Consider the following 113,490-nt stretch of genomic DNA (forward strand, 5'->3'; position numbering starts at 1 on the left):
CTGGTATCTTCATAATACCAAGTATTTTCTTTTTTTACCAAGTTAAAAAGCATGTGGTTTACTAGCATATGAAAAAGGAAATTTGGAAAATGCACATAAAAATCCACTTCATAGACAAAATTACTTGACAATATATTTAAAAGTAAGAAGTTTATTTGTGGAAAGTAATCAAACTATTTACATTTTACTAAATGTGCCAACTTGGGATTACATTTTGGTTTAAAAAAAAAAGTTTGCGGTCCAGTGATGAATAGCATCTCATAACAAATATAAAAATAACCAGAAATGTAAAAGCTATACAGTTCACAATACTTGGTTTGGAGTGATGGCAGTAAATATAATCAAATTCCTGATTAAAAAAGCTCAAGTCTCTGACATGGGAAAACAGCAAATATACTTAATTGCATAGTGCCAATTCAAAATATAAATTACTCAAAAATAATTGCAGACACAAAAAATTTTATTATAATAAATAAATGACAAGGTAACAAAATCTCTTGAGAATTATGTTCCAATAGCTGCTAGATGTGGCATTTCTAGCTATAATGAAATAGCAAAACATTTGATTCTGATACACATTTAGAAAATTACACTGTAGAAATTACCTCGGGATGTCCTTCAAGATATAATCATGAAAATATACTTTGTTTTTTCTTTATTAAAAAAAGCTAATTAGGACTGCTAAATTTTTCATAATCATTTGTGTATTACAGCTACTAGATATTTCTAGTCTTTGCACATATCATTAAGTTTCAAAACTCTAAAAATGCACATGCTTAAATTTGAAACTATCAAAGCCCAATATAGGGAAAAGCATAAAAAAACTACATATATAATATATATATATATATTCACAGATACAAGTCTTTTCGGTGTAAAGATTTCACTAGTAAAACACAGATGGCACCATAATCACGGCATTGTGAAGCTGTCTTTTATCTCTAAGTACTCAAAAAACCTGTGTGAAAACTGCTAATAGCAGCACAACACATTATGTATTTGCATTTTGAAAATACACAAAAAGGGTCCATTATGTGTGTGTTCTGCACTTAGCACTACTTATATACTAAACATTCAGGTACATTGATTAAAATGTTAAAGGAAAAGAACCATGGAATACTTTTAATATTCCTGTTTCTGAATTGTTATTTTTGTATTCAAACTTTAACCACTCAAAGCTGGTAGCAAAATCATTATCACATAATTATATGTGAAAATGTATACAAACTCATTTAAAATACCTAAATCTAGTGCTTATCAAATAGACCCCACAACTCTGTGGAATGCACAACATATAAATAACAGTACATGATTACGAAGCCAGCCAGTATGTTTTTGATGAAAATGTATACTATCATTTTATTAAATATAAAAATGATCCAATATGAAGATATTAAGCACACAAGGCTGACTTTCGACATATGCACAGTACTTGGGCCACAATGTCTGTGTGAAGAAAAGATGACAATCAAAATTCACCAGAGCTGCTTCTTAAGTGAGGGCAAATACCATCTTCTAGGTGCACACAGTTGCCAAGGTACTACAGGTAAACTTCACATGCAGTTTTTCAAAAGACCTAGTGACCACAAACCAATGATTCTCAGTAGACGGTTGAGTCTTGGCAGTAACATGTCCTGATGAATACAAAAATTTTAACTTAAGCATAAAATTCTTTGTTTGTATTTCTAACATATAAGTGAACTGCAGGAGATCGTTTCGGTTCCTCAAGTGCATAGCTTCCTTCATCCTTTTTTCTCATACGGTAAACAATGAACATAACTAATAATATAGCACACAAAAGACCAACAACAGCACCACCTATCACAGCTGAAAAATGTAAAGAAATAATTTGTTTTTAGTAATTATAAATTTTAAGAAAAACAAATTTCAGTATTTATATAAAGTTAGCTATCTTATCATCTGTTAAAATATAATATACTTCATCTGATACTGTTCTACGAACTGTAAATTAAATAATGGAAGTTTTTTTCACTTGACTATGCTCCCAATTATATAATTGGTTTAATCATTTATCCAAGCCAACAAAGTTTGTGCCTGAAGTATTTTCAGAACTGGGGTAACTCGTGGCAAAGTTCTCATCACTTGCCCATACTGCAAAGCACATCAAAGAGACATGTATAATGCTATGCATTAAGGGACGGGTCACTACCCAGACTGGTTTCGACCTTTATTGGGGTCTCATCAGTGGGAGCCAGACCCAGAGGTGGTGATACTAAGGTGGAAGTAATGGAGAAGTTATATTTTCATATGCCAGTTGCCAAAAGGTGTCACACACATTATTAAAATTCTCTGGATTAGAGATAAGTTGATGGAAGTTTTTTCACTTGGCTATGCTACCAATTATATATTTGGTTTAATCCTTTATCCAAGTGTAAGCAAACAAAGTTTGCACCTGAAGTATTTTCAGGACTGGGGCAACTCGTGGCCAGGATTAAACCAAATATATAATTGGTAGCATAACCAAGTGAAAACCTTTGATCAACTTATCTCTAATTATGTCTCCTGCAGTATCAGCAATATGCAGTATTTATGATTTTATACTCTTCTAGTTCTTTCTTATGTCTCCTATTATGTTTGCATTTGTACTTTTTACTGTTGTCATTTTGTTTGCTTTATGTATGGTTCCTACCAATCCCCAAATATGATCCCAAAAGTTCTTTATAATAGCTTTTCAACTAAACATTCAGCCATCCACCTCTGCATGTGTTATCCAGTCACATGCAGAGGTAGATGGGCTCTTTATTCTTCCAAAATCTCAAATTTTTCATTATAAAAGACAATCAGAGAACATGCAGACAATGCATATATGATTAACCTATCATGCCATAAATTTGGTTCTTATGAAGCCAAGAGTTCTTAGCTGAATTTACATCAAACGATCTTGTAATTTCACAGAATAAAGGGTTACACAACTTAAGTAGAGACTACACTGTATGGCTCTGTATAATATAATGTTCTGTTTACACTATATAACTAATGTTTTGAATAGTTTTTTTTTTTTTTTTTGCTTTTTCTTGAAACCCTCATATGTCTTTTCCAGACCTAGAAAACTTAAAATACATATCATTGTTATATTCACGTGATTTCTTGACTATCTGTCAAAGTAAAAATCTGGTTCTGACAATAATGATTTTGCCAGAACCTTCTTCCCTAATTTTTCTTACTTTATTATCAAATATGCTTGTATAAATCATATCTGGGTCACTCAGTGGGGAAATTCCTCTGTAATTCTTGGATTGCTTCATTTTCTTTATAAATACTAAGAAAGAAATTTGAGAACTGATGTAGAGAAATCCATTCTGAAGCAAAACACTGCAAGGAAAAAAAAAGCTAGTCCTGCCAGTAGACAAAAAGGGAATTGGGTTAATATTTCCAAACAGACATCTGTCATTCTGAGGATAAGTGAAGTAATGCGAGCCCAGTAAAGGTGATGGGAATCCTGGAGAGACTTGTCTATGTAAGGTTTTACGTTCCCAGAAATTGGTTCATACAGAGAAAAGGATGTTATCCCCATAAAGCATCATGCCGCCTGCAGTATCAGGAGCACTCTGCTCAGCTCTAGAAAATCTGAAGGGGGAAGAGTGTGATATTTATATCACAACAAATTCATATTCACAACAGGTTTCCAAGGTGAACAACCTCTAGTCAACAGAGTAACAAGGACTAGCTCTGAGAATTGGGCTGATTAAGCTGCACTCTGAAGTATGGCACTGCAACGAGATGAGACGGGGCAAAATTTCCAGTGATGGAATGGTTGAGCAGTAACCAGCATTGAGCCTTCTTGTATAATACCTCAGCAGCACAGCATGTCAGATTGCCAGTCTAGTGTGAATATTTCAGCCAGCAATAACAGCCCACTCAGAACTTGCATGAACTAGGGACAACTGTGATTAAAGCAAAACATTACAATAGTCGGGGGGGGGGGGGGGGGGATTGTCTGTCAACGTGGCTGACAGTTTGGATACATGGCCATGATTACTAAAGTTAGCACAAATACTTAGAGGTGATTCATCACCTGCCCAAGGCAATCGTATCTACAGCTATTCAAATAGGGAACTCCAACTTAAACATGGATTGATCACCACACCATGTACCCATGCACAATCATAGAAAAGCCATGAATTGATGGGACAATACTAATGTATCTACAGATGACTAGTTACAAAAATATTGATATGTAGTGTGGTACACTTATAACTAATTCAGTGCATGCACTGTACTGTAGAGGACAGTGTAAGGTTGGTTAAGTTAGTTTATATTTAGACAAAAGAAATAGATGGATCTGAACTTGTGCTTAATCAGATATCACAAACTGGCAACATTAATGGCAGAGTGAATGAAGAGTTGTTGCACTGGTGGAATGATCCTATGCCATATAACTTGGCTAGCTCCCATCTGTGAGATTGACCAAACACCTATAGGTCAGAATCCCACGTAGTCAATGCAACAATACTGTTCATGCCTTATGCAATGAAAGGAAGTGTTAACCACAGTTGCTTTCCTACTGTAATGATACAATTGCTCAGGCAATGAGGCCACTAGAGTAAAGGAATTAAGAAATATGCACTGAGACTATGCAGCCATTGCTTCCCATGCCACACCAACCTAGATACTGGTCTGGATGTCATGCTTAGGTGATGAGTCGGAGAATGAATCTCAAGAGACTGCAGTATTGTCTTTTACTCTTCTAAGCATGATACTAGGATCAGTACATACTTCACCTGCAGACAATTTGTTGCCTACACATCACTCCTTATAGGATAGCTTAGAAAGCAGTGGCTGGATAGTCTAAACAGACCACCTGAATGCTTCCATTCAGGTGGTCTGTTCACCAGGGCAATCTTACTATAAGAGCATGAAACTCCACTGCTTTTTAACTGCTGAACCTAATACACAAGGGGGGGGGGGGGGGAAATGGGACTGCAAACATAAAAACACAAAACCTTCACGATAACAAAACTAAATTTCTCACAATCCATTTCAACTACAGCTGTTGTGAATAATTCTGTGAGAAGTAGTGCATAAATAAATTCATAATAAATTTTTTATTTTATTCAGAAAAAAGAAAGGAGAAAACTGTAGCTGAGGTCAGTAAAAGAAAATGACAAGAAACAGAACCATGCACTATATCAATTTCCTGGTATGTATCCTTACGGGGTTTACAGGCTATTATGACAATACTACATGATTAAGCTTACATAATCACTAATCTGCTGTCAACAATTTTCCTCCAAATTAGTCTATTACTTTTCAGCATTCTGATACTTACATATCTAATATTTTGGTCTAGAATTCTAAGTCATTTCTGAATGAATCAATCCATCTAGATCTTGGTCTTCCTCTGGGTCTTTTTCATGCCGTCTTGGCACCCCCCCCCCCCCACACACCTGTTTTTGCTAACCTTTCCTTTCCCATTCTGTTCAAGTGACCATACTACCTTAGATTAGCCCTGCTCACACATTCTTGAATGCTAGAATTTATATACTACCAGTTTAGTGTTTTGGCTAATTTCTGTCTTATTCCATATAAATTTATTCAACCAGCTCCTCACCATACCAGCTTTGCTGAATTCTGTTGCCCATTTCCATATTTAATTTGCCATCTTCACTAAAAACTGTGCCTAAATAGCTGAAATATTTTAGCTATTTAGGCACAGTTTCTGTGCCTATTCTATAGGTTCTCCATGAACTGGGAACCAAGGTTTCTTTGTTCTTGCCTATTTTCATGGTAAATTTGTGACAACTGTTATTCAATTTAGTTAAAGAATACTGGAGACTTGTACCAGACTTGTTTAGGAGTACAACATCATAAAGAAAAAAAGCTAAGTTCAATATCTCCAATTCTGATGTCAGTTTAATGCCACGTTTTTTCATAATGCTGTTGAAATGTTAACTTAATGTCACTTATTTGAAATTTACATAATGAATTAAAAGTGCAGCTGTAATGTAAAGTCAAAAATAATATAAAAATTCAGCATTCAGTCAACATTATAATTGGTCACCTCCAATTACAAAGAAGAAAGGAATTCAAGTGATTGGCATAGCTGACTTAGCGTTTATACACAACTTAGCTCTCTACATTATTTACTAGGATTGCCTCCAACTTCTTGAGCACAATCAAAATTTTTTCTACCTTGTTACAACAGTTAAAACATATACTCTCCTGTCTGGCCAATTTCTTCATATTTTCAACTTGTTCTCTACAATTAGACAATTGTTTTTAAATTCCTTTTCTTTTTCTCAAATAATATTTGTATATTTCAGTCTACAGTTCAACTCTCATTTTAAAACGTTTACCCCCCCCCCCAATGTGGTACACATTTTCTTCATGCTCAAAACTAAATTGTGGCTAAATTTAACTAGATTATTTCAAACTCCTGTATGATCATGTATCCTGCTCAAGTCTAAAAATACCATTATCACCATAACACAACATTTGAGACTATTTATTGTGTGGCATGAATTCTCTCCACTTAAATTATGCACTTTGCCCATTACCATTATTATTAGCTGCACTCATTTCTACAAATTATCCATAATATTTGGGATCTATTTCTTATTCTGCTGTTTAAGTCAGAAGATTTCTCCAGCATTTTCTTTATGCCAGAACCTCCTCTAATAATCTGAAAAAATTCCTCTACTTCTGCTCTACTAGAACTTTATGTGGAACCATAATACACAAATCAGATCTTTGTTCAATTTCAAATTTTGAAATTTGCCAACCTTACTCTGCATGAAAATTTTATTGAATGCTATAAATATTCATTATTTTCCTAATCACCATTACTTGAATAATAACATCTTATAATCATTACTGTAAATGCACACTATGGTGGCACTACTATAATGAAATGATGCACTATAAAAACAAACTACACAAAAGTGTCAGCCCACAGAGCCAATGCCATATTAAGCTCACTATTACAAATGTTTAGTAAAAGCTCAGAACCTGGATAATAGCAAACTGAATTACCTAGCAAATGATGTCACAATCACTAGACAAAATGGGGTAAATTGTACATTGATGACAGAATAATGTTTATGTATGGGAGAACCATACATAAGCAGAGGAAATGGTAGGAAATTGTGCACTAATAACAGAACCAAACACAAAGATTTGACAGGGAGAAAACTTGATAAACTACAAATGCACACAATACTGGGAGATATATATAAGAAAGAACTATAACAGTATGAAATTAATTAAATTTTGAAATGTTATGTTAGTGCAAATTAACATCACTTACCTGAAATTTTTATTATGAATTAAATATGTGCAGACTGTACTATTAAAACCAAAAATTTATCTTAAATCAAAATTTCTAAATCAGGATATATTTTTAACTTATGGATAAAGAATCTTTCATATATAAAATAAGGGGTTATCCACACAAACTTCAAAACATATAACCAAGCTTTGAGTTTAAAAAAAAATAAAATAAAAATACTGTATACTGCACTATATTTCTTTAATCTACAATTTCTAAGAGAACAGTATCAATTTATGCCAGGACCTGAATGACAGCAAAGTGAATTTCCTAGCAAATGATGTCACAATCAGTAAACAGACAAAATAATGTTCATGTATGGAGGGAAACCATATGCAAAGTAAATCTGATTAATTGAATCTCTGTCCAATTAGAAAGCTGTCTTGTTCACATCAACTGCGCCAATCACTTTTCTGCTCTCTTTATACCAAGAAATGCAGTATAATTTTCATTACTTGTGTTCTCTCCTTCTTTGTAACTGGAGGTGATCAATTAAAAAATTGATTGACAGCTAATTAGCAGGTTATTTTTATTTTAATGCTTATTATGAAGATTTCAGATAAGTGATATTAATTTAAGCTAAAATAACATTTTTAAAGCCTTAATTCTCCATTTTCATTTTTATAATTTCACACTCTTCTTCTTCTTCTTCTTCTTATGGTAGGAAATGGTAAGATGAAGAAGACAAAAATGCTTCTGAAGAAATGTTTTTGTCTTCTTCATCTTGGTAACATCATTTATGCCAATGGTATTTACATAATTCCTATGCTAGCTACACTTCTTTTCCACCACTGACACTTATGTTTATCATACTTATCAATTCCACAGAACCTAAAGCATTTTCAATAGCTAACCTTTAACTGTTTATCCTAATTCCTCGAAGCAAACAGTAAGAGCTTTATTAATTGGAAAATGTCCCAATTGGCATATCCAGCATATCTAATCACACTACATCATCATATTTGTCCATAGTTAAAGCCAAGTAGCCCTCAGCCTATCCTTGTTCATTCAGAATTAAAGTGGGTTCCTACAAGAAGATGAGGAATTGACATCAGCATGATATTTGATCATGAGGTACCATTCTCTTTGTCTGTGGTTCGTGTAGACTATACTGAGTATTTCAGCCAATCTTCATTCAACATCAAGATGGATATTCAATAATGGAATGCATATGAGAAGGTGAGGAATGACCAAGTTATCCACATTCATAATTAGATAACTGTATGTCTCTTTCCAGTTATCCTGATTTCAACATTAAGCAGCAACTTCATTTTGCATTTGAATTTTTGCATTTCATCTTTTGTCTCATCATTGCTTCTTATCCAAGCAGCATGCCAAAGCTGCAAGGGAAGAATCAATCCTATTGTAATTAGCTGTCACTGAAATTGCCATCTTCCTTTTCTGTTTATACTAAAGCTTGAAACAGATGTAAAAAAATTATCATCACCAAATTCCTGATATGTACCTTCAGTGGTATACAGGATATTATGATAGTAATACATGAAAAAGTTACATCATTACCAACCTATGATTCACAATTTTCCTCCAAATTATTCTGTTATCTGTCATTACATTTCCTTACAGAAATGTTACCTTACATTTCTCTTCCAAGGCACTTTTTGCTGTGTCAATCCACTTAAATCTTGGTCTTTGTCTGGATCTTTTTTCCTGCCAGGTTGGTGGGAAAAATCCAGCCATCGAATGAAAAAGGAAAGATTAGCACTTCTTTTGCTAATCTTTCCTCTCCCACTGACCTGAGATCAACTCTGCTAACACATTCCTGAATGCTCACAATGTCGTGTTCTTTCCCAATATCCTCAAGTTTAATATGATATGCTATCAATGTTATCTATTCACTCCCCTAATCTTTCTCATATCTATGGCCTCCAGTCTTTGATCAAGTGTTTTATCTCTCTTATTAAAACCTTATAAATTTATTCAGCTGACTTCAAAACCATACCAGCTTTACTAATTCTGTTGTCTATTTCCATATTTAATTTGCCATCTTCACTAAAAATTTTGCATAGCTGAAATGTTTTACTACTTCTATAGGTTCTCCATTCAGGATACAGTTGATGTTTTCAATGTTCCTGCCTATTTTCAATGTCTGTATTTCTATTGCTGATTTTCATACCAAATTTATAACAAATCCAATATAGTCAGGGAACCTTGAAAACTCATACTGGATTTATTTAGAAGTATAACATCATCTGCATAAAGTAAAGAGCTGAGATTAACATCACTAATTTTGATATCAGGTTTAATACTACTTTCCTTCATAATGTGATCCATATAGATAAAAACAGTGGAGATAATGTGCACTTTGTAGCACACTTGATTTAACATCAAACATCTTCCTAAACCTCCTTTAATTCTAACTGCTGACTAGGACACTATATTGACAATATAGTGTCCTATTTACACCACATAAACTGTAGCATTTTGAAGAGTTCTCTTTTGTAAATTAAAGATACCAAGAAATCACATACAGGTAACCCTCATATAACGCGGACGTTAGGTTCCATAGAAATTCCACGTTATACGAGACTCAGATCACATAGAAAAAATAGGGTTACGTTCCGAAATCGTTTTTTTTTTTATTATATAAACAACGACATATCCAATAAAAAAATATTTTTATTTAATTCAGGTAATTCATATAAGTTAAGAAAACAAACTATGAAACAAATACATAATACAGCATAAACTTCTTCCTTTTTTTAACCTATCATACTTAACACATTAATAATGGAACATACCTAATAATTAATAATTTTTACAGCATAAACTTATAAAAATTACAAATTGTACATAAACTTCATTGCACATAATGCATAAATGTTTAAGGCAAAACAAATTAAAGTGCATATTTTAATCGTCATCACTGTTCAAAACTAATATTTCGTAGACGTTCTTTATTTATGAGTGGCCGGACGTCATCATTAGTATAATTCTCACATTGCATACTTCTGCAGGTTTAGTTATCAAGAAGTCAGTAATAAGACCTTGCTTACCACTATGCTGCAATTTTTTTATTACATTCATAATATGGAGCTAAACAAATATCCAATTGCTTCGTGAATTTTCCGGAGTGCTCCATCGAGGGATTATTATGCATAAAATAGCTTCATAACTTTCTTGCCAAGTCCAATCCTTCTGCTAATTTCTTTAACGGATTCATCACAATCAGAATCTTGCAAAAAATATGCATTAAAAGAGAACAACAGCTACAAATTAAGTTGCAAATGTACTGCTGACATTTGAAGGCATTCTGAATGCTATAGTATTGTTGGGCACATTCAGTCAGGCATGATCTTGTGTATGCCAAAGTTGGTAGCTGAAGAATGACAATCATATAGATTATAGTTAAGGTTAGTATTAAGAGGGACCGTATTGAGAACAATTTCTGTTAATTCCACTCGTCTCTAACTTGTCATAGCATCAAATTTAGCTAAAATTTTCAAGTAATTTAAAATGCACACTTTTTTTACTCCTTTATTCGGTACACCTAAACTGAATCACGACAACCTAAAGTATCCCGGACTTTACTGTCACTGGTGTAGCTGCAATGTGCCCTATTTTAGTCAGATGAAGATATCCATTGAGTTATATATGGAAGAGCATGTGAGAGACATTGCTTATGGCAGAACCAGAGCCAACGCACTATCTAATCACGTTCTTAATTCTGCTCAACCTATCAGAATGAAGATTCTATTACTCATCCAGCGATCTGAAACAAATCAGAAAACATTTTCAGATGCTATGATGAGCCTGAGAGAAAAATTCTGGAATCAACAGAAATTGTCCTCAATTCAATCTTAATACTAACGTAAGCTATAACCTATCTGATTATAACGCTTCAGCTATTCAACTTTGGCGTACACAAGATCATGCCCAACAATACTATAGCATCAAGAACATCTTCAAATGTCAGCAATACATTTGCAACTTAATTTATAGCTGTTCTCTTGTAATGTATATTTTTTGTATTTCTCTTTTCATGTTATACACCCAATGAAGTCCTCTAAGAAGACAAAACTAGTTGTGCTTTCAACTAGTTTTTTTCCTATTTTGGTATCTCTTGGTATCTAGTCATTAAATAAGATATTAAAGCAACACACACACACACACACACACACACACACACACACACACACATGTATCAATGAATACCACAGCGTGAGGATCAGATAATCCTGCCACCCACCTTAAGATGTAGGACCACCTTTCATTGCGATGACTGCAGAAATCCTTTTGGGCATACTTTCCACAAGCATACGATAATAATCAATGGTAATTTTGTACCATTCTTCCTGTAGGCATGTAACAAGGTGCTGGACTGTTGTGGAGTAGACATCCTTGACTTAATCCAATGCTTCAGTTCATCCCAAGATGTTCACAATAGGGTTGAAATCAGGGATCTGCAGAGGCCAGTCAAGTTTTGTGACATCCATGTCTATAAACTACATAGTTATGGTGGTAGCAGCAGCCTTATGACATGGTGCATTGACTTGCTGAAAACTCATGATGTGAGCCTCAGTTCTAAATGCTTTTGTGCAGATTCATGTTCTGTTGATACCCGGAACTCTACATTCAATGGATAATATTCAATTTTTGTATATTATCCTTCATGGCACCCTACAGTGACGTTCGGTGAGTGTGGCAGGTCATTCACTGAGAGTAGAACTTGCAGTTTACTCCCTGTGCTTCCATCTCAGGTATGGTATCACTGACTGTTAACCTGGGATGGTGCAATATGTCAATAATTTGCTGAACATATAAGCCTGCAACAAGGCATCCTATCATAACACCTCTTTCAAACCACGTCAGTTCCCTTCTCACAGCTATTTTGCCCAGACACATTTGCACTAACCTGGGCACATCAATATTATTCCAATTTATACTGGCTATAAACATACGACTCAATGCACCTTGTCCATTGACTTCTTACCAAGCAGTGTGTGTGAGTGAGAGAGAGATTAAAGATATTAAAGCAATATTCCAAAAGTTACACATACATAACATACAAAAAAATAAATAAATAATAACATTTATACACAAACCTACCTGCCAGAATACCTGGCTGGCCAAAAAAAGAAGTTGGTTGATCATCCTGTTTCTGACCTAAAATATGTATCTCATTACGCATGTTGTTTTCTGTCTGTTTTGTAGGACTTGGTTCACCACCAATATTAAATTTTGTTGATGTCTCATGAGTAATGGGATCTGTTATCTCTGGAATTCTATTCTCATGTTCAGGTGGTATCCTAGATGGTGGCTGCAAGAGAATAGAGTAAGGAGAATTTCAAATGTGTGCAGGAAAAAATAAACTGAGAAAAGAGAAAGAAAAAATTTTAGCAGAGGATAAATTGTACATGACAACGTATCACTACAAAAAATGACTTCAACATGAAAATATATATAGTCAAATTTTGTTGTATCAAGCACAGAAATAACGAGATCATGGCTATAATGAGCAAAAAGCTATACTGAATTTAATTTAATCAAACTAATTTAATTCAACTGTTCACTTTTATAACAAGCATGTTGTTATAAAAGTGGTATACAGCACAATTTTGGTAACTATGCAAACATTCTTAATTGCTCAAGTAGTTCTTGGAATGAGCCTCTGTAGCTCAGTTGGTATAAACAAAGCCCTTTGGTTGAAAAGACCTGGGTTTGATTTCCGTCCATGACGTGAGGAACCTTTATCTAGTCTCTTTTGATGAAAGGTGAGTTAGCTAGTCTCATACAAGGAGGGTTTTTTTTTCTTCACCTGGAGTTTTTTGACCCCCCAGAACAGGAAAACTGGCCTGGCAAACACACACAGCTACAGACATAGGACACACCAAGAGGCTAGGGCCAACCACCTTATCCTCGAGACAGTTGTGGTTGCGAAGTCCACTGCTAAGAACCTTGAGGGTTCGTGAAGCTTAAGAAGTTCTTGGAATAGACAAAACTGAAAGGAGTGACATAGCTTTTAGTTACCACCTGGACTGGTTTTATAACCTAATCATGCCCTTGGTAACCATCCCCACTCCATCTAGCTTCTGGCCCGCTTCCCTCACTTTACTCAAATACTGCCACAACTGTAAAATCAGTTAAAAATTAACCCTTCTGTCGAAAGCATGTCTACTAAAAGAAAGCATTATTCATGCCTTAGAATGTGGTATGAAAATTGTTGAAATGCATAAAAAGTTTCCTGTTCTCTTCAACAGTATTGACATTGTGGAAGAATAAAGACGTTTACATTTTTGGTACTAGAAAACAACATAACCAAAACAAAACAAATTTTAGAAAGTGCAAGCTTATAGACATTGATGAATTGCTTCAATTGTTCACTACACAAAGAAGTGCTGGCTTTTCAACACTGTCCATAGATTAGTCTCAAGACTAATTGAAAACATATTATTAATTAATATTGTTTTGAATTATGGAGAAATAAATTGTGTTTAATATTAACTGTACTGTAGTTTATACAAGCATATTCCAACAAATAATATCTATGGATGTAATTTTTTTTTCTCTCTAATACTTCTTTTGTTTTAATTTATTTTTAATCGAGTAATTGAAAATTAAAAAAAAGAGAAAGAGAGAGAAGTAGATTTAACTCACTGATACAGTGAGTAATGGTATAATAAGGAAATTTTGTTTCCCCTGGTGGTCATTATAATCGAGTTCAACTATATACATCTATTTTGATATTGATAAAACACTTGGGAAAAAACATGCGAGGGTTCTGTAAGAGAATACTTTTATTTCAACTAGATATCCCAAAATTAATATCTAACTAGGAGTATTTAAAAGACTATTTTGACAGTAAACATAAACAATATTTTAATATAAAAATAGATTAGATCTATAATTTCCTATTTTACAGGTATTAAAAGGTGGTATATGGTGGGTATTAATCACCAGATTTAAGGTGGTTAGTGGTGTGCCCTAGGGTTCAGTCTTTAGATCATTGTTGTTCAATCTATACATTAATGATATTAGAAAGGATGACAGGAGATATTGAATTGTTTGCTGCAAGTAACACAGGCATGTAAAGATAGGCAGGCCATCAGGGTGTTACCAATATCTAGCACTTGCAGGATAATTTAAATGAGTTGGAAATGTGGACAAATGATAATGGCTGTCAATTCAATGTCAGTAAGTGTGAAGTTTGACTTGGCGTGATGAGATTTCCAACAGCATATCATATTGGTGGGATTATGCTACAAAACATCATGAGATCTTGGAGTTATGGTAGATAGGAATTTGAAGTTTAAAGGTTTAAATTGCACATACAATTCAGAGGATAACTGTGATGTTGAAATGAACATATGTAAAGATAAGGAAGTCATTTTGCCTCTTTACAAGGTTTTAATATGGCTGCACATGGATTACTGGATTTTGAGGAGATAAAGAAGCTGTGGAAAGGGTGCAAAGAAGAGTAAAAAAATTCAGTTTACGGTGGTAAAAGAAACTTTACCACCGTAAACTGAATTCTAGAAAGTAGACTATTGAGGTGATAGAAGAAAAGGTAATGTCTGGGCCATGATACCAAATAGCGATATTTGCATTATGGAATGTAGCTTTATGAGAACAGACTGAGAATACAAGGACTTCAGACCCTAATAAACATGGGAAACAGGTGTGATATGATAGAGGTCTATAAACGTCTGAATAGGTGTTAACAGGATATCATCTGATGAAATTTTTCATTATATGGAATGTGGGGAGAAAACATGAGTTATGTTTGTGTGTGTGATTAAGAAAGGGATAAGAGCTAGATTTTTCTCTCACAAAGAGAGAGAGAGAGAGAGCAGTGAGTGGAAGAGTTTGTTGGTTGAAGTGACGAGTGCATCTAGTGTGAATGAGCAGGCCCGTTTCTACATTTTGTGGGGCCCTGTGCAAAATGGAAAAGCTGGGTACCTGTAAGTTAGTAACATTTATGGAAATTTTAAATGGAAGAATATCTTGTTAATTAATTATATCAAATATGAAAAATATTTATGCACATAAATAAACAAGTATGCGCTTTAGCATCAATTTAAGTAAAGGGAAAAACTTAGTTAAAAAAAAAATGTGTTTGTATGTACATGATATATTATTTTATTACGTAAGTACACATTATCATATAAATATGCCAGAACAATGATTTATTTAATAATATAAATAATAATATAAAAATATGAAAAAAATATCCATTTTTACTATAAAGAATGAAATATATGTATAACAACTTATAAGATTTAAAAGAAATCTTAATATATTAAATTTTATATAACCTAATGCGCTTATCAATAAAATCATTTATAACGCTATCAAAATTCAAATTTTTTGCAATTTCATGCTCTATAGATATTATTGCCAGGGACAACAAATGTTCTTGAGACATAGAAGATCGCAAATAGGTTTTTATTCATTTTAATTTGGAAAATGACCTTTGTGTTGATGCGACTAACTGGACTGATCAATAATATTTTAAATGTCGTAGTAATATTTGGATAAATATCCTACAAACTATTTGCAAATATGAATTTTAAAATATTAATGGGTGCATCTTCTGGAACAATATTTCTAAAAATAATTAATTCATTGTAAAATTCAGATTCATCAATATCTGTATTTAATTTTTGATACAGGTGTTTGCAGCAAAATTTTAATTCATTTTCTGTCATGTTTCGTATTAATTTCATATCATAAAGAAATCTAAATGATTTTTCGTGAATTTCATACAATTCAAATCTTTTTTTTTGACAGATTGTAGAGCAGTATCTAAAATTACAAAAAAGAAATTTATCCTAAAATTATCTTTGTTATCACCAATGTGTAATTCAGCAGACGTTTCATAATCAAAAAATACTTTTCTTCGACATACTTGACTTTCTTTAAATTTAATTTCTATTTCGAATAGATTTGACAGTTCTTTAGCAATCTCAAAACAGCTATCAAATCCTGACATTCTCTGCTCTTCAAAGTACTGCACTAACTCTTTAATATGCTTAGTTGCTACGTCTATGGGAATTTTTGTATTTTGTAATACTTTACTTACTAAATTAACTTTTGACAAAAGCTAATACCAAATTACAAGGCTTAGTATAAACTCAAATGAATCTATTTGTTCATATATTTGTTCATATATTGAAACCACTTCTACTTTGATAGTATTATCTGATGCAGTTTTAAATAATTCTTTTAGTGCATTTAAAATTTCTGGAATTTGAAAACGTACAGCTCTAACTGATTCTATTCTACATTCCCATCTTGTATCACATAACGGTTTTGGAGTTAATTGTTTAACAAATTTCTTTAATATGTCCCAACGTGAAGTTGAGGCAGCAAATAATGTATATATTTTTTGTATAACATTAAAAAAATTTATTGCTATAATTTATGATTTTGTGACATCCCTTAAAATCAAATTTAAATTATGCAGGCGCAAGGAGTATAAAATGCCTTTGCGTTTTCATTTAAAATGTAAGCACGGACTCCCTTATATACTCCTTTCATATTCGCTCCGTTATCATATCCTTGCCCTCTACAATCTGACAATTTAAGATTTAATTTATTCAAATGTGATTTAATATTTTCATATATACCTTTACCAGTAGTGTCATTAGTTGTTAAAAACGTCATAAAGTGTTCAGGAATTTCAATATCTGCTTCAAATATATGTAAAAATCTAAAAATTACTGAAATTTGCTCCTGATGACTAACATCAGGAGTACAATCGAGAATTATTGAATAGTACTTTGCCTGTCATATCATATTTACAATATTTTGTTGAATTTTGGTTTATCAACAATTAATTCATTTTGCATAAGGGGTGATAGATACGAATTTTGTTTCTTACCTATAATTTTTTTCCCCAACATCGCATTAAATGATCTTTTAAAAGTGGATCAAATTCTGCAATTAATTCTATGATTCCAAAAAAATTACCATTATGGGCTGTGTACAACGTATCAAAATTACCTCTAAAAGCTAAATTATGTTTGGATAAATAAAGAATTGCTGCTACTATTCGTCTTAAAACATTTCCTAACTGTTCTGCTTCAAATTTTATGACATTTTGATTTGTCTGATCAATTGTATTGTAATTTTTTAAATTACATTCCATTTGTGTTCATGAATACATGCATTTCATGTGCACTGAATTTCGTTTGTGCGACTTTAATCTTTCACTTACTTGTCACCAGTCAGAAAAGTCATTATTAGATAAAAAATTATCATCAGAAGAAAATAATTTGCAACAAATAGAGTTGGAAGAGTTTGAATATACAAGTCATCTTCTGCTTTGCTTCTCTCTATTTGCAATTGTCCTAACATAATTAGCTGTGAAAAAACACCTCTTGTTGTCATCTTTTGGAGACGGTGGACCCAAGTTTTACAGTTTGTGTTAGTGTTACGTTGTTCAAAATTTTGGGCCACGTTGCTGGATCATCAATAGTAAATAGTTCACTTTCCTCTGGTGTCTCAGTTTTAGGATCTTCAATACTCACTGTTTGATCAAACGCGTCATGTTCTCCGCTTCCTTTGAGTATTTCAGAACTCTCATTATTAATTAATGTTGAGGCCGAAGAACTGTTTGTAGTTATTTCAGAACTCCCGTTATCAACTGATATATCTGAACAAATATATGAGTTCGACTTCATAAATTTAAACAGTGAATTTCTATAACGTTCCTCGCTTCTTTTTCTTGTTTTCGCTTTCGTTTTTTCATGCCCACTTGGATATTTTCTTCCATAATAATCTCTCTCTCGACTAGTCATACTCTAGAATTAAATACGATAGATTTAATTATAAAATAAGTTAATAAATTAAAACAAAATTACTTACCTGATAAATAAAATATATCTAAAATAGATAATATTAGAAAATAAATAAATCTAACATAGATTGAAAACTGCTATTGAAGAAAAATTCTGATGTCGGATAACCTAAAACCAATTTACAAAATATATTTTTTAAGATGTTTTGCAAGTAATGTCATAAAAAATTACGTGTATATACTTACTTGTTCATAAAATCATAACTAAAATCAAAAAACTCCTTAAAATTATTAAAAACACCTGTTTTAAAATGCATTTCTCCCTATTTAACACTATGTTGTACGATATTGTTATACAGTGGAACCTCGGTTGTCGAACACCTCTGTTCTCGAACAATTCGGTTCCCGAACATATTTTCTGAACAAAAAACGTCCCGGTTTCCGAACAGACAAATGGCAACCATGTGCTCCGCATGCTTAGCTGTAAGGCAGGAAAGCGTCAGTTACGCGGCAGCTTTCGTTCAGCGCAGACACCTGCTCGAATTTACAGTGAGTTTTCTCGATTTTCTTTATGTTTTGTTGTTGTTTTTTACATAAATTATTATTAATTAAGCCACCATGGGACCGCAGAAGAATAGTGATAGCAGCAAAGCGAAAAAAAAAGTTGATAAAACCACCACGATAGAGATGAAAAAAGAAATCATATCCAAACATGAAAATGGCATTCGTGTCTCGGATCTTGCTATGCAGTTCAGTATGGCGAAATCAACGATCTGTACAATACTCAAAATTAAAGAGGCGATCGATTTTCGTCTATATATTTTATCTATTTATTGTGTTTATTCTTTTTATGTGAGATTTTATGCATTTTCATTATGTTTGTATACGATCTTATGCATGAGGTACTGTTGTCAAAGTTTAAATAAACAATCATCTGGGGTTCAGGAACAGATTAATCCATTTTACATTAATTCTTATGGGAAAATGGTTTCAGTTTTCGAACAATTCGGTTTCCAAACCGCCTTCGGAAACGAATTAAGTTCGACAACCGAGGTTCCACTGTATATCTTAGAGTAATTTCAAATACTACCGCTCTAGCGCTACAATCTTATTTCGCTTACTGTAACAACAATAGTTGGTTGTAAAATTATATACATATATTTTTCTATATAATAATATTTTTTATATAATAATTACAATATTAATTTATATAATAATTAAAAAAATATTAATTGATTTTCTTTTTTCAATTTTTTGTGCTTTGAGGAGGCCCTGTGCCACCACACAGTTCGCACACCCACGAATGAGTTTAAGGAAAGGTAGTATCACAGCTATTATGGCTGCCCTTGAAGGGTCCTTGACTCCCTAGAGGTCTCAGATAATAATAATGATAATAATATTGTTGTGAGAGAGGATAATGGGAAATTTTGTAAATATATCTGCCTGAGTGAGTGGGTTTGCTGTATACTGAGGAGAGATTACCATTAGGAAGCATGTTATCTAGGTATGTATTATAGTTTCCTTTGCTACTATAAACTGAATTCTAGAGATAGATAGACTACTGAGGTGATAGAAGAAAGAGTAACGTGTCTGGAACATGATACCAAATAGTGTCCAAAAAGTCTAGAATCATGAAAAATATTTCTTTATAAATAATATTAATTACATACTCAATATGTTTTCTTTCAACCTTCAGACATATTTGCAGACAAAAAAAAAAAGTGTTTCTTTGTATTCAACTGAGCATATCAGGATTGTGAATTTTTACTCCCCTTATGTATCCAGACTTATTGGACTACTGGATTTTGAAGGATAAAGCAGCTGTAGAAAGAGTGCAAAGAAGCCTCTCTTTCATCCCTTCTATCTAGCTAGAAGCCAGATAGAAGGGATGAGAGAAGCCAAGTTAAGAGCTTGTTTTTCAAAATCTTCCATGAAAAAAAATTGACGGCCCATAGTCATACCCTCTATCTGTTTTAAATTTTGTTCTTCCAAGAGAGAGATACCCCTTTACTCCATTAAGCCTCCAACATGGGATACAATATCTCAATACAAACATTAATGATGTGCACCACCACTTACAGGTGTCAAAAGCAGATCTGTTATTCAGTACTGAACCCCAACTGGTACCATCTACATTTTCACCTCAGCTATTCCACTATCTAATTTATCTATTAGATAGTGGAATATCTAATATTTAAGAGATTTAAGATTTACATAGATCATTATGCATGATCTATGTAACATCGCATAATGCCTTCTATAAGAAGGGTCAAACGTGATTTTTTTTTTTTCCAGATTTGATCCATGCTAAAGATTACTAAAAATCTTGAATCTCCTCTACATGATGTGCTCTGGTTCAAGAATTCCTTGCCTCACCCTGTTGCCTTCATCTGCTGCTTTACTGCTCTCCTAATTCAGATAACTAGCCTGACTGCTTTGATTATTTATCTTTGAGAAATGATTTCATACAGTGTAATTACACAAACTATCTTCCGTGGAGCCAACATAGATGTTATTTTATTTATTTTTATTTAAAAATTTGTCTAATGTAAATGTTAGCTCTCCTCTTAGGAACAATGTCCATAATCTTGTCTACATCCTTTAATATCAAGTCCTATGACAAAAGTGCTAACTGGCATGACCTCCAGGATTTCTATGCCTCTCTTCCATTGTCCAATTATTGTTTTTACTCTGACCAAATAACCAAAATAATCCTTTCTGGAGTGTGATAAATTTTATCTTGGACTGCTTTACTGCAGATGCTGGCAACTGTGGCAAAGTAGTCTAAGATAAAATTCAGCACACATTCAACAGCTCAAACAAAAATCTCAGCTTCTCACTTAGCCCACACTATAGCCTGAAACAACCATAAAACATTCATCAACAAATTCAAAGTAGACTTCATAAGGACTGAATGCAAAGAGCTTGGATCTTGCTTTCAGGTCTCTCACTCCTTATTTCCACCCATTCCATTACTCTTTCTCTCTCTCTCTCACACACACACAGCCTACTGGTATTAAGGTAACATCACCTAAAGAAATACATCAGAAAAATCCTCAATAGTTTTGAAATAAGTTTCTTCGTCCAAATAGTATCCCTCCCTCCTTTCCAGTGGAAAGAAGAACTGATAATTATAATCCATAAGAAAAGAGATCTCACTAGAAGTGAGAATTAAAGGGGAATTAGCCTACTGTCAGTACCTGCAAAAATTTTCTGTAGAAATATTAATAAATAAGATTAAAAATGAAGTAGTGAAGATATGATGCCATGAACACATCGGTTTTATAACAGATGGGAGTATAGTGCATCACACTTTTACTTTAAGGAACATCAGTAAACGAAGCACAGAATTTAGAATATCCATTATACCTAAATTTGATAGATTTTGCTAAACAATTTGACAGTATTCACAGAAAAACAGTATAGTTTATATTAAATAATATATAACATTTTCAGGAGCATCTTTCAAACACCATTCATACTCTACTGTCAACCTCACTCCAAGCTGAATCTGCAAGATATATTCCTTCCAAAAGCCTGAGGATTTTTCTCATCCTCAGTAGTGGTGACAGCTTGAGTAAAAGTATTTCTTCAATAACATGTCTTGAAGACAGCAATAATCCTAGTCCATGGGTTGCAGGAGTGACATGGTATTCACTGAATGTGTTAATGGGATAACTGTCTTAAGTATGAGTAGTCATAAGTTGAGCACCAACTGTATTCTCAAAAGTATGGAGGTCATTAATGAGCAGCTCCTTTACTACTTGAATACCTACCAATTAATTAGCAATTATCAATATGAAATCTGCCACTCATTCTATAGCAGATATTGTTAACTTTACACCTCTGGGCACAAACCATGGAAAAATTTTAGAGAAATGCTCAAGTGATTACACTTAATATTTCCAAAGCATCTGAACAACACATGAAAACATTTTAATCCAAGTTGTAACTTATGGATCTTACCCCCCCCCCCCCATAATGGAATTGCCAGCTTTCTCTCTGATCATTCACTGTGTGTCATGGTGGATAGCACAAATTTCATTATATTTTTCTTTCATGAATATATCATGCTGGATTTCACACTATTTTATGAAGAAGAAAATAATCATTCTTTTCTTCAGTTGGATCCCTGGCTTTCTCTATTTACAGAAGTATGTGTAGGTAGATACATTCATGTATCTACCTATATGTGTAGGTAGATACATTCACCAACAATCACCCCCCCCCCCAAACAATATGGGATTATAAAAATCCTATATAACAGGGCAAATTTAATCAGTTCAGATAACAATGCCCTAACTACTGAACTTAACCATATTCTTAACACCCTCGTAGCCAATGGCCAACCCTCCAACAAATATTAAAACCAATTAACCACAACCTCCCCTTCCCTTTCATAATGAAGATTACTCTAAATCAGGGGTTCTCAACCCTATGCCCGCGAGCACCATGGCGCCCGTCGACCAATTTGTGTGTGCCCGCCGCTGTTCAACCGTGTGCCGTATAGTTTGAAATAATCACACAACAATTCATGGCATGCTATATGATGCATGCATTAATGACACGATGAGTATTAAACGCATACAATGTAAAATAGACACACATTCGAAGTTGTTCATTCCAGTTCAAGAAGAATTGGAATATCATCATATTCTTCTAATTATGAAGCACTGGCCAAAGAAATGCAATGCCAAAGATCACACTAACTTACATATATATATATATTAAATTTTTATATAATGTAAACTTTTAAGTAATAAAACATTTGATTATAATGTAAACTTTGTATGTATTCATTTAACAAAAGAATTCAAAAAATTTGCTTGAAAAAAATAGATGGTGCCCGTCGCCCTACTGGTATTTTAGAATGTGCTCTAGGAAACAAAAAGGTTGGGGGACCCCTGCTCTAAATCTATCACCGTTCCTTATATCTGGGGTACTTCTGAAAAGCTAACAAAAATTCCAAAAAAATATGACCTGACAACTTGTTACAAACCATATAAAAAATTGGCATCTCTTATCTGCTCCACCAAAGACCAGCCACTTCCTCCAGACCTACATGGAGTATACCAGGTCCCTTGTAGTTGCAAACTTTCCTACTATGGCAAAACAGGCAGGACAGCTAATATCAGAATATCTGAACATAAGGACTATATCCAGTTCCACCAATACAGCCACTCAGGACTTGCTGACCATGCTTTGGACACTCACCACAAAGTATGCTGGAAGAAAGCCACTTTACTATACTGCAGCAAGTATAAATATGAGAGATTATTCCTGGAATCAACCTCAGCTCTAAAATACTCCCACACCTCAACAAATTTGAATGCATGAGATTGCCCCAAATATGGGAAGCTTGCATTCTAAGAACATCAGCCCAACAGCCAAGACAACCTAATTTAGCCCACTTGGGAGGCACCTTTAGGACTCTAGGACCGAGTTCAGTTGTTTTCTGCAGCCATATTTGATCAGTGTTAGTGCCTGCATGCACATATCATTATTTTGTGATCCCTGAAGATGGTAATGTAACATTACCGAAATACAGGAAGCATTAATTAAAGTTTTTAATTAATATTCTAGTGTATGTTGTCTTTCCCTAAAATGGCAGTTACCTAAACGAAAGTTATGGGAAGAATACGGAATATAAATATCATAAAGGTAACAAAATGCTCTTTTTTTGCTATTGATTAGAAATGAAAGAAAGAGTACAACATAGAAATCACAAATGATAAAGGTAAAAAATTCACAACAAACATACAAAGACATTTATTTATTTATTTAGCTGCTAATATTTCACCGGTTTTAACAAGCAGCATTTCCATAAAGACAAACAGTTTGTCACACTATGCAAAGTAACAATCAGTTATTAGTGGGAAGAATGGTTTAAAATTATTACATACAAGATAAAGAACTAAAATGTTAATTTGGTGGCACTTACTGTTGGATAAAGAGAAGTTTACAAATATTAAAATCATTCTTAAAATGACTATCTACCAGATTTTTAGCAAATTAATACAGCCACACTTGTTGAGATTTGGGAAATATAACTTAACTTCTATGCAGCACTTCAGTTTTTTTTCCCCCCCCTCATCCAATTCTAAGGAAAGGGGCATCTAAAGCATGATATACCAGTCCTAACAAAACAGTAAGCCGTTTCACAAGTACAGGACACTTCATAACCTCTTGGATGCAATAATGGATAGAGGTTGTCTCCTTAGAGTTAAGTGTTGCAAGTCTGATATATAGTTTGAATGTACCTGGAGCTTATATTTATTAAGCACTCTGGATATCTTTTCAAATGAGCCTGGTCTGTGTGTGGGGGGGGGGGAAGCATTTATTGCTTTATCTGTTTTTCTGGGGATTATAGACACTGGCTAAAAATGTGTGGCAAAGGTATGCATGTTCAGTGCTAAGAGCAGTATCTCTGGAATAGATAGTCCTGACTCTCTGTGTGTTAGTGTTTTTAATATAATGTATACTATTGGGTGATGATATGATTGTGTAAATATCTTTCAATATGAGTTGGCTTTCTATAAACAGAAAAGTAATCTACATAGTGCATTCATAACAGTCAAATCACTAGTTAAAGGTTGAGATGAGTTTAATTTTTTTTTGGGAGGGGGGAGGGATTATTGCTATCCTACTCAATTGTTTATATGTATTTTTCATTTCCATGTGAAATAATCAGCATGTACTATAAATATGAATAATTTGATTATGTTTTTTAAGGGGGTAAGGATGCTATGAGACTATCAAATTAAGGGTCTTGGTTAGTGGCATTAGTAAATAGTGGAGTAATATCAACTGCAACACACAAATGTTTTTTCAGCATATAGCATCCCAGTGATATATGACTCTCACATAGCACTGTGCCACAAAGTTTCTGATTAATTTAGAGGAAAGAGGACAGAATAAAATAAATCCTCTGATGCCTTATTTCCCAAAGAGTATATGGAACTCTTTGGGAAATAAGTGGAGACCATTAGCTATCAATAATGAAGCCCATGGTTATCCATGATCTTAGAGGTACCAAGGCAAAAGTACAGCAGACACAGCAAGGTTTAGGGTTATCTCGTGACCCTAAACTGTAAGACTTGTAATATTGTCTGAAATAGTGCGAGTTATATATTTTTTTTCTGAGTTGCACGGTTAAAAAACTCAAGTTTCTGAGAGGAAACCTCTAGTTGTCTGTACCAAAGATTACCATAACCCAAAATATGCAGGAAAAAAGCCTTCAAAAAGTTCCATTAATTGTCAACCAGAATTGAACTTATCTATAATCATCTTTCTCTGGAAGTCTAGCATTATAGTACAAAAAAACAATGCCATAAGGCTATGTAGGTATAATGAGATGGAACTAATATAAAAAAAATGCATTTACTAATATAATCAAAACTGCAGTCAGCATACCAAATGAACTATTGTTGGATCGTCCTTCCTGTCTTTTGATCCGCCATCTTGCTTTAACGTTGTTCTTATTAAAGTTAATTAATCTCATGTTGATTACTAATCCGAATATAGGGAAATTTCTATTATACTGCACCACCCTATATTCAGATTAGTCTATGCAAAATAGTGTAATCAAATATTAATTAACTTTAGCAGTCTAATGTTTACATATAGGCCGAATTTTACATTAACATTTTAGATTCCCGCTAAGTCCGATAATTTTATGGACGGTGCAGTGGAAAAGAATCAAGCTAACAACAAATTGAAATCAATAAAACAAAACATTTAATTCAAGGTTATATAATATATACATAAGCATACTTTGGATACAAGATAATGCAAAATTAACTCAGTTCAACTACACATAACATTCACTTAACTTTCGGTATTAAATACTGAGCTTCAAAATCTAATTTCTCCCTAATAGGCAAAGATAGTTCTAAAGTTCTTTACCACTGAAATTCACAGCAAATATTTTAACAAATGTATTCTTTATCTATCCCTTAGTCAGAAATCACATAGCTCAGTCAAGAGATAGTTATTATCTTAAGGGGGGAAGACTATTAATCTTCTAGCTTCAGCTAACTTCAGCATAAATACCACAGTTAATATTACGATTTAAAGAAAGAGATAACTCGTATAACTTCACTCTAAAATGCTATAAAGTACTACTGTTCTTACCGGAATAAATCTTTGCACATTTTATTCACTGAGGCACACTTAAAACTTTGGATAATTAACACACTTGAGCTACACATTTCAAAAGTAATCTTCTGTTATATTGCACTAGAAAATCTACTTATTCCCCATATACTACCTTACAATAGAATCAGCTTTCATTTATCTTCCTTGAAAACTCTGGAACACAACAATAACTTCAGAATTCCATATCAATATTCTGAGTTGTCAATTTACATTTCGATCCTTCGTAATCTGATTACAGCACTTAATTCTTTGTACTACAGCCTCTTATTTAACTCCGTGCTGCCAATAAATTATTTCCTCATCTCTATTGTACTCTATTGTACTATTGAATTGATATGTACTGGATGGTCAAAACTTGTTTTCACCATCCAGTTCATATCAATTCCATCTCGCATCCATAACTCATGCACTACTACGCTCGCGCCTTCTATTTTTAACTCCGTCTCCATGACAACAATTAGAGCAGTTATAAAAAAAAAGGATATTTTTCAATTCAAATAATTTATAAATAAATAAAATGAACACAAATTCTTCTACTATTAATATAGGAATAATTAAAACAATCTGAACGTTATTTTTATACAGAGTCCTTTCTATTATTAATACATATCTTAGATTAAATAATTAAATAAAAAAAACTCAAAGATAATTATATGAATAATAGTTTATAACAAGAGATTTACATTAAATAATATCTACAGATGTATCCTTTGATATGGTGGATTATGTTGGATTCTGAAAGGAGTATTAATAATTTTAATTTCTCTCTTCATTCAGAATCCAACACTATATTATCCACTTTATTTTTACTGTAATACCAGTAAGATACAGATGATATTCTCTCTCTCTCTCTCTCCCCCCCTCACTGTAACAAATCCAATATCCCTAATAAAGCCCTATAAGGCACAATGCTGTTCTAAAGAAAATTCACTGTAGCAAACTATTCATTACAAGTTTTTCCTGAGGCCCTTCAAGTTTACTATAGCAAGAGTTGACTGTGTTTTAATACCAAAGTACTAGTAATTTCTAAGTTTAAAAATAATTTTACCTTTTTCCAAGGCTTCTCAGTTGTAGTAACTGCTACAGTCACAGGAGTTGTTGTGGTGGTCATAACAGCAGTGCTGGTAGCAATGGTGGTGGTGGTGGTGGTAGAAGTAGTAGTAGTAGTACTACTACTACTACTAGAAGTAGTTGTAGAAGTAGTAGTAGCTGGAGGAGTGACTGATAGTGTTTTGTGAATATCTGGGCCTGCTATAATTTTAGGTAGATCTACTACTATAAGAAACACAAATGAATAATATAGTGACTATATAAAAATATAAATATACCAATGTAAAAAAAGTACAGGGTTATTCATAAAGAAGGATATACTTTGAAACAGTCATAAAAATAGCAATTTTTGTGTTTAACTGAAAGCGGAATAAATATTACTAAATAAATCAACTCAGAGTTTCAACTTTTATTAATGGAAATGTAACTATAAACCTGCAATGTACCTCTCCATTATGAGTCACATGAAAAATCATGTGACTCATAATGGAGAGATTATGCCGTTGTGCTCAGATACAGTTATCTGGCTTCCATGGAGACAGACAGTGTAAAAAAACAAAAATAAAGATTCATGAAATTACCTTGTGGCTCCACCATGATCTCATAGATCACAATGGAGAGCTCAAGGTCATCCTTAGATGCTGCGTAAGAATCTAGTTAGAAAGTATGTGAGGTCTAGGTTCTTCTCACAGAATGTGTTCAAGGAGATATGACAGATATAGGCAGTGGGTGATCCCTCTGATGAATATTTAGATTCTCTGGAGGAAACTACATAATAATATTCTAATTAAGTAAAACAATATAGATTTTACTGAAGGATACCTTTGACACTGGGGCAAAAATCCTATGCTTGCTAAAATAAAAGTCATTTAAGTAAAATCCATATTTTACTTTCAAATTAAACAAGTAGAACACAAAGCTGGAAGATTCAATAATGAAAACACATGAACCACAAGTACATATTACAAAGTGACAGTCTAAAATACATTAAGATCCTAACTTGACAACTTTAAACAAGAGACCATTAATTAATTTTAAAAAATATAATAAATATTTTTAGAATTATGGAGAAGTACTAGTTACCACAAAAGGGATAATTTCAGTACAGTATTACTTTTATGAAATACCTTAGTCTTCTTCCATAGGATTAAGTATTTGGTGGAGATAGTATGTTCCGCAAGTCCAGACTGTTCAGGACACTATGCTTTACCAAAATACTGCTCTCTGAGGAAGTAAATTACGAGAAGTCTGCCTTCCTTGTTAATAGCGTTACCAAGTCTTATGTCAACAAAATCGCTGAGTTTCCTTGACATCTGTCTCCCGAGAGGTTACCCATCATTTCACCATTTCTTATGTTAAAAGGCATCGCTGAAGATCTAAGTAGTTTGGCCATATCTTCAAGTTTCAAACTGAATGATTTCTACTTTTCTAGAATCTGCGAAAGATAAACTTCAACCTTTAGTACACTCTGGAGTTTATTGAATTCCTTGCTAGTATAGATAATCATAATTTTGGCCAAACTGATAGACTGGCAGCCATGTACTGTGATAAGCATCTAAGACTACATGAATTCCATGAGTTTGAACAGTCAGAACTGAAATTATCCCTTTTATGGGAAATAGTACTCCTCCACACATTTCACAAATAATTTTTTTTTAAATTAATTAATGGTCACTTGTTTAAAGTTGTCTGGTTAGGACAATGTATTTTAGACCAGGTCTAAATCATTTACATATGTAGTTGACGTATTTTTGTTGTTGAACCTTCCAGTTTCTGTTCGACTTGTTTAATTTGAAAGTTATACTGAACACTGAGACATCTTCAGTATGAAAATTCTATACTGGCTAAAATAAAAATATGCAAGTAAAATCAATATTAACTTTTATTTAATTATCATGGCTTATGTTGTAATTTGTCAAGTTATTAATAATATTATAACGCATTCCAAACTTTTGTCAGCTTTTCTCTGGTGATTCCGTTTCATTTCACTATGTGCATACTCAGTATCCTTCAGGCAGTCCCACAGGGAAAAAGCTGCATAGTGTCAAATCTGTTAAATCAAGATACTATTCACTGTTGACCTAGACCAGTGGTGCTCAACCTTTTTGATTATGCGAGCTACTTTTCTATACTAAGTTATTCAGCGATCTACTCTCTTATATAGATCACGTTCCCTCAACCTAATATCTAATTATTTGTTGATTATATATTGATTAAAACTTTATTTGTGTATTTAAAAGTTTATTTATCACTTTTAATTATTTTAATACAACAAATAAAACAAATACATTGGAATAAAATATTTATTTCTCTATTTTGGAAAACCAAAGTTAGAAAAAAACAACAGACTGATTACAAACTCACAAGTTACAGGAAATGCTGGTTGATTAAAAAAAAAGTTAATGGGAAATTTGGCATTGTTTAGACCTCGCAATATTTTCATAGTCAGGTTGATATGAAGAAGTGGCCAATCGAAGACAATCATCCAAATGATCATTTGTAATTTGGTTTCTTAATTTATTTTTTTATGACGTTCATATTTGAAAAAGTGGATTCTGACAAGTATGTCGATCCGAAACTCGACAGAATTTTTCAAGCAATATCAGTTAATATTGGAAATTTTTCATGTATGTACTTCCAAATGACTTCATTGTTTATTGATTTTAAATGTAAGCTATTCTGAATGTTTATTATCTCAAGTTCTACTTCAGCTTGGTTTATATCAAACAGCCCACTAATTTTATTTGAAATTTCTGTGATGTTCAAGTTTTCTTGAAATGGATTATTGATAAAAGATACAATCATTTCAGTTTTATTAAAATCTTTAAATCTTGAATTTATTTCTTCCTCAACTAATTCTATTTCACGAATAAATTCTTTTAAATCACATCGAAGCATTTCTTGATTTTGTTCAAAAAATTTTAATAAATATGGGAGACGTCTAAATTCGCAGTCATTTATATATATTTTTTTAATAAAAGTAAGTATTGTTGGAAACTTTTTATTGAATTTATGGGGAATTGGACACTGACACTTATTTGAGCCTATGCTCCTACAGAAGGTTCTACTAAGATAGAAGTGGAGGAATTTTTTGATGCTTTAGAAAAAGCAACTCACACAGTGAAAAGGAAACGTTGGTCCTTGATGGGGATCTAAACAGCAGAGTAGGAAATGATTGTCAGATATACAAAAATATTTTGGGAAAATTTGGAGAAAAGAGAAAAGCTAATAATAATGGAAAATACATGTTGGATTTCTGCTCAGGACACAGACTGGTTGTTCCTAACACCATGTTCCAACATAAAAATGTGCACAAATTCACATGGAGAGAAGAGGCTAGGAATAAGAAAAGTCTCATTGACTATGTTATTGTTGATAGTGATGTTTTCTCTCTGGTGCAGGACACCAGAGTGTACAGAGGATTTGAAATTGGAAGTGATCACTATTTAGTCTTGAGCAGGATAAAATTGAATTTCATATTGAAAAGAATAACATGTAAGAAAGTTTTAAAGCGAATAAAAGTTGAGCAGCTCTCAGATGTGAACTGTAGACTAAAATACAGAAAGATTATTGAAGAAAAAAATGAAGGAGTTTGAGAACAGGAACCAAAGCTTGGAGATTCAGTGGCAAGCCTTGAAGAAACCCCCGATTGATTCAGCCAGAGAGGTATGTGGTCTGCAAGGATAGAAAAATAGAACTCCATGGTGGACACAGGAAGTTAAAGAGGCAGTGAAGAAAAAGAAGAAAGCATATCAAAAGTTCCTGGAAAATGAGTCAGCTTGTGCTCTTAGAGAATACAGAGACAAATGTAAGACAGCTAAACACTGTAAAACTAGCTATACAAAAGTCATGGGAGGACTTTGGCAAGAACATAGACAATAAATATCAAGAAGGTGGTAAGATATTCTGGAGGTTGTTGAAGAAGCTTAGGAATGGAGGAAAGAGTGCTGTAAAAGGAGTTAGAGATGATAAAAGTAACATGAAAACAGGACAAAAAGATATCCTTGAAGTATGGAGTAATTACTTTGAAAAATTGCTAAATGAAACAAGTAGTGATAGCACATTAGTGGTAAAAAACACTCAACAACATACAGTCAGGAATACATATCCATACTTGAAGTAGAAAAAGCCATCAAAGGCTTGAAATGTGGAAAGGCAGCAGGAATAGACGATAATCGACCAGAAATGTTGAAATATGGTGTGGCTGCATTGCATAGCCTGGATAGAAGGACGAATCCCCGATGATTGGAGTAGAGCTCTAATAGTACCCATATATAAAAAGTGAAATAAAACTGACTGTGAGAATTACAGAGGTATTTCCCTACTGAGTGTTCCTGGCAAGATTATGTAAGCATACTTGAGAAATGGTTGAGAAGAATTGTGGAAGAAAAGCTTGGTGAAAAACAAGCTGGATTCAGGCCAAATAGAAGCTATCTGGATCAGATGTTCACTTTATGACAAATAGTTGAGAAAGCATGGGAATATAACAAAGATCTGTATTTTAGTTTTGTCGATCTGGAAAAGGCATCTGACAAGATGGCAAGAGAGAAGCTATTCAATACGCTACAGTTATATGGTGTCAATGGGACATTATATCAAGTAATACTTAGTCTGTATTTGAGTTGTAAGTCGGCAGTTAGAACTGAAGGCAGTACAGGAAGATGGTTTAATGTTAAATCTGGTGTGAGACAAGGATGTACATTAACCCCTCTGTTATTCATTATCTATATGGATCGCATTATGAAGGAAAGTGGTAATAAACATGATATCAGAATTGGAGATGTTAATGTCAGCTCTTTGTTTTATGCGGACGATGTTATACTTGTAAATAAATCCACTACAAATTTGCAAGAGTCAATGACTAAATTGAATAACTGTTGTAATAGATATGGTGACACACACAATGAAAATAGGTAGAATTGTTGAAAATGTCAATTGTGTTGTGAACAGGGAACTTGTGGAACAAGTAAAACATTTCAGCTACTTAGGCACGATTTTTAGTGAAGATGGTAAATTAAATATGGAAATAGACAACAGAATGAACAAAGCTGGTATGGGAGGAAGTCAACTGAATAAATTCATATGGAATAAGAGAGAAATTAGTCAACAATAACATAGTCAATGAGACTTTTCTTATTCCTAGCCTCTTCTCTCCATGTGAATTTGTGCACATTTTTATGTTGGAACATGGTGTTAGTAATAACCAGTCCATGTCCTGAGCAGAAATCCAACAGATATTTGCCATTATTATTAGCTTTGCTCTTTTCTCCAAATTTTCCCAAAATATTTTTGTATGTCTCACAATCATTTCCTACTCTACTATTTAGATCCACAACAAGGACCAACTTTTCCTTTTTCATTGTGTCAGTTGCTTTTTCTAAAGCCTCAAAAAATTCCTCCACTTCTACCTTAGTAGAACCTTCTGTGGGACCATAGGCACAAATAAGTCTCATTGTCCAGTTCCCCATTCTCATATTTGCCCACATTACTCTACTTGAGACTGACTGCCATTCAAGAAGATTAGCCTCGTATTTTGTGTTGAATACTATGGCTACTCCTTCTTTTCCTTGATTGTTATTGCCTGAATATAACATTTTGTATTTATTGCTCAGAAAGATCTCACCAGTTTTGGTCTTTTTTGTTTCAGTCACCCCTATTATGTCGATCTGGTACTTATCTAATTCCTCAGATAGCTCCATTTCTTTGCCATTCAGGCTTCTTACGTTAATAGTACCGATCTTTAACTCTGGTGATGTTGAGTTGGGGTTTGTTTTCAGATTTGTTCCAGTAGCTGACTTTTCGCTGTTCGCCCTGGTTCCCTGGCGAAAACAACGGGGGCCTTGTTTAACCGGGCGACGCCCCAGCCGGCATGAAATTTTGTCATGTTGTACCATCATTTTTTATTTTGGTTTAACCAATAAGAATACAATTTGGTCGGCTAAATCCCAAATTGCCAGCCCATCCTCGTTCGTTCAGTATCAAAGTAGATACCCAACAGGGTGCACCACGAGAAGGTGAGGATTGGACATTAGGTCAGAAGCCCTGGTCGGTTCTCCGCATTCCTTTAAAGGCTATGTGGAGGTCTCCTCTCAGTTATACAGCTTTGACCCTTAAGCACCCCCAGAAAAGTCCTGCCTTTAAATTTATAATTTTTGATTCACGTATTTCAGAATTTTTTGAAAATCTTCCTCATATTTTGCATGTATCGATCGAAAATGTCTCTCAATTACCTTTTTTTGGAATTGCTACAGATGAATTACAAATCAAACAACAACAGTTTCCATTTACCATTGTAAAGAAACAATCCATTTCCCATTCCTTGTGAAAATGATACGTCTTTGATTTCTTTGATACACTCATGATTATCCCCAAATTAAAAAAAAAATAACTTTTAAATATTTTATTAAAATAAAAAATGTTTATAACTTATCAATTAGCGAACAAAATAATAGTAAATCCAATGATAAATTTAGAGCAACTGAAATTCTAACAGTGGGTAGTGTGTGATGTATTTACGAGTAAACACAATTATAAACGAAATGCATGTGATGTACTTTGCTTATAATTATATTCACTCGGCTTGCTGTTTGACTTCCACTGATCCAAATTAATTCATTTACCCGGACTTTTAAGAAAATTACTGATTTGACAATTTTAATGAAAAATAAATAAACAATAGCAATACATTTAAAGAGAATTAAAAAATAATGCAAAATAATGATAAATAAAATATTGTTTTCAGTTTTAATGAAATTCGTAAGTAAGGAGGAATAAACAAGATCAACCAAAAATCGCTTCGCGATCGACGGTTTGAACACTACTGACCTAGACTAACATGAAAAATTGTATGATTTTTATCTCGATGTTGTTGTGTCCCATTCTCTATTAAATCATATATTTTATGTGTTTCCCTAAAGTCCTGCCCATGTGAGGCACGTGGTATCTCTGAGACACAAAGAAATAGCCCAGGGTCGAGTCAAAACCTATGTAGCAGACACTTCGTAACCAACCCTTGTTTAGTCCTAAGAAAATTTATTTATTGTAGCTGCACCACTTAGGACTATTAGATTAATTAGAATGTTAATCAAGAAGTTGGTAAAAAATGAACAAAGATAACACGAGATATGCAATTGTGACCGTATATTATTTTTTATAAATTTTTCGCCCTGATTCGTAACTAATTTTACAAGTGGTGCATCCAATTCCATAAAGAGACAAAGTAGGTTAAAGAATAGCAAGGTTTATTTAACAAGATGCATGTACCACTAATAATACAAAATAAAAAGTTTTATTCAAGCCTAGTCAAAGAATATATCAATTCTGATAACTCCAACAATTTCCACAGAAAAGCACATTAAATTTTTATCAACCTTAACTACCATACACAAAGCATAAATCTCACACCATAATCTTAATTGGAATCTCAGTTAACAATCACTCCTTGGGTCAAATCCTCTTAAACATATTTTAGACATACTCAATATACAAACTCGTATTATACTTAATCCACTCATAATCTTCTACACATTAACTCTCTTTCCTATAGTCCTTTCTAAGAAATCTTTCTGAATCCTTCGTTTTTAAGTTTACATAACACTAATTCCATGGAATACACACAAGATAAAATAACAAATTATTTACTTATCTATTCACGACGTGTTACACTAAACTCCTTCTTCACTGCCTTGTTTCTATAGCACGGTTTAGGCTTCCGATCATCGATATGCTAACGTGATCTTCTATCTGACCTCTTTTGTTACAGCTTTCTGGACACGTACTTTCCTAGATGTTCCATGCGGCATAGCCTGCTGCAGTATCTCGGGATTAGACTTCCCGCCGAAAACCGTTCAATCGCATGCCAGCAATGGACCTTGCACTACAGAGCTCTGATCGTCACAAGGTGAAAAGTAAGAAGCAAGAAGAGGGAGGGGGATTTCTAACCCTTTTATACTTCCTCCCTAACGGCCATCACCATAACTTTGGCCGTTCACCCGGCACGTAGAATTTACCATCATGAGTGCATGACGTATTGTCCGATCGTCTCCCGCCGCTTCTAAGCATGTTCTGCAAGCACAAGACCGCTTGGGGCAACTGTGTGCTTTCTCCTGACCTGTCTTATGGTGGTGGGAATCTTAGCCTTTAAGATGACCAAGATTCCCACCATTTAGTTACATTATTTTCAGTGAGTTTTATTCCATCCTTGCTTACTACATGGCCAAGATACTCCACCTCCCTGAGAAAGAATTTGCACTTTGAATATTTCAAGGAAAGTTGAGATTTGTTCAGTCTGTCTATAACTCCAGTCAGCAACCTACAATGCTCTTCAATACAGTGAACCATGAGAAGATAAGTAAACCATGAGATCATCCTGGAAACAAATCACTCCCTCTCCTAACATATCAGACAGAACAGAATTCATCACGAATTGAAAACTCATGGCTGAGTTCCTGGCTCCTTGAGGAAGGTGGCACAGTTGGTACTTTTGCCACCTGGTGGTGAAAGCAAAATATTTCCTCTCCTCCTCCCTCAGAAGAATTTCGAAGTAGCCAGAGTTTAGATCCAACTTAGAGAAATATTTAGCTCCTTCCAACCCAATCAATAGATCCTCAATCCTGCATACAGGGAAATCAATGGGTTTTGTTACTTTGTTTACCACCCTCAAATCTAGGATAAACCTCAGCCCATCATTCCATCGGGAACTTGATCTCTCTATAATTCCGGCCTTTTCATACTCTGTCAACAATTTCTTGAGTTTATCCATATGTTTGAAAGGTGTCTGGTACTGGTCTTACATATACAGGTACATCAGAAGTGACCTGGACAGTATGTTGGATTTTTCTTGTGCAAGAGAGTGAACTAACTTCTTCCGTAAATACTTTGGGATACCAATGGACACCGATTCAAAAAATTTCTTGATGATGAGAACCCTATCCTGTTCTGAGCTCGAGTGCTTAAAGGCGTCTAAGGTTAACTTTCTTTTCCACGTACCTGTATCCTCGTGACCATCCTTTGCTTCAATTTCCATGGCCTTGCCCATCTCACTATTAGACTTTGCTAGGCACTCAGGTCGATATCTCTTCCCACAAAATGAAGTGTCTCACTAGAAAAGTCACATATGAATCGATTTTTTTCTAGAAAGTCGAGAGCGAGCCAGTATTACTTGACTAATAGTGTCTGCCACTTCGGGAAGTACAAACAATTCATGTGTGGGAAACAAGGCATGGAGATCTTAGCCCTAAATTTAAATGTCGAGCAGAGCTCAACTTTGGCAATACCCATGATCTTGATGGGTTCGCACATTTCAGTGAAGCTATCAGTGCTATTGGTTTGGAATTCCCTAACTAATTGTATCGGAACTACTGATATGTTAGCTCCAGTATCAAAGAGAAAATTACAGAAAAAAATTATTTCAACTGAACCCTCACAGGGACAAGGGCCGTTCCTTTCCTGCTTCTGTAAACGAAACTGATTGCATTTTGTGTCCCCCCCCCCATTTCTGATTCATTCCTCGTTATCTTACATTCGGCCTTTGCTAAACTCGCTTCACACGCACTGGATGCCAGTAAGCCAGAATTTCCTTCTACAATAATTGTTTGTTCTGGGCCCACCAAGGGTTTTTTATGTGTCCCTGGTTTTCCTTTAATTTGAATCCTTAGAAGTGAGGCCTGAGCCATTTCTGCTACTATCTTTTCTCTTTTTATGGCTAAAGCCAAACATCCATCCAGTTCCTGAGCCCTTTTCTTAAAGATTACCCTCCTTAAATCGTCACACAGACCAACCCTAAACTGTTGGAAGGCCAACCACCTCAGATTAGCTTCCTCTTCTGAAGAAGATATTCTCACTGACTTAATAACAGTGAGAATATTTCATATTTCTTGACAGAATAATGGACAATATTCTGTCAAGAAATTTAATCACTCCTTCACAATCCTCTTGAATGCAGCAGTACAACTCCCTTAAAACCCCGGGACTTCCTTTCATCCGAGGATACTCAGAGATTAGCAGTTGCTTGAATCTTAGGTACTCTGTGGTTTCTCTTAGCATGAGGGAGGAGGATAGGTAAGCTTCAGCCTTACACACTAATCTGCTACGGACCAAGGCCAGCAGTTGAAACTCAGTCCAACACCCCATTTCCCTCGGTTTTTCTACATAATTAAAGAGAGCAATCACATCATCAGTTTCCTCCCCCGAGAATTGAGGAAACGCTTGTTGGAGATTAATACACCGGAAAAACTCATTATTATTCATCCCTGTAGTGCTATTTGGGATGGACATGCTTGCTATCTAAGTTTAACACAATTTCTTATAATCAACCTTTTCTAACAAATTCTCAAAATTTTCTAAATGGAATTCGAAACCTACTTGCTGTGATTTACATATATTCTTGATTTAATTATGCAAACTACATCCTGTTGGCTGCGCCATTTATGTTGTGTCTCATTCTCTATTAAATCATATATTTTATGTGTTTCCCTAAAGCCCTGTGAGATAGATACCATGTGAGGCACGTGGTATCTCTGGAACACAAAGGAATAGCCCAGAGTCGAGCCAAAACCTATGTGGCAGACACTTTGTTACCAACCTCTCGTTTAGTCCTAAGAAAATTTATTTATTGTAGCTGCACCACTTAGGACTATTAGATTAATTAGAATGTTAATCAAGAAGTTGGTAAGAAGTGAACAAAGATAACACGAGATATGCAATCGTGACCGTATATTATTTTCTATAAATTTTTCGCCCAGATTCGTAATTAATTTTACAAGTGGTGCATCCAATTCCATAAAGAGACAAAGTAGGTTAAAGAATAGCAAGGTTTATTTAACAAGTTGCACATACTACTAATAATACAAAATAAAAAGTTTCATTCAAGCCTAGTCAAAGAACATATCAATTCTGATAACTCCAACACTTTCCACAGAAAAGCACATTAAATTTTTATCAACCTTAACTACCATATGCAAAGCATAAATCTCACACCATATTCTTAAATTTTGGAATCTCAGTTAACAATCACTCCTTAGGTTAAATCCTCTTAAACATATTTTAGACATACTCAATATACAAACTCGTATTATACTTATTCCACTCATAATCTTCTACACATTAACTCTCTTTCCTATAGTCCTTTCTAAGAAATCTTTCTGAGTCCTTCGTTTTTAAGTTTACATAACACTAATTCCATGGAATACACACAAGATAAAATAAGAAATTATCTACTTATCTATTCACGACGGTTCTGTTCCTTTGTTACACTAAACTCCTCCTTCACTGCCCTGTTTCTATAGCACGGTTTAGGCTTCCGATCATCGATATGCTAATGTGATCTTCTATCTGACCTCTTTTGTTACAGCTTTCCGGACACGTACTTTCCTAGACGTTCCATGCAGCATAGCCTGCTGCAGTATCTCGGGATTAGACTTCCCGCTGAAAACCGTCCAATCGCATGCCAGCGATGGACCTCGCACCACAGAGCTCCAATCGTCATGAGGTGAAAACTAAGAAATAAGAAGAGGGAGGGAGGGTTTCTAACCCTTTTATACTTCCTCCCTAACGGCCATCACTGTAACTTTGGCCGTTCACCCGGCACGTAGAATTTGCCGCCACGAGTGCATGACGTTATATTGTCCGATCGTCTCCCGCCGTTTCTAAGCACGTTCCGCGAGCACGAGACCTCTTGGGGCAAATATCTGCTTTGTCCCCCCCAAACATAGAGCTTACATTTACACAGATTATGTTGGTCTGGCCTTGCATGTTATTTCACAATAAAGGTTACTTTACACTTTAGGTAATGTTAATCTTAACACAGTATTAAATTATACAATTAATATTGGCACTCTTCTCCTACATATTCCTTTTTTATATCAAGTAAGTAACATCTCTTTATTCTTGTTGAGAGGCTTAAACGCTGGTTAAACATGATAACTAATATTTACGGAATTGACAGCGTATACTAGAAATATAGATTAAATAAACTTTAATATATACTTTCCGATATTTCGGCGAATGTCACGTTGCCATCTTCTTGGGAACTTACTACAAAGACACGTGCACACAAGTACTAATAACAGCAAATGAGACTGAAGCTAGGAAGCTAGCGTTTTCCTAAAGTCCTGATGGTGCCCCCTGGTGGGCTATATTGGTAGTTCTTGGCCTTTGGACTGAAGTTCTTCTGATAAAAGTTTCCCAAATTTGAGGCAGTTTCATGCATCCAAATTTGTTGAGGTTTGGCATGTTCCTAAGGGCCGAGGCTGATTCCATGAATAGTCTTTCATACTTGAACTTGCTGCGGTGTATTACTGTGGATTTCTTCCATCTTATTCTGTGGCGAGTATCCAGAGCGTGGTCTGCAAGCCCAGAGTGGCTGTACTGGTGAAATCGGATGTAATCCTTGTGTTCTGAGATTCTGATAATTGCTGTCTTGCCTGTTTGGCCAAAGCAGGACAGTTTACAGCTGCAAGGGACCTGACCAGGTCCCTTGCAGCTGTAAACTGTAAAATGTTGCTTACAACATCTCATTATTCTACAATTCTTTCTTTTCTTATTAATGCATTCAAAACTACTCATACCTAGATAACAAGCATAATCTTATGTTTCTTATTGGATGTTTGCTCTGTTAGCCACTGATAAGATAAATTCCAATATTCCAACTTATCAGGGTAGAACAATGTTCAGGTAGTTCTCTCCTTCATTTTCATAGGTCTATAAGGATATTTTGATAACATTCTCTCATTTAGGATGTAACATAGTTATGAAAAAGGTGGCAAGAACCGCTTAAAAAGCAAAATAAAAATTACAGAAGATTAGCTCTACTCACATTCTTAAATGCTAACAATGTTAGCATTTAAGAATGTTCCAAAGTTACTTCATCTTCATTTATAATATGATTCAGTCACTGGTGCTGCTGTTCACTTTCCTAAATTTTCTCAAAACCTAATTTCCGTGGTCTCCAGTCTTTGACTGACGTGTTTTATTTCTAGACCAGACTCACAGATCCATAAGTTGAACTTGGTATACAGTTTAGTGTTTTGACAAATTTTTCTCTTATTCCAAAATTTATTCAGTTCCTCTTCTTCTTTCTAGCATTTTTATCCCCACAGGTGCAAGGTCTGCTATTACCGCGACTGGCTTGTTGCCAAGCTTGCCGTTTTTTTTTTTGGGGGGGGGGGGATGTCTGTTCTGTAGATGCATGTGTTCATGGGGCAGGTTTGCATGTTCTGGGGGACAAAAAATCCCTGCCTGTATGAGACAAGCAAACTCATCTTTAGCCGAAGGAGACCAGACAAGGTTATTCACATCTTGAACAGGAATCGAACCCAGGTCTTTCCGACCAAAGGTCTCCGTATATATCGACTGAGCTATGGAGGCTCTCCAAAATGTATTCAGTTGACACCCCAATATACCAACATTGCTTATTCTGTTACCTGTTTCCATATTTAATTTGTCATCATCACTGAAAATTGTACCTGAAGAGTTGAAATACTTGACTTGTTCTATAGATTTTCCATTCAGGATACAGCTAATGTTTTCAATGTTTTTGCCTATTTTCATGGGGGTGCTAAAGGGTAAAAGCTGTATAACTGAGAGGAGTCCTCCACATATCCTGTAAAGGAATGTGGAGAACCGACCATGGCTTCTGACCTAATGTCCAATCCTCACCTTCTCGTGGTGCACCCTGTTGGGTATCTACCTGGATAGTGAACGGACGAGGAGGGGCTGACAATGTGGGATTTAGCCAACCAAATTGTATTCTTATTGGCTTAAACCAAAATACAAAATGATGGTACAACATGACAAAATTTCATGATGGCTGGAGCGTCGCCCGGTTAAACAAGCCCGCTCCTCTGTTGTTTTTGCCAGGGAACCAGGGTAAACAGCGAAAAGTAAGCTACTGGAACAAATCTGAACAGACACACACCAACTTAACATCACCAGAGTTAAAGATTGGTACTATCAACATAAGAAGCCTGAATGGCAAAGAAATGGAGCTAGCTGAGAAAGTAGATAAGTACTAGATCGACATAATAGGGGTGACTGAAACAAAAAAGACCAAACCTGGTAAGATCTTTCTGAGCAATAAATACAAAATGTTATATTCAGGCAATGACAATCAAGGAAAAGAAGGAGTAGCCAAAGTATTCAACACTAAATACAAGGCTAATCTTCTTGAATGGCAGTCAGTCTCAAGTAGAGTAATGTGGACAAATATGAGAATGGGGAACTGGACAATGAGACTTATTTGTGCCTATGGTCCCACAGAAGGTTCTACTAAGGTAGAAGTGGAGGAATTTTTTGACACTTTAGAAAAAGCAACTGACACAATGAAAAAGGAAAAGTTGGTCCTTGTTGGGGATCTAAATAGCAGAGTAGGAAATGATTGTGAGACATACAAAAATATTTTGGGAAAATTTGGAGAAAAGAGCAAAGCTAATAATAATGGCAAATATCTGTTGGATTTCTGCTCAGGACATGGACAGGTTATTACTAACACCATGTTCCAACATAAAAATGTGCACAAATTCACACGGAGAAAAGAGGCTAGGAATAAGAAAAGTCTCATTGACTATGTTATTGTTGATAGTGATGTTTTAGCCCTGGTGCAGGACACCAGAGTGTACAGAGGATTTGAAATTGGAAGTGATCACTATTTAGTCTTGAGCAGGATAAAATTGAATTTCATATTGAAAAGAATAACATGTAAGAAAGATTTAAAGCGAATAAAAGTTGAGCAGCTCTCAGATGTGAACTGTAGACTAAAATACAGAAAGATTATTAAAAAGAAAATGAAAGAGTTTGAGAACAGGAATCAAACCTTGGAGATTCAGTGGCAAACTCTGAAGAAAACATTGATTGATTCTGCCAGAGAGGCATGTGGTGAGGTTGTGTGCAAGGATAAAAAAATCAGAACTCCCTGGTGGACACAGGAAGTTAAAGAGGCAGTGAAGGAAAAGAAGAAAGCATATCAAAAGTTCCTGGCAAATAAGTCAGCTTTTACTCTTACAGAATACAGAGACAAATGTAAGAAAGCTAAACAGTGTGTAAAACTAGCTAAACAAAAGTCATGGGTGGACTTTGGCAAGAATATAGAAAATAAATATCAAGAAGGTGGCAAAATATTCTGGAGGTTGTTGAAGAAGCTTAGGAATGGAGGAAAGAGTGTTGTAAAAGGAGTTAGAGATGATAAAGGTGAATTGAAAACAGGAGAAAAAGATATCCTTGAAGTATGGAGTAATTACTTTGAAAAACTGCTAAATGAAACAAGCAGTGATGACAGCACAGTGATAAAAAAACACTGACCAGGCATGCAGTCAGGAATACATATCCATACTTGAAGTAGAAAAAGCCATCAAAGGCTTGAAATGTGGAAAGGCAGCAGGAGTAGGTGATATTCGACCAGAAATGCTGAAGTATGGTGGTATAAAAGCCTTACAGTGGCTGAACTGCATAGTTCAGAAAGCCTGGACAGAGGGACGAATTCCCGATGATTGGAGTAGAGCTCTCATAGTACCCATATATAAAAAGGGAAATAAAACTGAATGCGAGAATTACAGAGGTATTTCCCTACTGAGTGTTCCTGGCAAGATCTATGCAAGTATACTTGAGAAACGGTTGAGAAGAATTGTGGAAGAAAAGCTTAGTGAAGAACAAGCTGGATTCAGGCCACATAGAGGCTGTCAGGATCAGATCTTCACTTTACAACAAATAGTCGAGGAAGCATGGGAATATAACAAAGATCTGTATTTAAGTTTTGTCGATTTGGAAAAAGCACATGACAAGGTGCCAAGAGAGAAGCTATTCAATACGCTGCAGTTATATGGTGTCAATGGGGCATTATATCAAGCAATACTTTGTCTTTATTTTAGTAATGATGTAATTTTTTCATGTAGTACTGTCATATCCTGTACACCCCTTGAGGGTACATGGCAGGAATTTGATGATGATGATGATGGATATTAAATCCCACTCTGTTTTAAAACCGAATAAGAAACTCAAAGATTGGAATCGCAGAGTTTCATGCCGAATATAGTAAACTATAAAGTATCGGCGACCACTAGCGTGAGCTAATGCAAGTGACCCTAGTACGTAGTACAATACAGGAGCACTCGCAGCAAAGACATACCTAAGAATAGCGATCAGAACGTTACCGACTTTGCTGCGAGTTCTCCGGTATTGTACTACGTATTAGGGTCACTTGCATTAGCTCACGCTAGTGGTCGCGATACTTTATAATTTACAATATTCGGCATGAAACTCTCTGATTCCAATCTTTGAGTTTCTTATTCGGTTTTAAAACAATGTGGGATTTAATATCCCCTTAATTTAAATAATGTTTATATCTCCGAAATGAAGCTTATTAGCTCTTTATATTTAAGTAACTGAATGTGAGAATTACAGAGATATTTCCCTACTGAATGTGCCTGGTAAGATTTATGCAAGTATACTTGAATAACAGTTGAGAAGAATTGTGGAAGAAAAGTTGGTGAAGAACAAGCTGGAATCAGGCCAAACAGAGGCTGTCAGGATCAGATCTTCACTTTACGGCAAATAGTTGAGAAAGCATGGGAATATAACAAAGATCTGTATTTAAGTTTTGTCAATTTGGAAAAGGCATATTATAAGGTGCCAAGAGAAAAGCTATTCAATACGCTGCAGTTATATGGTGTCAATGGGGCATTATATCAAGCAATACTTAGTCTTTATTTGAGTTGTAAGTCAGCAGTTAGAATTGAAAGAAGTACAGGAAGATTGTTTAATGTTAAATCTGGTGTGAGACAAGGATGTACATTATCCCCTCTGTTATTCATTATCTATATGGATCACATTATGAAGGAAAGTGGTATTAAACCTGATATCGAAATTGGAGATGTTAATGTCAGCTCTTTGCTTTATGCGGATGATGTTATACTTCTAAATAAATTCGCTACAAGTCTGCAGGATTCTCTGACTAAATTCAATTGCTGTTGTAATAGATATGGTATGAAGGTCAGCAATAAAAAGACAAAGACAATGAAAATAGGCAGAATCATTGAAAATGTCAACTGTGTTGTGAATGGAGAACCTGTGGAACAAGTAAAACATTTCAGCTACTTAGGCACGATTTTTACTGAAGATGGTAAATTAAATATAGAAATAGACAACAGAATCAGCAAAGCTGGTATGGTAGAAAGTCAATTGAATAAATTCATATGGAATACAAGAGAAATTAGTCGGAACACTAAATTAGCTGTATACAAGACAGTGTTCAAACCAGTTTTTACGTATGGATCTGAGTGCTGGGTTAGAAGCAAAACACTTGAACAAAGACCACAGATATGTGAGTCTTGAGAAAGATTAAGAGTTTTGAACAGATGACATCAATGGCAATATCATATTAAAAACGAGGATATTAGAAAAGAACTTGACATTGTCAGCATCCAGGAATGCGTTTGCAGAACTAATCTCAGGTGGTATGGTCACTTAAACAGAATGAGCGAGGGAAGATTAGCAAAACAAGTGTTCTCTGCCAGGTTGTCAGGAAAATGACCCAGAGGAAGACCAAGATATAGGTGGATTGATACGGTACAAAGTGTCTTAGGCGATAGAAATATAAGATCTGATAATGTTGAAGTCTTGACAAGTGACAGGCTGATATTTGGAGGAAAATTGTTGATAGGAAGTTAGTAATGATGTAAATTTTTCATTTAATACTATCATATTGTAAAAATAATCATATTAAAAAATTCTGAATATTTTTACGTATTAATTATGCTTGTTAGTTTTGTTTTCATACACGCAGTGTCTGCACTTGTGATGTGCTCGTTATGAAAATGTTATATTAGAAGTAACATGTAAAGAAGTAAAAAAATTGATGTACTTACTAAACTGAATATTTGTGTTACTTATAAGAAAGTTTGTTGTGGTTTAAAAATGTTGAATTTTGTGTTTTGTGAAAGACTTTCTCTTAGCGCTAATGGATACAGCGAGTCAGCCATTTTGTTGCAGTACGCAGTTTCTGACTTTTGTGGAGTGCGCATGCTCCCAGAGAGGATTTGATGTGTGATTGACAGCTGACAAGGAAAGCGTTGCGTATCCAAGTAACGGTTGTAAACAAGAGAACGTTCGGAAGTTTTTAGAACACTGGCCGGTAAATATTCAAGTTGGAAGGAACTTGATTTTTTTGTGTGTTGCAGTCGGAAGAAATTTTATAGTGTATTCCAAAAAAGGAATAGTGGAAATAATAGGTTTCAAGGAGGAATAAGTAATGAATAAAAGGAAATCTGGAAACTAAGTTTTTTTAAAGTGGAAAAAGTTAAGACTGTCATTTAGTATTGTGAATGAAAGAAGAACTTGTTGCTTACATTCTAAAGTGAATGTTTTTCTTAGAGAAAATATTGATAAGGAAGTTTTATAAGTATTAAGGATGCCTGAAAGTGAATGTTTAGAAAATATATTGATTAAGAAGATTTATAGGTATTAAGGATGCATGATCTGATGAGTATTGCTACTAAAAGGAAACAAGATTTAGTCAAGAAGACTTTTATGTGTGTTACATTGATTGATGAAAAGGATCCTGAAAATAAAGTACAGAGCTGTATAACTTCTGGTAAAGAGCCTTAACAGAAAGAGAAAAAGACTATGAACATTTTTTTGTGATTGTGAAAGAAAAAGTGTTAAGTCTTAAGAGTAAGTTTATATTTTTAAATAAGGCCTTGGATCCATATAATCTGTAGTTATAGTTATGTATTATTGCTAGAAGTGTATATATATATATATTGTTTTAGTTTTATTAAATGTGTTTATTTTGTACTTGGTTTTGAGTCAATGATTAGTTGGATTCTGAAAGAGATAGTTAAAGTCATTGCACCAATTAGAGTGAACTTTTGTGCAATACAATAACATATAGGGACACTCGGAGTCAAAATAAAAATAATTGTTAGTAAAAGAGATTTATATAATAAATCACCTCATAAGTATATAGTATAATTATTAACAAAGGCACAGCCGGTAGACTAAATAGTTAATATACTATATATATATATAAAAAAAGAGGGAATATAATAAAGTATAAAAAATAACAATATCCTGTACACTCTTTTAGGATACATGGCAGGAATTCGATGATGTCTTTTTATTGCTAATTTTCATGTCTTATCTGTTACAGTAGTCATTCAATTTAGATAAGCATTCCCTGTCTGTCTGCAGGATTCCTTAAGGATAAAAGCCAGATAACTGAGAAAGACTTCCACGCAGCCTTTAAGGAATGCAGAGAATTGAATGGAGCTTCTGACCTAACGTAGAATCCCCACCTTCACATGATTCACATAGTTGGTAGATATTCACTCAGTACTGAACAAACAAGGATGGTCTGGCAATTTGTTACTTAGCTAACCAAAAAATTCTATACTGGCATAAACCAGAAACAAACATGATGAAATGTTATGCTAGGGAGTTGCCCAGTAAAACAAGACTTATACTGTTTCATGAAGGAACTAGGGCAAACATGAGATATTAGCTGCTAAAGCAAAGACAACATCAGGAGATTTGAAGATGGGAGGCATTATATAAAAAGTGTCAATGGAAAAAAAGTTGTATTGGTAGAAAAATTAGAGTAGTACCACATGGACATAATTAGTGTTACTGAGACAAAGAAAACTAAAACATGTGATTTCCTGCTGAATAATACATGCAGGATGTCATATTTTGTGCAACAGTGATCAGAGAAAGTAAGGAGTAACAATATTCAACACAAAACAAGAAGATAAGCATTTACATGGAGATAAGACACAAGGAAAAAAAGTCTCATTGATTGTTTTATTGCTGATAATGATATATTCGTACTGGTACAGGATACAAGTACAATTAGAGAATTTGAAACTAATAATCTAGTTTTTAAGTAGGAGAAAAATATCATATTAAAAAATGCATAAGAAAGTTTAAAATGAATTAAAATCTTGCAGATTTTAGATAAATTGGAGAGATGATAATGCAAATAATATTCAAGAAAAAAAGAAAACAATAATCGAACCTTGGAGCGTCGGTGGCAAAGTAGGAAATAAACAAAGTGATTAATCTAACAAAGCATGATGTAAAGTTCATTTGTAAGGATAGAAAAACCAAAACTACATGATGGACTAAGGAAGTTAAAGAGGTTGTGGTGAAAAAAAAAAAAATACGAAAGTTCTAGTAAGTAAGTCGGCAAATACCTTGAGAGGGAGTAAGTACAGAAAAAAATGAAAAAGCCTAAAGCAAAGCATATCAGATGACTTTGGTAAAAATACAGAAGACAAATATTGTGAAGGTAATGTAATCAGAGTACAAGTCCTTGAAGCAGAAGAGGACTATCAAAAACAGAAATGCAGAAAAGTAGCTGGAATAGATGAAATTTGACCAAAATGCTCAAATATGGGTGTATAAGAGTTTATAGTGGATACACATAATTCAGAATGCTGGATCGCTAGGTCAAAGTCCAGATGATTGGAGTAGAGCTCTCATAGTTTCCATCAATAAAAAACGAAAATAAAACTGAATGTGAAAATTACAGAGGAATTTCCATACTACATCTTCCTTGGAAAAAAAGGCTGAGAAAATTGTAGAAGGAAAATTTACAGAAGAACAAGCTAGGTTCAGGCCAAAGAGCGGCCAAGCAGATTTTCATTTTATGACAGATAGTTGAGAAATCAAGGGAATATAACAACTGTTTAAGTTTTGTAGATCTGGAAAAGGTATATAACGAGTTCCAATTGAAAATGCTACAGTTATACGGGATAAATGGAACATTATACACAATAATACATAGTCTATATTTAAGTTGTAAGTTAGCAAATTAGAATGGAAGAAACTACAGTAAGATGGTTTGATGTAACATCACGTAAAAGACGAGTGCATACTATCTCCACGTCATTCATCATCTATATGGATCAGATAATGAAACACAATTAAACCTGACATCAGAATCAGAGATATCATTCTTTTCTTTATACAGATGTATACTCCGAAATAAATCCACTGCAAGTCTCCAGGATTCTTCAACAAAATCGAATAATGGCAAATGAATTTTGGCATGAAATTACAAAAAAAAAAAAAAAGACCCAAAGTATGAAAATAGGCAGAAACATGGAAAACTTCTCTCATTCTAAATGGAGAACTAATAAACCAAGTAAACTATTTCAGTAATTTAGTCACAATATTTAGTGAAGATGGCAAATTAAATGAGAAAATGAACAACAGGAAAAAGTAAGGCTGGTATGATGAAGAACCAGCTGAATAAATTTATATGGAATACAAGAGAAATTAGCCAATACACAAATGTAGCAATATGCAAGACAGTGCTCAAACTTTTAAACTTATAGATCTGAGAGTTGGGTAAAAAACAATACATGTTGTCTAAGACAAGAAACTACAGAGTTCAGAGAAAAATTATAGAATTTTTCAGCAGAATCCTATTAAAAATGAAGATATTAGAAAGGAACTAGACATTGTCAGCATTCATGAATGCATAAACAGAACTGATCTAAAGTGGTGTAGTCACTTAAACAGGATAAGTTAGCAAAACAGGTTTTTATGTATGCCAAGACAGCATGACAAAGACCAAGAAAAAGACAAAGATCTAGGTGGATTTATGCAGTCGGGTGCCCTAGAAAACAGCAATATAAGATAAGATATTAGTAATAATGTAAACTCAATCATGTGGTAGTGTCACAGTATCCTGTGGCTTTATAAAGTACAGGAGTATAACATTATCAGCACAGAGTAAAAAGCTATATTAAGATCTCTAGTTTTAATAACACTTTCTTTCATAATGAGATTCATATGAATAACAGTGGAGATGGTGTGCGCCATCATCATACACCTGATTTTACAAACTATCTTCATGCATTTCCTTCAATTCTATCTGCTGATAGAATTGAAAGACTGACAATATGTGCTTACAACTCAAATATAGATTTTGTATTGCTCAATGTAATGTTCCATTCACACCATATAAGCATGATGTTTTGAATAACTTTTCTTTTGGCAACTTCTCATATATTTTTTCCAGATCTACAAAACTTAAATACAGATCCTTATAGAAAAATGATTTTGCTTGGTTATAAAATATGTGCTTGACAAGAAATTATATTAATCCTTTACCCATGCCCAACTAGAGGAAAATTTTCTAAGCCTTGACTGGTTCCGGAGTTAATCAATCTCTGGCATGGGCAAGCAGTCCAGAAACTCAGGTTTTTCATCCCATAAACTCAAGAAATTAACCGTAGAACCCCACACTATCTCACATAATAAATATATAGTGTTAGATGTTGGAAGTTTTTTCGCACTTGGATTTCCACTTTTTTCTCTAAATCCAGAGTAATTTAATAATAAGGTGGTACTGTTACATCCTGAATGAAGCACTTTATTAAAGAAACAATTCATTCAGGATTTAACAAGTCAGAAAAATCAGCTGAGAGAAAAAAACTTGTACTCTAGCAGAAGAGATAAAGTACTAACTGTAAATAGAATTACCTCCTTTTAGTAGAATTGTAATACCATGTAAAGAACTTCGTGTATAAATTGGTATTATATGAAATGCATCATGTATACAATGAACGAGTAAATTAGATGTAAACATTAATCCAAAGGTCACGGGAGGGCCTAAGGCATTGGCAATCTCGGAAAGCGACGCACATTTGTTTCCTGGAAGACGCTGTTATGATCTCGCGATGTGCCGAAGTTGCCGCAGATGAAGAACGTAGCGGGCGGGAAAAGATCACAGAAAGTAGTAAGAGGGGCACTATCGCAGCTAGTAAGAGAGTGCTAAAAAGGGGGGAAGGAAGAAAAAATAAAAAGGTTTGCACCTTTTTCTCAGGGCTTTTTTCGCCTATTTTGCTGGATGATGATTAGACTTCTCTCGTGGATCGGTAGTTCCTGACGTTTTTCTTGGCGATAGTACGACATCGGACGGTGTGCCCCTACGATATCTGAATTTCTGCCAGTACTAAAGCGTGAGATGTCGGCATATGCTGCCTTCGCTGAAAGTTCCGACGGAATAATATCGCGGACGTATATTATGAATCGGCAGCTAGAAGTGAGGATGGCCTGAAACAGATCAAAAATAGACGAGGGGAAAATGCCAGGTGCAGAGCATAGCTTAATCTGATGACCATAGTGACCCACCATATGGATGCAGGCTTATGGAAGAATCGAAGGGTAATTCAAACAAAGAAGGACGGTTCAGACGGACCTGGAGATCCTGCCCCAAGAAATGGTAAAGTACAGATTTTGTTGTATAATTACCCAGTCAGAAAAATGGAAAGATCATTGTAGTGTATTAATCGAGTATGGACAGTATTTAAGAACTTTAAGTGAGTATTTAACAGTGGCTAATGTCCACAAATTGTTAGGAATGTTTATAGATGATTGTGACTAGTTTAATATGCAAGACTAACATAGTAGGTAGAAAATTAAGTAGAAGTGCGTAATGTGTATATTATGTGTGTTAAATCTCTAACTTAAAAGAAGGATTTATTATTCATGCATTAGAGTATTAATCAGTTTGATAAAGTTTGATTTAGCATGTCATTGAACTAATGGAAAGTGAGATTGGTCTAAGTGTATATTATATCTTTAGATTCCAATAAATATGTTTTTTCTTTTATACCTGAGTTTTGCCTGTGGTGTGAACCAAAACTACCACTCATTAATCTGAACCATAGCAGGGGGGGGGGGAACTGAAAGAAAGGTATATCATGTTGTTATAGGTTATGACTGCAAACCAGAATTTACTTAGCCACAGTAAAGAGTTTAATTTATGAGTTTAAGCACTAAATTCATTCACCTTTGTGCACCAAAAGTCTGGAAAAGTCTCCCTGAATAAGAGTCCCCTCTATTCTAAGAGATTGGCTGACGCAGCTTTAAAAAATAAATTTGTCAATATCTGAAGAGGAGACGGCCCCAGAAAGAAATTAGAGGATTCAATGAGAAGACTCATTGCAGGAGATGCTATACTGACACACACAAGCTATTCACACAAAACCTATCATACCTGTCTTTAAACTCAAAAGGTCAAAGAACAATGGATTTCAAAAGAGATATGAGTTATGTGCTAGAATGGTATAGCATAGGAAATATAAGGTTAATACATATATAAAATTACAAAAAATTATTGTTCACATTGCACTTTGGTATCCTCAATTGCACTGTCAACATATAGGAATAACCAGGATACCAGTAATGGCATCTGGATTCAAGATGAAGCACTGGATCCAAATGCCGGGGGGGGGGCAGTATAAGTGTTCAACAATTTAAAATGGCATCGATGTTTAACAAACTTCATGTTCACCATTAAATTCATCTTCTGAGGTATACTAGCTTCTATTAACTGATCTTCCTAGCAAATTGCTCATAATAGCCAGAAAATTCCATGGGCTGTGTCAACTCCATGCTGAAACATGCCAGAAGTCCTGAAGATACTTTCAGGAGCAAACTATGTTTGCTCACACTTGGATAAAGGATTAAACTAAATTTATTATATTCTAACTAAGTGAAAAATAAACTTTCAACATCTTTCTCTAAATCCAGAGTAATTTATTAAAAAGGTGGCACACCATTTGGCAACTCCTATAAGTAGAGATGACCTTGCTAATGCTTCTGGCTGGTATCTCCACTTGGGCCTGGCTCCCACTGAAGAGACCTCAATTAAGGTCGAAACTAGTCTGGGTTGTGGCCCTTCCCTTAATGCATAACATTAGACATATCTGCAAGGAGATGTGTTTTGCATTATGGGAGATACTGAGATAGGAGTGTTAGTATCTTGCTCCACCTTTGCAAGGAGTCGCCCTGGCGTTGCACCACCTTACCCCAGTCCTGAAGATACTTTCAGGCACAAACTTTGTTTGCTCACACTTGGATAAAGGATTAAACTAAATTTATTATATTTTAGACAGAATATTAGACAGAATACACTTCATATATATATATATATATATATACATACACTGTAAACAAATGCACTTCATTCACACACACAGATATATAAAAATAAGGATTACCACCAGATCCAGAATCCTCTTCCTGATCAGGACCAAATCCTGATCCAGGAGTGTCTTCATCATCATCCCCTCGTCCAGAAGAATGGTCAACATCAAATTCATCTTCTGAAGCACTACCTTCTATCAACTGATCTTCCTAGCAAATTGTTCACAACAGCTATATTTTTGTGTAATATTATATGAAAATACAGATTTAAAATTTACTTCAATACTTTTGATTAACATGCAAGCCTGCTTTCTTAAAGAAACAGTCTTTAGAAGAAATTTATAAAGCATACCTTTTTTTTTATTAAATTATTTAATTCCAAATTTTAAATAATGTGTAATTGCCTTTAAAATTATATGCAATCAAGGTGCAAAAGAACATCACATACCAGCAGGAAATAAATCTTTGTGATGATATTTGTTATAACAAAATGACATTTTTTAAGTTTCAAAAGCAGATGTCAGGCAGTCAAAATAAAAAGGAAATGCATTCACTGAAAAATACCAAGCAATAAAAAAATCAAATAAATATATCTTCTCATGTCTTTTACTAACCAAAGGGAGTAGATGGAACTCCTTTAGCCCTACCCTTGTGAAGATTAGTAGGCAGCAAGTTTCTACCTTCACTGACATCTGGACTCATGACTATAGCAGACAATGGCCACCACTTGTGGTCCTAAATCCTAACAGATATGTCTGAAATAGCATCAGTTCTACAGCCGATTTGAACTGTGCAGTTAAAAACTTGAGTTTTTAAAAAAACAGGAGGGAAAGAATCTTATGTGTGCCAATGATTGGCTAATTCAACCAAACAAAGCTTTCAGCTTGCTTTAAAATTGTTTAGCAGTGGATGGGTTTTGTAAACTTAAGTTAAAATACCTTCGACAGTAAGAATAATGTCATCTGCTTTTTGTCTTTCATGATGTTAGTGTTCTATAATATAGAAGAATTCAGAATTCTAGGAATCTCATTCACACTTCCAGTTGAGCTCTAACCATGAGCCTAAACAGTCAAGACTCAACATAGGTTACCTGATATGTTAGTCGTTTATTCAATCATGGATCCAATCAATTTAAAAGGTTTTGCATTAATGCCATGGTTAATTTTTTCCCTTGTTTTAACTGCCAATGTTAAAGCCAATATGTCGGCTACTTATAGATTAGTGTTTTTATCAATCTATAAACACTGAAGGAAAAAAAGCATCCATTTTATCAGTCAAACACAACCATTTATTGTTATTTATTAATTATATATGATCATTTTCATGAGGTTTTTAGTTCTAATAATTATAGTGTCTTGAATAAGTCCTATGAAACAGTCAATTTCCTCTGTGATATTTATAAACAAATGTTCAAGCTAAAAACATTTGAAATCAACATTCTGAATGGATCCAAAACATGGACAAGTTCAATGATGTCATGTAATGTATCAGCAACTGAAAAAACATTTGAAAAACATTTAGGTTGAGGGGCACTCCTAAACAGAAGCAGGCAAAATAGCCGTAAATATAATAGGTTGTTAAGAGGAGTAACATGGGAGTTTTCCCAGAAATAATATCCATAATTTAGGTTGTTTTTAGAATCAATATAAAGAAATTATATATTTTGAAAAATATAAAAAAAAAATCTGTAATAATTCTTTCTTTCTTATCTTTCATAAAAATATTTAAATATTGCTTATGACAAAATCAGTCAATTAACAACAGTTACACAAAACAGTTTGTAATGACCAGCAAGTCTCATTAGTTGCAATGAGTGAGATAAAAATACAAAATATTTATGACACAAAGCATGCTAGAATAGGATTTACATAAATAAAACTGACAATTAAGCTTATGATAAAAACTGATTTTTTTTAAATCATCAACTAAAAATTCTCACACATCATGGACAAGCAGATGAGTACATATGTCAAGCTCGATATAAAGATAATGGGCAAAGGAATGAAGTTCAAAGAGGCACAGCTATGATAAAGATATTTTGTGATGCTAGGTTAAGGACATTGCAAAGTAAAGAAATAATAAGATGGTTGTACCACAGCAAATCCTTGATGAGACCACATAAGAATAATTATGTGCAAATTCTGGTTTCCACTATGAAGGAAATTCTAGATAGGGTCCAGAGACAAGGCAATATCAGAATTCTAGAATGTAGCTGGAAGATGAGGAGTTTAATGATAGGTGCAGATGCAGTTTAATTCAGATGTTTAAGTTGATGAAAGAATTTCACTGATGTTCAAGAATAGAGAGAAAGACCATCCTTGGAAGTTGTATATAACTATGGAAAAGCAATGGAGTGACGAAACAGATTTTTTTTTTTAATGCAACTCCCAGCCCATGAAATGTTATAAACCTTTAGTACTAAAGGCTAAAGGGATTTTTGTTTATGATTTTTATTCATTTTTTAAAATGATAATCCTGAAATCATGCTCTAGAGGTAAATGCAGGACCTTTTCAAATTACTTCAGGGCTTCCAATAAACAGCATGGCAGTTTCCCACCAGGCAACGAAATCTGTCTTCCACCTAAAGGTATTCACAAATATCCACGCCTATAGTTGGATGGTAGAGGGAGTACTCAGGGGCATCCCTGGAAGGATATAGTTAGAAAGCATGAGGTTCGGGTTCTTCTCATGGTGCAAAATGAGCTATCATTGGATGCTGAGATTGCATATATCTTGGGATGTGTAAGTGTTATGAGGTATAGATGGAATCCTCTCTGGAGGAGTCTGCATAATAATAATTTGCACACACTGAAATAAGCTCATATTAGTGACACTTATTTAATGGCTTAGGAACAGCAGAAGCTTTATTCTATCACTAGGGTAGTATGTGGGAGGAAGGAAGAGAAATAAGAATAGAGTACTAGTCAGGGGTGCATTTTCCTGAGTAAAAAACAAATAGCAAAGGAATGCTGTTCCCATCCAGCCAGCAAAACTACTAAGAAGGGAAGAAAAAAAAAAAACTGCAAGATTCATCTGCTGAATTTTTTAAGCTGAAGCTAAAATTATTATTATTATATGGGCATCTCCAGAGAATCAGGGATTCACTGAGGGTGGGCTCTTCCCCATAAGCAGCAAAATTTCCCTTTACAGTCAATTCTCACTATAGAAACTTGCAGGGACTACAGGAATAGTTTGTTTTAGTGCACGGTTCACCACAATGAATTCTTTTATTACTTATGGGTTATTGACCAAGACATTTCAATAGATTTAATAGCAGTGTTTGCTAAAGTGAGAGTCAACTGTATCTATACTACAAGATTCTCCTAAACTTGTTTTTTTTTTTTTTCCTATGTTTTTTCTATCATGTATCCTCTCCACACCTCCTAACTTGGAAGATATTCCTAGTCTGTTCTCACATGTAAAATTATACAGGTCAGATATTATCATGGTTATCCAGTGCTGAATTACATTAAATGTTACCTCATCTTCATGGAATCCAGGCAACCACATCTGACCACAATAGTTTAAATGTGGTTTATTAAAGCCTCGTACAGCGGGAGAATAACTTCCTATAAGTTAGCATTCTCTTCAACACTCCAGTTATACGATGTGATGACTTACCCACTTAGTGATGTGACCTCTGAACTTCAACTCACACTGCTACTGAACTAACACTCCTTATTATATTCCCATACAAATTCTGTACCAATGTCCATTATCACTTGATCCACTTTTGTATTATCACAACATACAGGGTGTTCGGGATAAATTTGACATATTTATAATTAATTATATTTTTCCGTAAGTTACATGTATTAACACACACTTCTCTTCATTTAAAAGTTTGGACCCTTCTTCATTCATATACAAGATGTCAGAAAGGATGGATAGCTGGAACCCACCTGAATCATGGAAGAGAATAACTTGTATCATGATGATTCGTGCCCGCCATCAAAATAAGGATATTACGACTGCTGCCCAATGCTCCCTGAATACAGTAAAAATAATCAGGCATGAACTAGAGACTTGCAATGGTGACTACGAGGATGTAGCAAGAAGAAAGATCCCTAGCAGACGATCTGATTGCGTTCGTACAGCAGAATTCCTCGCAAATCTGCAGGAACAGGTGTTGAAGAACCCTGGCATTGGAATTCGGGCTTTGTTCGTGGAGTTGCTAACTGTAGTCAAGCCCTGGATAACAAGGGTAGCCAATGGTAGGCCGTATGTATGGCAGCAGGATTCGGCCCCTTGCCACACCTCTGGGAAAAGTCAAAAATGGTTGTCTGAAAATTTCTACGACTTCACCAGTCCAAATGTTTGGCCTCCAAACTCCCCAGACCTTAACCCCATGGATTATTTTGTATGGGGCGCAGTTGAAAAAGACACCAATCGCAATTCCAGTAATACAAAAGCCCAGTTAATGGATAAAATTAAAACAGTTTTTGCGGCCCTTCCCAGGGAGACTGTAGCATCAGCTTGTTCGAGGTTCCGAAGCAGAATTGAAGCTGTGATCGATGCTAATGGTGGTTATTTTGAGTAAATCTTGTTGATAGTATTGTAATTAACTCTGCCTGTAATGTTTTTTTGTCAATTCATTAAATTTAATAGATACAAAGAAGATTTTCTTTTTCCTTACGAAACTGTCAAATTTATCTCGAACACCCTGTATAACTGGATGTTTTCCTCCAAACTATCTCTCTCCCCAATGTCATTAATATACAAGTTAAACCCCCACTTCCCTCTAATCATGTACAAATGTGGGCAGCTGTTGGTCAACTTCCATATACCATTCATCTCCAGACCACAGCAGAATCTCTGGTCTGGAGATGAATATCATATCCTTTAATACCTTTCTCCTTTGGAACAGTCTTCCAATACCATTTTTCCAAATGCATAAAACCTCCAACTCTTCAAGAAACACAGATTCCTTTCTTCTCTCTGATCAGTGGCCCACCCACAGTATCGTCATGCTATAAGTCCTGAGATCTTTCGTGTATGTGTGGAATAAAGTTAAATATTCTATTGGAACAACAGCTTATTAGCTTTACTCTATACAAAATCTATCAGGTGATTCAAAATAATGCACAAACACAAAGAAAGTAATCTTTATTTCTGTAACTTAATACACATTAATTATTTAATGTATGCAAATTAGCATTTAAGAGATACAATGTTATTTCTTTCTAGCCATCATTCAGAGAAAAGAAAAGTTCTACGTCTTAACCTGTAAATACCTGAACAATACCTGGATTATTATTTATTTATTTAATAATTTACAATTGATACCAGCAGGCAAACCCTAATATCAGGTATGTCCACCTTTGCCTATGATTACCTCCTGCACCCTTTGAGAGAGGCTTTCCACCAATGCATGGCACACATCAAGTGGAATTTGTCTCCATTCCTCCATCAAAGCAGTACTGAGTTCAGCAACAGATTGAGGACATGCTGCTCTGCACCTCAATCACTGCTCCAATTCATCCCACAGGTGTTTGATGGAGTTGAGGTCAAGACTCTGTGCAGGCCAGGACAGTCATTTAACACCCATCTCTTCATACCATTCCATAACAGCTACAGCTTTATGGCATTGTCGTCTTGATAACATGGGTCCGTTCCATAAAACTCCACAGTGTAGGCAAGACCTGATTATCCAGAATATCAAGGTACTGAGCTCCCTTCATTGAACCACAGACAACAACGACCAATGGCCCCACTCCAAACCAGCTGAATGCAACCCACATCATTACTCCTCCTCCTCCAAACTACTGTGGGTACAACACACTGTGGTAACAAGCATTCACCAGGCTGCCTCCATACCCTGTCATCAGACCAGAAACAGGTGAACTTTGATTCATTGCTCCAGAGTACAGTTTTCCACTGGTCAATTGTCCAGTTCACACGTTCTTTGCACCAGGCCAAACAAGTCACTTTGTTCATTGTTATGATGTTTGGCTTGTGTGCTACTGCTCTTCCATGGAACTTCAGTAAATGGAGTTCTTTTCGTACAGTATTAGTGCTCACCAAGGTGTTATTGGCACTCTGGAATTCATCACAGATAGTCTGTGCCAATTGTAGCCGGTTTTGCATGGTACTAGTTTTAACATCCTCCTATTCCTGTCAGTCATTTTCAGCAGCTGTCCTAGGTGTTTTCTGCACTAGTGATAAAGAACGTCTCCATTTGTTGATCACACTGTCAACCACTGATTTTGGATACTTCAGTTGGGCAGCAAAAGTATGTATGGACGTGCCTTTGGATAATATATAGAATACAGAATTCCAGGCATTGACTGGATCACGAATCTGCACAAAAAGATTCAGAATAAGGCTCATAACAAGAGTTTCCAAGGTAGGACAACAATATACAAACCCCACATTACCTGAAATAACATGCAGCGTAGTCTTCAGTGGTGCAAACAACATGTTCAGTGGGATGTGAAAGCTTCAAAAGCTATGTTATGGAGCTACTAATCATGCTACACCATTTATCAAGCAGATGGACGGGCACAAATGTAGCAGATGGACGGGCACAAATGTAGCAGATGCCTGGTGAATGTCTCTTATAAGAGTGTGTAACCCCAACTACGAAATTCAAAGGTGGAAGTGTGATGGTATGAGCCTGTTTTTTCTGGTTTGGCCTGGGACCTGTTTGTGGTGACACTGAACTCTGAAAGGAATCAGAACATCTTGAATAATGCAATGCTTCCTATTTTGTGGCGTTTCTATGGAACTGACCGCTGTCTCTTTCAGCAAAACTGAAAGCAAGACTTTTCAGCAACACTGTGTCAAAAAGTTGCTGCTGTAACTGCCTGGTTTGTGGACATGAACATCACTACACTTGACTGTCTTACAGGCCCTGACCTCAACTCTATTGAATATCTGTGGAATGAACTGGAGTGTCAGGTGAAGTCAAGGGATGCCCCCCCCCCCATCAAGGACATCATTACATGCCTACAGGAAGAATGATCCAAAATTCCCATTGATAACTATCACACACTTGTGGAAAGTATGCCACACAGGACTGCTGCAGTCACTGCAGTGAAAGGGTCCTACATCTTATTAAGGCGGGTGCCATGACTGTTTGTTCCTCTCACTATGGTGTCTGTTCACTTCTTTTCAAGCAGTGTGTATATACTAAACACTAGACTTCATAGAAAGATTGTACTAAATGGAATCAAAAATGATGACAATTAACTGGAGCATTAAAAATAGCAAAATGGTTTTTATCTATGCTTAATAATAGTTTCATCGGAGATGTTAAGAAGGTAGAAAAAACATGAATGAGGCTGAAGTTCACAAAAACAGCTGAAATAAAAAGAAAACCCATTGTTTTCTGACCTCAGCAGTTAAACTGGAAATGATTCAGATACAGAAATATTTTAGGAAAATGTGGAGAAAAGTTCAAATCTAACAGCAGTGGTAAATTTTTGCTGTGGATTATTAATTACTGGATTACAGATTTATAATCTAGAATAAGCAATACAAATATTATTGTAATGAGAGATAAGAGTGTAATGGAAATGAAAGTTGCATAAAAGTGAATGGAGAAAGGATGTGATATCTTTACAGCACTGAGAGAGGAAAAAAAAAGAAAGTAAGATGGGGAGAGAGTGAATTCACACTCATTCTAGGCATATATCAGTGTGAATGAATGAGGAAGTTGTGGAGGAATGAATAAGTGGAGATGATGCATTTAATACAAATCTAAATGAACTAAATCAGCAGGGATTAATTTAATGAAACAGATGTTAAAAGAGTAAAGTTTGAAAAATAAGAGGAAATGCAAAGTGACACTGTTTAACTAGAGGAGAAATTAGTTCTGAAAGGATTAAAAGTTTGAAATGAATGCAATGAAGCCATAGGCATTGCTCATTTCTGCTCACAAATACTCCCACACCACACACATACAAAAGAATGATTCTCATCAAAAGCAGCAAGAATCTGAAAACTTGACATATGGGATATGTTTCTTACAAATTACTTTTGGTTATTCAATGGTATTAACTCATAATAACTAATATTTAAGGAATTGACAGCGTATACTGGAAATATAGATTAAATAAACTTTAATATACACTTTCCGATATTTCGGCGAACGTTACGTTGCCATCTTCTTGGGAACTTACTAAAAAGACACGTGCACACAAGTACTAATACAACAAATGAGACTGAGGCTAGGACGCTAGCGTTTTCCTAAAGTCCTGATGGTGCCCCCTGGTGGGCTATATTGGTAGTTCTTGGCCTTTGGGCTGAAGTTCTTTTGATAAAAGTTTCCCAAATTTGGGGCAGTTTCATGCATCCAAATTTGTTGAGGTTTGGCATGTTCCTAAGGGCCGAGGCTGATTCCATGAATAGTCTTTCATACTTGAACTTGCTGCGGTGTATTACTGTGGCTTTCTTCCATCTTATTCTGTGGCGAGTATCCAGAGCGTGGTCTGCAAGCCCAGAGTGGCTGTACTGGTGAAATCGGATGTAATCCTTGTGTTCTGAGATTCTGATATTTGCTGTCCTGCCTGTTTGGCCAAAGTAGGACAGTTTACAGCTGCAAGGGACCTGGTATACACCAGGTAGGTCTAGGGGAAGTGGTTGGTCTTTGGTGGAGCGGATAAGGGATGCCAGTTTTCTATGTGGTCTGTAACAAGTGGTCAAGTCATGTTTTTTTAAGATTTTATTGATTTTTTCTGAGGTGCCTCTGATGTAGGGAATAGTGATGGATTTAGAGTAATCTTTTTTGTGAGGGGGAGGGGGTGGTGGGTTGTGGATAACTGGGTTAAGTATTTTTTGGATTTTTTGGAGGGGGTAGCCGTTGGCTGAGAAAGTGTCACGGATGTGATTTAGTTCAGTGGTTAGGGCTTGATTATTAGAACAGATTATTTTTGCCCTGTTGAATAATGTTTTAATAACTCCATATTGTTGTGAGGGGGGGGGGTGGGATTGTTGGTGAATGTATCTGCCTGTATGGGTGGGTTTTCTATAAACTGAGAAAACCAAGGTTCCATCAGGTTGGCGGGTGACTAGTGTGTCTAGGAAGGGGAGGTTATTGTTTTCCTCTTTTTCCAGGGTGAATTTGATTCTAGGGTGTTGGTTGTTCAAGTGTGTTAGGAAGGAGAGGAGTGAATCCGGGCCATGTGGCCAAATAGCGAAAACATCATCAACATAGCGAAGCCATATGGTAGGTTTTTGTGGGGCTGAGTTTAAGGCTTTCTCTTCAAACATCTCCATGAAGAAGTTGGCCAAGGGTGGGGAAAGTGGTGAACCCATGGCTGTCCCCTCTATCTGTTTGTAGAATTTTTCCTGCCAAACGAAATAGCCTGAGTTCATTGTAAACTGAAATAGGGCTGAGATATCGGGAGGAAATTTAGCTTGGATTAGCTCTAAGGTTTCTTTGAGAGGGACATTCGTGAATAGGGAGGAGACATCAAAACTGACCATTATGTCATTGTGTTGGAGTGTAAGGTTTCCTATACTGGCTTTGAAGTGGGCTGAGTTTTTTTATGTGTGATGGTGTATTGCCAGTATAGTGTGAGAGCGCTTTGGCTAAATGCTTGGCTAGTTTGTAAGTGGGGGAATCAATGCCATCCACTATGGGACGTAATGGCACATTTTCTTTGTGTATTTTTGGGAGCCCATATATGCGGGGGGGTCTAGAGTTATAGGGTTTTAGTCTGTTAGTAATCTCCACAGGCCAAGAAGTGACCTTCTTAAGGAGCCTATGGAGTTTTCTAATTTGTGAGTTGGTGGGATTGTAATTAATGGGGAGGTAAGTGGAACGATCTAATAATAAAGCTTTGAGCTTACCTGTGTAATCTTTAAGATTAAGTACCACAGTGGCGTTTCCCTTATCCGCTTTGGTGATCACTATATTTTTGTTTCTTTTCAATTCTTGTAGTGCCTTGTATTCACTACTGGATATGTTGGATTTTGGAGGTTTTGCTTTGTTGAGAACACAGGCTACATCCAATCTGATATCGTTGGCGATGTGGTTGGGCAGTTGGCGAATCCCGCGTTCAATTTGAATCATTAATTCCTCGGCCGGTAATTTCCTAGGAGCAATGGCGAAGTTGTGACCACGTGACAGAGCGTGGAGTGCTTCTGGCTTTAAGGTAGCTGACGATAGGTTAACCACAGTGTTGGTTTGTAGTTTGGGCGCCGAGTTCTTTGTTAATTTATCAAACTTGTTGATATGTCGGCTTCGTACTCGTTCAAATTCTTTTTTAGCTGCTGTACACGAGATGTCATGTAGTACCGACCAAAGCTCGTGATTCAGCGTATGTGAAAGCTCGTTTTCCAGCGTTGTTATAGCGATGTGTATATCGGCTAGGGAACCGCGTGTAGTGGTAATTTGCTCCCGAAGTAATGCCTGGCTAGCGCGGTTGTAAATACGGAGAGCTTTCTGTGAGATGAAGCGGTGTTTGAATTTAACACAGTTCGGGATGACATGATTATCCCGGCAGCGTTTTAGGAATGCCAGACGGTTAAGTTGTCTGGATAATTTCAGCCTCAGTTTGCCGTAATGGCGGGCCTTGCGTGCGAAGAGATCTCCGTGGATGATCATTATTCTTGTTGAGAGGCTTATACGCTGGTTAGACATAATAACTAATATTTAAGGAATTGACAGCGTATACTGGAAATATAGATTAAATAAACTTTAATATACACTTTCCGATATTTCGGCGAACGTTACGTTGCCATCTTCTTGGGAACTTACTAAAAAGACACGTGCACACAAGTACTAATACAACAAATGAGACTGAGGCTAGGACGCTAGCGTTTTCCTAAAGTCCTGATGGTGCCCCCTGGTGGGCTATATTGGTAGTTCTTGGCCTTTGGGCTGAAGTTCTTTTGATAAAAGTTTCCCAAATTTGGGGCAGTTTCATGCATCCAAATTTGTTGAGGTTTGGCATGTTCCTAAGGGCCGAGGCTGATTCCATGAATAGTCTTTCATACTTGAACTTGCTGCGGTGTATTACTGTGGCTTTCTTCCATCTTATTCTGTGGCGAGTATCCAGAGCGTGGTCTGCAAGCCCAGAGTGGCTGTACTGATAACATTCATAATATCAAAATAAATGCAATTTATTAAGCTTCTCATATGTCTGGATTTCAAACTAGTATCTTAGGAGTCCCCCGCTCAAAAAACTTAGCACTGAACAAAAGTACCAACAATGAAGTAACTGTAATGGTCAAAATAATTAATGTCTTCCTATCATAGCAACCTCTAGAATGAAAAATAGGAAAACAGAAAGGTAACAGATAATCAGCAGAATAATAGATAATTATGTTCTTGTGGTAGTGTAATACCAACAAATAATTATAATGAATAACTGCCAATGTCTAAACCTTTCTACACATCTCAAGATATCTTATAAATGTCAAATAAAACTGCTGTGAGTTGTTGTTATAATGTATCAGTTTTGTGGTTACAGAAAAATTAAGAATGCAACATCAACTGGTGAATTTAAGAGAATAAGATTTTGAAACTGGCTCCTAGAAATGCAAAAATTGTGAAATCTCTCATTACATTTTTAATCACAATCAAATTCTTTATTCTGATTTCAAAGTAGAAAATACCAGGTCACTCAAATCAAGTTTCTTGTCATTTTTATGAAACAAGATTCTCCATGATTCAATTAAAACAGTCCTTCAGCATTTTGAAAATACATTAAATCCAAATACCATTCAGCCAGATATGATGATCTTGTTCTAAGCTAGGTGTGTCTAAGCCCTGGTTTAGAACAAGGGGCCATGTGTGGCCCTCGACTGTTAGTAATGCAGCCCCATAAGATCTTAAACTTTTAACATTATTATGTGATGTGAAAAATATACGGTCTTTCTTTCCATTTTGATACAGGAATTTGTGAATAGGTTTCAAGATTTCAGAAAAAATTATCAATTTTTTTTTGTATATTTGCGACTCCATCTTCAGCTGACATAAATGCATTACCTTTGAATTTTCAAATGGGATGTATAGAGTTGCAATCAGATATTCAACTCAAAGAAAAATTTGATCACATCTCTTTGCTAGATTTTTATAAGATCTATCTTCCCAGAGAAAAATATCCTTTGCTTCACAATCACGCTTCTTTATTCATGTCATCGCTTTTTGGTAGTACGTACATTTGTGAATTATTTTCAATATGAAGCATACGAAGAGCCAAATATCTCACTAGTTTTGTGTTTATGCTGCCCTCTTTTTTTTTTTTAATGTTATAATAAAATATTTTAAAAAATAAAAATAAAGGAAGTTTTGTTACTTATATACATTAATTATATTAAACATTTTATAATTCTCGTGGAAAGGCTTAGACGTTGGTTATGCATTTTTTACTAAATGATTTAAGGAAATTACAACGTCAACTAGGATATACATTAAAATAAATTTTAATATACTTCAATATTTTGGCGACATTACGTTGCCATTTTCAAGAAACTTAAGAACAAGACACGTGCACGCAGGCACAACAAACAGTAAGTGAGGAAGAAGCAGGAAGCTATTATTTCTCCTAAACCTGATGGTGCCCCCTAGCAAGCAATGTTGGTATTCTTGGGCTGAAGATCTTCTAATGTAGGTTTCCCAAATTTGAGGCAGTCTGATGTAGCCAAATTTATTGAGGTTGGGATTGTTTCTTAGGGCTGAAGCTGATTCCATGAAAAGCCTTTCATATTTGTATTTACTACGGTGTATTATCGTGGCTTTCTTCCACCATATTCTATGGCAGGTATCCAGCGCATGGTCAGCAAGACCAGAGTGGCTGTATTGGTGAAACTGGATGTAGTCCTTGTGTTCTGAAATTCTGATATTTGCTGTCCTGCCTGTTTGGCCAAAGTAGAACAGCTTACAGCTGCAAGGGACCTGGTATACACCAGGTAGGTCTGGGAGGGGGAGGTTGGTCTTTAGTAGAACGGATAAGGGATGCCAATTTTTTATATGGTCTGTAACAAGAAGTTAAGTCATGTTTTTTTAGGATTTTTGTAATTTTTTCCGAGGTACGATGGATATAGGGTATGGTGATAGATTTAGAGTAATCCTTGTTGTGAAGGGGGGGGGGTTACTGGTTTCAATGTTTTTTTGGATTTTTTTGGGGGGAAGGGGGCTTTAGCTGAAAAAGTGTTCAGAATGTGGTTTAGTTCTGTGGTTAGGGCATTGTCATTTGAACCACGCCGCTAACGATATTAGACTGGATGTGGCTTGTGTTCTGATCAAAGCTAAACCACCAAAAGCCAACATGCCCAGTAAGGAAATTAAATCTCTACTAGAATTAAAGAAAAACAAGAAAATAATAATCACCAAAGCTGATAAAGGGAACACCAGTATTGCTTAACCAAAAGGATTACACAGGTAAGCTGAAAGCTCTATTCTTAGATCAGGCTACTTACCTCCCTATCGAGAACAATCCCACCAACTCACAAATTAGAAAACTCCACAGGCTCCTTAAGAAGGTCACTTCTTGGCCTGTGGAAATCACTAACAAATTAAAACCATTTAACTCCATACCCCCCCCCTATTTATGGACTCGCAAAAATACATAAGGAAAATGTGCCATTACGTCCCATAGTGGATGGCAATGATCCTCCCACATACAAACTAGCTAAACATTTGGCCAAAGCTCTCTCACACTATATTGGCAACACACTTTCACACATAAAAAACTCAGCCCACTTCAAAGCCAGCATAGAAAACCTTATACTCAAATACACAGACATAATGGTTAGTTTTGATGTCTCCTCCTTATTCACAAATGTCCCACTCAAAGAATCTTTAGAGCTAATCCAAGCTAAATTTCCTCCCAATATCACAGCCCTATTTCAGTTCATGATGAACTCGGGCTATTTTGTTTGGCAAGGAAAATTCTACAAACAAATAGAGGGGACAGCCATGGGTTCTCCATTCTCCCCACCCTTGGCCAACTTTTATATGGAGACTTTTGAAGAGAAAGCCTTAAACTCTGCCCCACAAAAACCAACCATTTGGCTTCGCTATGTTGATGATGTGTTCGATATTTTGCCACATGGCTCCAATGCACTCCTCTCCTTCCTAACACACTTAAACAACCAACACCCCAGAATCAAATTCACCCTGGAAGAAGAAAAAAACAACTGCCTTCCTTTTTTAGACACACTAGTCACCTGCCAGCCTGATGGAACCTTGGTTTTCTCAGTCAATAGAAAACCCACCCATACAGGCAGATACATTCACCAACAATCCTACCATCCCTCCTCACAATAATATGGAGTCATTAAGACCCTACACAACAGGGCTAAACTTATCTGTTCAAATGACAATGCCCTAACCACAGAACTAAACCACATTCTCAACACTTTCTCAGCCAATGGCCACCCCCACCAAAAAAAAATCTAAAAAAATATTGAAACCAGTAAACCACAACCCCCCCCCCCCTTCACAACAAGGATTACTCTAAATCTATCACCATACCCTATATCCGTCGTACCTCGGAAAAAATTACAAAAATCCTAAAAAAACATGACTTAACTTCTTGTTACAGACCATATAAAAAATTGGCATCCCTTATCCACTCTACTAAAGACCAACCTCCCCCTCCTAGACCTACCTGGTGTATACCAGGTCCCTTGCAGCTGTAAGCTGTTCTACTTTGGCCAAACAGGCAGGACAGCAAATATCAGAATTTCAGAACACAAGGACTACATCCAGTTTCACCAATACAGCCACTCTGGTCTTGCTGACCATGCGCTGGATACCTGCCATAGAATATGGTGGAAGAAAGCCACGATAATACACCGTAGTAAATACAAATATGAAAGACTTTTCATGGAATCAGCTTCAGCCCTAAGAAACAATCCAAACCTCAACAAATTTGGCTACATCAGACTGCCTCAAATTTGGGAAACCTACATCAGAAGACCTTCAGCCCAATCACCCAAGAATACCAACATTGCCCACTAGGGGGCACCATCAGGTTTAGGAGAAATAATAGCTTCCTACTTCTTCCTCACTTACTGTTTGTTGTGCCTGCATGCACGTGTCTTGTTCTTAAGTTTCTTGAAAATGGCAACGTGATGTTGCCGAAATATTGAAGTATATTAAAATTTATTTTAATGTATATCCTAGTTGACGTAATTTCCCTTAAATTATTTAGTAAAAAATACATTTTATATGTGGCCCAAGATAATTTCTCTTCACTCAATGTGGCCTAGGCAAGCCAAAGGTTGGACACCCATGTTCTAAACTATGAAGTCGTCATACTGAAGATGAATGACTGAAAATTTTTCAAGTTATCTTTCTTTTTACACTGACCCCACTATGAATAGTTGCAAACCTATCATAAATTTAGTACAAGATTTTAAAAAATGAAAAAAGTTTCAGGTTTAGACTAATTGAGAAACCTTCTAAGAGACTAAACATGGAACTTTCTTCAAGCCACTTTAAATCTCTGATAAGCAGAGTGGCAGTCTCACACCATACAGCTGAAATTCATTCAACCACAAAAACATTTTCACAAATATCCCATGTCAATGACTAGGATGGGGCTGAAATCTAGCGTCTGTAGTTTGAAGGGCAGGTTGACCACCTTTACCTGCTGGTTAGGTTGGTTCACATTCACTATCACTTAACAAAACCTATGATGATGAACTAGAAACTTGAAATATCCAAATGTTATACATATTTATGGTTTTACTTTGTTCAGATTAATAGTCAAATTGAATACAGGGTTTTCTCAATTATCTAGTAGCAATGGAAAACCAATTTGGCCTTTTCAGCTTAATATATAATTACAAAGTACCATCCCAGCAGTCAGTTGTGGCAGTTAATAACAAACAAAATTTTAAAAATCTTTTGTCTGTACATTTATTTAGAACATATATAGTTATATTGACTTACCTGTGGCCCATCAATAAAGAACATACCATTATCAAATAAGTTTGCTTCATTCTATCAAGGAATATAATAATTAAAAAGAAAGCATTATTTAGAGAAATATGGAAAAATAAAGTTATCAAAGAACAATATAATTTCATTATTACTAAAAATCTTAGGGTACCAGTATAGATCAATCTCCAAAGCACAGTTGGGTGGATAACATGGATCTTCTTTTGTAATTTGTATGGGTATCACATAAAAAAAAATTTGGAAAAATTTCAACTTTTTTTTTTATGTGATACCCATCCACAAAGACTTTTTTTTTTTCCCTAAACCAATAGTACATTAACACCATAGGTGGGTTAAGATTTTTGTTTTCTTTTCCTACTTTTAATTCTATATACACAGTGTGCCCATTAAGTAATGAGACAACAATTACTATATCAAAACAAAGAACAATATTTTGAATTACCAATTACATGAATTCAAAATACATACATACATAGCTCATGGCAAAAACATGATGTAAAAAAAGAGAATCATGATGTCATTATATATTAACAGAATTGGAGAATTTAAAATATTTTAAGTTAAAACTTTGAAGGAAAAACAGATCTAATCCAAGAAGTTGGGAAATTAAAATAATAGTTAAAAGTAAAAGTCTTAATATGTTATAATAAGGAAAGGAAACATATATCATTATAAATTCAGATCTAAGTTCGTAATCCAGATAACAGCTTCAGGAGCCGCTTGTAAAAAGTCATTCCAGTCATTCTGATAAGCACGGAAGATGCATTCTGTTACAATATATTGCATAGTCTGTCGTGAAGCACCACAGTCACATTCTGGAGATGTTTGTCTGTTCCAATTATAGAGAGTATCTCCACATAGGCCATGATTTGTCTGAATTCTATTTAGTACCATCCATGTTTAGCGAGGTAGATCTGATCCTGTGATGATTTGATCACCTTTAAAGATGTTATGCAAATGTTCTTTTGCATTTTCCTTCCATGTTTCTTCCCACTTTTCAAAATAATCTCCCTCCAACTCCACACAACATTTACATCTATTGTACAGGAATTCGAAGGCATGGTGGAAGTCCTGAACAGGAACCTCCTTCAATGTCCAGGTAACGCTGTATTGGATGTCCTCAATTTTGCTCAAGCGCTCCCCTTTCAAGGCACGCTTCATCTTTGGGAAGAGGAAAAAGTTTGCAAGAGCCAAATCTGGTGAAAGGGTGGAGGGATGTTCAATCACACAGATCAACTTCGAAGCCAGAAACCGCTTTACAGGAAGCACAGGTGCGTTGTTGTTGTTGTGCAAAAGAAATGAATTAGTTTTGTGGAATAGTTCTTTCCTGACACATCGCATGCAGGCACACAGACCTTGCATTATTCCTAAATAATACTGACCATTCACTGTGGTGCGCTCAGGAATGGTGTATAATTCCAACAGCATTGAAAAAAACAATACCCACTGTCTTGAAACATGATTTCTATAATCTGACTTTCTTCTGCTGGGGAGAAAATGTTGCATATCATTCCATGCTCTGGCATTTCATATCTGTATCAAACTGAAAACGCTAACTTTTATCACCAGTGATAATTCTTTGCAACACATCATGATCAACTGATGGATGAAATTTTGACAACATGCAACCTAGTGCTCTCACTCTCTGTTAACATGTCATGTGTGGCACAAACTGCGAACAAATCCTCTCTTGTGCAAATCTCTTTCTAAGATTAATCTAGCCATTTTCTTACCAACACTAAGCTGTACAGTAAGTAGCCAAGTGGTTATTCGCCTGTCAAGCAACAATTTCCCCAGCTTTCACCACATTTTCATTTGAATTCCTCCAGGGATTCCCTCCCCTCTTTAAACATTGAAAACCAGCAGAACATCTGTGCATGGCTCAGAGTCATTGCTATAAACTTTTTTTTTTAGGTGTTGGTACACTTCTGTAGCAGTTTTTCCTAATTTACAGTAAAATTTTATCATAACTCTTTGCTCCATAACACACTTCTGACATGCTCCACTCACACACTCTTCCTTCAACGGTTGACACAAAAAAACTGCTGCATTGCCCGATTGAAAAGTTGCACCTGCAATTACAACACACCCTAGCAGTTAAAACTATAAACACATTTGTTACTTTTATTCAAATTGCTGCCCTGTAAAATATCAATCTCATTACTTAATGGGCACACTGTGTATATATTTTTTTGTAGTTTGGTTTATTTTTTACATCGCCAAGAATGGAATTTGTCAACCACCACAGGCCTTCAATTAGTGGGGCAGTGGCCTCACACCAGGCAATGAACTTCATCTCCCATCTACAGCCCATGGTGGGATTTGAACCTGAAGCATGCTGGTTGAAGAGCAAATACAATAACCACTTGACCACCCAGGCTGTAGCAATTTTTTTTTTTTTTTTTTTTATGTATGTGACTCCCACTAAAGGTAGTCTGTAGTGCAATAGTACCATGAACGGACTAAGGATATTTTTTATTTCTTTAAATTAATTTTATAATTTTTTGTATTTTTAACGACTTTTTTTTAACAGTCCGGACACAATGCTCTAGAGACCAAACATGGAATTTTTTTCATGCCACTTCAGACCTCCAACATATTAATTCAGTGGTGGTTTCACACTGGATGATGAAATTCACCTTCCACCTAAGACAATTGCAAACATCCATTCCCAGAGTGGGATCTGAACCCACAGCTTGCTGGTTGGAGAGCAGATATGCTAAACACTCAGAATAAATTTTCTGAGTGTTTAAAAATAGATTCATTTAGAATTATAATTTTTTTTTAAACTGAAGGTGAGTTAACCGGTCTAATACAGACAAAACAGGGTTTTCCCTCTTAGGTAACTTGGGTTTCAATCCATAGACAGATCAACTGTTAACAGGGATATCTATAACATCAGAGCATAGAAGTTGAATTGGACACTAAAACATAACAAATGGGATTGGGAGATGCAATAAACAGTAGCAATTATCTAAAAGATATAAAAACATGTTAAGATGATGGAAAGGGATTTCTTTAGGATAAATGCCTGACTATGAAAGTGCATAGTTTCTTTTTTTCTTTATATATCAAGCTGCTATCACCAAACTTACAATGTGTGTGTGTGTGTGTGTGTGTGTGTGTGTGTGTGTGTGTGTGTGTGTGTGTGTGTGTGTGTGTGTGTGTGTGTGTGCGCGCGCGCGCGCATGCATACATACACATATGCACTTGCATGTGGACAAGGAGGAAAAAAAACTAGCAATCCTTGGATCAGCAGAGATGAGGTGGACAGTCAGGAGAGATAAAAGGTGGAAGAATCACATGTACTTTTAAAAAGTACATAACATGTACTTATTAAAAGAGAAGCATTATTAGGACACAAACCAGTAAAGGAAAGTGATCATGGCAAGGATTGCAACATAGTGGTCTGGGTCTATTCACTTACTTCATCAAGTACTGAATAAGAAACATTCTATAGAAATAAAAATATGTTGTCATAGAAATAATTCTATGACAACTTAGATCTTGGAATTAGTGCAAAGAGAGATATACTGATATGAAGAGGAAAAAGAATGCTTGAATTTGCCATGAAGCATGACATGATAATTTGCAATACAAATTTGCAGCAAAAAGATTGCAGAAATGGGGATTACCTGATGGAAGAATGAGGATCCTGCTAGACATGATACTTGTAAGTAGGAAATGGACCAAAGTTTTGCAGCGTTGAACATTTCAATGTGCAGACATGGACTCAGATCACAGCTTAGCAATTGCCAATATCAAGTTGAAACTCAAATGACAAGAGAAGACAGAGTCTTGAAGTCAAAGAGATATAATAATGACAGTGAGCAAGGAATTCACAGGGGAAAGAAATGTGCATGAAAATGTTTGAGAAAGGATTTAAATCTATTACAGAAAAAGAACTGACGTAGCTAGAGCTTTTGCTGTCCAGGGTAGTACCTGAGTTTGCAAGCCTTCTCAATACAACTATACTACAAAAATACTACAAAAAAAGTCAAAAAAGACATATTAGGGAAATATATTAAAACACTGTTTATTTTTGAAGTAAACCTTTAATTCCAACATTCTACAATGTTATTTTTCTTGTTTTTCTGTTAGCAAAATTGATGACATTGTCGAAGTCTATTTCATCACTCAGTTGCTGTTCTATAGATAGTACGACAAGATTTCTTAAATGCAAAGTATTCATTGTAGATCTTAGGTAATTCTTAATCTTAATTTAGAAAAACTCCTTTCACAACTAGCAACACTAACAGCAATTGTGAGGAAAATTCGCAGTAGTATTACAATAATTGGAAGTGAGTTCTCGAGACTGTATTTTAGAATAAACTGCAAAAGTTCAAGGGGACCATCCTTCCACATCTGTTTCATCTTATGTAGCAGAAACAGAAATAAAACTCGGAAGTCTTTTTCTCTCAACGAGGAACTCTTCCTTATTAATGTCATTGTGATCATGATTTAGTTGTCATTCGGATTTATCATTCAAAAGATTCGATGGAGTAAAGAGGCATATTTTTCATCAAGAACATGAAGCTGTTGAAATCTCTTGGTGATTTCTTGGATCACTCTGTCCAAAAAGCATTTCTCTCCTCAACTCAGTTTCGTATGATAATTCAGCATCTAGTGATTCTTCACCTGCCATCAGTTTCTTCTTTCTACGCTGACAATCCATGACTATTCCCACATCATCACAAATTTCTTTGGCGTAAGTCACTGAATTGCTAACTAATTCATCACTATTTTCAGTTAAAAATGCTTTTAAAGCGCTAAGTTTTATGTTACATTGTTGTATATTCAATCCTTTGGTTTGGAGGTAGACCTGTGTATCATTAATTTCTAGAAGGAGATTCCCACAGGCCAAGAAAGCACAGGAAGGAAAACAATTGTAACACAACAAGCAACATGCCAGCATCTGACCTGGTAACTCTATTTTCTTCTTCACCAGTTAAATGTTCTGCAGCACATAAGATCTTTGAATTTTTTTTTTTTTTTTTTTTTTTTTTTTTTTTTTTTTTTTTACAAAACTCACAGCATCTCCTTGTGCACTCCACTGAGTTTCTACTACACACTTGACACTTTGACAGTGACTGAAGTCAGAATATTCCAGCGATGGGTTGAGGAAGAAAAAAAATGTGAATACTCCACAGTTCCAAATAAGGTAACAGAATTCACAGCAACAGAAGCTGCATGAACACCCGCCAAATTCAGCGAGTGATTTGTGCATGCAACAAATTCTGCTTTTCCATTAATTTCCTTGATGCATTTCTGAATGCCAGTATGTTGACCAGCCATCACAGCAGCATTATCATATGCTTGTTCTCTACAATTTTGAATATCAAGGCAGTTGTACCTTTTGTTTCAATGAAATCAAGAAATGATTCCACAACCTTCACTTTATTTCCATCGATCATAACATAGCATAAACCTTGGCTCATTTCAATCTTATGAGAAATATCAGAGGTGCTGTCGAATATCACTGCAAAATACTTTGCTTCTTTTACTTGCTTGATAACTTTTTCCTTACTTTTTCTCCCAAAATTTCTATAAACTTTTTCTGAATAGTAGGCAACATATAGGATTTAGCAAATGTTTTTCCCAGCTTGATTCTTAGAATATGTTCATGTAGCACATATTTCGCCAACAAACAAACTAATTCCAAAAAATTTCCTCTATTTCCCGTTGATTCAGGCTCATCATCAGTCTCGTAAGAAATTCCTTCTCGGTGACCCTGTAAAGCCAAATTTTGTTTAGCTAGTAATTTAATGATATCCAACAATCTTGAAAGTATCGCCCTCCACTTCTTCACTTCGTTTTCAACTTGTTCCTTTTTATCAATTATTGCACTACATCGGACTCTAATTTCCAACTCCTTCCATTCTGTGAAAGATCAAACATGGGCCACACTAGATTCATGGTCAAATATTTTGGGATTAAGTTTTCACCACATGTTGAATCCATTTGCAGAATCAAAATATGAATGCCTTCTGTCTGCAAATAGTCTGCAACAAAAGCAGTAAAGAGCTTTCTTGGAAGGAGAATACACCAACCACTACCTCAACATTTTTTTGTTATTTGGCAGAGTTTGAAAAAACCACTCACATGTAAGTTTTCTGTTTCGTCCTTTGATTGACGCACCCTCAAAAATCACTTCACCAAAATCAGAATCTGGATGTTGAACCACAGACACACCTTGATGTACCAGTAAGATCTGTGTGTCATCGTTAATCTTACTTGCCCAAAGACCAACATCTTTTAAGCCAACAGCTGGAATTTTTTTGTTCATTACACTGCTTATCATTTGTTGAAGTTGAAGAATCACTTGACTTCGATGATGGTTTGAATTCGGCAATTGCTTCAGCAACAGCAGTAGTAGTCTCGCGACCGAGGTATTTCAGTAGTGCACCTTCATTCTTTTTTTAATTCTTCCTCCTTAGCTTTTCTTTTTTCTAAAAGCTGCACCACTTTCTTTTATTCACTTCATCTTAAGTAAGACTGAAAGAATAATAAGAAAGAGAAATATATTCATAACTAATAAATAAAGAATAAATTAAATAAATAAGGAATAACAGGGATAAATAAATCCCTTTTAAAATGTTAATTTGTGTAGTCTGCACACCTAAAAAACTGTGATACTCTTACCTCACCTCAGAAAAATAAAGAAGAATAATGTAAAATCTCAAAAAATATTATACGTATTTAACAAGATAAAATTATAACAATCTGAGGCTTAGTCACTGCGACTTCGGTGACTAAGCCCCAGTGGTCAGACTGGCAGTTGTTTTTGCCGCAGTTCCCTAATCGTTGTAAACACCCAAACGCGTGGCAGATTTGTTTAAATCTAGACTCTAGACCAGGGTGGGCAAATTTTTTTAGTGTGCGTGCCAAAATCGCCAAATCTTTGATGCAAAATTTTCTCATGTGCCAACCGAAATTTTGGGGAACATATTATTTGGTGTCTTAAGTATTTGGAAGACCTTTTCAAATAATCATAAATCACACTAGAATGATAAAATCAAAGAATATTGTAAGAGTGGTTATTGAAAGTCATGTAAGGTTGAATGAATGTAAATATTAGTGACAGAATTTTTACTTTAAAAGTCCTTCTAGCCTGTTGATAGCGTGAATATTTTTTATTTGCATTTAAGTGCAATTCTAGCTGCCTTATAAAGCCACACAATTTAAAGATGCAATTATTAACATCAGCAAAAGAGTAAACAATAATTCTGATTTTTATTTTATTTTTTATAAAGATCAATCAGACATAAGTTTTTTCAAGTTTTTCCAATATATTGCAGTGCATATCTCAATCATTTTACTTGACTAAAGCACAATAAAAGAAAAGAAAATTAAAGATATAATTTTATTAATTCTTAATCCCTTACGAGTAATACAAAAATTACAGATAAAATAAATTGTTATTTTACCTGTATAATATATTAAACAGAAGTTAACCTTTATCATTTTTAGCAGAAAACATCAAATCAAAACTAGAGAAAGAAAAATACTGGACATTTTATTTATTTAGCATCAATGAGACTTTTGCTGCTGCATCACTAATTATTATTATTATTCCTGACACCTCCAAGGAGTCCGAAGACTCATCGCAAGAGGACACCTACTGTTATACAACTGTCTCAACCACTACACTGATCCACTACCATGAATCATCTCCATCCATGCATCTACTGCCCACCTCCACCACTACAACTAGTATTTTTTGTCAGTAAATTGCATGTGTTCTGAAGGGCTGATTTGTCTGTATGCAGGATGAAAAACCCCGAGTTTCCGGGAGAAAAACCTTGCTACCTCTGTATGAGATCAGCTAACTCACCTTCGATTGAAAATCGTCCACATAAAGATAATTTATATCAGTTTTATATTTTGTAACCTTTATGCATGTGCTACTAGTTTCATCTGTAAGGCTACTCCTGTTATGAGACTTAACAAAATTCATCATTGAGAACAATGATTCACAAGAATATGTGGATGCAAAAATGGATAATAATGCTGTTGCAAGGGTTTTTAAACATACAAAAATTTCGAGAATAGCATTCCAAGTTCTGAGTATCTCTTTTTCTGCACTTCTCTCTGTTACTCCTGTCTCTAATCGCTCCATTTCAATATTTTCCAAATCAACTCTGAGGTCAACAAATTTCTGCCTCCAAATTGAGATACTTTGAAAATCAATCAACTGCATTTCAAAATCATCCATATTTATCTGCAAAAACATCTGTTTTTGTGCCCTGTAGTTTGAGGTTCAAGTCATTTAAATGTTCGCAAAAATATGCAAAAAACATCAGTTTACAAACCCACACGATGCCATACATTTCTTTATTAGACATTTGTTGATTAATCAAAAAGAGATTTATCTCATCCAGGCATTCAATAAATCATTTCTGAACAAGACCTCGACTAAGACAATGAACATTGTTGTACATTATCAGTCCTTGTACACCGAATCCACCTCATTCAATAGATTCTGAAATTGTCATTTATTCAAGACACATGCAGAAATGTAATTAACAACCTTGGTTACTGTTTGCATCACTTCTTGAAGTTCCTTCAGGCCAGCTTTTGCACATAAATTCTCCTCATGTAGGATACAATGAAAACCTATCAGTGGATGACCAACATATTTTGCAAACAGATTTACAAATCCTGTTTCCTTACCGATCATGCTGGGTGCACCATCTGTTATGACGGATACCACTTTTGAAATATCAATTTGCCAAATAGATAATTCGTTCATAACTACTTTACATATTTCAACCCCACTGGTACACTCAGGTAGTGTTACAAGGTTAATCATCTCTTCGCATACTTCGTCATCCCTACAAAATCAAGCAAAGATTGCCAGCCTAGGTGATGATGTAATGCCTGTGCTCTCTCATCAACACAAATAGAAAAGAACTTACATGAAGCCAAATCTTTAGTTAATTGTTCTGCTGTATTCCTTTCCAACTTAAGTATTCTATCCTTAATTGTTTTTTTACTCACAAACAATTCTTTAATGTGCTGAAAACTTTTTACCTTTTCTGAAAGACTGTCAAAAAAGGAAAGGAGGAAATTCTAGCCATGCTTCTTTAATATACTCCCCATCACTGAGTGGTTTTCCATGTTGGGCAATAACTTTTGAAACCTCAAAACTAGCAGCACTAAGTTGAAACTAGGCCTACCTGAAATAATTTCATCAAAGTATCAGACTTTTTTTTGTCTTGCTGAGTTCATGAGAAATTAATTCTCTTTGTTCTTGCTCACTTTTATTACTTAATTTCTTATGAACAGTTTCAAAATGTCTCTTTACAGAAGAAGTTCTACAAACAACTGATTCGGAACATAAAATGCATAATGCTTTATTATCTTTCTTAATCGTGACAAATTTTTCAGTCTAGTATTCGTTAAATTTTCTAATATCCTTTTCATTTGAATGTCTATGTTTCTTTGCTGGTGGTTGTGACATTCTGCTCAATCTGTAAAGAGCAGGAAACAAATAAATAAATATATAAGAAAGCAATTAAATAATTGCTTTCTTCATACAGCTTTTAACTTTAATGAAAATCGGATTATGGGGTGTAAAAATGTGGACAAAGACATATAGACACTGACAAATATTATAATTTGGACTCAGAAAATCTCATCATAATCACTCTCTGCATATACCAACCAAGTTTAAGCAAACTTGGTTGGCATATTTAAAAATTTAAAAATTACTACAATTATAAGCCGATCTACACACATGCAAATGAAAGAGAAGGGTATGCATGCAATCTAATCAAGTGCAGATAACACTCCATAATCCTGAATATTGATGATACATTTCACAAAGCTTTAAAAATAACTTACCCTCGCATATAACTCACACCCCTGAATTTTGCTTTATGATTATTATTATTTGACACCTCCAGGAAGTCCAAAGACTTATCGAGGAAGAGTGTGCCAACAGCATCGAACAATTGGTCCCCTTCCAACTACTAATTGCGCAATTGAAAAGTTTTGCGTATATCTCACACAGGAAAAAAAAAAGTTTAAACATATTCACATCAGGGCAATAGTAACTCACTTCCCATGGTAAACCACGCTCTCCCCAGTAGCCAATAGTGACTGCAGATGCAAGTAAAACAAATCATTTTATCGTATCACTGAATAAGGTACAGAGACATTTGCAGTCTGTGTAATATATTTCTCAATAAATAGTGCAATTAGAGACAACTCGGATAAAAATGGCACTAACTAATGAATCACATGTCCCCCTTCCCACAGAAACTACGCTATTTAGTCTCAAGCAAAACCATATGTTGCACCGGCAAACATGGTATCTAACTAAAAACTGGATGTGTGGGAGTCTTTCTCCCCCAGCTCAAACACAAAGCAGTAATAAAATTCAACGATGTTAAAATTCGTAAATGTGTTAAAACTAAGAAACATATAGTGAATCTTATGGTAGTTTCAGATATTGAATTCAGTTGAAGAGAATTAGCATTTCAATTCAAAAATTGTCGGCTTGCTTTTATCTTTGAGTCGCGCGAACTTTTGTTAATATCGCACCAATCACATGCACGTCTTCATAGCTGCTCTATCTTTACTGACCTAGTACTATAGCTGTCTGTTTTGCGTTCTACTTTCAATGACTAATGAGAAGTGCTTTCACTTCTCATTAGTCATTTGTGAAGGATTGTTCATTAATTATCTCAAGTCTTGTAAATTACTATTAATTTTTGCTTGAAATAATGGAAAAGAAGATGGTGCTATTTGGGTAGGATGCACACAAGGAAAGTGCTCTCTCTGGGCAGGAAATAGCAATTGTGGTGCAAGATATATGTGGGGATTTTTCATAAAAAACTGAAAATTTTAGTTTCCAAAAATCCCCACATATATCTCCCACCATGATTTTTAGCTTTAATTTTTTTTTTTTTGGGGGGGGGGGGAGTTATATTCGAGTAAATACGGTACGTTTATGGCAATGTTAAAGGAAATTTGCTTTTATATCTAATAAATTAAACATATTAATTGACAATAAATACTTCCAATCCATATTTTAATGACTTATGATTTAATAAAATCCTTCGTGCGGCCTAGCGCGATGTGGCGTTTGCACACCATCGCGCTAGGCCGCACGAAGGAAGTCTTGGTTTCGAGTCTAGTCGGCGACTAGAGGAAATTTTTCTAAGCTTTTTTCGACCGGTTCCCGAGTTAGTCGATCTCTGGCACGGGCAAGCAGGTTTTTCCTCCCGGAAACTCGGGTTTTTCGTCCTGTAAACTCAAGAAAATCGACCGTAGAACCCACATTATTTCAGACATTAAATATATTGTGTTAGGGTTAGAAACCACGAGATGGCGGCACATTTGAGCCGTCTCTCTTCACTGCGTACCGCTTAATTAGTGATAGCCTTGGGCCATCTGTCTCTGATTGGGTACCAGTGGAGATTGAACTGCCCACTCAGTCTCCAAAAAAAGTTAGATAGGGCTAAATGGCCTCGCCTACTCCCGTATATACGGGAATAAAAAAGGCGTTAGCTGATTTTTTTTTTTTTTTTTTCAAATCCAAATACACTTTAGAAAATGGACACGTTTCTTACGAAACACAAAAAGATATATCAAATGATGGTAAAGGAGTCACGCCATGTCTGGATGCCTGACGAATGATGCAACAACTGCACTGGACAAAACTTGTACATCAGTATATCACGGAGATAGATGACTTGGAAATAGGATCTTTGTTTCTTATTACTTATTATTACTAAAACAGTTGGTAGGGTTTACTTCTTTATTGCATTTTTATTTGGTATCATTGTACTTAATAAAATTGTATTATATTAAGTTAAAATATACAGGTCAGCGAAGATGTTGGATATGTATTTATTTTTTTTTTAAGGTGAGCCCTGGATTGCATGCCAGAAAAAATGTCATTAGCATGCCTTGTTTGCCAAGGGTTGCCCACTAACCATACTAGACTAACCTACATAAACAATACAATAAATATTTTTTCAATGGTTTCGATAATGACCCAAATGATTTAAATGTGTAACAGATTAAAAAAGCTAACGATGAATCAGGCATTTTAGCATTTTTAGTGTAAAAACGGAATCATGCGTGTTAATTTTTATACATTGCATAAATGCATCAAAAGGGTTAAGCAGAAACCCTAATCTAATAGGGAACCACAGAAATATTATTATTACCCTAAAGTCCTGTCGATGGCCTTAGTTATACACAAAATTAAAAGGGAAAAAAAATGTTTTTGCAAATGCGTACCGACTGTGAGGTGCCCGCTGCTGAGATGCAGCTGCCACGGTATAAGCAATCATCGTGCCATGCGTTTCATTGTTTTATTTTTAAGAATTTGAATTATAGTATGATAGCGAAATGTAACTCTTTTGTTATATTTATATTTTATTTATTTTAGTTGTAAGTATAGTTGTTAAAACTAATTATTAAGTAATAAAATTATCAATTTAATATAAATAAAAGAATTCGACAAATAAAATTGTCTCACGTGAAAACCAAAAAAAAGTGCCCCCAGGATGGACCACCCCCTCCACCCCCCCAACTACACCACTGTGCCTGCAATCAGGAGCACAAAATTGAAAAAAAAACAGTTCCAGAGACAGAGAAGCCAAAGAGAGGTAGATCTCACAAGAGATATTAAAGATGAAAATGGTGGAATCTTGGTGAACACAGCAAAAACAGAAGAGATACTCCTCAGAATTATAAAACAAAGAGATGTTGAGGTCCGAAAATTTTTTTTAAAGCAAGATTAATTGATGACCTAAAGGAAATTCACCACCAAGAACAGAAGGGGGGGGGGGGGAGACAGACAGATGATATAATATACCTAAAGATGAGGTTGTAAAGGCAATAAAGTGTCTGAAGAACCATAAAGGCTCCAAGAATGTTGAGATCACTAGGGAGACGGGGGGGGGGGGGGGGGAGAGAGAGAGAGAGAGATGCTGAGGCATAGTGGCAAGATTATGATAGGAAAACTACACTGGTTGTGTAATATTTCATAGGATAAGAAAAGCACCAAAGGAATACTGAAAACTCAAGATCGATTCTAATGATAAATGGGAATTTACCATTCTTGAGTTGTAGAGCTCGTAAATGAATCGCATTTCTTGTTACTATAATGCCATCTTATCACTGCGTTAAAATCTATTCATTTAGCTCTTCTTCGAGTTCTGGAAAGAATGCTACATCTCCATGACGGGCACGTTTCGTTTTGGGGATTTTTTCAAGACTATCTTTTTGCTTACACCAAAGTCTAATATTACTCTCTGCTATGCAAAATTCTCTCATAGCAACATTATGTTCTTCTACAAACTGCACGACACGCAATTTAAATCCTGCTACAAAAGATGAACGTTTATGTTTCTGTTGGCTCATTTTCAGGCTAGGTTTGTTTAACGAATAATATTTAAAATGAACTCTGGTTAAACCGATATACCTAACTGTGCTCTATCTATCTCACTGTGCTCTATCATTCGGCGACCGAGCATACATTTATGCACTGATACGATGCGCGCTCGGTCACCGAATGCAAGTGGGTCAAGTAGATTTGGTTGCATAAGCATCAGGTAGTATATATTGTGTGTGCAAGTCTAATAAGATGTTATTTTTTTAGGATCCGCATATAATGCAAACTTTAAGTAGTATTTTTTACCATAAATTTTTCGCATTATACGTGATAATATGCAGTGTGTGGAATTATAAGGCTGGTAATTATGAAAGGCTAGAAAACAGCTTGCAGTAAAAAATGGGAAAGAGGAAGTAAATGGAAAGGATATCAATGCTGCTTGGGCCCTACTTGAACTATTTGGTGGAGGCAATATCAGAATCTATTCCAAAGGTTAAGAGGGTAAATAGAGCAGGTGTGAAATGGATGAATCACAAGATAAGGTATGCAATCTGGAAGAAGCACAGGATGAGTAGTTATAACAACCAGTTGCATGAGAAGTACAAAAAACAGACGAGAAAGGTGACTTGCTTGATAAGGGGTAGCAATAGTGCAGTATGAACAGCAGTTAGCTAATGTGGCAAAAAATAATCCTAAGGAATTTTTTTGATATTGGGCCAGTAGAAGAAAGAATGATTATGGAAGGATGGGGTTAATTGGTGAAAACAGAGGAATGATAACTGCTGCAGAGGATATAGTTGAGATATTTAATGAGTAATTCATAAAGGTATTTCATATCATATGAATGTGACATCATGCAGAACCTGAATGCAGTGGGAAAGGAGGAGAAGCTGTTAATAAGAGAACAGGAAGCAGTAACCTATTCCCCAGATTTTGCTCCCTCTGACTTCTATCTCTTTCCAAAACTAAAAAACTCTTCCTCGCTGGCCAGTGTTTTTCTTCAAATCAAGAGGTGATTACAGTAGGAGGGGTATTTTACAGATCTTACTGAAAACCACTACAGGAATGGGATAATGGCACTAGCACATCGCTGGAATAAATGTATTAGTCTTAAGGGAGATTATGTTGAAAAATAAAAATAATTGTGAAATTATAAATTCGTTTTTTCATTGTTAGGTTGAGAACGTTTCAGACCACCCTTGTAAGGCCGCTTCAGGGCTACTGCACACAGATCTGGTCACCTGGGTTTTATAGGGATGAAGAAGTGGGAGAGGATCCAGAGGTAGCAAAAAACCTAGAGCCAGTTCTGCACAAAGGCTTACAGCAGACAACAAAGGATGAATAGATTGAAGGAAGACATGACGAGTATATCAAGAAATAGAAATGTGTTATTCTAGTTTTCCATTTCAATACTAAGCTGTATATATTTCCATTATTTGTTCAGGTAGTTGAGAAAAGCATTTAAAGTTTACCAGCTATGGGATAAAATAAATATACTGTCAACATATCAGAACCAAACTTTGAGTTTCAGAGTAGTCAAGAAGTACATTTGCTCAAAGTTTCCATATAAAAGCTGGCAATGGTGGGGGATGATAGAGCCCAAGATGACATTTTAATTTTTTTTATAGTAAAAATGATTTTGCCACATGAAATAACCCGAGCATAGAATAAGAACATGGACAAAGAATCATGATATTGGGTTAGACTTGTCTTGCAAAAAGAACAGCATCAGTGATTGAATCGGTTGTAAAAAAAAAAGAGCAGATACAGCAAAATGACTAATGCATCCTCACTGCTCAGCATAATATTCTTTTTTTTTTTTTTGCATTATGTTATTTTTGTATAGCAGGGAAAGGCTTACCAACAACTCCTTGAGTCATCACTCATTTATGTACATAATAATGCATGTCCGTTTCTTCAAATTAGTAGCATTTTTTTTTTTTTGTATCATTTTTTGAAAGAATAAGAATTTATGGGATGACTTGAGGGGGGGAGGGGTCATAAGGTTGTATTAACTTTAAACAGTATCTAAGGCCATGATAATGATATGACCTATTTAAATACTACTCAATAGAAACATTTCTTTTTAACCACCTGTTAAATAGTGTTAGAATCTAATGGGTTTTTTTTTTTTAAAAGTAATCTGCTTAAGGACAATAGTATTACTTTTGTCTTCTTTAGTACCAGTACTTGAAAGAGTTGTTTGAATAACATAGGTCATAAACATCAAAACAGTTCCCACAAAAACAGAAACACTGACTATTATAATGATGAAAGTTGAATCTTTGATTGTCAACATTTTGTTTTGAATGTTTATTTGAAAACTGGGGAATAGTTTTCATCTTTAAGCTAGTCCCTGGGTTATGAACAAAGAAAGTTGTTTTTCTTATTTTCATTCCATTTTGATTGGAAAATAATTTGAAATGATAATTAATAATAATACTTTTTTTTTTACTATAACTGGACCATTTTAATTTTTAAATAAAAGTTTAATTTTAAATAATAAGTAACATCATATTTGCTTTTATATGTTATTATAAGAGCCAAACATACTGCCAAATTTCATTCTTAATATTTTGAGTTAAGAAGCATTTTGAGATTGTTGATGAATAAAGTAGCCTATCCTTTCATGCAAAAAGACTAATTGTATATAATTATACTCAAGTAACATTCTTTAAAAGGCAACTGTGACATGCAACATCTTTTGTTTAAGAGGAGCTTTGGAATAAGCTGCATTACTATTATTAATATTACAAGGGCATCTCCAAAGAATCCAAAAACTCATCACAGGGGAGGCAGACACTAACCATGAATCACGCAATACCTATTGCACTTTACCTTAAATCCACTCACCAAAGGACTCACTACCACCTCTGACAACCCATTCCACTCATTCACTGATCTCCAAGCAAAAAATGAGTCCACACATCCTTGCTTAACTCCACTCTTACTTGTATTCAAAAATTTCTTCTGCATCTATCCTGCATCTGTCCTCCTATTCCCCATTAATAAATAACAAATTACTTCAACATCCCCTCTTTCCTGACTATAAAACCCAAAACCTTCAATTTCATAAGGAACATTCCACAGACATTACCATCTTGGAATCACTTGCATGATCATTTCCACTATTTCCTTATCCCAAAGAAACCCAGGTGGCAAATCTGTGCACAGTAGTCCAAATGAAGTTTTGCAAAGAAATCTTATCCCTACTTGTCAGTGTTTTTGAACACTCAACTGATACCCATCAGCTATTTTGCCCACTCTTAGCATCTCGACTGAAATTTAGGAGATCTCAACAGATCTCCTAAATTTCATATCTCTCTCCACCTTTAACTCCAAATATTTTCCTAGCCACATCAATTTCTCAGTCTATTTCCATCTATATGGTAATCTTTTCATTCCCAAGTATGCAGCCTTACAGGATGCCACACTAAAACAGTGACCATTATCATTTTCTCAACCTGTTGAATCATCCTGAAAGATCTCTACATCACATTTATTAACAAGTGCCCTACCCAATTTATATCAGCCGTAAACAACTGGATTTCCAACTTCAAATAATTCCCAATATCAGTAATGTACAAATGAAATAGCAGGTCCAAGATGCTGGCACACTACTACTCCAACATATACTACTCTTTAATGTCTATCCATCAGCTGCCCTCTTATTCACATCACCAGCTTCAAGTCCATCACATTTGCTCCAGTTTACATAATAGGATTCTGTATATTCTATATCCTTCAATGCTTTGCAAAGTCCAGACAGTATCAGTGTAGCCATATCTCTTATCCAACTGAAATGTCACTAATGTGAAAATGAGTACATTACTACAGCAAGACTTACTTTTCACAAAGTCCTCCTATTCCCCATTGAATATCATATTTCTATCCAACTCTTTCCTAAATTCAATCCTTAACTAACTTTCCTAATACCTTCATTACCACATGAAATACTGATCAGTCCATAATTTGCTACTTCTGTCTTGGAGAATTGTCCTTTATATAATGGAACTACCTTTTTTACACTCCTTGGAGATCCAACTAATGCTGCAACTTAAATTACACAGCCTGGTCAAGAGCAATGCTGATTCTTTTGCACTTTTTCCTCCTAATGCACAAGCCAATACCCAATCTCATGACTATATTCACAATGAAATTTTCAATATCTTAAAACAACTTCAGTTTTTCTACCTGTAGTATCACATCAATTAATGAAATATCTCCAATCAAAAACAGTTACAGAAAGTTATCCTTCCAGAACATTTTTTCTTTTATCAGTTGCATTTGTAAACTTGCTGACTGCATTTATCTTTATATTCCTTCCTCAACTTTTTTTCTGGCTGCTCCTGCTTAATGATACTACTCATCTATTTAACTCCACTGATTTATCCTCCTGATCCTGGATATGCAGTCTCATACATATTTTTTCCTTTACCGAGAAGCAAGCAAACAAAAGTTTGCATGTGAAATATTTTCACAACAAAAAAATTTCACAACTAGTTGTGAAATTTCTACAGTATCCCATGCATGGCAGTATACATGTCTGAAAGGAAATGTGTGTGCATTATGGGGTCACTGCTTAGACTGAATATGACCATTCTTGGGATGAAAAAGAAAAGAGGCAGTCATCACAGATCTACTATAAAAGATGAGGAAAAAGCAGAACCTAACAGCATTAGGGGAAAGAAAAGATAATTTCTGATGACATACTGCTTGTTTTCAAAATATTTTTTCCTAACTTTCCATAAATGATAGTTTAATCATTAATTAGAAATATCAAAATTCTTATTGTATTACTAACTGGTAAAAAGTGCTGAAAAAATAAAACAGGCTGTGAGTAACAGAATGCCCATTATATTACACAGTTCTGTTCCAAATATGCAAGGTAAGAAAGGAGCTGTAGCATGCTCCTTTCTCGCTATTTTAACTTTGGAGATCCAATATGTGACATTTGTTACAGAATGGAACAAATGTCACATATTGGGTCTCCAAAGTTAAAATATCTCTATTTGATGGCAATTACTGGAAGATGACCATACACAACTCTCCAAGTATGACGTTTCCGTACCTGGGTGTCCTTGGAACTTCGTTCAATTGTTCAAAGTGTCATTGTTAGTGTCTAAATGTGGACATTCATGGCAGAAAAGGTTGAACATTTCCATGAACCAGGTTTTGCTGTTACTGGACAAAATGCCAGCGTCAGGATGGAGAAGCTGCAAGATCAGGCATAGAATGCTGTGACATTCAGGAACAAACTCTGTTCGTGAGTTGTTCTAGTCATCTATTCAAAACGGTGGGAAATGAAACCCTAGGTCATAACAGAGGTCTACATATGTGCAACTGGTTTGTAGTATGCACATTTATTAAGATCTCATCAGTGACAGCTAGTTACTGTGAGCAAAATCAATGGTAGAAGTCACATTTCCATGCATGTACTACTAGCAAAATGGTGTATCACTATTATGGAAATTTTTTGGATACAAGACAAAAAAGGTGTGACTTTGTTTTCTGGAGAAGGTGTTATTCTCTTTTCTTGGGTCAGAAAATAAATTATAATTGAAAAATTATATTCTTGTTATTATTCTTTACCCAAATGTAAGGTAAACAAAAGTCTGCATTGGATGTATATGGAAATATGACAATTGATTTAGATCTTGGTATCTCTATGGGGTTAGCTCCCACTGATGACACCTCAATAAAGGTAATGCTTCCCATAATGCATGGCAATATACAGGGTGTTCGGGATAAATTTGACAGTTTCGTAAGGAAAAAGAAAATCTTCTTTGTATCTATTAAATTTAATAAATTGACAAAAAAACATTACAGGCAGAGTTAATTACAATACTATCAACAAGATTTACTCAAAATAACCACCATTAGCATCGATCACAGCTTCAATTCTGCTTCGGAACCTCGAACAAGCTGATGCTACAGTCTCCCTGGGAAGGGCCGCAAAAACTGTTTTAATTTTATCCATTAACTGGGCTTTTGTATTACTGGAAGTGCGATTGGTGTCTTTTTCAACTGCGCCCCATACAAAATAATCCATGGGGTTAAGGTCTGGGGAGTTTGGAGGCCAAACATTTGGACTGGTGAAGTCGTAGAAATTTTCAGACAACCATTTTTGACTTTTCCCAGAGGTGTGGCAAGGGGCCGAATCCTGCTGCCATACATACGGCCTACCATTGGCTACCCTTGTTATCCAGGGCTTGACTACAGTTAGCAACTCCATGAACAAAGCCCGAATTCCAATGCCAGGGTTCTTCAACACCTGTTCCTGCAGATTTGCGAGGAATTCTGCTGTACAAACGCAATCAGATCGTCTGCTAGGGATCTTTCTTCTTGCTACATCCTCATAGTCACCATTGCAAGTCTCTAGTTCATGCCTGATTGTTTTTACTGTATTCAGGGAGCATTGGGCAGCAGTCGTAATATCCTTATTTTGATGGCGGGCACGAATCATCATACAAGTTATTCTCTTCCATGATTCAGGTGGGTTCCAGCTATCCATCCTTTCTGACATCTTGTATATGAATGAAGAAGGGTCCAAACTTTTAAATGCAGAGAAGTGCGTGTTAATACATGTAACTTACGGAAAAATATAATTAATTATAAATATGTCAAATTTATCCCGAACACCCTGTATATGTTTGAAAGAAAGCTGAGCTGTGCATAATGTTAACTGTGTTATAGAGGCAGTTGCCTTTATAACACAAGCAGCCTACTTGTGAAGATACTGCATGTACAAATTTGTTTGCTCACACTTGGGTAAAAGATAAAAAAACAAAACAATCTTATCAAGTATAATTTACTTTCTGATTCATCAAAAAACTTCTGTAAACATCCTTCACTTGCAGTTTCTTATGCTAAGTTAATGGACCAAACTGCCTTCTGATTCTATCATAATCACCAGCTGTTAGTTCCACCTATGTCCACATATTACGCACCTCCGTAGAGCAGTTGGAAGAATGATGTACGCTGCGCCCTTCGATTGGAAAAAGGCCTAAGTTCAATTCTCGTCATGACAGGAGGAATCTCTAATGGACTTTTTCAATTGAAGGGGAAGTTAGCCAATCTCATTCAGAGGTAGCAAGGTTTTTCTCCTGGAAACGCTGGTTTTTCATTCCGCATACAGAGAAATCGCCCTTCAGAGTACACGCAATTTACAGATGATTGGTTGTACAGTGGATGATTGTAGTAGTGAAGACGGAGAGTTATACAGTGGGTGTCCTCCCGCGATGAGTCTATGGACTCCTTGGAGATGTCGCGAATAATAATAATGTCTCTTCATATGAAACTGAAAATTTGGCATAATTGCCTTCCATGTCAAAACCACATAATCACCCTCCCTAGTCAGAGAGAAAGTGGCTACTTTTGTTATGGCAAATCCTCTGATGCTATCATCACCAGATCCAGCACTCTGAAATCCTGAGTCAACTTCATCATGTTATTTATAATTATCTATTAGTAGATGCATAAATTCCATCCCCACCACCTGCTCATTTCTGTTATAAAAAGAGAATATGGAAATCCTTTTGTTATTCATTTATTACCCAATATTTCAACCTATAGGTGTCAAGTTATTTGCAAGGGGAAACAAAGCAAAAGCAACTACCTAAATAATGTCAAATGAAAAAACTTTCAACATCTATCTCTAATCCAGAGTGTTTTAGTAATAAGGTGCGACACCTTTTGACTACTTGTATATGGAAATATGACTTCCACATTACTTCCACCTCCTTGCTATCACTTCTGGATCTGGCTCCCGCTGACAAGACCTCAATAAAGGATGAAATTGGTCTGGGTAATGACCATTCCCATAATACACAGCATTATACATGTCTGTAAAGATATGCGAGTTGCATTATGGGATACTAAGGCAACTGATGTGAAATCATTAACCTCTATATATAAGTAGTCCAGTCGTGAAGTAACTTCATGTGCAAACTTTGTTTGCTTACACTTTGATAAAGGAATGAAACCAAGAATATAATTTCTTGATATCTTTAATTTATTTAAACTACCTAAATCAGATTACAAGCAGTGCATAATAAGCCGAATGTATTATAAACAACATGGATATAATAAAGCATGAAAAACATAAAATATTTAAAATATATGAGAGGTCCCGATGCATCCTAATCCTACAAAAGTGGTATAGAAACATTTCAGGAGTGCTAAGAAGGATGAGAGTGAGAATGGTAAGAAACTGGTTGACAGACATATTGCAGACAAGTTTGAAATATTTATTAATGCTTTGATTTAAATATTAAAAATAAACTCACTCTTTACTAATAATGAAACTTGGTAGAGTGGACAAGGAAGTGGAGATTCGAATTTAATGTGGATAAATTATAAGTATATTGGTTATTGTGATATGCAGTGAATTTAAGTTTGGAATCATTCTGGGAAGACAACTAAGTACAAATCAGAAGATTGTCAAGTAAAAGAAGTTTCACATGTAAGAGGATGCCATACTTACTTTTATAAGTCTGATTAGTTGAACATTGGATTATGACTTAACGTTGATCATTAAGATTTAAATGATCAACGCCAAAATAATTCAATGAAGATTCACTAAGTGTAGGAATTGTATCATGAACAGTTAAAAGCAAATGTTTTCTAGACTAACCTGTCTTTGTTATGGATAGCAGGATATCAACATCATACCAATATATTAAAATAGAGCAAAATTCCACAACAGTAAAGTGCTAGCAATATATAAAAGCCTAGCCAAGCCTGGGAACAGATATAAAACCAAAACAGAACTTGATAACATAAAAATAAATACTGATGAATTACTGATCGAGGCCTCTTCCATACCTAGGCAAAAACGTGGACCATATCACTAAATATTTATAACTCAGTCAGGAAAACATTCAACTAGAATAATGAAAAATTGCAATCTACTTCACAAAAGACAAATAACTAGACCTACTTTCTTATAAACTGGTAAAGGTTTAATTACATAATAACCTAAAGAAATGCCAACTATTTATATCAGTGACAGAAGGAATCATACTGTAGAAGAATGGAAACAAATAAATCTCCAGAAGAATAGTAAAATAATCATAACCAGAGATGATATGGATACACTTTGACTATAATAATTATAATAATAGATGCTGACTTTTATGGAGGAAAATACTATATGTTAACTGACAGCCAGCAGTACTTCCGTTTCAGCTGGATAAGTCACTGTCACGTGAAAAAAATTAAATTAATAATTTGGCCACCCTAGTTAACTGTAACTTGGAATTCTGCTGATAAAAAAACTCCTTTCTTTGATTCTTCCAACAGTCACTAGATCTTCACTGACTTTCCTCACATTGTCTTTGCAATTCGATTAATATCCCCATTAATCCTTCAAGGATTGATTGGTCTGTAAAACCCAAGAGCATTAAAATGTTGAGGTCTTGTAATATTTATGATAAAAAAAAAAAAAAAAAAAAAAAAAAAAAAAAAAAAAAGAGCAACTGATAAGCATGCTGTTTTCCAATAATGCTGGTCAGCTCATCTTCTGTCAAGCATTTTTTTTTTCTCATCTTTAAATGGCCATGCATTCAAATTTCACTTTGGTTCTAACTGATCCAAGCTAGTTATTTGAACAGATGAAGTTAAATACCTTATCAGTCAAAGAAGTGCATTTATCTTTTGTTTTTCTCTATAAATATACTGCATATGTATAACTGAAAATAATGGGAGAATCTCAGCTGAAACAAAGCAAGATGGATGAGTTGATGTTAACAAATATGAATATATTTACTTATGTGCATATATGAGAGAGGGGGGATATAAATGTTTGTTCCCCCCCCTTGTTGGCAGTTACTGCATCAATTTTTCTAATTTTGTTTGAACTAAGCATTTCATAGTTATTGTTCTCTCTTTCTCTCTCACCCCTGCCCCCACTCAGCCTACCTTTAGACAAATGCAACTGATTCTATGGCAGCAAAAGGTTTGTACAAACACAGTAATCACATGTTTCTGCTGCTACCATTCATAAAAATAAAAATTCGCTCATAAAAACTGATGTACTTAACAGCTGTAAGTACATTATGTCATCCATGGTTCTTACTTTCAACATATAAAGCAAGGTGGAAAAATTTATTAACATTTTATGATTTTTATTTCATATGACGATACGATGGCCGTGAGTCCCTTTTAACAATGAGGTAACACCATCTCAATCCCCCTATTTTATCTGGGCTTGGGACCAGCATACCTGATGAATCGGGCTTATTTATGGCTGGGAGGGACTGTTTCTTAAGTATTCTTGAGTTTATCAAGTAATCCATGTGTGTTCATGGGGCCAGTTTGCCTGTTCTAGGCGATGAAAAAACCCTAGTTTCTGTGTGAAAAAAACCCTCACCTCCGGATGAGACTAGCTAACTTACCTTTAATCAAAAGAGATCAGATAAAGGTTCCTCACGTCACAGATGGAAATTGAATCCAGATCTTTCCTGACCAAAGGGCTTTGTTTATACTGAATGAGCTACGGAGGCTCTACATTTTATGAACTAACTATAATAAGGTTTTGTCATAAACAGTAAAATTTTTATCGCAACTATACATCAATGGAGCCAAGAGATCTCTAAGAGAATCTCCTCACTAGTATATTGCTCAACAACCTAAAGCTTAAATTAGTTTACTGTTTTTGTATTTTCCATACCAATAAAGTAATGCAGTCCACTCATCCACCACTCAGAAGCATCCTGCTTCTCTCCATTGTTCACAATTCTCCTTATACCATTTCCACAGATGGCCTCGTATTCTCTTCTATCTCCTCTCCTCTATGAAAAAATCTCTTCTGTATGTCTCAATAGAGGAGTGATGTTACATTGAGTAAAATGAAATATATAGGAGTATTTAATAAATTCTAGTTTCCCTTACATGTGTGAAACCATTATTTAAAGAATAGTATTACAAATATTACTGAGATGTATGAGTCACAAATTTTTATATCAATCACATCAACTCTCCTCTCAGGATGTGCAGATGGCATTCCCCTCCATCTGTGCTCTTATCCAACATTCCAGAGACCACGCTAGTCACTCTTCTCTGAATCCCTGTCCAAAATATCTTAATCTTCTCAAAAACCAAGTGACCAATATATTTTTAGTATTTGATATATAACAATCTAATCTCAAAGCTAAAAAAAAATAAGAATAATAATAACAATGTGGATCACACCAGGCTGCATTTTTGCTACTAACATGAAATATGCTACTAGTTGACCAGATTCCATCCATGCCATTTTTCCATATCTGGATAAAATAAGATATAAACTGAATTTAATTGAATAATACTGGATTATGCTTCCATTTAGTAATCATAAGTGAAATTATGAACAAATGCACTGAATGCAGCCATAATCTACACAAAGTAATATATATATATATATATATATATATATATATATAATTACATAACACCTCCAGGGAGTTCAAAGACTCATAGAGGGAACTTGTAAATCCCTTATAAATGTATGAATTCATTACACTTAATATTTAAAAAATATATATATACTACTTTCTTGATGCGGTTCGTTGTAGTTGGATTGAGCGGTGGAAATGGGGAGTTGTAGAGTAGGTGCCCTATCTCGGTGAGTCTTTGGACTCCTTGGAGGTGTCACGTAATAATAATAATCTTCGGAATTATAATAAATACAAACTATTGTAAACTCTCAGATTATCTCTAACACACCCCTATGCAAAATTTTAAGTTATCCACTTCATACAAATAATCAGCACATTTTCCGCTGATTGCGGAAGGTGGACAATTGAATGTTCAAAAACAATGTGCTTCTAGAGCTGAGGCCTCTCCATGTGGACTTACGGAACGCTCAACGATTCTGACAGGACACTTGTTCAGGTTCAATACTTGAAATTTTATACTAGTATAAAGTATACATGAGCGCTTATAGAAGACTATATTAAATGTATGAGAGAATGCTCAAAGATATAGTTATGAAGTTAGTGATTTTTCCACTTATAAAACAGCTGCATCTCTGTACGTTAGATGTTTACTTACATTACCATAAACATCGTATGACAAGTATTATTAGTGATCATATGAATTGTGAAGAGACGAACCTACTCACCTCGGATTTTCCTGATACGAGGACTAGGAACACTGTTTGAAAATAAAAATATCTACGCCACATTCCTAAAAATCTTACAGTAAACAGCCCAACGCGGAAGACCAAGGGCCTTTTCACTGTAAATCACAACCCCTAAAAAAGAGATTTCCTTGAGCCACTTCAACGTGGAGCTGAATGTCCGACTAGTGAGGTCATGGTATGGAACTATTTTCTCCGAGTATTTTGGGTATTCTAGCGCACTTTCTCTCTCTCTCGCCTAGTCGTAACGGTGTTTATATTTAAGTTGTTTGCACAAAACGTCAACCGAATAAATCTGAATACTTAAGATGATGATAAGCCTCTACAAATGGAAACCACTTCACCGTCGTACTTAAAACGCGAAGACACTGTTATTCGAGTGAATAAAAAAAAAAAGCGGTAATCTTCGGATGACAGGGTGGTTCTGTTCGTCTGGCGGATGGTAGATAAGAATCTGACGCCATCTTATGGAAGTCTACTAAAATTATCAGAATACTAGTTTTTTTTTTAATTATGATTTTTTTTTAGAGTATGCTACAAAAACGCATGCTTTTCATTTTGCTTATGCAAAATTTTGCATAAAAATTTCATTTTGCTCATTTTGCATAAAAATTTCATTTTGCTCATTTTGCATATAGTAATGGACATCATTCGCTTCCTCGACTACGTGTGACATTGTTTTATTATCACTATATACAATGACAAAGACTATAATGAATAGATTTGATCCGACCCTATTACTAAGCCTAATTTTTATGCTCCAGTATTATTATTATTAGACACTTCCGGGCAGAACCGACCTTCTCTACAAAAGGACCCGGGTGCAAGAAACCTTTTGGGGCCCTAAAATATTTTTCAAAGATAAAAATTAAAGGATTCGAAATAAACATATTGTAAAACCTCTTACCTGCAAATGATTTTGGCATAGGAAATCAAAAAAAAAAAAAAACATTCGAAATATAATATGTTTCTGCAAATGTGTACCGACTGTGCCCACTCGATCGTGGGGCCCGGGTGCATTAACCCCTGAGATGGCCGGCCCTGCTTCCAGGGAGTCCAAGACTCATCGAGGGAGGGCACCTACTCTACAACTCTCCGTCTCCAACACTCAACCTCATCCACCAACCGCATCATCTACACCAGCGCCATCTACTATCCACCACCATTCACTAGTATTTTCACAGACAATCATCCATGCCCACGGCGGGATTCGAACCCACAGCCTTTGGAACGGATATGCTAACCACTCGGCTAACATTAGAAAATAACTTAAAAGCAGATTGGAAGACAATGTTTTCAAACTCATTAAGACGAAGTCATAAATAGCAAGGTAGATCATATATTTAAGAATTTACAAACATTTCAAATCAACTGCTCTCAGTAATAACTTATGTATCAAAACAGTTGGATAGTTATATAAATCATAAGTCACAGAATGGAAACCAATATACAGAGGAATCCTCTGTTTATTTAATGTCCATTGTTAATGGCTGTCATAATCCACTAAGCAATTAAACTCTATTATATAATGAAACCTGTAGAGTATTATTCATAACTTAAACATACACACTTGACTGCAGTACTTAAATTATTTAATAAGTAAATATTTCGTCCTAAGTATCTTAGAACATCATTAATACAGTAATTTCAAACAGTACTAGGAATACCATGCAGTTATTCCTAGTATTCGGCATGCGCTCTAACTGTATGTTATTCCTACTATGAGTTAGCCGATCTCATACGGAGGTAGCAGGGTTTTTTCTCCCGGAAACTCGAGTTTTTTCATCCCGCATACAGACAAATCGGCCCTTCAGAACACACGCAATTTACAGACAAAAAATACTAGTTGTGGTAGTGGTGGAGGCGGGCGGCAGATGGCGTTGATGAAGATGTTTCGTAGTAGAGGTTCGGTGTAGTAGTTGAGACAGTTGTAGGTGTCCTCCCGCGATGAGTCTTCCGACTCCTTGGAGGTGTCACAAATAATAATAATAATAATAATAATATTGTTTGAAATTACTGTACTGATGATGTCCTAAGATACTCAGGATAAAATGTTTACTTATTAAATAATTTAAGAACTGTGGTCACGTGTATATGTTTAAGTTAAACTGTTAAACTAAGAAATTAAGGCGATGCCTAGGAGTGGCAAAAATTGTATCTCAAAAATAAAAACACATTTTTTCTTTATTTATATATATTTTCTTGAATTTAGGGACTGTAAAACCATGCTTGCATAAGGGCAGCATACACTCTAAACAAGTGTTTCTCAACGTGGAGCGTACTCACCACAGGGAGAAAATTTGAATTTTTGGGAGACAATTAGAAAATACACATGTACATATTTATACATATTTATATTATACTTTTTCAGAACTTGGCTGAGTGTTATGCTAGAGGGGAAGCATCAAAATCTTCGAGACGTTGAGGTGGGGCATGATCCAAAAGCATTGAGAAACACTGCTCTTATCTGTCCTATCATTGTCATCGCTTATTTATATAGATAGATATTTTTTATTATTATTTCTTATTAAAATATACATTAGACGATAGGTAACAAGGACTATTACATATTATGAGTATATAAGTAAATATATTACAGAGAAAGAAAAATATTCCTTTTAGATATACAACAGAGAATACAATAAATGAATTCAACATTACAGTTCAGTTTCAGTCTTAGTTATCTTTCAGATGAAATGTATTGTCGTCGTTAATCCAGAAGAGGGTACCAGTTGGATTCCACTCCTCTATGAATTTCGCAACAGTTCTTGTTTCTTTCTGGTACTCAAGTTACAGTGAAAGCCTACTTTTTAGTTTCCGACGGAGGATATACATGAGGGTTTGTGCAGTTTCAGTGATGGATGGGTGCTGGTTATTTCTTGTGTGTTTTAGGTAGAAGCAGTAGATGACGGCCTTAGCGCAGATGAAGAGGAAGTTGCATATTCTGTGTCTGTTTTCTTCTGTGTGGACTAAATTCCAGTAGTCTTCTTGGCTGTGTGCGTAGTTACAAGTGCTAGAGGCAGTATTCAGGACATAGGTGATCATCTCTTCGTTTGCGGGATAGGTTAGATATGTGTGTTCCAAGGTACCTGAAACGTCACAGGATAGACACAGATCCGTTTCTCTTAGCTGAAATTTGTAGAGCTTAGAAGGAGTTGGCAAGATGTTATGCTATAGTCTCCACTGTATGTCGGAATCTAGTTTGGCATACTTTGATTTATATGGAGGATCCCACTGAAAACTGAGTGGCATATGCTGCCTTGTCAGTGCCGGATTTACGTATAAGCTAAAAAAGCTTATACGTAAATAGGGCCGGGCCCCAGCTTAGGGCCTCACAATCTGCCGGAGTTTCAAATAAAAAAACAATAAAATGTAAAAATTGATAAAAAATATTCGTAGAAAAATCACTCAAATGAAGTCAGACATATCACCATGATAATTTCTAAATAATTTTAAATATACAAAATACAACATTAAAATAATTTTGGCGCATTGTAAAAGTGATTGAGATATTTTGTCTTCTTTTTTTTTTTTTTAGCCTTATTTGTCGTTTTTAAAACCCTTTAATTATATAATTATTTCTGTGATATTTTGTAAACGTACTTTATTATTTTTTTAATAAAAATTAAAAGACAATATATTTTCATATATTAAAAAGGAGTATATATATTTTAAATTTTTCTGAGACCAGCTGATGTAATTTAAAACAGTAGAGGGCCTATGGGTTTTATATAGCTGAGGGTCTCAGCAAGTCTAAATCCGGCCCTGAACCTTGTAGATGAGTGAGTGGGTTAAGGATGAATATACGAAAGGCGAGGTTGGAGACACTGACATGAGGAAGTGGTATATTTTCTTGTAGTTGAAGGGAAGAATTGGAAGCGAGGCCTCAGATTGTACAAGATGAAATATCGGCCCCGAGCAGTTTCTCGAAGGAATACGGATTTCCTGACGTGTAGCGATATCTGGATAGGATTTTATAATAGCAGCTTGCATCTGTTGATATTGCTTTTCAGTTTTTGGGTTCTTCATTGGTAGGCTTATGAATGTTCCCCACTTTAGGGTATGGGTCAGGAGGTCCCCTATGACTCTTATTCCTGCCCAGTTCCATATAGGGAAAAGAGAGAGCTGGCCAGTTGTGAGACTGGTTATGTTTCTGTTCGAAAATAGTGGTTCTGTAAGTACAGCTGACTCTGTTGATCCTGTCAGCGTGTGATGAAGTTCTGTGTTTTTCCACCGCTGTAGATCATCTCTGTAAAAAGCAGGTAGTTTAGGAAGAGATGGTGCAGGACTAGTCATTCGGAGTATTGTGGAAAGTGTAAGTCCTCTGGTGGATGATTTCGTGATATATTCGAAGGTGGTTACATAAGTGTAATTGCATTGAAATGTCTTTAGGAGGAGGATTATCCTGAAGGATCTAATCTTGTTTTCAAGGGAAATCAGGCCTTGAACTCCCTTACTGAGTGACTTGCAGAGTTGAGGGTATGTTGTCCAGTGAGTTTTGTTCCAGAGGAAACGTTTGATTACCTTTTGAATGTGGTGGAGAAATTCTTCAGGAGGTGTAAGTACTTTGAGGGTATGCCATAACACATTCGTGGCAATCTGGTTAACTATTAGTACTCTTCCTCTAAGTGAAAACATGGAATGAATGCTGTTCCATTTACCTAGCACAAGTTTAAAACGGTTTTGCAGCTGTGTCCAGTTCAGTGTGCTATGTATTTTGGTATTGCAAGGTGCACCGAAATATCTTTGTCCTTCTCTTGACCAGGTACATTCGATCGGAGAATCGTTTCTAGCCTTCCATCTGCCCGACCACAAACCAGTGGTTTTTGCATAATTTAATTTAGCCCCTGAGGCTTGTGCATATAGTCTGTGTGGTTCCTCGGTTACTGTCATTTCATCTTCATTTCGGACTATTACAGTGACGTTATCGGCATATGCTAATAAGGTTATTTTTTGTTGTGGCTCTATTATGCTGGTTCGTTTGGAGATGATGGTGTCGTGTACTCTTTTTAAGAAGTGTTCCATAGTCAGTGTGTATAACTGTCCAGAGAGAGGACATCCTTGCTTCATCAGTCGAGAGTATGACAAAGTGCCAGTGAGCCTGTTGTTGGTTTTTAAACAGAAGTGTGCATCTCTGTAAAGCAATTGCACTGTTTTAATGATGAGAGAACCATAGCCAAATGACTTTAGTATTTCATAAAGGTACTCGTGCTGTACCTTGTCGAAAGCTTTCTCCTGATCTAGGCTGACGAGTGCTAGGTTTTTATGTTGGCTGTTTGCAATGCGGATGAGATCTCTTATTAAATGGAGATTATCATGTATTGATTCTTCCTGGGACAGAGTACGCCTGATGTTGGCCAATAACTTCAGGCAGTGTTGGCTTTATTCGGTTTGCTATAACTTTGGAAATGATTTTGCAATCGGTATTAATTAGGGAGATTGGACACCAGCGGATATCCGTGTGGTCCCCCCTTCTTTGGTATCAATCATGCTACTGAGGTCGTGACGGATTGTGGGAGCCCATTGAGGTAGGCTTTTTGCAGTGTTTTGAGGAGAAGTGGTCCAAGTTGATTCCAGAAGACTTGGAAAAACTCTGACGTGAGACCATCAAGGCCAGGAGATTTGTTCTTTGGTAAAGATGTGCATGCAGTTTTCAGTTTATCTAGCGTGATTTTGTTTTCTAAGTGGTTCCGATCTGTTGCAGAGTTTTTTGTTTGTTTTTTAGTATTTCGTGAATGGCATGATGGGATGTTCTTGTAGTGCTGTATGCATTCTTGTAGTATTATAGGATTTCAGTGGTGATTTTACTTGGATCTTCTGTGATGCTGTCATCTTGAAGTCTGATAGCAGGGATGAAGTTTGCTGCCTGGCATTTTTTTTTCCAAAGAGAAAAAATATTTTGTGGAGGAATCTGAAAAATTTATTTGTGTATGTGCGATCTAAGTAGGACACCTTTTGCCGATAATTCTGCCTGTCTTTGCATGGCTTGGAAGGCAGAATGATATTCAGGGCTTTCTTCTGGGAGATACTTGAGCTGTTCTTGAAGTTGTCGGATTCTAATGTTCCTCTGTTGATTTTTCTGGTGACTGTAGATCTGCGTGAAGGCATGTTTTCATTGGTTCTATAGCCCCTTTCAAGTGAGTGAGGTTGGTTATTAAAGCCTGAGTGTTTTTTTATGTAATCTCGATCCTTCAGGAGGGTATTGTTGAAGATCCAATGGCACTTCCTGGTTTGGATGCTTCCAAAGATAATGAAAGTTGCAGCTTGACGAAGCAATGATCTGAGATGTAGGAAGGAATGTGTAAGGTGTTTCTAACTAGAGGAACAATGTGTTTGGTAATGCAGTATCTGTCCAATCGTGCTTGGTAGAGTGGTCTATTAGTTGCTGTTATTTATGACCTTCATGTGTAGGACTTCTTATCTGGATGTTGATGCCGAAAGACGTCAATGAGTTCATTATTGTTTATCAGTGTTTGAAGTTGGTTTATTTATGAGCTACGATGTTTAGTACATTGAAGTCTGTCTTTTTCTTGGTCAAGAGTGCAATTAAAGTCCCCAGCTATTATGATATGTTCTTGGTCAATACTGTAAAGATAGACAGATAGATAGATATTTTTTTATTATTTTAAAAATAACAATCTTATATACAGGATTAACCTGCTTTTTAGTTTTCTGAGTCAGAAAGAGAGGTTACATGCTCGTTCTTTGTTGAGGTATATTACATAGGAATAACAGTTGTTATAAGGTGAATTACATTTTTTCATGCCATCAACAGTTATTTTGACATGATACTGTATAAGAACATAACAGTTGCTAATGATGGGGAAATTATGTTACTTCCATGTTGGAAAGTGGACTATGATTAAGTCGTCCTGCTCAGCCATTTTTTCTGTGGATTCCAGTCTTGGTGGAAAAGTTCTAAAGTATTGTTCTGCCCGTGGTGATGATGATCGTGAAGAATCCGACTTCTCACCTTTTGTTTGAAGGCTGCAAGGAGATGATTAGCTGCCTCTCTCTCTCTCTCTCTCTCTCTCTGTGAAGCTGTTGTGCTGTTTGGTCTTGTATGTGGAAGATAGCAGCTGTATATTACCGCATTCGCAGTGATGAAGAGGTAGTTGCAGATCGAATGATTATTTGACTCTACATGGACGAGATCGAAATACTCCTTTTCTGTGCGAAGACTACCACAGATAAAAGTTGCTGTTTCACGAGACAAACGAATTAATTGGGTGTTCACTGAGCATTCTAAGTAGATATGCCGGACTGTTCATGATCGTTATCAGAACAGCCAGTTATTTGAAACATCCGTGTGAAAATTTTTGTAATATAGTTGGAGTGGATAGTACATTGTGCCACATTCAACACTGAATATATCCGTCGGGTTTGGTGGCTCTTTTGCGATATGGTAAGTCCCAGTAAAATAGTGTTTGGTGGGATGATGCAAGATTTTCCAATGATGCGCTTTGGTTCGGCTGTTGTGTTAAAGTGGTGTAGATTTTGTTTATGTTGCAGGGTGTAAGTTTCTTCCATGCATCGTTGGTTTTTATCAGAAAGATAGGCACGGGATCTTCTGAATTAGGGTCTGAGCCTCCTCTTTTGTTATGCTATCAGGCATAGCAGCCTGAAATGCGGATTTTACAGTGTGTATCTGCTCAGCCTGATTCCAGGTTTGCGAGAGATTTTGGAAAGCGCCAGGTGAGGCTCAGAGAAAAAATATCCCCCAAGACCCTCGCGCATCGCCAGCTCCACGGAGGAAAGAAAATCTCTTTCTGAGTGATGCGATTCTTTACCATCGCGTTATGGAACATGGGTTCCATTAGGATTTCAGGAAAAGTTGCTATCTTCACTGTGTGTTGGAGGTTTAGCTTCTTCCATCTTCGAAGGACAGCTTTGTAGAAGTTTGTTAGATTCACTTTCACATGAACTGTTGTCATTCTGAAGGTTATGGAGAAAGAGAGCCTTCCAGTGGAAGAAGTGAAAATATACTCGGTTGTGCATTTGTGTGTCATTTTCTGTTGTAGGGTAGGGTATTAAGGAAAGGCGAGTGCAGAAAGTTGTTATCCTTTTGTCAATGGAGGTCAAGAGTTTTGTCCTCCATCATTGAGAGAAGTACTCAGCTTGAAATAGGAAAGCCAGTTTGTTTTGTTCCATATGAATCGGTAAATGGTTGTCTGTATTTGTTTGATAAATTGCATTGGTGGCGTGAGAGTCTTTAGTGTAATTTTATTTAGTTTGTCTGGAACGTTTTTGTCCCTATTTCTTGAACTTCAAACATTTAGCCATCATGTCATGTTGTCTTATGAAACATGACATGGTGGCTATTTGGTTCACAATTCCTTCTTGTGGAGGAAGAGGCGCTCGTATTGCTGCCAACTTTCCTAGTACTTGCTTGAAACATTTAATAAATGTTTCCCAGTTCTTATCCTCATAAGAGGGCGTGTTTCCTAGGTAAATTCCTAGGAAACACGCCCCCGTAAATTCAAGTTGTCTTTTGCTCTTATGACATTTGCTCTTATCCAAAAGTAAAAGCAACACTTAGCATGAGTATATAAGTTTTTTTTTTTTTTTTGGAACATTATTAGGATCAATTAAATGTCATGTTTCATAAGACAACCTATGTAAATGTTTGAAGTTCAAGAAATAGGGACAAAAAAGTTCTAAATAAACTAAATATAAAATTTAGGTTACCTAGGACCTAAAATATGTTAAAGGCTACAGTATCAATTCAATAACAGTTTTCTAGTTGATAACATCGTCTTTTCTTTATATTGTGCATGATTTATTATTTATTATGCATTATGGCATCAAGAGTATGCATAAATAGTGCAGACATATCTTGCGATATCTGCAACAGTTTTGTAGTGAAAAGAGAACAAAACAGTACACTTTTCAGAAATGCGTATTATGGGGATTTCAGGATGAAACTATGGATCCAGATAAACTGGTAGAGGCCATGTATCGTCAGTCACACGTGTAGAACAATACAATCCAAGAACGTGATTCAAGACCATGAAGCCTTTTCCTCTCGCTATTTCGATAAGCTGGCATGAATAGAAAACCATACAATCACCTTTCTTATGCAAATCATTCATCTGCCATAAGACGACCTTCATCTTATCACTCTAAGCTAATTACACATTTTACCACCAGAATTGCTTAATATAATTGCTTCACAGGTTTCTGAATATAAGCAAGGAAGATGGCTCTTTCCACAACTGGCGTCCATAGCCCTGAGAACAAGTTCCTCTCGGATCTAAGTGTGACATATATTGTAAGAATTGCAATTGCATTCTCAGAGAATCATTTATGAGGAAATGTGTGGAAAACTAAATCAGGACAGTATAGTTTTGCATATGTAAATGATAAGTGAATGATGTGAAGGCCTTATGGATGTTCTTTCACATACAATATGTTTCGAATTGCTACTGTTTATCTGCAAACTTGGAATATGCAATTTAATGGTTTCAGGTGTAGTCGTTGTAAATTCTATTTATCTGGAAAATATGGTTTGAATATAAATCTAGCTTTCTTCTATAAATCCATTTGCAGTAATTATAATATGGACTTCTGTAAAGGATGCCATTAGCCGTATTTATCTTTCTCCAGTGGCGCACCCAGGGAAGAAAGGGGGCCCCTGTCTCCCAAAAGAAAAAGAAAAAAAAACACTACAATATTTTCCAAAATCTTTTCCTAATTAAAATTCATTTTTTTATTTATGTTGTGTCGTGTCTTCTATTTCTATACTCCGTCATAGGTCGTATGCGATGCGTAGTGTGTATTCTAAAATCGTCTACTCAACTCGTGCCCCCCCCCCCAAGATTAAATCCTGAGTGTGCTACTGTCTTGCTCATATACTAAACTCAAAAGATTTGCTGTGAAATATGCATGCGATTTCCCCCCCCCCACACACACACACTCCACATCGATGCTCAGGTCTTTAGAAAAAACAGCTAGAGCCTTTTATTCCCTGATAGGAAGTACTTGAGACCTTTTAACCTTATCTTTTGGTGACTGAGTGGGCAGTTCAATCTCCACCATTAACCAATCAAAGATAGTTGGCCAGAGACGATCACTAATTATAAGCTGCAACCGATGAAGAGACTGACTAACATATGATGCCCTATCTTAATACCTAACCCTAGCAGGATATGTTGTCTGATATAGTGTGGGAATACGGTTGATTTGCTTGAGTTTACCGAAGAAAAAACCTGCGCAAGAGATCGATTAACTCGGGAACCAGTCGAAGAAATGCTAGAAAAAGTTCCTCCAGTTGCCAGCTAGACTTGAACTTGGAAATCTATATGTGGGCGGTCTAGCTCAGAGGATGCAAATGCCACTTTCGCTGAATTACACAGACCTTAAGCTTATGCCTTTGGATAAAGCCAGAAATGGAAATATGGATCAATCAAGGATGTGTAATTATTTTGTTTAAATGTCTTGTGCTTTTTTTTTAAATTGGACTTTGTTAACTGATGTCAAAATAGTAATACTAACGATAAGTAAGAAATAAATTCTCATTAGGGAAAAAATTCAATAAAATATTAAATGAACAGAATAGGAAGCATTACGAGAAAAACAAATGTAAAGCAAAATGGAAATCCTAGTAAACAGGTAAAATAAAAGAAAGATCGGACAGCAAAAAAAAAAAAAAGAAGAAGAAGAAGCTTTTGATAAACGTTTGCAAGAATAAATTAAACATATTGGGAAGATTATTCTAAGAACTGAAACTTGACTTTTATGGGGCATAAAAGTTTAAATGTAGACAATGATCCCAAATCAGACAAAACAATACATTTAAACTTTTATGCCCCATAAAAGTCAAGTTTCAGTTGCTTAGAATAATCTTCCCAATATGTTTAATTTATTCTTGCAAACGTTTATCAAAAGCTTCTTTTTTTTGTGAATATAATAAATATACGAATTATAGAAAGAGACCATGGTTTTTATTACCTTTCAATTATATACAAAGAAAACAGAAAATACAAAAGATAACAAAATAAATAAAAAAATCAACAGAATGAATCACTAATCAAAATTGTAAATAAGAAATCATCTGGAAGTGATAGATTTAAAAGGTTGTTTCAAAGTTCTGCACACCGTGACCTCGTTTAACCTTATTCTATATTTAACAAAATACATGAACATGCCTTCAATATAATGTCCTTCTAAATACTTAAGTCTTTTATTCTTATCAGCAAATCCTCTTTTTTTTTATGTGTTTGATAAGTCGGATCAATTCAGCCGAAACCTCGTCAATGGTAGTAAGAGCGTTTCCATGGACTAGTTCTTTTAACTGGTAAAGCAGATGAACCAGATGAAACTCTGAAGTCATCCAACACTGTACAGGAAGTAAGACATCACTTGCTGTCTATACAATTTTCACATGATTAGATACTTATTAAAACATCCTATTTAGAAAATGCTTTTGAAGTAAAGAAAATGCTTCTTTTGTCATTTTAATGATTTAGATCGAAGTCACAGCACTGTGATTGAATAGATGGCAGATGGTTTAACGTTAATTCCAGATAAGTTTTGAAACGTTACAATGTATGGTTTCATACATTATAACACCATCTCTAATGATGATGCAAACCTTTGTGTAAAGAAGCACTATATGCGGAAGCTAATGTTGTACTAATCACAAAATTCTGATTAATTAAAAAATTCAGCAAAGAATTAACTGAAACTTTATGAATCAATAGCTGCCTATATTTGATAGTTGTATAATCTTTTGAGATAGGGCATAATCCCATTTCTTGATACAAAAACACTATGAAATTACAGTTTTTTTTCCCCACTTCGTTCTCGTGTTTCTCGTGTATATTATAAAAGGTGTAGAAACACCTTTTATAATATACGAATTTTAATTTAAGTGAGAATGAAAATTAATATTACACTAGTAGAAGGCTGTGCGTTAATTTTACGTTCAAATGAAAAATTCATAAATGTCACATATATACTTCAAAAATTATCTTCTAATTATAAACGGTTATTTAATTCAACACTATTTTAATTAAATAAGATATTGTTATGCTCATGGAAATTTCATGCCTCAAGTCCAATTACAAACCTTCCTAAGAAGGTTTGTAATTGGACTTGAGGTTCGAAAAGAAAATATGTTTTTGGCGTCTTGTAATGTTATAATGATCTAATCGGGTGGGAAAAATGACAATAAGAAACCATGATCTATCGGTTTCAAAATTTGTATTCATTTATTTCAAAAATAATTGTAACCGTTTAATAAAAAGCTACAAAAATTTACAAGAAAATTAGGAATCTACTCCATTTCATTTCAAAAACACTAACATTATTATTCATCCCATTTTCCTCTTAACATGCTAGTCTCAATTCCCTATCACCGATTTGATTGCGTTGATTTCATGTAGCTTAATGCTATGAGAGGATTGTTAAACCTCCTTGTTTTTTCTTCAATGTCTGTTGATTTTGTGTCCCCTGGCTGATTTTTAAGAGGGAAAAAATTTCTTTTTGGGAGAAAAACCTTTGGCCTTTGTCTGAAGCTTGTTTAATCCCCTTGATGTTGAAATATCCTTAAAATTTATTGAATTCTACATGAGATTCGAACCTAGATCTTTTTGACTATCTAGCCGTAGAAACTGAACATCATGGGAATATAAATCGCTGCACAGAAATCCTGGACATGGAAATTTTACTGTAGCAAGATGATTCAGAATTTTGTCAACTTCTGTACCGCCATCATTCAATTTCACTTTTTTTTTAATCCTTGTTTTTAACATTCACTCACAGTTATGATCGTTTCATTATTATTACTCGGCATTCAGGAAATTCCAAAACTCACTGCTGGATTTGGGGCAGAGAAGCTGTTCACTCTACACTACATTAACTCTTCAATCCATCACCAAATATATTTTTGCCTGTTAACTGCAATTCACCAATCATTTTGTCAAATTTAAAAATGTTTATATGAAGAGTTATTTTTAAATTGAATATAAAAAAAAATAGTTATAATTTCTTCATGATTTGAGTACAGTGAGCGTTTCTACTTGTAAAAGACAGATAAAGAGATGTCATGTCTATATTCAATACACACATGCGTGCGCACAATGACATGAGGGTTGCCTTGTTGCTTGTAGAAGTGGACAACTGAGGTATTGGCACCCGGGGTGTATTGATATTTTTCATTCTGGAGAGTATCTGGATCCAAAAGATCTATCAAGTGGTTCAGGATAATCTTTTCTGAAATATTTTTTCCTAGATAATCTTTTCATTTCATAGTGTAAACTGATGCCACGAATAATTTTTGAGATTACTTTCGCTTGTTATTGATGAACATCATATAAGAAAGTGTAGAAGTTCAGTGATACAAACGTACCATTGGTTGCATGACATCATACAAAGAAAGTTTAATTCTACTCCAATAGAGACCATTCATAAACACAACACTACAAATCATGGTAGTTGCGAGCATATACAACTCATTGGAGGCGATGGTAATAACATAAAACTTAACGTAAAGTATAAGATCGAGCCGAATCTTTAGGAACTCAGGTATAAAAGTTTCTAACAATCTCTCTTTTAACTATCTTTAAAGTATTTTATGAACGAAAGGCCTGCGATACTAATCAAAATCAGGAAGGAAAGTTCCGAAGTCAACTTAAACCAAAACATGGTCGCCTAATTATATGATTCAGTGCCTCATTATATCTTGTAAGCCATTTTTCTATTCTGAACAGAGGAGGCCTCGTGCATATGTACTAAGGCACTGCAGCACCCACAATTTTTTTCGATGTATAAATATATTTATTAATTTATTTATATTTGCTTGTAATATTTAATTTTATCATCAACAATCCTATACAATTCTCTTATTTTGTAAAAAAAATAATAATAATAATCCATCTTGTAGCACTTAGGAGGGCGAAGGACGCTAGCTGCACTGTGTTTTCCACAGTGTCATATTGCAACGCACGCAAGCATAAGTACGTCATATGCGAGCTATTGGCGTAATGCGGCACTGTTGTTTATATGCAGTTTGCGCACCAGTAGTAGAGTGTTCATAGTGTTTATCATGTTTACTCCGTGTCTTTAAATATTTGGACATTACAATTAAAGACATAACATTTGTTATAGTAGTTTTTAAGTAATTTTAAATTATACCAAACTGTATAATTTTATCGATAATAAACAATATTTTTTCCATGTTTATTTTATTTTTTTAATTTTTACCATAATTTTGATATTTTATCCAAACACTTATACACTGTACTTACAGTGTGTATGTATACAGCAATCCCTCAATTAATGCGCCCCCCATTAGTGCGTTTTCGATTAGTGCGTCATTTTTTTTCGATACCCAAATTCGACTAGTGTGCCTCTAAAATTCGATTAGTGAGCCTATATACATCTTAAAAATAAATATCAGATTTTAAAAATTTTCGATCTATACATTTTTTATGGCTAACTATTTTTAAAAAATCACTCACCAGGATGAAATAATTTAGTTTCCGATTTGAAACATTTTACAAAGTTATTTTTAATGGCATACTACACACTCTCCATGTACACTTTGTTCCAAATTTACCTCCAAAATTTATGTCGTCTGCTTTACATGGCATTTTGCAGATCATATCTAGTGCAATTGTTTTCCTTACTGTTTTTATTTTAAATTATTTTCCTAACCTTTAATCATGAGTAAAAGAATTAGTGAGCAAAAAATAGAAGTGTGAAAATGATTCGAAAAGTAATCTCATTGGAAGAAAATCTTGGAATAATAAAGAAAAATAAACAAGGCGAGTCCAGAGCAAAGATAGGATAAGAACACACAAAAATGGGTGAATCAACTGCTGAATACAAAGAGAAAGGTAAAGCTGCTTCAAGTTCATCATGTATGCACTCGAAATCAAAGTATTATAATGATTGAATTAGAGAGAGACCTCTTTTTACATGGATCAAAGATTGTAACCAAAAACGGATCCCGCGAAACATTGGTCTTATTAAATCAAAAGCATTGTCTCTTTGTAACCTGGAAAGAAAGAGCTATCAATGATGGAAAAGAAGAAGAATTCCACGTTAGTGCTGGGTGATTTGAGTTTTTCAAAAAGAGAAATAACCTACATAATGTTATAATCACAAGCTGCAAGTGCAGATAAGGAGATATCCAAAGATTTTGAAGAAAATTGTGTAAAGGGACTATTGTGATCAACAAATATTTAATGTCGATGAAACCGACCTTTTTTTTTGGAAGCGAATGCTTTCCAAGACTTTTCTAGCCAAATCAGAGAAATCTCAGCCTGGTTATAAAGTCGCAAAGTCGAATGAAATTACTGCTAGCAATATGCGAGCCGTTTAGAAGCACATTCTTCCACATTGTGCAAATGATTTTAGAGGCTTTTCAAATGAATCTAAGTTAATTAAATCTCATTCTGAGAAGTTGAGTGATTCTGACCTGCTAAATTTACATGCACAGCGGGAAGGTCCTGAAGCATATGAAGAAAATTTAATCACTGACAAGTCCAAAGAGGTTTCACAGAAACGAAGCAGAATAATAAATTTATATTCTGAATATGTTTTTTATTGTCTTCTTTCAGCTTCACGGTTTTCCTTTAACTAGGCCCTGAGACATACCCTAATTCTTTTATAAAAAAAAATTAAAGGTCAAAAAAGAAATCTGAGGAACGAATTATACATTTTCCCATAGGTCATTATATTCGATTGGTGCGTTTTCGATTAATGCGCCTGTTTTAAGGAACGCATTAGGCGCATTAATCGAGGGATTGCTGTATTTCGAAAGTTGCAGCACCCCCACAATTTCAAGCCACGAGCCGCCACTGATACTGAATGCAGTGTTTGATGCATTTAACTTACTAGATATGTCAATAATGAACATATAATTTCTTTTTGACATATCTTATTAATAATCATACGGCTTCCTCGGTGTGGGACGTAATATCCAAATATTCTTGTTCCTTTTGAGATGAAATTTTTAAAGGAAAATTAAATTATGTTAAAATATGCTCTTTTTTTGAAATATACAAACATAATGAAACAATACTGCATAAAAACAAAAATAAAATTTATTAAGAAAATCCCAATATTTTCTTTCTTACAGAGACCAGGAAAATAAATAAATAAAGCAACAGAAAGATAAATTTGAACTTAATTGATGTAAACTTATTGAAACATTTTCATTGCTGAACTAATGCTGTTTTGTCACTTAATATATATAATCTTGTCTTTTTCATTTTTTTTTTTCAGTCATCGCATTGCATCGATTTTCTTACACGTGTATTGTTAGGCTCCTACGACTTCTCGTGTATGGGAGTGATATATGAAGAAATAAATAAATAAATAAAAAGTAATCATCCATCATCCCGCTTTCCCAACCTAACTGCAGCCGATAATATTGTTTTATGGATAATCAATCGTGGGCTTTTTTTTTTAACCCTTTCTCTGAATGTACATGTAAAGGTGCATATCGTGTCTAAAAATGTATGTGTTCTTGGACTTGTCTGCCCAATTTTCTGGGAGGAAATGCCTACGTTCAATAGATGTTGCCACACTGTTAACTCTTTGCATGACTTGTCTCCTTGTGTCGATATTCTAGTTTTTAATAATTTCTTTCGATGGTTATTATATTCATTTTTTTTTTCATTTTTCTAAAAAAAAAAAAAAATAGAAAAAAGTTTTCAAATAAAGTATTAAATCTTATAATGTCTTAGAAAAGTCCCCTCATAACGGACACAGTTTTCAGTTCTAGAGAAAAACAAAATATTAATGATGTTGGGAATCGTATATATATATATATCACTCCAAACAAACTTGATAATGCATTCGTGTATATTAGTAAAATGCTATGCTATGAAGTTGGAATTTAAAAACAAAAGTGAGAAATTAATCCAAGATAAATTTCTGTTTGTGTTCTGCAAGCAGTGAACGTCATTTGGGAAGTACGCATGTGCAGAAACGTCTATTTTTTTATGAAAAAAATAATAAAAACACATGCCATTTTAGCTATATTTTTAATTTTTAATGAAAACAAATGCCATTTTAAATGCTTTAAAACATATAGTACAGAGATCTAAATAATTTTACTTGTTTAAAACGTATGCCATTTAAATAACATGTTTTAAATTAATTTTTAAACACAAAGATGCTGCTCTTTTAACTGATTTTTTTAACTAATTTCTCAAGAGCATTAAAATTTAACGTACTGCGACTTTTAGATATTCATGTTCGTCTATATAAAACTACAGACCCACCCTGGCCTAAATGTTGCTTCTTTCCTTTTGGAAGAAGTATTATACTATGAGTTCTGAATTACAGCTGGAAAACTCAATTATGACAGTAAATTTTGTGTCAAGGTATGTTCTTGAACTCGTTAAAATAAGACCACTCCTTGAGCAAGGTTTATTTTTCTTTCAGAAGAAGATCTTGGATGCTTGTAAAGTGTAGCAAAAAGGAGGAAAATCCTGTTTTGGTAGAGTTGAAGGATACAAACTGGTTGTTACAAATGATAAGACACGATATTAATTATTAGTTTAAAGTTTTTTGTTGTTATACTCTTATTATTACAGTACAGTAAAAAGTCTATGGAATGAATGGACAGTGATTCTAGGGTTGTGAATAATAGCTTTTTTTTTTTTTTTGGTGGAAAAATAAGGAATGGCGGGAGAAAAAACTTAACACTGATGATAGGTTTATTTATTTATTTTTTATTTTTTTAGAAATAAACAAACCACACATTTCTTCTTAATACTATGCACCGTATGAAATACTCTATCGTTGGATTCAATGCAGACTTTGCTTTAATATTTTAATTTATTGATGAAGATGGACAATAAGACAAATAATTATACTAAGATTCAATGTTAGACAACACCTAACAACAACAACAAAAAAAGTAAATAAACTTGAAACTGCATTGATACAAAGTAAACAATTTATTTGATCATAATTGCGCAAAATATTATGTCAATATTTATATAACAAGCAAAATATAGCTAGTGACGTAAGTAACAGGCACTGTTATTTACGCAACGTGTATTTTATGGAGAAATCGTGAATTTTAAATTGAGAAATAATGCAAATAAACTCAGCCCAACTATGCATTAGCCGGCCTGGTTTGGTCGAGCGAATAGCGTTATCCATCTACTCGGCCTTAATTTCAGTAAAAGTAAGAATATGCAAATAAATAAATAAACTAGTTTAAAAAAAAAATCTTTCATAAAATTCATTTTACGTTGCTAATTTCGTATCCTACTGGATGCTTATAATGACCTTTTCGTTGAATATATTGTTCCTGACACGGAGGTACAGCGAGTGTGTTGTGCACTCTGAAGCAAAGGCCAAACTTGCGTCACCCCCATAGTCATTAGTTGGAATATATCAAATTAGGAAATAAGTCGCCTCAAGAGGGACGTTCTGAGTCAACCGTGATTAACTACTAATCTCTGCTGATATTGGAATCAGTCAATAGATCATAGTGGGACTACTCTGACCGCAGCAAGTAGAATGAACTTTGAACAAAAAACTTCAGATTCGCGTGTTCAAGGAAGCAACAAGATACAAAAATTTAAAAAAGAGCGGAAGTGCCTCAGATTACCGATTGGTGATTTCATTTTTCTTTCTTATGCAGGTTCGCTTAATCTCGTCTTTTTCTTGACGAGTTTTCTTAAATCTTTTCCCAGTCGGTTTGGAACATGTATTAAGCCGAAAATAAACATTAAACAATTATACTATGTTTTTAGAAGCATCCACGCAAAGTTACACTTGCGTCCCCCCCACAAAAAAAAACCATTTGTTGAAATATATCAAAACGAGATAAATATATGAAATAATCCACTAATGTCTGTTATTTTCCAGAGGTAGAATGCGTAACTCTTTTACGCCTGGCAAACGTTTGGAAATCGGTGGGCAGCCAGTCTTCGCTGAATTCTTGAGCTGAGTTCTTGACTTCCGATGATTTACAATACGTGGGCGGTGAGAGTGTGGCAGACAATTGCTTCGATTACTTGTTTCTATACCTGAAGTGATATTATTGACTGAAATAGTATGAGATTTGCTGTTGATTTTTGTGAATGTCAGATTGAAGAGAATTATTTGAGAGGATTGAATATACCTAGCAAATTGCTAGATTCAGTAGAATGGGATTTAGTAGAAAATAAATGTTCCAGGATTGAAAACAAATTGGAATCAATACATCTATTTATAATTCAGGTGAAAAGCCTTTCTTTTGTATGGCTGAGTTTGATAGAAAGAAGTATGATAAGCAGGACAGATCATAGCTTTGACTGTGTTTGACGAAGATTTCGCTTTAAGTATTGCCATTAAAATCTCTGAGAATATTTTATTAATAAGAACTGAAATTAGAATTAACAACTCTCCAAAAAGTTATATTTCAAGAACTTCTATTAAACACACACACACACACACACACACACACACACACACACACACACACACACACACACACACACACACACACACACACACACACACACACGCACGCACGTAATCCTTAATTAATGCATGTACTAAGGGAAGATTGAGTTTTTTTTTCCCAGTCCAGTAATATTACTATAAGATATGTTCTATCGGAATGGATTTTATTAAAAATTTGTATAAGCGAACTTTATTAAAAATTATCAAAAATTTATCATTTTGGCTTCAACTGTCTAGATTTAGTAAAAAAAAAAAAAAAAAAAGGCAAAAAATTATTTGACAAAATGATTTGACGTTAATTTACGCTAAAATCTGATTTAATTTTTCGCGACAAAATGGTTAACACGAAAGAAAATTACATGTACAAGTGATAAACAATATTAAATAGTCAGTTGTTTAGATAATAAATATTCCAGAATGATATTGCGATACTCGACTTTTTATGATTATTTAGGAATCACTGTTTTAAATAGCCATTTTTAGTTACGTTCATTCTTTCTGGAATAAAACGTACGCGTTGTCACTCTTTAAAGGAAAAGGGAAATATGAT

General features: G+C 35.1%; 1 protein-coding gene across 2 annotated transcripts; it reads right to left on the reverse strand.

The window, feature by feature from the left end:
* Positions 1-439: 439 nt before the first annotated feature.
* Positions 440-93,944, reverse strand: LOC150097553 (uncharacterized). 2 transcript variants are annotated; one of them, XM_090407157.1, is made up of 6 exons: positions 93,504-93,944; positions 68,038-68,088; positions 52,259-52,394; positions 27,253-27,476; positions 12,356-12,566; positions 440-1,827 (listed from the first exon to the last, which is right to left on the reverse strand). In XM_090407157.1, the coding sequence occupies exons 1-6, from the start codon at positions 93,564-93,566 to the stop codon at positions 1,658-1,660; spliced, it is 855 nt and encodes a 284-aa protein (XP_090263283.1). In that variant the 5' UTR covers positions 93,567-93,944; the 3' UTR covers positions 440-1,657. The 2 variants fall into 2 exon arrangements, with proteins under 2 accessions (XP_090263283.1, XP_090263282.1); XM_090407156.1 differs by having other exon boundaries at positions 27,253-27,479; positions 93,504-93,943.
* Positions 93,945-113,490: the final 19,546 nt, after the last annotated feature.

The sequence above is a fragment of the Typopeltis vanoorti genome, chromosome 17, assembly GCF_054136105.1.
Source record: "Typopeltis vanoorti isolate ZY-2024b chromosome 17, IOZ_Tvanoo_1.0, whole genome shotgun sequence".
In the NCBI taxonomy this organism is placed as follows: Eukaryota; Metazoa; Arthropoda; class Arachnida; order Uropygi; family Thelyphonidae; genus Typopeltis; species Typopeltis vanoorti.

Bases quoted from the DNA above. Each gene is read 5' to 3' on its own strand.
- LOC150097553 (XM_090407156.1), bottom strand. From the start codon at position 93,566: ATGTGGCGTAGATATTTTTATTTTCAAACAGTGTTCCTAGTCCTCGTA. The intron at 27,480-52,258 runs GTAATCCTTATT...TGTTTCTTATAG, and splicing joins AGAGGATTCTGGATCTGGTG to TAGTAGATCTACCTAAAATT. The intron at 1,828-12,355 runs GTAGGTTTGTGT...TACATTTTTCAG, and splicing joins CCAGCCAGGTATTCTGGCAG to CTGTGATAGGTGGTGCTGTT.